Source organism: Orbicella faveolata, unplaced genomic scaffold (genome assembly GCF_042242905.1).
Source record: "Orbicella faveolata isolate gen_17 unplaced genomic scaffold, um_ofav_v1 contig_47, whole genome shotgun sequence".
Taxonomy (NCBI): domain Eukaryota; kingdom Metazoa; phylum Cnidaria; class Anthozoa; order Scleractinia; family Merulinidae; genus Orbicella; species Orbicella faveolata.
Window position 1 is genome coordinate 13245691 of NW_028301577.1, and position 141760 is coordinate 13387450.

At 38.7% G+C, this 141760-nt stretch overlaps 9 protein-coding genes and 3 long non-coding RNA genes across 18 annotated transcripts; 5 read left to right on the plus strand and 7 right to left on the minus strand.

The window, feature by feature from the left end:
• The first annotated feature begins 1121 nt into the window (after positions 1-1121).
• On the plus strand, positions 1122-9096 carry LOC149097229 (uncharacterized). The gene is made up of 2 exons (XR_016204132.1): positions 1122-2544; positions 8860-9096. It is a non-coding gene; the product is annotated as an uncharacterized LOC149097229 (long non-coding RNA).
• On the plus strand, positions 2608-6134 carry LOC149097230 (uncharacterized). Its single transcript, XM_089279432.1, has 3 exons — positions 2608-4446; positions 4783-4869; positions 5032-6134. Exons 1-3 carry the CDS (start codon positions 2818-2820, stop codon positions 5533-5535), a joined length of 2220 nt encoding a protein of 739 aa, XP_089135558.1. The 5' UTR covers positions 2608-2817; the 3' UTR covers positions 5536-6134.
• Positions 9097-9366: 270 nt separating the features above from the next.
• Positions 9367-13577, minus strand: LOC110046233 (lipopolysaccharide-induced tumor necrosis factor-alpha factor homolog). Its single transcript, XM_020751919.2, has 3 exons — positions 13324-13577; positions 11033-11217; positions 9367-10298 (listed from the first exon to the last, which is right to left on the minus strand). Exons 1-3 carry the CDS (start codon positions 13492-13494, stop codon positions 10091-10093), a joined length of 564 nt encoding a protein of 187 aa, XP_020607578.2. The 5' UTR covers positions 13495-13577; the 3' UTR covers positions 9367-10090.
• A 3743-nt stretch (positions 13578-17320) lies between these two features.
• LOC110046235 (uncharacterized) lies at positions 17321-26949 on the minus strand. The gene is made up of 10 exons (XM_020751921.2): positions 26880-26949; positions 26737-26800; positions 25412-25464; positions 23211-23728; positions 21997-22157; positions 21462-21660; positions 20951-21055; positions 20270-20491; positions 18859-19082; positions 17321-18444 (listed from the first exon to the last, which is right to left on the minus strand). The coding sequence occupies exons 1-10, from the start codon at positions 26900-26902 to the stop codon at positions 17683-17685; spliced, it is 2331 nt and encodes a 776-aa protein (XP_020607580.2). The 5' UTR covers positions 26903-26949; the 3' UTR covers positions 17321-17682.
• A 14-nt stretch (positions 26950-26963) lies between these two features.
• Positions 26964-67181, plus strand: LOC110046227 (mediator of RNA polymerase II transcription subunit 23-like). 2 transcript variants are annotated; one of them, XM_020751912.2, is made up of 40 exons: positions 26964-27076; positions 31115-31146; positions 31327-31408; positions 31831-31955; positions 32716-32827; positions 33261-33359; positions 33887-33949; positions 34357-34398; positions 35709-35778; positions 37810-37922; positions 44153-44248; positions 45621-45821; positions 46883-46969; positions 47135-47191; positions 47641-47724; positions 47911-47972; positions 48106-48188; positions 48944-49118; positions 50497-50639; positions 51786-51960; positions 52969-53059; positions 53719-53791; positions 54351-54417; positions 55368-55495; positions 56217-56283; positions 56637-56690; positions 56923-57031; positions 57393-57464; positions 58116-58226; positions 58869-58928; positions 59839-59958; positions 60447-60546; positions 61281-61379; positions 62466-62496; positions 62973-63076; positions 63689-63939; positions 64329-64576; positions 65465-65585; positions 65673-65758; positions 66394-67181. In XM_020751912.2, the coding sequence occupies exons 1-40, from the start codon at positions 27005-27007 to the stop codon at positions 66527-66529; spliced, it is 4101 nt and encodes a 1366-aa protein (XP_020607571.2). In that variant the 5' UTR covers positions 26964-27004; the 3' UTR covers positions 66530-67181. The 2 variants fall into 2 exon arrangements, with proteins under 2 accessions (XP_020607571.2, XP_089136263.1); XM_089280137.1 differs by lacking the exon at positions 26964-27076 and having other exon boundaries at positions 31302-31408.
• A 409-nt stretch (positions 67182-67590) lies between these two features.
• On the minus strand, positions 67591-72165 carry LOC110046238 (3 beta-hydroxysteroid dehydrogenase/Delta 5-->4-isomerase type 3-like). Its single transcript, XM_020751925.2, has 2 exons — positions 71879-72165; positions 67591-70402 (listed from the first exon to the last, which is right to left on the minus strand). The coding sequence occupies exons 1-2, from the start codon at positions 72098-72100 to the stop codon at positions 69509-69511; spliced, it is 1116 nt and encodes a 371-aa protein (XP_020607584.2). The 5' UTR covers positions 72101-72165; the 3' UTR covers positions 67591-69508.
• Positions 72166-72176: 11 nt separating this feature from the next.
• LOC149097231 (LYR motif-containing protein 9-like) lies at positions 72177-75696 on the plus strand. Of its 2 annotated transcripts, XM_089280141.1 has the most exons (3): positions 72178-72378; positions 73475-73567; positions 75176-75696. In XM_089280141.1, the coding sequence occupies exons 1-3, from the start codon at positions 72268-72270 to the stop codon at positions 75185-75187; spliced, it is 216 nt and encodes a 71-aa protein (XP_089136267.1). In that variant the 5' UTR covers positions 72178-72267; the 3' UTR covers positions 75188-75696. The 2 variants fall into 2 exon arrangements, with proteins under 2 accessions (XP_089136266.1, XP_089136267.1); XM_089280140.1 differs by lacking the exon at positions 75176-75696 and having other exon boundaries at positions 72177-72378; positions 73475-73698.
• Positions 75697-78850: 3154 nt separating this feature from the next.
• Positions 78851-93893, minus strand: LOC110046229 (uncharacterized). Of its 2 annotated transcripts, XM_089280139.1 has the most exons (14): positions 93789-93893; positions 93565-93658; positions 92157-92208; positions 89828-90259; positions 88492-88700; positions 84800-84955; positions 84376-84451; positions 83963-84029; positions 83153-83216; positions 81950-82224; positions 81294-81466; positions 80227-80319; positions 79972-80069; positions 78851-79357 (listed from the first exon to the last, which is right to left on the minus strand). In XM_089280139.1, the coding sequence occupies exons 1-14, from the start codon at positions 93869-93871 to the stop codon at positions 79310-79312; spliced, it is 1920 nt and encodes a 639-aa protein (XP_089136265.1). In that variant the 5' UTR covers positions 93872-93893; the 3' UTR covers positions 78851-79309. The 2 variants fall into 2 exon arrangements, with proteins under 2 accessions (XP_089136265.1, XP_089136264.1); XM_089280138.1 differs by lacking the exon at positions 78851-79357 and having other exon boundaries at positions 79787-80069.
• A 4099-nt stretch (positions 93894-97992) lies between these two features.
• On the plus strand, positions 97993-99571 carry LOC149097232 (uncharacterized). The gene is made up of 2 exons (XR_016204377.1): positions 97993-98180; positions 99237-99571. It is a non-coding gene; the product is annotated as an uncharacterized LOC149097232 (long non-coding RNA).
• LOC149097233 (uncharacterized) lies at positions 98355-99278 on the minus strand. The gene is made up of 2 exons (XM_089280494.1): positions 99209-99278; positions 98355-98875 (listed from the first exon to the last, which is right to left on the minus strand). Exon 2 carries the CDS (start codon positions 98857-98859, stop codon positions 98455-98457), a length of 405 nt encoding a protein of 134 aa, XP_089136620.1. The 5' UTR covers positions 98860-98875; positions 99209-99278; the 3' UTR covers positions 98355-98454.
• Positions 99572-101624: 2053 nt separating the features above from the next.
• Positions 101625-133914, minus strand: LOC110046231 (RNA-binding protein Musashi homolog Rbp6-like). 4 transcript variants are annotated; one of them, XM_020751916.2, is made up of 16 exons: positions 133739-133914; positions 133566-133606; positions 133295-133376; positions 133055-133139; positions 132641-132682; positions 128050-128142; positions 126438-126486; positions 121357-121439; positions 111796-111889; positions 111133-111216; positions 110563-110667; positions 109900-110079; positions 108844-109040; positions 108334-108356; positions 106662-106689; positions 106299-106410 (listed from the first exon to the last, which is right to left on the minus strand). In XM_020751916.2, exons 1-14 carry the CDS (start codon positions 133897-133899, stop codon positions 108351-108353), a joined length of 1302 nt encoding a protein of 433 aa, XP_020607575.2. In that variant the 5' UTR covers positions 133900-133914; the 3' UTR covers positions 106299-106410; positions 106662-106689; positions 108334-108350. The 4 variants fall into 4 exon arrangements, with proteins under 4 accessions (XP_020607574.2, XP_020607573.2, XP_020607575.2 ...); XM_089280493.1 differs by lacking the exon at positions 106299-106410 and adding an exon at positions 106427-106443; XM_020751915.2 differs by lacking the exon at positions 108334-108356 and having other exon boundaries at positions 101625-106410; positions 109900-110070.
• Positions 133915-136095: 2181 nt separating this feature from the next.
• Positions 136096-137438, minus strand: LOC149097234 (uncharacterized). Its single transcript, XR_016204378.1, has 2 exons — positions 137110-137438; positions 136096-137009 (listed from the first exon to the last, which is right to left on the minus strand). It is a non-coding gene; the product is annotated as an uncharacterized LOC149097234 (long non-coding RNA).
• Between the last annotated feature and the right edge of the window lie 4322 nt (positions 137439-141760).

Below are 141760 nucleotides of genomic sequence, written 5' to 3' on the forward strand. Positions count from 1 at the left end.
GATCGTGTTTACTTTGGAAGTTTATTTCGCCAGAAGCGACGGTCATTAATTTATTTGCAATTTTGCGAGTATTTCTTGTGGTTTTAGGCAAATGAAGTAAATTCTTTGGCTGTTTCATCGCAGCCAGTTCATAGATCGGAAGGAAAATGAAATATTTGCAAGCCAAGCAAAGAACATGTCAGGACATGCAATGATTACGTCATTGGTAGGGAAATAACCACCGTACTAAAGATAGCCGTCGATAGCGCAATTCTTGAATTATGTGACTCGCGTGACTACTTTGCTAGCCCTTTACTCAAGGAAAAATTAAATTTAAACTTGACTTTTAAGAAAGAAAGCTGTTGTTAATAGTGTTCGTATCTTCATGCCCATACATATCCCAAAGAAAGTTCCAGATTAACACTATTACGTCATCGGAGATTTCGCAACGGCTACGACTGATGGTGCAATAGTACAGTCTGTGTTGATCAAGTGATGTGATGTGTACAGTAATCAATGAATCATCAAGGATTACTTTCGAATGTGCACTGCGTTGCGACTGTAGTGCTAAAAAAACAGTTAAATTTTAAAAGCGCGGTTTTAAGATCTAACAGATCTTCTTGTTTTTTTTTGTCGGTGACCAGACGCAGACCTCCGCTCGGCCAAACTTTGAGTCACGCAACGTGTGATGTTTTTCCGCCAGAAGCTGTTAAAACATAAATACACGGACAATTTTACGGATGTTGTTTTCTTTTTTGTGGGTAAAATATATTTTCTTTTCGTTTTATCAAAGCGTTGGATTTAAAGGGAATAATAAATACGCTAAAAAAAGGTATTACGTCAGCCTGACGTTGCAGCTTTCACTTTCGCTATGTGACAAATACGATCGTGTTTACTTTGCAAGTTTATTTCGGCAGAAGCGACGGTCATTAATTTATTTGTAATTTTGCGAGTATTTCTTGTGGTTTTACGCAAATGAAGTAAATCCTTTGACGGTTTCATCGCAGCCAGTTCATAGATCAGAAGGAAAATTAAATATTTGCAAGCCAAGCAACGAACTTGTCAGAACGTGCAAGGATTACGTCATTGGTAGGGAAATAACCACCGCACTAAAGAAAGCCGTGGATAACGCAATCCTTGAATTATGTGACTTGTGTGACTTCTTTGCTAGCCCTTTACTCAAGGGAAAAAACAATTTAATTTAATCGTGATTTTTAAGAAAGAAAGCTGTTGTTAATAGTGTTCATATCTTCATGCCCATACGTATCCCGAAGAAAGTTCCAGATTAAGACTATTACGTCATCGGAGATTTCACACCGGTTACGACTGATGGTGCAATAATACAGTTTGTGTTGATCAAGTAATGTGGTGTCTACAGTAATCAATGAATCATCAAGGATTGCTTTTGGAATGTACACTGCGTTGCGACTGTAGTGCTAAGAAAACAGTTAAATTTTAAAAGCGCGGTTATAAGATCTAACAGATCTTCTTGTTATTTTTTTTTTTTTGTCGGTGACCAGACGCAGACCTCCGCTCGGCCAAATTTTGAGTCACGCAACGTGTGATGTTTTTGCGGCAGAAGCTGTTTAAACATAAATACACGGACAATTTTACGGATATTGTTTTCTTTCTTGTGGAAAAAATATTTTTTCTTTTCGTTTTATCAAAGCGTTGGATTTAAAGGGAATAATAAACACGCTAAAAAAAGGTATTACGTCAGCCATGGAATGCGTTGACGTTGCAGCTTTCACTTTCGCTACGTGACAAATAAGATTGTGTTTACTTTGCAAGTTTATTTCGCCAGAAGCGACGTTATTTCTTGTGGTTTTAGGCAAATGAAGTAAATTCTTTGGCTGTTTCATCGCAGCCAGATCATAGATCGGAAGGAAAATTAAATATTTGCAAGCCAAGCAACGAACTTGTCAGAACATGCAAGGATTACGTCATTGGTAGGGAAATAACCACCGTACTAAAGATAGCCGTGGATAACGCAATTCTTGAATTATGTGACTTGTGTGACTTCTTTGCTAGCCCTTTACTCAAGGGAAAAAATAATTTAATTTAATCGTGATTTTTAAGAAAGAAAGCTGTTGTTAATAGTGTTCGTATCTTCATGCCCATACGTATCCCGAAGAAAGTTCCAGATTAAGACTATTACGTCATCGGAGATTTCACACCGGTTACGACTGATGGTGCAATAATAGAGTTTGTGTTGATCAAGTGATGTGATGTCTACAGTAACAAACGAATCATCAAGGACTGCTTTGGAATGTGCACTGCGTTGCGACTGTAGTGGTAAGCAAACAGTTAAGTTTCCAAAGCGCGGTTATAAGATCTAACAGATCTTCTTGTTTGTATTTTTTTTGTCGGTGACCAGACGCAGACCTCCGCTCGGCCAAACTTTGAGTCACGCAACGTGTGATGTTTTTCCGCCAGAAGCTGTTAAAACATAAACACACGAACAATTTTACGGATATTGTTTTCTTTTTTGTGGGTAAAATATATTTTCTTTTCGCTTTATCAAAGCGTTGGATTTAAAGGGAATAATAAATACGCTGGAAAAAGGTATGGGGCGCCGTACTGGACAATATTACGAACATTTCTTAAACATGCTCAACGCCTATTTAGCGTGACATACTCTATATTCTGTATGGTCATTGTCATATAACCATGCCAAAATCTAAATAAAGATGCTCAACTTACTTTATATTCTGTATGGTCATTGTCATATAACCATGCCAAATTCTAAATAAATATGCTTAACTTACTTTACATTCTTTCTGGTCTTTGTCATATAACCATGCCCAAATACACTTATATTGAGCATTCTAAACTTCCATGCGTATGCAGTATGGTATGATGCACCGCGCGCTTGTTATGACAAATACGTCACCAGATCTCCCTCGGCCCCTACAAGACTGCCATGTTGGATGCTTTTATCACGTGCTTTCAGTAATGGAGGAAAGAAGCGAAGATTTCCGAGAAGCGTTATCAAATATCGCTCGTCAGGCAAGATCATTACTGCAAAATTTCAATGATAGTAATGTGCAACCTATTGAACAACGAATGTTGGATCAAAGGCCTCGTGAATCGGGAATACTGTCGACGAGAACGCCATCATCAAGTCAGACTGTGAATGTAAACAACACAAGCATCAGAAATGTGGAAAGCACAGCGGTGGCCGCACAGTTAAGGAACTTATTTCCGACTGTTGGAAAAAGATCATTTGGTGGCAAGTCGTCCAATAGCAAATGTGTTAAAGGTAAGAAGCCTCCAGCCAAAAAAGCAAAGAAAGATGTAGTACATAAAGATGTTGTTCTTCTTCCTTCTCCTGACACGAAGTCAGTGCCTACCCACCAGACGCGATGTCGGTTAGAAAACAATGGATTTGTTGTTCATGCATTTCCAGTGGACAAGTCTCTGCAGGAAGAAGACCTTCGAGCTCAAATTAGAGAGTTGTTCCCACCTCTTGCAGAAACAGACTTTGAATTTGTAAAGTCCTGTTACGGTCAAATAATTACACCAAAGTTAGCCACTGGTGTACATTTTTCAGCTTCACCTGTTCTTGGCCTTGCTGGACAAGGGAGCATATACATTCGACCAGAATGTGATATCTCTGCTAGTCTCAATAGTGACACTGATAGCCCTCCCCAGAGTCCTGATCATGATCCACGAGGTGGAAATCCAAGCCCAAGTTCACCCCTTCCTGAACAAGTGGAAATTGCTGATGATGGTGAATGTAGTGGTTTGTCAAATGTTTCATACCTATCAACTACTGCCTTATCCAGCAGTGCAATAAATCGAGGGGGGCTAGATCAGTTAAAAGATATGTTCCCTGGAAAAAGCACCAGCATACTGCAGAATGCCCTGACCTGCCATGGGAGTGTCAGCCGGGCTGCTCTTTTCCTCTCCTCCCAAAATCTCCCTTTTGAGAGTGACATTGGTGAGGATGATGATGATAGCCTTTTGGAGCCTGTTTTCTCCCCAGCAAATGAAAAAGCAGATTCCCTGGATACAGTGTTAAAGGAACTTCAGAAAGGTTTGAGTACCCAGAAAGAAAAGCTCAAAGTTGACGAAGAAGATTTATTCAATGATGCTATGGCATACTATAAAGATCCCAGCTTTGATCCTACAAAGCATCTAAGAGTCCTTTACACAGGACAGCCAGCTGTGGACACGGGTGGAGTAACCAGACACTTCTTTAGCCAGCTTCTTCAAGTTATATCTCAGATGTTCTTTCAGGGCACCAATTACAAAAGTCCCATTTATAATGCTGACATTGTAGCTTCTGGTATGATGAAGTACATTGGAACAATCATTGTGCACAGCATTTTGCAAGGAGGTCCTGATTTCCCTGTGTTTAGTCCTTCAGTTTATCGCTACCTAGCAACGGGGGATGTTGATACAGCAATGGATTCACTGAACTATGGAGACTGCTCGGAGCCTGTGAAAAATTTTATTGACAAGGTATTGTACATGTATTTGTGCTTGCATACCAATAGTAATGTTTTGTCCCTTCCCTTTTTAAGTAGTTTGCTCTTTAAGTAAGTGCTAATATCTTTCAACAAGTGCTGATGACTAACAAAAGGGAAGTCAGCCTCCTTGTTTTATTCAGAGTTAGGGTGGACAGAGGGTGGAAAACATTTACAATATAATTTCTGGCCCAACTAGGTATGAGGAAACTGTAGACACACAAAGAAAGATACTGGCATCACTGTGCACTGTGTATTGAATGAATGTAAACTTGAACAGATTTATATCCTTAACAAAGGGAGGATTGACCAGGAGTTTTCTTGTTAACAGATTGCTCAGGCTGAAGATGTCGCCACACTGGACCAAGAAGAAGTGGCTAGTTTTTTGTCAGAGTGTGGCATGTCGGTAGTTTTATCTGTAAGTCTTCAAAGGATAATAATATTAGAAACTGATTTCTTTCAAATTTTTGATTGAAGGCAAGTTCCTTTTTCCATTTTACAATAATAGTTTATTGAGTGTCCCCAGCTACCACAGCAGGTCTTTATACCCAACACTACAACAGATGATTTTTTTTTTCAGAATGACAACAAAATGAGGGTCATCCAAGGGATAATAATTCATGATGTCATAAGCCGACCCAAGATTGTTCTAGATCAGCTTGGAGAAGGACTGGCTGTACTTGGCTTTCGTGCTAAAATGGCAGAGTACCCTGACATGTTTGAGAAGCTGTTTGTGCCCAGCAGTGATAGTAGGTTGAGTGCAGCACAATTGGTTGATGTACTACAGTTTCCATCTGAGATGAGTGAAGATGACAGAACTGTTGCAAATTACCTTAAACAGTACTTACGTAAGGCTGATATTCAAATGTTGGAAAATTTTGTCTTTTTTGTCACTGGTTCCTCTGGTTTGCCCAACTTTGGACTAAGTAGAATCAATGTAAAATTTGACAATGTTCCTTCTATTTTTGCATCAACATGTTTGCTTTCATTAACTCTTCCAAATCACTTTGAAAGTGAAGAAAGTTTCAGTTTATTGCTGAATGCTCTCATTAGTTCTGCAAAGAAATCCTTTAACTGTGTGTAATTCATATCCACCGGTTTATTCAGTCGTGACATTGTAGTTAGCATGTAAATGTTAGAGTTCAGTTCCTCACTTTTTAGAGGAATATTTTCCCACTTAAAAATTCAATGGCATTTGTTGTTGTCACATTGATTTTTTAAGAAGTATTTCAGCCACATGTTAATGTTGACATTTATTGTTGTGCCCATTGAAATTTCTACATGTAGAACCCTAGTCCTTCAAGGTTTAATTAATAATTAAGATTTAACGTGATGTGTGAATTGCAGAAGTTCATGTACATGTATGACCATTTTTTAACTTTCATACTGTACTTTCACTGGCATTGACTATTAAAAGAGAATATTCAGGGAACATGCACTCATGAAACCACAGTGTTAAGTCATTTTCACCAGTAGTTTTGAGTTGTTTTGAAGCTAGCTATCCTTAAATTTGGATTGATCAGGAAATGATGCTGTAGCTGTTCACAATGTTTGTTCATGAGCAGGGAGCACCTGCATCCCCATGTAATTTACTTACTTGTAGTGTTGCATGACAAACAACTTTTTTGTGTAACAGTGGAAAAAAATGACAAAGTGACAATAAATGTTGTGTTTTATTTGCCATTTTATGCTTCCTCAATTTGTAACAAGACTCACTTAAGTCTCCACATAACCAAGGTACCCTTAGTTTTTTGCCAAGGGTAATAATATAATTTGTAAAAGATGCTATTGAGTGAATTTAAACATGAATAACTCAGTTGGAGTCCCTCAATACAGCAACACATGGACCTGACTGTCCTGCTTGTTTGTCTTTATAGGATCTTAGCTGTCTAATGATTACCTAGTGACCTGTTTTGGTGCTGCTGATGCCAAAAACAACAACATTAACTAACTGTGATGTTAAAAGACAAATTTAAGCGGTAACCTCAAACACAATGGAAATACCAGTAAATTAAAAAAAAACAATTTGAAAGAAAACCTTAGTTGTCAATACTGTGTGGCATTTGCAAATTGTTTCTTTACTGAACTCACATGCTACATCTGCTGCTGTGAGAGAAAAGAGAAAAGAATTCCTGGGTCTTGTGAAATGAGTGGAAGACACTGATCCAGTTATTCCCAGTTATGGCAAGATTGTATACAAATAAATTTCTAAACTTGAAATTAACTTAGCAAACCCAGACTGAACCTCCATATGTCGTTTTTTTCCACTACTGAGCAAGCATTTTTTGGTACTGACATTACTTTTCCCAGTCCTCTAAAAGGACCTGTTACTTTTCCTCAAGTTACTCCCCATACAATAGTTATGTTCTAATTATTCCTGATGCATAGCATGAACAACCCCAACAAGCTCAACATATTTGAGGATTCTTTCGTCCTTTCTCAGGTTTGTGGGTATTAGGGAATGAAGGTGGTCTAGTTGACTTCCACTCAGAGGTATGTTACTACTTGGAACAACTACCTCTTGGTCCTCTTCTGTAACAGAACTGTCATCTTCATCTACTCCGTACCAAACTAATTCTTCCTCTGTTAAAATAACATCTAAAGGCGAGTTCCTGTCTGTTGCAGTTCTCAGAATGCCCTCAGTCCAAAGCTGGAGAGGAGATGAACCACCTTCTGTGCTAAGACCATGGTAATTCCATTGTCTGGTAAATTCTTCCAGAGATTTGTTAATTTCCTGCAAATACACAAGATGAAGTGATATCAAATGAACTTCATTAACAGGGTCTAATAGGCCAGAAGTTTCCATCATGTTAACTCGTCGATATAACTTTTGAGGACACCACTGGTTACATCCCTATGAAGCCGTTCAACTCTTTGATTGTGCACAGAACTTCCGGTTATCATGCTTCCTCTGTTGACTCCCCGGCACTCCAACATCATTCGGGCCACGCCCATGTTTTCAAGACCATGGTCACTTCTAACTCTTGAAGGTATGCCATAAGATTGGCAGGCATTCTGAAACAGTTCAAGTACGGTATCTGATTTGTTATTGTCTGCACAGTACACATATGGTATCAACCTGGAATATCCATCAATAGCCGTGTGTACCACAAATCGCCAGCGTATCATCTTGTGATTTCCGTCGATGTGCCAGAGCGCATTTGGACATTGTACATTGTACTTTCGTCTACATATGGTTCCTCTCCACCGAAGTGCTGTTCCAACTGGATCCAGCTCGCGCATCATTTCTCTGACTTTCCATCGTTGCACTCGTATTCCCCTGCTATGTAATGCACCTAACATTCGGGTTTGACCAATTCCAGGAGTGACCGTCATTATTTCTTGCATGATTTCCCTTAGTGCGCCATTTCCAGCAGACGACCAGTTCATCTCTTCCTCGCCATCGATTTGAAACTCTTGCCGCCTTCTTGTTAGGGTTTTTGTGGAGATTCCGAGAAGTTCCGCTATTCTGACCCAAGGAAAGTGCAACTCGCGGAGAAACTGTATTTGCCTTTTGGAAACCTCCAGTTTCGGTTGACCTCTCATACCTGTGTACTCCCTCTTGCATTGGTGGGCTGGCACATTTACTGTGTCTTCACTTAAATAATCTGCCATATTCTCAAAATAGACTCGCAGTCTTGTCAAGTGTGTGGACAGCTCATCCATGTTGCTATGAAAATTTGCCATTTTTAAATCACGATCCGAACTGATGAGTTCGGAAGCGCTCTCTTTCAAAATAAAAACAGTTTCCCCAGCCTCTGAAAGCCTCTCGTGTAACATTTCTATTCTGTCTATGTCCCCAGCAGATGAAAATATATAAATGCATTGTTCTGCCTCGGCAAGTAGTGCTTTTGTCCGTTCAAAAAATGATATGAGTCGATTCTCTGACCCAGCAATGCCACCTAGAGCCGCCATTTTGGTTCCGTCACTGGCCGCGAGAGACCTGGTTACAAAATCAGCATATAAAGCGCGTGGTGCATCATACCATACTGCATACGCATGGAAGTTTAGAATGCTCAATATAAGTGTATATGGGCATGATTATATGACAAAGACCTGAAAGAATGTAAAGTAAGTTAAGCATATTTATTTAGAATTTCGCATGGTTATATGACAATGACCATACAGAATATGAAGTAATTTAAGCATATTTATTTAGAATTTGGCATGGTTATATGACAATGACCATACAGAATATAAAGTAAGTTAAGCATATTTATTTAGAATTTGGCATGGTTATATGACAATGACCATACAGAATATGAAGTAAGTTGAGCTTCTTTATTTAGATTTTGGCATGGTTATATGATAATGACCATACAGAATATAAAGTATGTCACGCTAAGTAGGAGTTAAGCATGTTTAAGAAATGTTCGTAATATTGTCCAGTACGGCGCCCCATAAAAAGGTATTACGTCAGCCATGGAATGCGCTGACGTTGCAGCTTTCACTTTCGCTACGTGACAAATAAGATCGTGTTTACTTTGCAAGTTTATTTCGGCAGAAGCGACGGTCATTAATTTATTTGTAATTTTGCGAGTATTTCTTGCGGTTTTAGGCAAATGAAGTAAATCCTTTGACTGTTTCATCGCAGCGAGTTCATAGATCGGAAAGAAAATTAAATGTTTGGAAGCCAAGCAAAGAACGTGTCAGAACGTGCAAAGACTACGTCATTGATAGGGAAATAACCACCGTACTAAAGATAGCCGTAGATAACGCAATTCTTGAATTATGTGACTCGTGTGACTTCTTTGCTAACCCTTAACTCAAGGGAAAAAAACAATTAAATTTAATCGTGACTTTAAAGAAAGAAAGCGGTTTGTAATAGTGTTCGTATCTTCATGCCCATACATATCCCGAAGAAACTTCCAGATTAAGACTATTACGTCATCGGAGATGTCACAACGGCTACGACTGATGGTGCGATAATAGAGTTTATGTTAATCAAGTACTGTGATGTCTACAGTAATCAATGAATCATCAAAGATTGCTTTGGAATATGCACTGCATTGCGACTGTAGTACTAAGAAAACAGTTAAATTTTAAAAGCGCGGTTATAAGATCTAACAGATCTTCTTGTTATAAATGCTATCCAATCACAGCCTGTGTTATATTTATTTTTCATTTTACAAAGTAGTTAATTCATCTCTTCAGTCTTCGGAAGCAGCAATTACTATTTTCAATGTCTACAGGTACAGATTTCACACCTTTTGTTTTTACAAACGAGTTCGTTTTCCTCAGAATGAGAAGCACATTGACAGTTACCAATCATATTAGGAACTTTAAAACTTTCAATAATAATCACTTATTATAAATGAATTTGGTATCATCCATATCCATTCAGCTGCCCCTGCCAAATTTCAGTGGCAAATTTTCAGCTTCTCATGCATTCAAGTACTTTTTATTCCTGCAGCTTGTGAGAAGTTCTATTTTTCTTTTTCTTTTCATTTTCAACGACTTTGTATGGGTTTGGTAAATTTCAAAGACTATTATTTCAAGGCCTATGGGAACTATGTAAGCTTAACTATCTAACTAACATGTATTTCTGTTTGCATAATGGATGATGACGATCATGTTTGAGCATTTCCGCACAGTCCTGGCAAATGAGTCCTCGTCAATGTTTATTTCCTAATTTTGCTTTAGTCAGCTGACAGCGTCTCTGTTGGGGGCACATAACTATCTGCTGGGCCATGTGCATTGCTTCTGTCGTACCCAGTCCCTGACGGACCACCACCTCCACCAGACTCAATGATCGGACGCTTATAGACACCAAGATCTTTACGACAATTCGGACATTGGTGCCCAACATCTTTTGCACAGTCTGTACAAAATGGAATACAACAACATCTGCAAAAAACAAAATGTTATAATGTAAACTTAAAAAGCCTTCAGGAACAGATGATGTTTTCTGAGAGAAACCTTAGAGAACTTGACACCTGCATGTTGTTTTTATAAATATGTTTGTTTCATCCCACTTCTGGTAAAAATCTATTTTATTTTGTAACGATAAATTGAAGTCAATTCCAGAAATTGACTGCAAACAATGCTCGATAGGTTCGAGAACAAGTCTGCAACAAGTCAAAAGAAAAGAAAACCAGTAGGCATCTTAGAAAGTAAAACATTTATTAGAAGTTGTCCCTTTATCATTTTCCTAATTCTCCTTGTCCTTGCCTCTTATGAAACTTTTTGGACCTTGAACTTCGGACCTTGGTTTTAAAATAATAAATAAAAATAAATTGACCACTCCCCCAATGGTTTTTTTTTTAGGGCCAATGGAATTACAAATGATGAAACAAATACAATGTAAATTGACATAATGTAGTTAAGATCCCAACTGGCAGGAGGTGGACCAGTTGGCTATTTACAAGTGTAACTGAGGAGTTGAACTCATGACTACCAAGAACAACACCAGCTTGTGGTCAGAATGGGACTTAAACCCATGACCTCTGGATTTCAAGTCCAGTGCCCTAACCACTCGACTGTGCTGCCTCCTTAAATAATTTCACAAAATTAACAGAAACAAAAACAATACAGGATAAATATCTGGACTGATAGTGACCTTAAATATCAGACATGCTTACCCAAACAAACTAAGCATAAGACAGTACATAAAGGTAGTGTTGCCAACTCGATGGTCTATCTTGGTGACAATAGTTGCTCCACAATGGGGGCAGCGCATTGATACCGGCAGCTGTTTGAGAATTATTGGTTGCGGAAGAGAGATAACAGGCTGTTGAATCACTGTTCCTGGTGCACCATATCCAGCCTAAAAGAACATTCAACAAAAAGACATCAGTCAGACCAATGGTTGAACGTTATTTACATGTATTGCATATACAGGGAACTAGCTGACATAAGGCAAGGCAAGTACCCGCACTAGCTGCAGTCCTAACATTTAATTGCTACTAATATTAAAATTAATCTACCGATAATACTACCGCTACTAATTGCTGCTAAAATCTCCCACCTTGTGTTTGACCTAATTTGCTGTACACAACATTACTCTTAATAATCTGTTGATTGCAGCAGAAACTTTCAACTTTCAACTTTAGTTTGACTATCATACACAAGCTTCAGATTCATTATTTGCGACAGTCAGACAATATTTCACTTATTTACTAAAATTCTAAATGCTTGACTGAAAAATAAAATAAAATTTGAGCACTAGGTAGTGGAGTACATGTTACCCATGTTTGACCAGTCATTCTCATATTTTGCCTGAAATATGTGCATCCAGGGCTCTTACGGCCGCAATAGGTAGACTTTAAATTCCTGAGTCAAAACAACAGTAGCTACCTGTTCCGTCTTGAAAATACAAGGTTTATGTACCAATACAAGGCTCATATACACTCATGCATCCTCCCACATCATCTCTTTGACCAATAAAAAAAACAGACAGTCAACTCATACCCTGTGGACACCTCGCTATTATGGACACCTGTTATTATGAACCGAAGCTAAATTTCCAGCGGAAACTAGAAAAAAATGTATGGAAACAACTCCTGCTAATACAGACACCTACAAGGATCAATCATGTCTTCATATCTTTCTCTGCATTTCAAATATATGATCTTTCACTTGCATCTTCACCATCTATGGTATATTACAAACTCACATGACCAGCTCCCAGTTGGCTTGATAGCTCAGTTGGCAGAACACTGCACCGGTATCACAGAGGTCATGGGTTTGAATCCCATTCAAGCCTGAATTTCTTGTTCAGCCTTTAATTTCACAACTGCTTAAGTTGTGTGTATAGATCTGATGATCAATAATGTCTTCAATCAACAAGCTCTGTTGTACAAAATTATTCTGGTATAGAAGCATACTTCAAACACTAGCTTCTCCCAAATCAATCAAAATTCACAAATAATTTTAATGTATTTTGGCAGGACTGCATTCCCACAGGGAGTTTTGAGGAGAATGTTGTTATATGGCTTCAATAAATCCTAATTTTGTACAACTCTGGCATGACGTCTGAATGAGATCGTGTCTCTGATGGGCTACAGTCTAACCTAAATTGCAATAGCATGGCAGAAGCATGACGTTAGAACTGGACCTAAATCATCCCATGTCAGCGTTAATACGTGAAAATCCGGTCTGTAACATGCCCAAATCTTGGGTAAGAAAAACATCCCATGCCATCCTTTTTCTAGCAGTTCATGGCACTTTAGTGACTTTAGTTTTTCGCCAAAGTAAAATAAAAGCACTAAATATCGCATAACTATCAATTAACATTTGAGAAAGTCTTATTGGCAGGGTTTTGATAACCTTTTTATAGTTAATGGTTCTGCCTACTGCTTCAATGAATGTTATGTTTTGCAGTATGATCAAAAGTTTGCAGAGAAATAATAGAAGGCAGATCCAACTTTACACTACTTAGAGGTATTCAGAACATGCTACACTTAAGTGGAATTCAGAGTTTTTAATGAATTAGAGGAAAAAGAAACAAAGGAACTCTTTGTTTCACTAGCCAATAGGTGACGTCATTTACATTTATACCTTTTTAAATAAATATATTTCTTGGCCAATTCATGTTTTAGTGAAATCGTGTTCTTTTACTACAATGAAAGGCTTAAATAAATTCACATCATTTCACGAATTTATGTCCTTCTGAATTTCAAGATTTTAATGAATTTTGACATTAATCACGCGCCAACTTACTTGTGATGTCATTAGCTGCATGATCAACTGAACGATACTTGGCCGAAAATACAGAGTTCTTAATTGCTCTTTGTTTTGAAAGATATCACGAGGATTTGCTTGCGAGGGTACAGTGTTGAAGTTGGAAAGCTATTTGAAAGTTGCTACATAAGTTATAAGCTTATTATCAAAACAGCGACATAAAATTCCGTAAAATTAGAAATCGTAATACCTGATAGTAGGGCTGGGACGGTGGATATTGCCCTGGTGGCGGTGGTTGTTGGTAATAGCCGGGCTGTTGAGGTGGATAATTCGGCGGATAATTCGGCGGATAATTCGGTGGATAGTTTGGTGGATACTGGCCTTGACTCATAGCATAGTTCTGCCCTGTGGGAGCTGCCATCACGACCAGAAAACACAAGTCGTGTCCGTTTTCTTCAAGTGCACAAATTCCGTGATCGACAGCTGCAGGGTAAACACGCTTTGCGTAATGGGATAGCCTTGGGAAACAGCTGAGTCCACAAAAGATGTTGCGTGACTTATTTCGAACCTTGAGTTGAAGTTCAGGCCTCTTCGACAAAAGATTTAAATTTCAGGTGATGGTAGCCCTTCAAGGCCCTCAACATCGTACCAAACTACTCCAAGATGACGGTACAAGTGGTCGTAAGACACTCTGTGGTATCTAATTTGATTGCGTGTCAGTGTCACCTTGCCATTCCCAGTGTCACGCAGGAATGTAACACTAACTGGAGCCTGACTGGACGTGTGACCTCTGCAAAACTAAACCTGTCGCTCTGAACGATCGATGCTCTGAGGATGATGGCCAAAATAGTTGGCTGGCCTTTTCCCTACATGCAGATAATATGGGGTAGAGGATTAAAGGAAAAAATCTAGAAAGTATTCACTACCGTTTTAGAATAGGTTCTCAATAGATGAATTGCCAGAAAATCCCACGAATTTTAGGAGAAGCTACTTTTTCAGGTCATAAATAGGGTAGGGAAAATCGCAGATTTTGGTCATAAATAGGGTAGGGGTTTTGGGAAGCGAGCCACACACCCCAACCCGGGGGGTACCTCTTAGGGGTTATTTTCAAAGTTTCCAACGAGCACCCCCGTCCTTTTTATATGGAAGTCCCCCCCCCACCCTCCTGCGTATAGCCGAAACCGGTTAATTAGGACACCAAATGGGAGAACACCATAGTTGCTGATGCCTTTATCCGCTGCTCTTATACATGATTAAGAATTCACGAAGTTCTCCGTTGAAGTTTTCTAAGAATTCCAGTAGTGGTGATTAAACAAAAGAGCCGATGTATATTTTTGGAACAGATGACACAGTGACCACAGTCTCCAAAGAGATAAGAGATGGGATTTAAGTGGAGAGGAAAAGGAGAAAATCTAGAAACTAAGGGTTTTACTAATTTTTGTGTACTGTTCGTTAACTAGTTGTAGTAACAACCTCGCTCTATGGACACCCACTTAATATGGACACCCACCTATCACGGATTACGGACAGCCTTGTGTTTTGCACTTCGTTGAGAGTTTTGTTTATTTTTAGACATTATGTTTGTTTTCTTGGTGATAAAACCGAACACGCGAGATTCCCGCCACTTTTGCTTTAGTAGCCAATCGGATTATGGCTCTCGTTCGTGGATTGGTGCGAGTAGGATATCAAGAGATCAGTAGAAAGTAATCCTTTTATCGAAAACAGTGTGTTTGTGCTCTTCGTACAAAAGTAGGAAAATAGCGCGTCTTAAACGGGATTACGCCTTGCAGAATTGTGAGTATATCGACAATGTTGGAGAATGTTTTTTGCTGTTTCGTTTTTTAGGTTAGATCCGATTTTTTAGAATTGCTATTGTCAACCCACATGTATGCCTTTGCTTTCAGTTGACTAGCTAGCTTGTGCTGATTAAACTAGTTGAAAACAACTGGTAGATCCCGTGCACTTTATTTTCCAGGTGTGTCTTCAATTCGAGTAGTACCCTGATCCGTGTTGCGAAACACCTTGTTTGCCCTTGAACAAAACCTCATGTTTTCTCTCATATCAGTTTCATTAGCCTGCTTACACACTGGTTAATACGTACAACGGAGACTTTTTTTTGTGATCCGACTGGCGCATTCTCGTACGAAGTTAATCTAGCTTTAGGCACTCTGGCTCCTCCGTGTACTGTGCAATTTACTTTGTCTTGATTATATGCTGATTAGTATAGGTAATCATACGGTTTCAAGTTCAATTTGGAATTAATTTGCACGAGTGAGTTTTTCAAAAAGCTGAAATTGCATGAGCCGCTTTGGCGAGTGCAATTTCGGCTTTTTTAAAAACTCACAAGTGCTAATTAATTCCAAATTGAACGAGAAAAACTGTATGATTACTTATTAATAATATAAACATGAAAAAAATTTGCCTGGAGGAAATGCCTTAAGACCTTTCTTGAAGCCATTTTTTCTCATTCGAGAAAACTTTTTTCAAAATTTCTGCACTAAATTTTCGTCATCATTTTATTTGATATCATTGCCTTAGAAAATTTCCTATTTTTTTCAGTCAATCATAATCTAGAATTACGATGTGTAATTTGCACTGGTGTTACACTTTTTGCACTGATGTTACACTTTTTGCACTGGTGTTACACTTCAACTGCATTCTCCTCATGTATATTATTATATCCTGTAATAAAATAAAAGCTCTCTCTGGGAGCTTAATGAAATGGCACGTGAGCATTCACTGAACATTTCGCATGCCAGTGGCATTGTAGTTTGGGCCCCGTCCACACTACGCTGGCGAAATTTGAAAACGCAACAATCACCGGTCATTTTGGATTTGTGTTTGAGGAAAACTCAAGAAGGGAAATCACATGATCATCGCGACTTCATCGTTTTCGAAAAGCTCCGTTTTCATAATGTTTTCCGTCCACATGCACGAAAACGCAAAGCCGGCGTTTTCAAATTCCTCCGGTTTAAAGAGTGCTTTCGAAAAGCTCCATTTTCGTGACGGATTAGTGTGGACAAGAGACGATGATCTGAGAGAACACATCCCCGTGCCCCATCTTTAAAAATCTACTTTAGGTGATTACGTACTATTGCACTGCGCATCCCTTCTGCGCTCGATTTTCGCGTCATTAGCGCGCGCACATGAGCGCCTGCGCGTACCAAACGTAAGAGATTTCCCTCAAACTTAGCTTGATAGCGAAATAAATGCTCCTTTTCTCTTAACCGAGCACGGTGACCCTTACTTTTTAGTTCCTAATTTCAATGAGAACAATATCCTCAATAACTGAGAAAAAAATTAGCAGAAATCTATGGCTACTTTTTTGGCAAATGAAATAAATACCACAGAGGGAGACAACGGGCCAAACAACGCATGTCCAAATGATGTTTCCTTTAAAGGATAAAAAAATGCAGGGTATTTGAAGACATTTTTTCTGGGACGTAGATGAATAAACAATCAAAGAAAGTCAAACTTTGTGCGATATAACAAGCTGCATTGAAAAATAATCGAGCTTATTTCTTGCGCACGGAGATTACCAAAAGTCACCTAAATAACCGTATTTGTCAGCATTGTGGCGTGAAAACAAGCACGGTGACCCCCTCCTTTTACTACGTTTTTAATATCTCCTTCTCCTGTAACAACAGCATACCAAGTTTCATCGGAAATCTATGGCGGGTTCTTTTACTAGGGAATCACCTTAAGCTTCAAGTCACGCTATAAAAGTTATTTTTACCCTCGGTCCCATGATCGCGTAGCCAATGCGTCCATCTAAATCGGAAATTGTGTACTTTGGTCGCTACCTAGCGGGACAACTATGGCTGTGACTACTGGCGAATGTAAATGGGGCCATTTTTAGCATATCCTAATTAAAAAAATGTAAGAACCTTACTTTGTTTTTCGCCTTCCCTTTGCGGAGCCTAAAAGCTTGCGATGAACGATGGAATTCGTGCCAATGTGTTTCTCTTAGGAGCCTCAAGTGGGGAAGAAAAGGGTTTATTCAAAAGTCAAGATATGAAGATATGAAAAATATTTTTACCTGAAACCATGGAGATGAAAAACATAAATCAATAACTTCCATTCATGCGTGTTAGCTCGTCCTTCTGTTAGCAACACCACCTTTGCAATTCCAAAGCAAGTGCACAGATTAAAAATAGCGATGATAAGCATTGTATGCTAACGCATTTTGCTTAACTTCTAGTTTCGTATGCTAGGCAACATTCATTTTCCAAAACTGACCGTTACAATTTTTGAACAACTATTAATCACTGCTGTTTATTATATTTTTAATAAATCTGGTCTAAGAACCATGATATTAGGCCTCGTGATGGAGATTATTTTTTGATTTATTTTAACAAAGTATTAGGAGCTTAACAGTAACGACTGAAATGTTATAAATGTTAAATACGATTTTTGATTTATTAAAAAAGTCTGAGGAGCACAACAGTAACGACCGGAATTTTACAAATGTTAAATACGATCACCTCCCACTTTTAAATAAATAAATAAATAAGTAAATACATCAAGTGCCATGGGGTAACCATGCATTTAAATCATTTAAATTAAATAAGTTTTCAAAGCGAAATAATTAAAGTGAAAATGAATGAGTTCAGTCATGACCAAAAAATGAGTTTGTCTCTTCGACGATGGAACTTAGGTTCTCCGAGTCTATAGGGCTGCTTAGGAAAACCGAGCCTAGATCAGTAGCATTGTCATGACTCAGCGGTCTTCCAGATAATGTATGCGTATGATGCGAAGGAAGCGGGGGAAGGGTGTCAAGTGAAAGAGGTTCCTCGACCCCGAACATGGCAGGGACGAATGATGCAGGAAGCAAGCTTGTTTCTGTTCGGTCCGTCAAGTGCTGCGATGAGAAATCTCTGTCGTGCTCATGATAATCCTGTTGGGTATCTTCGTGTTCAGAGTAATACTCATTGTCGTCTAACTTTGATATGGGCCGCACAAATGAAGGAGGGGAATAACAGCCCGCTAATAAGGAGTTTTCGCTTGTATCAACAGGTGAAGGTAAGCTAAAATCGTTTGAAACTTCGCAGCAATCTGTGGCGGTATCATCCACTGCTGGACTGGCACAGTCGGCTTGTGAAATATCTTCGGACTTCTCTGATTTTCGCGGAGCATCTGTAGAAGACTTTTTTGATCGCTTGGGTTTGTTTTGAGTTCGATTCTGTTTGGCAAGAGAATTCTGCAGTTTTTTCTCTTGCTTTTCGTGCTCTTTGCAAGGAAGGTGTTTCCTGAGGCACACTCTTTGGTTGAATGTCCTATGGCACGTGTCACATTTAAAAGGTTTGTCATCAGAATGAATGATTTTGTGCTGTTTAAAGTGATCTGGCCGCTTAAAACCTTTACCACAGACCTACAACAAAAGAAAACAGAGGAAAGATTGAAAAAGATCAGAGAAAAGGTTCCCATTTCATCCAATGATCACGGCATTACGTCCATTGAGTCAAGTCAATTAACTTATTTACTGACTAAGTTTGTTACTATATTTTCTTACTTCTTTAATTATAGCCAGTGTCACAGCCGCTCTCTTTTGTTTTCTTATCGATACTACTGTAGGTCGTGGTGAAACGATAGGTGAACGAGAAAATATGTAACAACACAGGTGTACGCTTCTGTCTTCTTTTCGTTCAAAAATTTACATTACACTGACAATCCAATATCCAAGGGAAACAACTTGACGTCTTCGGGACAACATACGCGACGGTAAGAATCTAAAAAAAAAAATAAATAAATAAATAAAGGAAAGCGACACACAAAAAATGATTACCTCACAGACAAAAGGTTTTTCGTTGGAGTGAGAAAGTGAATGCATCTTCAGGCCGTAGGACTTGGCAAACAATTTGCCACAAGCTTGACACTTGTAAGGTAGGATTCCCGTGTGTTTAGCGGTGTGAGTCTTCAGACTGCTGTTGTTAATAAAGGTTGCTTCACAGTATTTACACTTGTATGGTCTCTCGCCGGTGTGCCGTCTTCTGTGTTCCCTCAGGGTGCCTACCATGACAGTTGGAAACAATTGATTAAACACTGCGCATGCACCCCAACCTCGTTCCCAGGTTTCTATCTCTTCCTCCCTTGAAAAATTACATTCTCAAGGAAGGAAGAGAGATGACCCTGAGAACGAGGTTGCATGCACCCTACGCTACGCTACGAGGTTGCACGCTACCCTACGAGGTTGCATGCATTTACGCTCGACAACGAACCTTCAATTGAAGATTATACGACGAGCCCCCAAAAAATATTACACGTACTCAGGCCCCGGGGTTTCAAAGCAGAATTATGCTAGTTTAGGAATAGTATCAGCTGAGTAATCGACTCAGCTTTTATTAGTTATAATATCAGTTTCTTTCGTTTTCCTTTGTTCTTCATTTTTAAACCACACTGAAACTTCAAATTCTGTGGAGCTGTAAATGTTAACTTAGTTTAGCTTTTGGCTTCAGATAAGAACTAATCAGCTTGGTACTTTGTGCGTTTCTAATCTAATTTTCTAATCTTTAACATACTTGTTTCGTATTGGTTGTCTTTTTTCCTTAGTAAACGATCTATTTAGAGGTTTTTGTCGATTTGACTATAACTTTGTGCACTGACAACGTGCCACAGCGGCCTAAGTAAATGAGCTTGCAAAATGAAAATGAATACATCTTTTAAGTAGATTCTTACAGAGAATAATTTTCGTGACCACCAAATTGTCTGAAAAATCAACAGCTGGGCAAGAAGCAGACCGCTGTGCTCTACGACATGCCTAATCACTTAACCCCCAATCTTAAGGTTAGGTTTGCGCAAAGGAACGTCGTGTAAAAACGTAAATAGGGAGCTTAAGTAACGACGACGGCGACGCCGAGGACGACGCCAAGTCAAAAATGGATTGATATTTTACCAGCGAAGTTCGTAATTGTCTAGATGTGTTCAGTACGCCAATGGCTCGAAAAACGTGCTCAGGCTTAAGATGCAGTCAGCGTTCAATTCCAAATGAAATACGAAAAATTAGCCGTCGTCGTTCACGCAGAACTTGGTCATTTCATGTTCTTGTTTTGCAGAGGACGGAGAAATGTACAATGATCTATAACGCACGTGCACAGCCATTGTTCTACTCAGTAGACGTTTTGTTTGGTTGCGTTCTCGTTGCCGTCGTCGTCGTGGTTTGCTTAATCTCCCTAATATTTCTTCTTTGTTAAACTCACGTTGATGGGAAAATAGTTTGTCACAGAGATCACATTTGAACTCCTTGACCCCGGTGTGTTTAACACCATGCCTCTTGAGATAGGCCTTGTCTTTAAATGCAGCATCACATACAGAACATTTGTGTGGTCTTTCATCTGAATGAAGTCTCTTGTGTTTCCTTAGGAAACTTGTTGTCAGACAAATCTGGTCACACTGATCACACTGATACATCTTGCGACAGTCTGTGAACATTGTAAGACATTCATAACACTCACTCAGCTTTCTTGATGAGATAAAACTAATGGGCATAAATCTGGTCGTTAAAATAGCTAGAAATTCTTTTAGATTCTTGTCCAGGTTGAACTTGGCCATCGTTTGGAATTTTAGATCACAACACATGTAATGGCAGTTGAGAAAACTTGTTTTCAAAACCCAGAGCGGAAATATTTCGACCTAGCCTGTTCCTTGCGTTGAGCTAATTTCAAAGTGTTAGGAGGTTGGGTAAGCTCCACAAAACAGAAGCGGTTATCCCATTAATTTCGTTGTCTACACATATGTATACCTACCTTGGTGTTACTATTTACAATCTTATAAGGAATATCCTTGAAATTGTGCTTTATATTCATGGTGTAAATTGAATCATTTAGGTTTAGAATCATAGAATTTGTTGTTAAAATTTTCTCGCACAATATTGCGTGTACCTGGTTTCTCGTCAAAGTGTTTCCGAAGCTCAGTCCACTGGTAAAATCTCATCCCACAAGCCTGACAAACACATCTGAAGTTACTGCATGACTCTTTACTGCTGTCTGAAAACATATTGTGCAATCACAGCACTGACCATTACCACAACAAAAAAATACTTGAAAGAAAAGATTGGGCCTGGTGGTGATCAGTGTGCAAAAATCAAGTGAAAATTGTCATTGTGCCAAAAGCTAAGTGAAAATAGATAAATAAATAACTGCATCAATAAATAAATGGCATGACAATTTCTAAATTACAACACATGGGAATGCAAAACCAAAGCAAACACGAAAATTGCTTTCGACACTCAATTCAAAATCGCTGTAATATTGAAAACCAATTTCTGACCAACCAATAGCTTAGTTCCTTGCCCCCGAGTGGAGTACGGTAACCATAATTGGATTACTTGAAACCTAGTCCATGCGTGAAAAACAACACTTTAACTATATAACACTTGTGAAGTTCACACACCATGTTTGTTACACTCAGCAATGTGAGTTATAAGGTCGTTCTTTGTCTTGAAATCGACATTGCAAGTTACACATGAGAATGATGACACCAGGGATGTAGACTGTGCAGATGGTTTATCAATGTCATTCACACCAGACTCTATGCCCATTACATTTTCCACATCTATGCAAAGTTCACCCTCAGATACTTCTGCAGCTGTCTAAAAAACAAACAAAATCGGTAAATCAAAGTTTCTGTTCTCCTTGAAATAAGTGAGGTATGGTAGGGACCAACAACGACTGAGAGTGTCTGATCACAAACAGAAGTGTCCACCACAATGGTGCCGTCAGTTCAAGTACATCTAATCGTAAGCAGTTATTGCAGGGAATCTTGGCTAAAAACCAGTTTTTTCCCAATCAAAAGTTGGCACTCAGGTTAAACTGTTTCAGAGGTTTGAGGTCTGAACAGCATTTTTCATCAAAGATTCCTTGTGATAATGGACTCCTTATGTCAGACAAATTACCATCACGATTCTTTACAATTTATTTATACTTACATTTTCACTTTGAGAGGTTTGTGATTTTGTAGCACGTCTGACCTTCTGTTTAGGTGTTGTTGTCTTGTTAGGTGTAAAGTCTTCATCACTGTCAGTAGCATCTGTGGGTGAATCTGAGGACATCTCTTCATCTTGTTCACTGTGATCCACAACAGCACATTCTGACAGTAAACAAATAAAATAAACCTTGGCTTTTCCCACAGCACCAATAGTTACCAATCTTCTCTCTTCTCTGTATTACACATGCAAGTTAGCAGATACATAATGTTCCACATTTTTCAAGTTACAGTAAATGTAAATTGTAAGCCATGAAATCCTGATTATACGCTTAAGACTACACCCGGAGCAACAGGGGGATCTCAATATCTTGAACCCCAAATTCTTAAATGTTCCAAAAACTGATTAAAACATTGTTTCCCATGGATTTCCTTCAAATGAACCTTACAACTTTACAACTACATGTGTTTCGTCAACCCCTTGCTGATAACTCAAAACTCTCACAAAGTCAAACCAGTTCTTGACTCTGGGAAAATTGGACAATCCTCCATGTAGTATGTAACTTAAACCTCTAAAAATTCAAAAGCCACCAATGGAAGCACTTTCCAGTTACACTTCAGGACAAGTGTAATGATAGAGTAATCAGCAAATCCTGACATCTGTGACTACTCCACAATGCTGCTACTGCACAATCAAGAGCCTTTTTGTAGCATAACCCAGTCTGGGGCCGAGTATCGGCAAATTGATTGGCTGCATGTAAGCAAGGGCCTTCTGCTGATTGAAAGAAAGCCAAATGCAGGCATGCCAATTTCATGCAACACTTCCAAAGATTATTTTAAAGTACAGTACATGTATAATCAATAAAATTTCATGTTTAATAGATCAGCCACTATATCACCACTCATCCTTAGTTTCTGTTGAATTTGACAGACTGAGTTGTTCCTTACTAAATATCAGCTCACAGAAACTGGTAACTTCAGAAGGTTCATTAAGAGCTGAACACCAGGTAAATTGACCAGCTGTGAGGACAATTTTGCTTGCCTGGTTTGACCACCTGGAGGAAAGTTTTTTTTTTTTATGACAAAGTTCAGTTCAAAATGTTTTGCCTGCCTGTGAAAACCAGTTGCCTTCTTTCTGAAAAACTTGATGAAATCCTTGAAGCTTGCAGTCAAACTCTTAAATAAATGGGAAACATTACCGGTAATTTTTTATCTCACCTGAGTCATGGCAGTCTTTAATGTGCTGTATGACATCTTGGTTATTTTTACATAATGCAGAGCAGAATGGACATGAAAATGAAGCAGCAGCTTGATCTATATCCTCCATAACAGGTCCATGGTGCACAAATGCCTCAACATCAATGGCCAAGTCTTCATCAGCCTCTTTACCACTGCTTTCTTCAATTACTTTTGATGTATTTACTCTTGATTTCCCTTTTCTTCCCTTACTCTTTTTCTTATTTTTGTTATCTAAAGTTCTAGTCTCACACTTTTGCTGTTGTTTTACAGTTTGTTTCCTCCACGCATTTGTCTTTGCTGCTCTGGGGTAAAGCATTGCTCTTCTTATGGTGTTGCATGCATTAGCTTTCTCATCTGACTCTTTACTGAGGTCTTCATCATTTTGGATGTCATTGCCAATGACAGCGATCTCTTCATCTGATGACCCTTCTTCGGAATCTGATCTTGACGACGTTTCTTTGCAAACTCTCTTAACTCCATTTCCCTTCCTCTGTTTTCTATTCAAGTAAAGAAAAAATGACCTTGAGACATGTTAACTAGACTGTAGAAAATTCGTTCTACATAGACTAGTGCAACTGAATTTGTATTTCAGGCTACTCGGTTTCAGCTACTGTAAGAACAATATGTCTCATAAAAAAGAAAAAATAAATACTGTGGGATCATTACAAACCTACTGAAAGCTAAATTTAATTGCATCCCATGCAGGGAAAATAGCAAGAACCTCTCAGCAGCTTTGTGTTACTGAAACAGAGTTAGGCACCACTGCTTATAAATAACTAGACTTAATTTAAAGGCTTGACATTACTCTAGACCAACTTATAGCATGCAGTGGTCCATGGCACCACAAGCCCAATAAATTATTCTTCAAACAGTTAAACATATCAGGCTTCTTCATAGCTTCTTGTCAGGTTGTTCTAACTTTTTGCCAGTACTCAAATAGACCTCTGAGTGGATAAAGGTACTCTAACAGTAAACACACAACATAGTAACTCTGGCAGGGCTCAAGTTGTTAATCCAGTACCACACGAGCCATCACTTACAACAACACCTGCAGAGCTCCTGTGGGTATTCTGTTGTCAATCTCCTGCTGTAATGTCAGTGGTTTGGCCCTTGATAGAGGAAGTTCATATGGGCCTCTAGCATTGCTCTCCCATTAAGGGAATCTACTTCAATCATATCTTATTGAAAGCATTGACTAACAATGTAACAGGCCAATAATAACGTATTTGTACATCTTACAATTTGACCTAGAGAATCAGCAAGTATCTCTACCTCCCTTACTTAGTTCATAAACTCAGTCTGACTACTTTTCAGAGGAGAAGTGGGTTTAGCCTTATATATTTAAAGTGCCTATGAAGTAAAAAAATAATTGCTGCTCATTTGAAAGGCTTTTCAAAGTAAAGAAGAATGGCGTTTTCCTTTTTGGAATATCTTTTTCATTTTAGAGATATTTACGTTTTTGTATTATGCAAATAAGGAAAGTGATGACGTCACAGGTGGGTTCCAGTACAACAGTACAGTACAACACTCAATCAAGAATATCTCTAGAAATATTAAAGCAGTGTTCTATAAACTTGGCACCAGAAATGACACCCGTCCTGCAATAGTTATGCTGCTGGTCCTGTTTTAATTAAGACTAAAATTCCCAGATTTTATCTTAAACAAGGTTCATCCACTCCCAACAATCTAATGGGGAGAGTTACGACAGTATGGGAACCATGTGTGTTCTGAGCAAGACCCTCTGTCCTACTGTAAAAGGTTGCAAATGGTGATATTATTTTATTTTTTCTCAGAAAGAGACTAGAGCCAAGAGTGTTGCCATGACAACAACATAGTATGTGTCATTCTCTTTCTTTTGTGATGTACATTTCTGGTGCCAAGTTTAAAGAACACTATTCCAGTATTTCTGGAGATATTCTTGATTCTGTATCAAACTGTTTAGGTGGAACTGTTTATGGCGTCGTCACTTTCCTCATTTGCATAATACAAAAATGTGAATATCTCTAAAATGAAAAAAGATATTCCAAAAAGGAAAACGCCATTCTTCTTTACTTTGAAAAGTCTTTCAAATAAGCAGCAATTATTTTTTACTTCATAAGCACTTTAAGTAAAGCTGAGCACTTGATTAAGGAAATTTGGTTCAGTGCACTGGGAAAATAATGACATTTAAAATACTGCACCTTTTTACATTACAAAGTTCTGAACTCAGATGAATATCTTCACCTTCGTCATCCTGTAATTCAATACAATGTAGCAATATGTTAACTAAGATGTTATTTTAAGTAAATTTTACGTGGTTTTTTAACAGTACTAAACGTACCAGCACATGTTGACTACAAGTATTCTCACATGTTGACTACAAGTATTCTTTCTGCCAGCAGCAGAAAAAATATATTCATATTTCCCAAGATCAGACTTGATTCTAGCCTTCTACATCCCCAGGGGTAGGGGTATTATTCAACATTTGAGGAAAACTTTTTCCAAATCCCCACCTTATCCCAGGGTGGGTCAGGGGTCAGGGTTTTCCTTGACTCAGTTTGAGCCTTGGCCAGGGTAATTGTGCTGTGTTCTTGGGCAACACACTAACACTTACACTGCTGCTCTCTATAAATGGGTACTGGCATATTTAATGCTGGGGGTAACCCTGCCATGGACTAGCATCCCATCCAGGGGTGGGGAGTAAAATTGCACCTAGATTTTCCATTCTGGCTACTAACATTTGAATTTCAGTCACCAAATTGGTATCCAGGGACCTGTTTCTCAAAGGTCCCAAAAGTTTTTGTACCCAGAAAGCCGTAGCAAAAATTCAAACCGTATGATTACAGTGCTGTTTTATTCACAAATTCTAAATATGAACAGAGGTTCCCTTCAAACAAGAGGTTTCAGGAGTATACAGCTCTCTGTTGTTAGGTACAGATATTTAACTTCAAATGTCTTTGTGGGCCTAAAACGTTTTCAAGGCTTTCAAGAAACAGGCTCAAGAACCCTATATTTTATCTTACTTTAGTGCAGTATCATTCATTATTTTTTTGTTACAGCCATATTACTTGCCATTACGACTTCAGGAAGGTTACTTAACCTCAAATAAATACTTAAGATATTAATTCACTGCTCTCCCGCACGTGGAGACCAACTGAGACCCAGGGATCAAACGAGAAAATACAGTACCACGAAAATCTTAGCCGATCACATACTAAGAAGCAGACAACAAATTTAGATTTGTGTCTAAAAATCCCAATATTTCCTAAATTATTATTTGTAAGTGGCCCTTCGCTAACTGTGAAAAAATTTTAGGGGCGTTCATTATTTCACACGTGCTTAACTCACCAGACAATCGAAACATTTAGAAAAAACTACGTTACTCTTTTAGGAAAGCAACCTAAATAAACAGAAGATTTCCTTTAATTATAAACAACGCACTGGTACTGTATTGCCCCTGAGCAAGTTGCATGCCTCTAAAACTTACATAAAATTTTTGATTTCAACTTTTTACTTGTCTACTTACGCGTAAAGGACTCTTTCTTTCACACTGTTCAGAAAGTTTCTCGATTATTGAGTGAAGTTTCAACCTTAAATAAAAAAAGGCTCATTACGTTACAGTAAAACAAATAGTTGCGTCATTTATGCAAGGAAAAACAGTCCACTTACCCACGTTTCCTTCCAGACGCCATTTTGAGCCCGGCCTGGTTTGTACGTCAAATACGCTCACTTGAAGTGCAACCAACCGTGCACACCTGGGTACGATAGTTTTCCAACATGGCGGAGTGTTTGGCATGGTGAAAGGAATACACATGATCATGGAAAATCACAAGGCTAAACTGTTGCACATACTGGAAGATGCATTGGTATGAGAATTCTTAGTGATTTGAAGATTGTTGCGTCAGCTGAAGCTACTGTAGACCTGTAGAACTGTGTAACTAGTTGAACTTCCGCTTTGTCTCTTTCTGCAAAAGTAGAATCTGCGCGCGGGAATTAGACGCGTAGTGGGAATCGGGAAATTAAAGAAAACGCTATACCAGTTTGCTGTGTGTAGTGAACACTCCCAATTTAAATATCCAATTGATCGGTTGTTATTTAGAATACACTACACTTGTGTAGGTCTCGCATTTATTTGTGAAAAAGAAAATATTAGTATTATTAGATTAAGCGTAATTAAAAAATGGTACTGTTCTTATTTTCACATTTAATTTTAAAATTCCCAACGCACTTATAATAATGAACAGTAAAAAACTTAAGAATAATGAAACAACTTGGTTGTAAAAATGTAAGGTTTAGAGTGTTTTTGTTTTGTATGTGATAATTGAGTGTTTATACAGATGTACGGGTAACCCGAAAACACTGACCCCGGTCGGCGGACCCTCACTACGGACCAGGTCCGTGGACTACCTATGGACCGCTCCAAGGACTACCCCTACGGACGCCCTCTACGGACTACCCCCTCAAAAATAGAATAAATAAGAAATAAATACTTCACTTATGGGTCGTCTGATAGACTTGGCTCATGTCGGCGAATTTTCGAGTATTAGCAGAACTCTGGTGGCCCGAAGGGCCGCCAAGCAGAGCCCCATACCCATATAAGAAAGAAAAGGAAACCCGTGAATGGATTGTCTCATGGTTATCATGGCTAGTGGTATTGCTCATGGGCGCGATGGCGACAACGATGACGACGACGGAGTCGCTCAACATGGTGGCCATACTTCAAATAATAGGTTGACAGGGACATGCAGACTTGGTTTACCGTGTCCTTCTTTGATATTAGACATACATGTTAAGACCAATTGACATCTGTCAAAACAAGGTATCTGCTGACCAGCATCACGTGACCATATCATGGGCTCAAGTTTAGAGCTCATCGAGGTCACATGTTTATTGGAAGTTTACCACTGACCAAGTGCTGTTTTTTTTTTTTTTTTTTTTGATTGGATCGCGGGCTCATGTCAGGCTAACTTGTTGAAAACAGGGCCAGGTTGTTTGGAAACCGGTTAACGCTAACCCAGGACTAGAGGTTAACCGTTTTCACTGCTTTTGTTTTGTGTTAAAACTCGAAACAGAATGCCAATATACAGAAAACCTCACCACAAAGTTACAAAACTCAAATCAAGATTCTACTTTATCCTGGGTTAGCTTAATCAAGCTCTGAAGAACCCAGCCCAGGAGCTACACTTTTAGGCTGGCCTAAATCTATATATTACACTGTGCAAATGCAATTAACACCCCCTCTCCCCCCCCCCCCCCCCTGCAAAAAAAAATGTGCCTAAAAGCTGTTTTGCTGTTTTCAGCGTAAGGAGATGCCAATGGCAAAAAGAAGGAAAGTTCTTACCTTCCATTCATGGCTCAATCTGGCTATGGAAGATGTGTTCTTAGGTCATTTTAGTTTGTTTGTTTGTATCTGTAATTCCGCTGAGCAAATTATGAAGCCTGCAACAAGTCCATGAAGCCACAGGAGAATGGGCTGAACAAAATGGTGGAGGGGAAAAAGCACAAATTTCAAGGCTTCTCAGAGGCTTCCCAGAGGCTTCCTGGAGGCTTCCAGGCTTCCCAGTCTTTCACACAAAGTATGGCCACAGCAAAGGAAATGGCAATATGTAATGATATAATTTGCACCCAAGCCTGAAGCCAAGAATGTTACATTTGCAAAATGTAACCTTCGAAATTTCGCCGACACTATATGTTAGACAACCCGTAACAGAAATGTTAATTTCTTATTTTTTATTCTATTTTGGGGGTAGTCCTTAGAGGGGTCCATAGGGGTAGTCTGTAGACCAGTCCATAGGTAGTCTGTGGACCCGGTCCATAGTGGGAACTCAGATGCTTTTTTCCAGCATTAATCATGTTGTCAATTAAATGAGATTTGTTCTTTGTTTATTTTGTTTGATACTCATACAAAATTATTCCCCATTTCGGACTTGCTGTCACTAGCTTATCGCATATTTTCATCGTTATCCATGTAGTTAACATATAGTTTGCTTAAGTGAACAAAGTCGATTCAAAGCCATTCCTCTTGAACTATATGTAACCATGGATAGCGAGGAGCGTTGTAGCGGTAGTCGAGATTTCATTCGGTCATTTATAGAACAACTGAACAATGCGTGTTTCACGTATGAAATGTATGGCAAATTAAAAAAAAAATAAGGCATAAAATGAATTTACTATTATTTACAAACTACAGAGACAAAGCGCATGACTTAATTGATGTATTCCTTTAATGAAAGAAAAAATAAAGCAACATTTGGGAAACAGCTGTTCTGAAAAAAGTGTTGCATGACAACTTTATGTCGATTTGTTGTTTTGACCATGCATAAATTAAAACTTGGACTGGGTTATTTGAAAGAGCTTTATGTACAAGGTGAATTAATCAACATGACACGAGCGTGGGACAAAGAAAAATTCTGAGTCCCCGACAGGAATCGAACCCATGACCTCCCGAACACCGGGCAGGCGCTCTATCCACTGAGCTACGAGAACTCATGGAGAGCAAGGTCATTTAACTGAGTTCATATATGATAGGTGTCCTGCATACTGCTAGGATCAACGCTATCGAATTCATCGTGAGTAGTGATAAGTTAATAAAGATGGTGAATTTTAAGCTCGGTAAAGAAATGTGAAGGTGAATTAATCAACATGACACGAGCGTGGGACAAAGAAAAATTCTGAGTCCCTGACAGGAATTGAACCCATGACCTCCCGAACACCGGGCGGGCACTCTATCCACTGAGCTACGAGAACTCATGGAGAGCAAGGTCATTTAACTGAGTTCATATTCACATTCACATTTCTTTACCAAGCTTAAAATTCACCATCTTTATTAACTTATCACTACTCACGATGAATTCGATAGTGTTGATCCTAGCAGTATGCAGGACACCTATCATATATGAACTCAGTTAAATGACCTTGCTCTCCATGAGTTCTCGTAGCTCAGTGGATAGAGCGCCCGCCCGGTGTTCGGGAGGTCATGGGTTCGATTCCTGTCGGGGACTCAGAATTTTTCTTTGTCCCACGCTCGTGTCATGTTGATTAATTCGCCTTCACATTTCTTTACCGAGCTTAAAATTCACCATCTTTATTAACTTATCAGCTTTATGTACGTTTCGAGATTCTTGTATGTTCTTTTAATGAAGAAAAAGTCAGCTGCTATGCCATTTGGGAGTGAAGCGCTTCTAAGTCAGTTACAAGTTTATTAGTTCAAACACCGGCTCAAACATTTTAACATGACATGAAGGAACGCACTGCGTCTGCAGTCTACCATGAAAAAGTAGGTCGCCGTCTACAATGTAACTATAAACAGCTGGGGCTGAATTTTATTACAATTGATGAGTTAAGTCTTGTTGTTTATGGATACGGAATTTCCTAGAGGTAGTGGGGGCCTAAGCAGAAAAATCATGGAAATTCCAGGGGCTGGGGGGAGTACTGTGAAGCCCCCTGGAATGGAAAATCCTTAGGGGTGGGGAGTCATACTGGAAAAACCCTCCGTGGGGGAGTATGAATATTTTCTGGATCCACACATTGTTGATGTGTGACAGGGTCAGATGGCTTTCTTCATATCACTCATTTCATATTAGTCCATGCGCTTGGTACAGGTGATCTGACTCCAAACTTCAGCTCACATTAAGTTTTTCTTTAGGACTGCAATGTGCAGTTCTGGAAAATATCCATGCTCCCCCACAGAAGGGATTGGAATTTCCTGGGGAGGTGGGGGGCTCTATGAGACCCAAAAAATTAAGAAATGTATGAAGCTTAACTCGAATTTCCAGAGGGGTGGGGAGGTGTCAGAAAAAATCCCTTCCATGGGGGAGTTATGGATATTTTCTGGAACTACACAATGAGTCTGGCTACATGGTGATAAGATAAATACTGTTCATTATTATTTTCTATTCTCTTAGGGCATTGAGGCAATTGAAACTGCATTCTGTGGGTAGGATATTAATTGTATTTATTTGTGATTTTTTTGTAAGAGCTTAAATATATATTGTGCAGAAAAAACATTAGATTTATCCATTTTGAACATTTTGTGTACTTATTTGGCCAAATAGAGGTACCGGTAAATAAGAAATAAATCTAAACTTACAGGTGTCTAATATATTTACTTCACAAGGATGATTGTGCACAATGAAGATCAAGATATTAAGGATCTTTTCCAAAAGGTTTTTAAGCCTTTCTGGGTTGCTGTCCCTGTGGTAAGTTACTAAGGACACAGAACTTACGATATCAAGTTAGTAAGTTTACATAGTTTGTACATATTTTTCATAAATTTTAGTTTTCTTTGTCAGCATTGTTAACTCAGGTTTAGAGAAAAAATGTCCTGCAATGTTGAGCAATGTTAAAGCAATGAGGAAAACTATAGTTAGTGAGCCTGTGTAACACATGAACCTTGAGGAAAGGCAAAAATTCAATATTACTTAGCAGGGTGCACAGGGAGGAGGGAGGAGAAAGTTTTAGTAGTATCAGGGTATATGTCCCAACGCTTGTGAACTGCATTGTAGGTAAAAAAGTGTCTATTATTAATAACAATTATGCAAAAATCTTCTTATTGGTTGGAAGCACCAAATGAATACAGCTACCACAAAAATGTTGTATATATTGCTCTCTCTTATTGTAGGAAGCAAGAGAACAACTTCTTCTTGATTTTGTTGCATTCATATACAATGAAAACAATCCCAGAAGAATAGACATTGCCTTTGGTTTGCTTGGAAGTTTAGTTGAAAGTTCATTGGTCCCTTCCAGGTACTGAAACAAAATCATTTTGCTTTTTAGAACTATTTTGTATTAACTGCTGCCTATATGAGTAAAGCTTTTCATGAATAGTGCATAAATGTATAAACAAATAAACCTTGCCGTGTACATTTAGAACTACATGTACATGTAACTAATGTGATAAATTTGAACTTTTTCCTCTTCTGTGGTGCAGAGGTAATGAGTGATTTTTTTTATAATTGTGAAATAGTTCGTATAGTGTGATCATCCAGGTTAGGGTAGTTCTGAAAAGAACTGTTGTTGGTGACTGATGTTTCGACAACCTGAGTGGAAGTCATCTTCAGAGTCAAGTGAATAGTTTTTGTCAGTCGATGATGTTACAAGTCTGGTCTGTTGAACATGATTGGTCAGTTTAGCCATGAACTACCCTCACCGGGACAATCACACTATACAAACTACTGATACTCCTGGGTTCAAACCATTTACTATAATTGTAAAATGTTAAGGATTTGCATACACTATTGGTCAGATCTAGTCTTGTTTTTGTACAAAATGAAGGTCGTTATATTATAGCTGATGTCACACCCAGTGTTGTGAAGCTGTAGTGCTCACTGTCTGTGTCACACAATAGATATAGCTACAAATAAGATCTCCCTTGTGCTTCTTTAAACACTTCATGTTCTTAAAAATCCCTGCATGCGTAACTAATGTACAACTCAATAATACACTAGCCAAGGTTGCATTTCTTCTCCCTTTTACTAACCTTAAATTGATACATGGGTTTACCTAGGTTGGTTTGTGATGCTATTCTTAAGACACCCCATCTCAGTTTCCAGAGGGAACTCATGTGGTGTAAAACATTCCAGCTTCTTTTGAAGATCATTGGTGGTGTCGATTACAAGGTGGTCAGATATTATTACTAGTGACTAAATGCAAACTGATTTGTTTGTTTTTAGTTGCTCTTTATTAAAATCTGTGAATAAAAGTTGTCCTCCCTTCACATACATGTACGGGTGTTAATATTGCTACCTAGATTCACTTTATAGTAGCCAACATATGCCTAAGTTGAACTACTGTTTTGTAATCCACATTAAATAAAAGCAAATATGTAACATATTTCAAGGGTGTTATTCATTTACATGTGGTCCCACACAATTGTGAGAAGAACACTAGATATTTAAAGTGTGTGAATCACTTGCCTTTGGCTTGCAAGTGACAGTCTCTTCTTGGTTTCTTCAAAGTGGATTTATTTCTTATTAACACATTAAACCTGTTTTGTAGCAGTGTGCTCTGAATATGTCCTGTGAATGTCATAGATTATATTTCATATTGCAGAGTTGTCGTGACATTTTAAGTTTGGTGTTTCAAATATTCCATACTATACCAACTGTTCCCGATGCTGCACTCACTGATCGTATACAAGCCTGTGTTAAGGTACTCTATTTACTGGGTAGTATTTCTTATAGAACAACCAGTTTCACCACAAATCAATAGAAATAGTAAAATTATCTTGGGCAGATTTGTACAAATTTTCTTTAATGTTATTAATATTTTCACACTACTTTTGCTAATGACTTGGTTTGTAATAGCAAATGATTGTAGCTCTTGTAATTACCCTGCAACTTACATACATGTGTACAGTTTTCACTTCATAATATAACAAATTATTGGCCAGTTTTTTTTTTTATATTTAAATGCTAACAAATTGCTGAGGGTTAGGGAACTTAAACAAAGGAAATTGTTTCATCATGCTGCAATCTCAGTTTAACTCCTTTTGTTGTTTCTCTAAAGCCTTAGAGCATGATGTTGGTGGAATTTAAATATATCACAATTGGCCTGAACAGTGCTCAGCAAAACTGATAGCCTATAAGGATTAAATAGTAAATGAAACTTGTCACTTTACATTGTTCTTCTAATTCATACAGTCATGCACTAAGTTTCTTTCTGGTTCCTGTTTTTAGGTTGTGCGTTATATTCTGGACAGGAATGCTTGTCTATTGCCTGCCTACTTTGTTATAAATGAGGTACACCATTATTTTAAATTGGTTACCGAAGAGTGTAATTATTATACTTGTTATGTGTACCTAGAAACAGTTTTTAAAGAAAAGTGTTTTTAACCATTAGTTTTGTTTTAATTAAGAATAAATTATGGTTCTTGTGTAAGTGGCCATGGGAGGACTCGATGGGAAAAATAATAATTATTTGGCTGTAGGTCATGGCTTACAGACAGCTTGACCCAACTCAGTAAGTAAGCATGGACGTACTACAAACTTGCTGTTTGATGATGCTTAGCACTCAATGTGGAAGCTGCGGTATTCAGAATAATATTGTAACCATACAATGTGCATTGTCCTTTGGATATGCTACATATGGTTGAGGTGAAGTGTACATAGTACTGACTTTATAGTAAACATTCCGTTTGAATTTGCAGATTTACAAAAATTATCCTGAGGGAAAAGTCAAGCCTCACTGGGTAATTATGTACTCAGGGATGGTACAAAAGCTGGACATTAAATGATGTGGACCTCAAGTCTAGGTCCACTATCTGTATTTCCTTCTGGGGATAGAATGAGGTCCAGAAAGGGTGTCCACCTGGGGGTTGGGACTCCAATATAAAAAGGATGGCAGTGCTAGTCAGAAATTTTGAAAAGAACCTTGAGAGGTACCAAAATCCTGTTTTGTGGGCATGGCTTGAATTTTTTTATCCCCTTAGGGGTACCAATTCTAAAACAACACATTATCTCCTGACGTATTTTTTCAGGTCAATACCCTAAATCAAAAGGTACTGCAAAAGCTCCTGCTGTGGGCCTTTTGAGGCTGAACACTCTCAGAGGTACTAAAAAGGTACCAAAGCCACGTTTTTAACCCCAAAAAAGTATGACAAGCACCCCCATCATTTTTATATGAGAGTTACCCTCTAGTGTCCATGCCTTGTGCCATGCCTTTTATCAAGGGAGGATGAAGGGTAAGAGCATTAATTGCCCATATATATGGAGGTGTCAACCCTGTGGTGCAGATTTTGTTCATGTGGGCATCCACTCGATGCACGTGGTAACATTATCCATAGAAAAGCTGAAACCTAACCCCATCCATCACTCTATGCCTGCCACTTCTATATGGGTAGTACTGCAATGATGTGTTTTAGCACCTGGGGCACTTATTTTTTTTGGAACCTCAAGGGAGGGTGCTTATTTGAGACTGAGTGCTTATTCGGGACAGGGCGCTTATTTCTTTTTTGAGAAACAACCGAATGTTCAAAACAGAAACTGTAACAGTAACAAATTTATGGTGAATGTTCAGTTAACGTGAGAGAATTTTAATCTTTTTCAACTCCCATAGCTTTGACAGTGTCACTTACAACTTACATTGATACGTAAAAAAATTAATATAGCTTTCTGGGGAGGCGTCTTTGACGTCCAATTCTGTGATGTTGCTGTAATATTATATAATATTAGAATAGGGGCGCTTATTGGAATAGGAACGCCTATTGGAATAGGGCGCTTATTATTAAAACACATTCAAAGGGGGGTGCTAAATCAAGTCATTACAGTGCCTTCCCCAGGTGATGGCCTTTCAATGGAATAAGGCCAGTGATAAAGCTACTGGGCAGCACTACATACATAGCTAGTGACCTTTCTTGTAGTTAAACCATCCTATATGTAGATATCAGCAGTAGATGCTATTAACCTAGAGATTAGTAACTGTTGTTATCATGTAAAGAAATTAATTTTATGAAACATGTTTTCACATTACTAATTTTATGGCTGGTGGTTCCTTTGTTAGGCTATTGCAAAGTTACTTTCAGATTTCGTGGAAACATTCAGGCCTCTTGCCCGCATGGTGTCTGTGATAGGTAAGTATACCTACATGTGTACTTAATGATCTACATACATCTAGGCAAGTGTGTTCCAATCCTAGAGATAAGTCATGCCATATGGCTCATCTGAGCCAGTGCTTAATTCCAGTTTCCATATTTAATATTTAAGCAATAGAACACTTTTTGAATGTTTACATAGCCTCATCTAAACACGAAGAGGGTTGGGAGAATTCGAGACAGTTATGCAAACCCAAGACGTAGTCGAGGGTTTGCTTAACTTTTGAGAACTCTCCCAGCCCCCGAGTGTTTAGATGAGGCTATGTAAACATGGAAAAAGTGCTCTATTGCTTTTATAAAATAATTCTCGAAAATACGCGCGAATCTGAAACACAACCGTGTTTACATACTCTCATCTAAACACACCTATCAACCAATGAGAGCGCGCGTAGTAGCTCAGTTATTTTATAATTATTTATGGAGTGTCTAACTGTTGTTACTCCCCTCTGAATGGCATGCTAATCAGTCACAGATTTCTGGACAGCATTGTTGTCTGGTTACCCTAGCAAGTAGTCTAATATACAGCTATTGGTACCTGTTTGACCTCCTGGGTGGAGAGAGGTACTGTGAAGCAATCCAATCCTGGTAAATGCAGATGCCATAGTTGAGCAATTTGCTGAAATTTATTATTGAGTGGTCCATATTAACAGTCTCTAGCAAAATTTGGAGGGCTTTAGGAATCCTTTAGAATTCTTATCTTCACCATGGACTTATTTGGCATTATAAAACACTGGGAATTACTCAGGAGAACCAGCAGTGTAATATGTTGGAAATATGAACGTTATCATGATTCTGAAAAAGACTGTTGTTGCTAATTTCAGAGACTGATTATGACTCACTCAGAGTCACCTTGTTTTGTCACAGCCTTTCCATGGCCATTCACACTTTGATGGTTATACTGTGACACTAAAACAAACTTCAAAACAGTACAGCCTACAGCAATGGCATGGCCTTTGTTAATAAGCTTATGTAAGGCTGGCATTTAAGGCTATTAGTTCCAGTCTGTCATGTATCCATGGTTTTCGTACCATGAAGCAATTGGGAGTGTTAATTTTCTACTCTGCTTCTGGATGGGATGATAATCCATGGCAGGGTTACTATGACTATCAGTTGAGTAAGGCACAAGGGAGCTTTGGTGGCGAAGTTTTTGACTTAAAATTATGGTGTTGTTGTGCACTTTGCTGCCAATGATGTCAAAGGCCGACAAGCTAGTTGCCCCTGGAAATGGAGCCAGTTACTTGTGACAACAATGCAAGTTGAACATTAAAACCTGGTCATCAATTTTTTTTGCACCTTTCTCAACTGACAATCGCAGTATGCCTAATCTGTACCCATTTAAACAACTAGGTGGTGAGAGGAACATGTGAGAGCTATAAAAGTGTCTTATGCACTGACGCCAGTCAGGGGTCAATCCTGGATTGCTTTGATCTAGAGTCCAGCACACTGAATCATTTGGCCACTGGTGCTCAGGCTGACAATTACATGTATAATTGTATCTATAACAAAATTCTCGATTGTGATTGGTTCTCTGTGTGCTTATTTGCCTACATAATCGGCATATGATTGCATGGGTGTCCAATTACAGGTATCCAATTTAAACTTTTATAATTGGATACCTGTAATTGGATACCCACGTGATTCCTATGTCAATTGGGTGCACTTTAATGGCTTTCTTTGCAATGTTTCCTACAGTTTTCAAAACTTATGAAATGCGCTACCTACGTTTTTGCTCAAAAGAAGTTCTCAAAAGACATTTTTAATTCCAAAAGTTGTTATAGATAAGCTTAATTAGTAATTGGACTTCTTGTTGTACAATTCAGGGAGTAATCGTGCTTGTAATTTCAAATCGACCTTGCGCTTCATGCTTGTCTGATTTTGACATTACTTGCACGATTACTCCCTGGATTGTACTCTACTTGGTTCAATTACTATTACAAATTTTATATGTACTTTGCTAATAATCAAAGAACTATAATTACATTGCTCTTTTGTGTGCTCTTTTCACCATAGGTCGCCCATCCCTTCTTCCCGTAATTGGTCATCCTGGCTCATCCATTGGTGTCTGGAAACTAGATCCTAACACACTTAGTTTCCCTCTCAAAGGACTTTTGCCATATGACAAGGTAGCGTAAAATAACATGCAACTGTTAATTTCTTTTTTACAGTGCCTTTAACCCTTTCAGTATAAAGTTCAAACTTAAAATTCTCCCTACTTATTACCACAATTTTTTTCTATGATAGTTCTAAGAATCTGGTGATATATAATAATAATAATAATTGAAGAAGCTAGTCATAAAAGGGGATAAGTGACGATTTTGGTTGCTTTTCTTTTCTTTTGCTCCAAATTAGCTGAATTTTTGCATGTGGTCTTCAATGTAATAGAAAAACGTGTCCCTGTATTTTTGCCGCTGGTTTTTGTTTCGTTTTATAAAGACGCTGCTAGGAAAACCGAGTGGTTTTTTGCATACGCAACATCCCGAAAACGAAGCAAAGTTTAGCGGCAAAACTACGGGACATTGCTAAACATACCTAAACAAAACTGCATGCGAAATTTGGAGCGTTTTCGACAAAGTTCACTTTTGATTAAAATACCTAACGCCCTTTTCCTGCTGAGGCTGCAAGTAAACGAAGCCGGGCCTTTGTTATGATAAACAGAGCTGATCCTTTATTATAATAGCCAAGCCAAGCCTTTGTTATAAGTCAAAGTCTCGCCTCGGTTTATCATAACAAAGGCTCGGCCTGCCGCGACCGCAAGGACTTTGATTTCACTTAGAAAGCAGCAAAATGTCAATTTCACGCAACGTATAAGCTCAAAAATGTTAATTTTAGGTCAAAAAAGGTTTAAATGTTGATTTCACGTTAACGCGTGACGGCAAGGAGGTTGATTTCACTTAGAAAGCAGCAAAATGTCAATTTCATGCAACGCATAAGCTCAATAATGTTGATTCCAGGTCTAAATAGGTTAAAATGTTGATTTCACGTTAACACGTGACGGCAAGGATGTTGGTTTCACTTAGAAACCAGCAAAATGTCAATTTCACGCAGCGCATAAGCTCAATGATGTTGATTCCAGGTCTAAATAGGTTAAAATGTTGATTTCACGTTAACGCGTGACGGCAAGGATGTTGGTTTCACTTAGAAACCAGCAAAATGGTAATTTCACGCAGCGCATAAGCTCAGTGATGTTGATTCCAGGTCTAAATAGGTTAAAATGTTGATTTCACATTAACGCGTGATGGCAAGGATGTTGGTTTCACTTAGAAACCAGCAAAATGTCAATTTCACGCAGCGCATAAGCTCAATGATGTTGATTCCAGGTCTAAATAGGTTAAAATGTTGATTTCACTCGGCGTCGACAAAACCTGGATCGGATCACGGATCGGATCACGGACCGGATCACGGACCGGATCACGGACCGGATCACGGATCGGATCACGGATCGGATCACGGATCGGATCACGGATCGGATCACGGATCGGATCACAGAAAAAAAAACAAAGTTTTAAAGAAAAAAAAATCAAAAACTAAAATCAAACCGTTTATAAGATAATAATAAATAAAAAATAAAAGTGAAAAACTAAAATATGTTAAATGAAAATAAGAATCCCGAATTTGACGCAGTGACATGTTAATTACAGAGAATGACAAGAGGTCATTTAAAAAGCCACATAAGCGCCTAATTTACGACGAATTTAAATTGTAATGAACAGGCAGATGTAGTTATATTTGAACGTTAGTTGGCTCGAAGCTTGCGTGAACCTCCCATTCTCGTTTTTGAAATTGTTATCAGTGGCTAATTCTCAGCTACATTTTTGTGTCAGATGTGAGCGTTACAGTTGGCGTTATACACAATACAGTTAATGAGAAAACTTACGTACGAAAGCTTAAGGACATGACTTGTTTTGAAGGAGCTACGTCACGATTTGCGCATCTTGAAAAAACTAGCCTTGTTTTTCAAGTTCGTCATTTGCAATCCCCGTTAATCTTTGCCATCCTTGACGATCCTCATTCCGTTTTGATTTGTTCTTGCCTCTTAAGTGTTTTCTATCATAGAACACGATCATTTTAAGGTTTTATTCTATTTAAAGGCAACTCTTTACAACCCTAAAAATGACTCTAAAACTCGTGACGTAACTCCTAAAATGTTGTTTATTCTCGGGTTGCGTTATTGTTCACACTATCGATGTCATTCCTAGAATTTTCTGTAAAACAGCTATATTTCCTTGAAATACAAATGGTTTGTTTCGTTTTATTCCAGTGCGAAATATCGTATTCCAAACTCACATCTTGTAAAAGTATAGACTTGTTTCAAAAACGAAAATTGTTTGAAATCATCAGGTGTTTAATTTTTTAGTGTTTTTAGTTTTTGTGTTTCTATTCATACGTTCGTCCTATTATTACCATACTGACTCGTTTTATGACAGTTTACCTTTGATGCAAGTGAATACACGAAATATCATTTATCTGAACTGCGGAGAAAGATATGAAGACATGATTGATCATCGCAATCAAAACCCAACAGCCTGAAAAAAATTGATCTGTGACCAGCTCCCAGTTGGCTTGATATTATAAAAGAATAAAGGAATATCACATCTGAATTAAATAAAACTTTCTGCTCACAGTAATCACTCTAGTGCAATTTGCTCAACAAAATTTTGAATTTTTTTCCTTGATCCGATCCGTGATCCGATCCGTGATCCGATCCATGATCCGATCCGTGATCCGATCCATGATCCAATCCGTGATCCGATCCGTGATCCGATCTGTGATCCGATCCATGATCCGATCCATGATCCGATCCGTGATCCGATCCGTGATCCGGTCCGTGATCCGATCCGTGATCCGGTCCGGTCCGGTCCGATCCAGGTTTTGTCGACGCCGGATTTCACGTTAACGGGTGACAGCAAGGATGTTGGTTTCACTTAGAAACCAGCAAAATGTCAATTTCACGCAGCGCATAAGCTCAATGATGTTGATACCAGGTCTAAATAGGTTAAAATGTTGATTTCACGTTAACACGTGACGGCAAGGATGTTGGTTTCACTTAGAAACCAGCAAAATGGTAATTTCACGCAGCGCATAAGCTCAGTGATGTTGATTCCAGGTCTAAATAGGTTAAAATGTTGATTTCACGTTAACACGTGACGGCAAGGATGTTGGTTTCACTTAGAAACCAGCAAAATGTCAATTTCATGCAGCGCATAAGCTCAATGATGTTGATTCCAGGTCTAAATAGGTTAAAATGTTGATTTCACGTTAACGCGTGACGGCGAGGATGTTAATTTCACTTAGAAACCAGCAAAATGGTAATTTCACGTAGCGCATAAGCTCAATGATGTTGATTTCAAGTCTAAATAGGTTAAAATGTTGATTTGACGCTAACGCGTAACAGCAAGGATGTTGGTTTCACTTAGAAAACAGCAAAATGGTAGGAGCCCATGATGGGCTCCTGAAAATGGTAATTTCACGCAACGTGTAAGCTCAAAAATGTTGATTTCAGGTCAAAAAAGGTGTAAATAAAAATAAAATAAAACAAATAAACATTTCAATAAGCACTTTTCCAAATACGGCAACGTCTTAAATGGCTAAAAAATCACGAGATAAAACATAGTTTTCGACAAACGCGATCGTAGCTTTATGTCACGCACCACCATAACTTCCAAGTTCAAAATGCGCTGGTACCTCTTATGCCTGATGAGGATAACAACTTTGGTGGCTGTTTAGTTTTGGATTTAAGAATTTGATGACTCCATGTGAAAACGCTCTATAAATAGGGCTGACAGATTAACAGATTAACCCTTCTGCGCAATGTACGGGTCTCCATACATCTGCATGTCCCCTGATCCCAGAAGCTCAAAACACTACAAATCATGGCGATTTGAAATAAAATCAGCGCAAACTGGATCACAGATCTGTTACAATCGATCGCCACTTGCTGGCCATTATGTTTAAATCTAGTTACCAGTTCGAGAAACGTCCGCAGAACGTAATCGCAATGCATGCCGGGAAGGGTCTTTACACCTCGTGCGCGGGAAAACGTGGCAGTCGATACAAGACAAATTTTATAAGTCTAAAACCAGTTCTCGCTTTCCAAACTTTGACGCTAGCAACGCTTGGCAAATGGGCCACAACTCACCAGAGGGTATTTTTCTTGGGCAAGAACTGCTCTTGGACTTTGCTACCTGGCTCGACCTGACTTCGAACGCCGATAACACGATTACGGTATATCAGCTGCCTTCGAAGTTTCAGAACACGTTTTGATTCTTTAAAACGTGCTGATTACTTACAGGTTTATCGAGGCTTTATGATGCCTCTCAACCACCAGGCAGGCATACAAGGTACTTTAAAACAATGCTTAAGATATTAGTTGACAGAGCTCTAATGCAGCACATCTCTTTTTTGTTTGATGGCATTTCGTTTGACGCTCGATCAATTCACGTGTTGTGTGCACGTCACAATAACCGATGTAAACAATCTGTTCCCAGATTTCCACTCTATATGCTGTGGGATTTGGTTTTGATTTCATACACTATAAACAGTCTGCCTGTTTGCTGTTCAACAAATAAACTCCTAAAGACATGGCTATGAAAAGCCAAGTTTTTTGCCTACGTTTTAACTCGAAAACAAAGCAAAAACCAGCGACAAAAATACAGAACCACATTTTTCTATTACATTGAAGACCACATGCAAAAATTCAGCTAATTTGGAGCAAAAAAAAAGAAAAGCAACCAAAATCGTCACTTATCCCCTTTTATGATTAGCTTCTTCAATTATGAATTTGTTGTGCGCAAATTCCATATGTATATGTTCAAATGCACATTACAATTAAAATACATAAAAAATGAATGCTACATGCTAAAAGTGAAATTTACAGTTTAAAAACTAAAATTCTAAAAAACTAAGTTATAGGTGAAAAATTACAAGCCTTAAAGTACAATTTATACCTAACTAAAATCTACAGTGGCCCACAACTGTCACGACAAAACAAAAAGTCACGGCACTACAAACTTAACTCACGGCAAGATAATGTTGTCTGACGGCAAAACAACGGATAAGAGGATTTAGATGACGTTTTGCACGACTAATAGAGTTATACTAAAACAATGAAATTATTCACTCTCGATTTCTATGCGTGATAGTTGACTTGGGCTGCGCCCTAGTCAGCTATCACGCAATAGAAATCTCGAGCTCATAATCTAATTGTTTATTAGTATAAATTTACAGTCAAACCTGCATATAACGGCCCTGTATATAGCGGTCACCCTGTGTATAACTAAAAGAGATGCAAATACGAATACTTTAGATTAAGAAATGTACCTTTACCACAGTCTTTGCAAAAGTTGGCATTTTGATAGACTAACAAACCACAAGAGCTGCAAAACATCATGAGCACGAGATAAGGAACACTGCACTAAAAATGGCGGTCTCCGAGCGAGCAGTGTGTTACTGTTACACGACATACCATTTGAAAAGCAAACAACAACCACTGACCAACTGCTGACCAACTTGATTTCTTTGTTTTGTCGTGAGTTAACTTTGTTTTGCTGTAAATTAGGGGTGTTCTGCCGTGAGTTAATTTCTTTTTGTCATGAATTAATGGTGCACTGCCGTGAGTTAATTTTGTTTTGTTGTCAGATAACATTATCTTGCCGTGAGTTAAGTTTGTACTGCTGTGACTTTTTGTTTTGCCGTGACAGTTGTGGGCCACCGTAAAAATCTAAAATTCTAAGAAATTACAATTCTATTCGGATTTTAATAAAAACGCTTTAGAAAACAAATATGTTTTAAGTTTGCCTTTAAAATCAGTAACAGTGTTCACAGATCTGATGGCCACAAGAAGAGCGTTCCAAAGTTTTGGGCCAGCATATGTAAAAGAGCGATCACCCAGTGTTGCCTTGGATAACGGCTTTGGATAACTAAGGAGGAGGCTGTCATTAGAGCTTCTTAGGTCACACCGTGAAGTTGATTTGATACTAATTAATGAATCTATATAGGTAGGCGCCAAACCCTTAAGAGCCTTAAATGTAATTAAAAGAATTTTGAACTCAATACGAAACTTCACTGGGAGCCAATGTAAATCAAAAAGGAGCAGTGTAATATGGCAAAATCTGCTTTGCTGGCAGATCAGTCTAGTGGCAGCATTCTGTATTCTTTGTAGCTTGTTTATACGGTATTCGGGAAGTCCATACAAAAGGCTGTTGCAATAATCAATCCTAGCAGTAATAAATGCATGTACAAGAGTCTTGGTACACCGTATATCATTATACATGACGGAATTTTTGATCTGTTTGGACCACAAATTTGTTTAATGATATTAATTCTTTGTTTAACTTGCTTTATGTCACTTTTGCAGGATTTGTTGGATCCTCAAACTAAACTGTTACAGTATGTCATTGCTCAGCCATATTCCCGTGATGTTATCTGTACCATGTTGGGTCTCAATAAACAGGTACTGTTGTTATATTTCTAACTTGGTGATGAAACACTGTTTTTTAGGCAAAATTAGGGTTAATATGCATTGTGAAATTCTCACTCTTTGTTAGTTATTATTATTAACTACTTATTAACCGAGAGTGAGGTCTTTACTGGAAAATCTCAGGGCAAGACCTTGCCATATTGACCGAGCATTAGCGAGGGCAATACGGCAAGGTCGAGGTTTGAGATTTTCCCGTAAAGACTGAACGTTTGAGGTTAATAAGTTGTTTATTATATGGCTTTTTGCTGTGTTTTTGCCTGTAATTGGCCCGTGGGCATTACAGGAGAATAATGCCCTACAATTAGCCAATCGGAGTGCGCATTATATCGGCTACAAGAACAAGCCATATGATAATATTTCTTAATGGTCTTGTCTTAGTGGTTACACAGTGTAATGAATATATTATCATGTAAAAACAAAGGACTAGAAAACTATTTCTTTTTGTCATTGTTCTCTTGCCCACTACATACTGTGGATATCATGACCATTTTAGTGCTTTGTTTTTCACGTTGCACGGGAGGAGGGTACTCTCCAAAACATCGGGTAGGGGTTGGTTGCTGGACCACAAAAACCCTTGCCTTGAACAAGACCAAGGACCCTGTTCCAGACTAAATGCCGAAGAAAGATACCCTGTTCCAGCTGAAATAGAGTAAATAATCCTATTCCAGACCATTTCCATAAGAAATATAGTTGTTATTGAACATAGATGACAGGCAAAATCTACATCAAATACCACATGTCAGATTCATCTGTTTGAATGAAGATCTGTCATGCATGTAACTACCACCATACAAAAGACTGTAGGTTTCAGAGGTCTGAGAGAGAAGCTTGTTGATTTTCAGGAAAACAATACCCTGTTCTAGATCAGTGAAATTTTTTTTATACTCTGTTCCGGACTGAAATGTTTGAAAAACATACCCTTTCTAGCGGCACATCTCTTGTGTAGCCCATAATTATAAGGGAATACCCCCTTCCCCACCCTGTTTCCAGTAAAATATGTTGGTAAGAGCTAACTAGTGCAAATCTCCAAATATGTTTAGGAAATCAAACACAGTTCAATAGTTTAAATCCTTAATCAAAACGTACATTTTTAAACTAGCTTTTGAAATTTGATATAATTTTTGGAATTTAGGATGTGATGTTCCTTTGATCATTGCATGTTAAAAGGCGCAATATAAGACAGTTGTTAATTATTATATGAAATTGCACTTTTTACTTGGCTGCATTTCTAAGGAAAGCCTGCTAATAATTATTCAATGTAATAGCATGGAGTCACATCATAGATACTTATTATCAGGGACTTACTTCTTATTCTATTATTTAATACTGGATATTCCTTTTTCAGCAAAAGCAAAGATGTCCAGCTTTAGAAGAGCTGTTAGTTGACCTGATAGTTGTTGCCATGGAAAGATCAGAGGAGAATGAAGCCAGCATGAGTGAAACAGGATGTCAGTTGCTATGGCATCATTTGTCTAGCCACCTTATTTTCTTTGTGCTTTTCCAGTTTGCCAGCTTTCCACACATGGTCTTGTCTCTCTACACTAAGGTACACAGCTCACCCATGCCATATCAGTTTCCAAGACAGAAACCACACTTACTGCACCTTTCAATAAGTTGTGAATTCTGAAGTTCAGAACCTAAGGATTGCAACCCTCAAACATGACTTTTGAACAGGGGTTTCATTGAGGGCCGGGCACTGGGCAAATTGACTGGCCGTGAGGACGATTTTGCTTGGCAGGTTTGACCATCTAGTGGAAAGTTTTTCCTACAAAGAAGTTCAGGTCTAAAAGTTTTGCCCACCTGTGAAAACCAGTTGCCCTCTTGCTGAAAACGTTAATGAAACCCCTGCCTTTTGAATCTCTTAAAAGTGAACTTCTGTTTCCTGCAAGGTCCTCTAAGATTGTTGATGACAGTAAAAAACACAATTTTACCCTTGTTTGAGTGTGTTTCATGTTATTGAAAGGTGCAGTTAGCTGTAATACTTATCAGCTATGCTCAGCAAAAGTTGAAGAAACGTAAACTTTTTTAGCCAATACTTCATGTCCATCAGCGGGCTGACGTGATGTAGTCGATAAGTGCTAATGGGTGAAAAACTTTGCATTGAGCATTAACTCCAGAAATGATGTACACATATATGCACCAGACAGGTCAAACAGAAAATCTAAGCCTCAGTGTTATTTGAAACTGTGATCTCTGGAACCAAAGACAGTACTTCAATCCTTGCCCAATTCTTGGCTCAATAAATTGAGTGATGAGATCAGACAATAGAGCAAAATGACACCATTTGGAATACCCAGACGTGGAAAGCAATTTTGTTACTTTTCTGAAATATTTAAACCTCATCAGACTCTTCTCTACCATTAGAATAACTATTTGCAAAAGAAATAAGTCTAATACTTTTTTCAACTTCTGCTGCGAACTAAAGATTTTGTTCAATCTTAAGTATTGCTTTAAATTGACCAAACTGTCACCCCCCCCCCCCCCCCCCGCCCCCAATCCCCAAGTCTAATTCTTTCAAGTCTAATTCTTTTTGAGTCATACATGTAAGTTTCATTTTGCATACATTTCTTCTTAAATGAGTAGTTTCCTTTTCTCTTTGATTTGCAGCTAAGTGGAAGAAACCTTAAAAAGGGGAGGGATCATCTCATGTGGGTTCTACTGCAGTTTATTTCTGGAAGTGTCCAGAAAAATCCTGTAAGTAGACAATAGTAATCAATTGACAATGCTCTTGTCATTTTAAACTTTGTTACAGAGTAGTTTGCTACAAAAATTAGTTCTTTATTTATTTTTGCTAATCAAATTTGTAGCAAGGAGGTATTGATAAGTGTTAATCTTTTATATCACATTTTTATTTTGTAGTTGAGTGATTTCCGACCTGTAATGAAGTTGTTTGATTTACTTTACCCTGAGAAACAGGTTTGTGTAGATTTGACACAAGTCTCAGTTGCTTACTTATAGCAGCTGTATTATTTATAACTAATTCAAGATGAAAATGAGAGATGATTGTGGGAACTAATTCTGTTCGTCTTAGGAGAGGTGAATTATTTTAGTCTTGACTGCTGTTATCACAACTTTACTTAGCACAATCAACATGAAGCAATTCAAAATATTTAACAGTATTCTTGAATAGTGGTGACCCTGTTTCAGTTTTGGTATGTACACTGTACAGGCAAGGATTCATCAGTTGGGTGGCAAATTAATACCTAGACCACACTTGATTAGCTACAGTATTGGAGATGTATTTGATAAAAATAAGGTCTGCTTGCACCTTACTCTGTGTACACTGTTTTGCACCTGTTTATTTAACATATTTTGCTATGTCACAGTCTGAGACTTATTAACCTTTTTCTTTTGTTCTGTTCCAGCCATTGCCACTCCCAGACATAACTGTGGCTGATTCAGTTCACTCATTAGCTATGGCCTGCATTTGGGTTCATTTAGCAAAGAAGGTAAAACTCCACTTTCAGATTTAAATCTTTGACTATATTCTTAAAATTCCTCTCGTTATTCTTTATACTGACTTTCCCAAATTAACTAAATGACTGTAGCAAGCTATTCATTTATGAAATCTGCAATAATTTTGATCTTATTAGAATGAAAAGCCAATCAATCAATCTTTTATTCATATTTCTAAGGCCCAGTCTGAGGATGTGACTTGGAGACCTGCTGTTCCTCACACACTTAAGGATCAAATTGAGTAAGTTCATATTTTTTAAACGCTTTTAATGAGATATCTATTACTGAGAGCAGAATCAATGAAATACAATCCTGATGGTATTGGTATTCTATGGCTCCTTTTAGGTGTTACACTATTCTATTTTTCTTTTCAGGTTTATACAAATGTCTTCTAGAACAGCTGCAGCTAACTCATTCTCCTTGACAAATTACAAGATTCCTCTTCTCTGTAATGCCTGTAAGTATATCAAACCTAATGTTATCAAATAGCATACATTTCATGACAGTCCCTTTCATGCTCACTGAATAAGAGATGGAGAAATGCGACTGTGCTCGAGTGAGTTGAAAGTGTAAAAGGATAGGGAAGGGAGGGATGGGAAACAAGAAGCGTGATAGCGAGGAGAAGCAAGCGAGAGGGGAGACAACATGTTGCGGATGCTAACAGTCATAGGATTCTTACGTGAATTGGGCTGAAATGGGATGTAGAGCTCTTATGTATGCTCACTAAGTAAGGAAATGGAGCAAATGGTCAATCAAATGTTCACCCAACCAATCATCAAAAGCTTCATTTTGCATTTTTCTTAATGGAGAGTGGATAACTAGTTTGAACTCAGTTGGAGTACTAGTGTTGTTCAAAGTAAATACTGACATAAGAACAGCCACCCACTTTACTAAGATTTGTTTTAGACTACACATGTGTTGGCCCACTATCTACACAATCCTCTGTAGGAAAAAAGGGGGCAATTGGTACATTTACCTATAATTCTTTAACAATGCTCACAAAAGTGTACAAAAGAATTCTAAAATCTTCAAACCTAGCCTACACAATGTCGTTAGCACAGGGACAATTATTTTAAAAATTTATATGGCTTTCCTTGTACTTTATGGGCTTTGCAAAGCTCGCATGGTATTGTGGTAAAATATACAGCTACCATCTTTTCATTCCTGTGGACACTAGAACAAGCTCTCAAGGTACAACTATTCTTTCAACAGACAGCACCAACCCAGATTGTTTCACTGTACCAATGGCTGTGCTGGTTGAAATGTGTTATGGAAACAACAAAGCAACAACACAGTTACCTGGCCCATCAAATACACTTGCTGCAGGGCCTACAGTTCCATGTCCAATGAGCCTGTTAGATTCACTCACTGTGCATGCAAAAATGAGGTATAGCTCTTCAAGTATTACATGGATGATTAAAGGTCTTGTTAAAGATTTTAGCCCTATAAATTTGATGGTGTCTTTGGGTGGCATGTTGGTCTAATGTTAATCAAATCAGACTCTGCATCTCAGAGCCTGGGTTAGATCTATTGCTTGCCAGCCAATTGCAGGGATCTAGTTACAAAAGTTGTAATTGGATAGCTGTTATTGGACACCCATGTGATTGCACGCCAAAGGGACAAATAAGTGCCCCTGGAAAACCAATCACCAATTTTGTTATAGATACGATGAAGGTGATTCCTTAGTATTGCATTGCGCATCCCTACTGCCCACGATTTTCGGGTCATTAGAGCACGCACATGAGCATGTGTGCGTACAAAAGAGATTTCCCTCAAACTAAGCTCGAAAGCAAAATAAATGCTCCTTTTCTCTTTTTGAACGAGCACGGTGACCCCCACTTTTTATTTCATAATTTCAATGAGAACAATATCCTCAATAATTGAGAAAAAAAATTAGCAGAAATCTATGGCTACTTTTTTGGCAAATGAAATAAATACTACAGAGGGAGACATAACGGGCCCAACAACGCATGTCCAAATTATGTTTCCTTTAAAGGATAAAAAAAATGAAGGGTATTTGAAGACATTTTTTGTGGAACGTAGATGAATAAACAATCAAAGAAATTCAAACTCTTTGTGATATAACACGCTGCATTGAAATATAATCGAGCTTATTTGTTGCTCATGGATATTACCAAAAGTCACCTTAATAACCATATTTGGCAGCATTGTGGCGTGAAAACAAGCATGGTGACCCCCTCTTTTTACTACGTTTTTAATATCTCCTTGTCCTGTAACAACAGCATAACAATTTGCATCAGAAATCTATGGCGGGTTCTTTTACTAGGGAATCACCTTAAATAGCCAATGTATCATTGCCAAATCTAGAATCTACAATTTACTGAATTATTTTTGTCCCTGTAGATGGTTATTTGTCTAGCGCTATTCAACTTGTGCGATTTCTACGTGTTTTCATCGGACAGAATAATCTAAGAGAATGTAGATAGCAGGCATGCACCTTGCTATTTTGAGAAAGATACCTGATTTTTGAATGTTGTTGCGCAGCACTTTATTCCCAGGCATCCATTTATTTTATTGTGAGGTCACTGAACAACAATGCACCAAAAATTCACGAAGACGTGATAATTGTAACAAACACCACTTGTTACAAAGCTAATGATAGATTTATCATGGGGCACTGGGAATAGTCCACTCCAGGCCACCCTCTCTTGGTTATGGTGCATCCTCAATTCTTATATCTGAAACTTGTCCGTTCTGTAAATGATTTGGTACGCCACTGTCTTAAATCAGTGTTTTCTGTTCAGTTTCATTCACAGCATTGTTAATCGTATCATCAAGTTAGGCAACACACCATCATCTTTTGCTCTGGCCCCAGCATTGGTGGAAACTTACAGTCGCCTGCTTGTCTATATGGAAATTGAGTCACTGGGAATCAAAGGATTCATTAGTAAGACTGATCATAAACATCGTTACTTTCCAATTGATTTAGAAATTCTCCCTTTTGGTGACAATAATGATAATGATAGTGATAGTGATAGTGATAGTGATAGTGATTCCATGTGGACATGTTCAAATGCGCATTTAAACTCAAATTATATAAAACTAAAGACACAGCGGTGTATGAGCTCTGGATTAAGAAGTCCAATGTTTGGGATTTGTCAGGTCCTGGTCATAGTTTCAGTGTTGGAACAGGTGTAAAATTACTCGAGCGCAATTTGTTGGAACAATGCTAAGAGGTTGCTAGTGATAGACAACTAGCAATCAATGTAAGGGAAATAACAATAGTCCTGGTGACTTCATGCTGCAGAAATTGTACTTAGGGATAATGGTGACGTGGAGGTTTGAAACCCTTTTAATAGGACTTGAAATTTGCGATCTGAGAACTTTGCGATGCAAAGATCTCATTTATTTTTTATGTCAAGCAATAGCTCTTTTCACGGTTAGGTTTTCTCATTTGCATTACAATGTAATCCAACATGGATGCGAGGCAACTTCAGGCTGAAACTACAACATGTCCCAGAATTGGCTTTCATACATGTTAGATTACATTTGTGATCTGAGGACTTTTATAGGAATAGAAACTTTGCGGTGACTTTTTGGAGGTGCACTGAGAAGTCAGAGAGACTTGGAGAGGGGGATAACTAATTTTGCAACCCAAAGTTCTCATTATGTATGTCAAGTTAATGGGACACTTTCATTCGCAAATGTGATTTAAATGCAAATAACATGGAGGCTTCCTTTGTTACAGTACTGAGGAAAAAAGGAGTTTTGCATGTGGGGTTCTGTTCTGAGTCATTGTCTTTCTTGGGTCTGGTTTTAACCTAATAGGACAGTTTTGGTATTCTAACTTAGTGGCTTGATGCGCACCTTCCCGTCACTTATCTACATAAGTACACCTCCCCTCCACTGCTGCAGAAAACAGAGTTAAAACTTACTGATAACTTACTCTGCAACGCATTATGACCCACTTAGCCGTGTGCAAGCGACACGGTGTAGTCTTTTATTCTTTCATTGTGGTCAAAATTCCTTTAAACTGAGATCATGTAAAAGAATGAGATGAAGTGATCAGATTGTTTGTTTGTACTATCTGCAGGTTCCTTGCTTCCCAATGTGTTCAAGAGTCATGCTTGGGGAATTCTCCACACATTGCTCGAGATGTTCAGTTACCGTCTGCATCACATTCAACCTCACTACAGAGTGACCCTGCTCTCTCATTTACACTCGCTTGCTGCCGTGCCACATACAAACCAGAATCAGCTTCATTTGTGGTAATTTACTCTTGATTTTTGACTAATTCTCAGGGAGCAGTTAAGGCGGGGGTGGGGGGTATAGTTAAATGTTACATTGTTGATATGATTTGGCGTTATTCTCTTGTTAGCTCGTGAAGGTTTCAGGCAGTCTTAAAATGCCGTCATAATTTAACAGCTGAAGGACCTGTGGACTTTTATACATTTTTCGGAAGATTTGTCAGAATTATATGTATGAAAAAGAAGAAAAGAACGGGGAATTAGAGGTAACTGAAGTAAATGAGGAAAACTGAGGATGCAATGAAGATTGGGTCCTGGTGGTTACCAATTCAGAAAACACAGGAGACATTTACTTCCGGCTGAGGAACTAACCAATAGAAACGTTTCGGTAACCTAATTCATGCACACTGTATGAGCGTTCAAAAAAAGATTGTGCACGGTCGTGGACATTCCAACGTAAATCTTGTCATCTTTGTTTGCTCCTGTGAAGTTTGCCAGGCTTCATAACTATTCCCCTCTATTAACTATTGGCAAGACGCATGAAACAGTAACAACCCGTGTTTAAGAACCTGCACTTTTTGAAGTCTGGCAAAATAGTTTCTTGTATTTTGGGGTACTTATTGACAATTTAGGCTAAATAGGATGTTATTAGGTTCTTAATTTCTATGAAGGAGCTCGAGATATAGTTGTCGATTACCAGAAAAATAAACTTTGGTCCTTAAATATATAGTTTTATTCACAACTGTATTATGAGAAGACTAACACAACTGATTACACAATGTATAGGAAGTGTTACCTCTAAAACAAGAGTTGGTAATTTAATTGTTTAATTAATTAAACAATTTAATTAATTTAATTTAATTGTAACCCACATACAAGAAACTTCTTGATCTTGCTTGGCTAAACAGGTTCTTACATCTTTGGGTTTTAGAATGGCAAATTTCTGCCAGCAGGTTCTTAAACCACTAGGTTCTTACACAGGGGTTTTTTTACTGTTTCTGATGATGGTGATTCTTGTACATCCAACAGTGTTGAGAGCACAGCCCTCAGGCTTATCACAGGATTAGGAAGCTCTGAAGTACAGCCACAACTGTCTCGCTTTAATGCTGAACCAAAACAGGTGAATAACAATAACCAAACTCTAAGAGGATCCTTGAATTGGGATCACATTGAAGTATTTTCTTTCATGAAGTGACAGTCTTCTTGTGGGGGTTACATATTTGTCTCTCAGTTAATCAACTCAAGACGCAGACGGGAAAGAAGATTCTATATATGATATATTTACTCTAATGTGAATCTTCCAAAGTTGACGTCAAGGTAGGTCTGTTCATCCTTCCATGAGAGACATCTACGAAAACTACACTGTATATCTTAGCTGTGTTTTACCGTGTTTGTAGTCAAAGTTGCACAAACCTTGAATTAGTAAAGAAAATAACTTCTATTTCAGATTTCTTTAGATGTTTTTAATATATCAAAAGAAAACCTAAACATAAATGACGGAATTAAAAACCTAAATGAAAATCACCAAATTGCCATTGAAATTGAGTCTTTACAAGAAGTAAGTCTATTTACAAATGAGTATTAGCAACGTTTTGTGTGAAGGTTTAGCACTTTCTGTTAAAGGGAGTGGTAAAGTTTCAGGCACATACTTGCAAGAGAAAAAATGCACCAAGAACCTCATTTTGTGGTCGTATTGTTAGGATAAGATATTATGTCTTTGGCAGTGCAATGATATGCTAATAACTATTAACATTGTTGTGAATTAATTTCCTTTCCCAGCTTTTGTCTGCTGAATCTGAGGAACTCAATCGAGCCCTTGTATTGACCATAGCACGGGCTATGCATATAACTTGTAAGTAAGCTCATCGATTAACATTCTATTCATGCTTTAGCATGCATCATTGAGCTATGACGCACGCCGGCGAGAAGTTTGGAGAGCAAGGAAGAAGCGTAAGAGTTGCTCGAAGCGCAGCCGCAACCATAGCTTCTTGAGTGCTCTCCAACCTACACAAGTGCACTATAACCTGATGATGCACAGTTAAATTATGACTCACTTATTTTATAGCATTGCCAATGGAAATAAATTTCTCTAGCTAACCAAAGTTAACTTTCTCAGGCCATAAGCGTGCATAATTGGATTATGAAGCATGCTTGCATATACTGAGTTTTGCTAGCTATGCTATAAAGACAGTTAATGTTTTCCAGTAAAGGTGCAGGCAGACCTGTCACACCACTTTGGAAGAGACTATATCAGCAATTTTAACTGCGTGCTGGATTGTAACAGTTTCAAACAAGATTGTGTTGTTGACGTGTTTGTTACGGAATACGACAATATCTTTGTACCATCTTAATCTAGATTCTGGGCTGCTTTTTTTTTTGGTAATATCACAAAATTGTTTATTTGTTCATAGCTGCAGAATCGAGTGTAAACTGGTATGAAGGAATTCTGAGAACTCTGATCACCAATACTCCACACAGGTATGTAAATAGTGACCATCCTACCAGGCTAAGTTTTATTGATCAAAATACATTTGAAAACATACACGCAAGTGAGAACTACGTATCTGCTTTTTGAAAAGTGGGAATCATTTCAGAGCGATTATTTCTTTTCGCAAAGCAAATTGTAACTATAGTAAGCCAGATTTCAGAGTGGTAATCTAATTAGTTCAGAGTCAGTTGTCTACTCTCCAGACTCTATTACCAGATTCTAATATCGGTGCCATGATCTTTTCCCGTCTGGTCTTGCTGCCCAGCTGCCAGAGAAACGGTCATCTAACCCTGAGGTCGTGCCTTCCAATTCTACCGGAAGGAAATACTTGGGTTGATTTCCAGCACTCCAAATTAATTCATGTAAATCTCTTCTTTCCAGCTTCTATGAATTCCCTGATCTGCTTTCGTGTTAATCTATTTAGCCAGTTGGTCAGTCTACCAACTAATACCAGAAGCATATGTGATATGCTTCTGCTAATACATAATTAATTGGCTACACGACCCCTCAAGCATGTAGTGCTTAAACGATAATCGTGTTTTAAATAAAGGATTTTACTTTACTTTACTTTACTTTACTTTACTTTACTTTACTTTACTTTACTTTACTTTACTTTACTTTACTTTACTTTACTTTACTTTACTTTACTTTACTTTACTTTACTTTACTTTACTTTACTTTACTTTACTTTACTTTACTTTACTTTACTTTACTTTACTTTACTTTACTTTACTTTACTTTACTTTACTTTACTTTACTTTACTTTACTTTACTTTACTTTACTTTACTTTACTTTACTTTACTTTACTTACCAACAAGGGCTTTTTGTTCTTTTTGTGTTCTTAACAGCATCTCCATTTAGAAAAGCATTGTTCAGTCGGAAATTGTTTTTGACGATGCTGCTCATCACATGACGTTCGTTTCTTTGTTTTCTTATTAGCTGGGCAAGCCACACTCTGGCGTGTTTTCCTCTACCCCTTCGGCAATTTTACACGCAAAATCCTTGCCCTCACGAAACTAAGCAGGCACTGAGACAAAGAGTGGAAGACGAGTACAGAAGATGGAAATGTAAGTGTATTTTGTATATTTGTCCTCTCTATGAGGTGCAGCACTTGAATCTCAATACTTTAAACGTTATAACCGTGAGAATGACTCCTTTGTCGTTGAAAAGCAAACCATGCGAGTGATTAGTAAGAGATTGTGGACCGAAAGGGAACGAAACACACAAACATTGCTGGCAAGTCCCCGTTCAAAGTGGCACCTGTATTCAACAGTGGCAAGAGAGCATGAAGATAAACGAGTTAATCCTTCATATAGACCTTGTGCTCAAGGTAATCCCTCTAAAATTATATTTAACTTTAGTATCTGGTCCTCCTGCGGTTTGTGTTACCATGCGTGTTGCGTAGATGTTTTCGTGGAGGATAAAGGAGCTCAGTCACAGCATTTTGGGTTACTTTGGCTGCGTACAAAATTCCCTTTAAATTGAAGGAAACCTGTTAAATAGTAGGTTCCTAAGATAGAAAAACACTAAAGAGATAATAATAAAGTGTAAAGGAACAAGAATTGTAAAGGATGGAGAAGACTGGCATGGATTACAAGCGACGAACTTGCTCCATCTGAGTAAAACTCGCGTCACATGATTGGCTTTAAGAGAGATCATTGTAGAATAAACCCTTTATGGTTAACTCTCTTGACAGTAGCCACATAGAGAAATCCAGATTTTTCACCAGGAAACTGGTAGTGAAAATACACAAGTACTGACTGAAGAAATATATCTTTATACTTTCAGCAATGACATCAGAAACTGAAATATTCAATCATTTTGCGGATCCCTCCTCGACAAATGTTTTCATTTGGTAAGCAATGCCATTTTTATTTGGAGATTGATACTGTATGATTAGATTGACCTGACAGGGACTGCAGGAACATGTAAGATATCAAAGACCTTATCAAACATGAAGGACTGAAGGAGAGTCTTCGAGAATTGAGGGACGAGAAGTTTAGTGAGAAGAAAAACATGTTGATCTGGAAGGACACACACTGTAGGTTGTGCATGGTTCAATCAACAGCGTAACAGGAGCTAGGAATAGATTGTGAGTGCATAAACGTTAGCTTTAGCCCATTGTCACCTGAGAGATACAGATGACATTGCTGTTAAATAACTGCACATTGAAAACGCTGATCGGTGAAAAGCATTTCTTTCTTGCAGCATTTTGTGGAAGATGTTACTGGAATCAAGCCGTCTTAACCCAGTGTGTCACAAGTAAGTCTGCACGCTTTGCGCGCCTTTGATAATCATTTCCACTTACCCAAACTGGTTAGTAGGGCCTTTGATGTTATATAAATGTTGTTTTCAACTGTCCTGATTAAAATGGTCATATCTCCTTTCTGCGTTTTGAATGTTTTAGCTAAGGTCTTCACAGTTAAGATATAAATATTTTTAGGCACTGTATATTTATTCCTAACAAACATTTTTATGAACTTTTTGTACTCAGAGTTCTGGAACGGCTAGGTGCTCGTGCACTTTCTGCTCATGTGCGAGTGTTTGCTGATTACTTGGTATATGAGTTTTCTACATCTGTAGGAGGAAAACACGTTAGCAAGGTGTGAAGGAGAAAATAAAAGTAAAATGATAATATATAAAAGTAAAATGATAATATATATTTGCTACATTATTACTTCAGCGACAAGTGAGACGTGCCTGCAGGGAATCATGGTAGTTGTATTCGTCAAAACAAAATATTCAGTCCAAGATAATGAATACAACTACCATGATTCCCTGCAGCGTCTCATAGAGGGAACTGGGCATCACTTTGTTGTCAACTAATGCTCCATCTGCTATCAACTGAAGTTTCAATCATGGCTGGCTGATGAAATTTACAGTTATGGTGGTCGACCTTGTTAAATTAGTTATCACATGTAATTGTATTATTGTCTAAAATGCTGCTCTGTTTCTCGTACACAGTGCATTACACACCTTAATGACTTGATATGGAAGTACAATGTGGTTACTTTGGACAGACTGGTTCTCTGTCTGGTGAGTGCAGCTGCCGTCTTCTTTTAAATGAGGTTCTCTCATATTCTTAATAAGTGTATATGTCTCTTAATAAGTGTATATTTCTTGGCAACATTTAGATTCTCACGTTCGTTTCTCGTTCGTTTCTGTTTTTGTTAAGTTTCCTCATAAACGAAACGGTTTAGTTTTGGCTTCAGGGCTGAATTATTTACATAGAGGCGATTGCATCCAAGCAGAGTAAAGTCCGTAATTGGCAACGTAAACATGGGACGCTTTTAATTAAACCAAAAGTTTCGGAACTTTCGAAATGGGAGTAAATGGTAAAGAAACTTCCTTGGGGAGTTTCCGGAAAATCCGAAATTGTTCAATTTTCGAGATGCGAACCATTAAACCAAAAATTTCGAAAATTGCTAGAGGAAAATTAAATGGAACGGAAATTCCTCGTAAGAAATTTTCGAAAGTTTGGTTAAACCTTGCGATGCCGTCCGCTTGTCCGGAAATTCTGGAAGATACTGAAATTTCTGAAAGTTTCAAACCGGAAATTTTGGTGGAATGGAAAGCGCCCTTGTTCTAGCCAGACAAACAAATTGGTGAACATATGTTGTTCACATGTCGCTAAAATGATTCGTCAACATTATTTAACTTGATAGTAATGACATTGTGTTTTCTTAGGCTTTGCGCAGCCATGAGGGAAATGAAGCGCAGGTTTGCTTCTTTATCATTCAACTGTTGCTGTTGAAGCCGCACGAGTTCAGGACTCGAGTGAACGCTTTCATACGCGAGGTAGGTTTATGCATGTACGTGGTTTCAGTTGTACTGGAAACTTCAAACAGGTAAAATAATTAGTACCTGGCCTGTGAATACAGTCTCATCCCTCGCTCTCGGGCACTTTGGAGGTTTGCTTTAGGCGTTCACGAGAGTTCTCTCTTGCAAAGTCCTTAAAGGAGCTCAGTCACGGAATTTTGAGTTATTTTGGCCACGTACAAAGTTGCCTTTAAGTTGAAAAAAGCTTGAAAATTGTGGTTAACTAATTAAGATAGAAAAACACCAAAGAGATAATAACAAACCATAAAGAAACAAGGTTAGTTAAGGATGGAGAAGATTAACACGGATTGCAAACGATGAACTTGAAAAATTTAGACTAAACTTTTCAAGATGCACAAACCGTGACGTAGTTCCTTTAAACGGCCGGAGGCAGTACGAGGCGAGAGGAACATGAATTCGCAAGGTAGGCATTGTCCAAAGTTATAAATATTGGACATAGAAATCACAGAAGCGACTACTGATAACTTATAACCTAATTTGAAGTTGATTCTAATCTTGGGCGAGGTTAACCTTGCATTAAACAACCAGGCTCTGGTTAGTCATTTTGACTTTCATCTTGTCTAGAGGTCGGTTTGAATGTTGTTATCCCTTTCTTTGTAGAACTCTCCTCAACACTGGCTACAGAATGAATGGCATCAGAAACACATGGCATACCACACGGTAAGCGTTTGAACCGTTTGTTAATCAGTCTCTGTGGCTCACCCCCTGGGCATAATGACTCAGCCAGCAGTCATCAGCCAATTGAAGAAACACTATAGGATTACTTTTACTTCAAATTGTACCGGCAAACAGATACACGTGAACAGATCGAACAGTTTTGTGACTACCATGAGTGACAGTCATTTAAGTCTGATCTGTTTACAAGATTAGAGGGAATTTTGGTTGAAAAGCAGTTTAAGTTCCGAGGGATACCTAATGGAATTTAAGTTGATATCTCTGTCTTTAGAAGACGATTTCTTGTTGGAATTGTAGATATTCGTTCGGAATATGAATTACAAACGATTAGAAGCGCTTTTATAGCTCACGCAATACTGTAATTTAAAAACGTCCAACCGCGCACTGACGTCATAATTTCCCATCAAGCTTTGCAAAAATAAACATGGCGGCGCGTGGAAAATTTGAAATCCAAGTATGGCGTAAGCGAAACGCTGAGTATTCAAAACAGACAAATAATTATCGACCCAAGATTCCCTTTAATTTATCCCCAAATGTTTCGAGAACAAAGATAAATTTTCTTTCAAATATTCCACTATGGTAAATGCGACAAAGGAAAGTTGGAGACCTTGGAACCTTCCCTAATGCTGTCTCGCGCACTTAGGTTTTAGTCTCCATTTGAAGTTCAGAAAGCTAATTGCCGGGTATTTCCAATTTCTTGCTATTGTAGTCACAAATGATGCTGGCAAATAAACAGAAAATTAAGTATCGTAGGCACGCAATCCACGCAAAGGGCTATTTTGCTCACAAATTGTGGACCTTTGATGCTGGCAAATATAAATTGTCAGTCAGTGGTAACACGCCATGTAAATTGATTCAACTCTGAACTACGTCTCGTTAAATGGTTTTCTTCCAGAGCTACCCTGAGAGATTTTATTTTGAAGGACTGTTGGAATCTGCTGGAGCGTTAGCCTCTGCACCAACAGTGCAATACCTGCCCATCTACTTTGGTAATGTGTGTCTAAGGTTTTTACCGGTAAGTGCATTTCATTCACTGCCGCTTTCAACAACTTTTCCTTGCCAAGCATGGGTTGATCACTTCAAAGATGAGTTTCTTGTATTTGAGCGTCACTTCAAAGTGTAATTCTAAATGTGACGGGTATTTATTTTCTCATCTATTCATTCGTTAACCAGAGTAATTCTAACACGTTAGATGATGCAAAATGAGAGTATATTTGATGCAATCTGACATATGCAGTCGAACTTCTATCAAGCGGTCACCCCCTATAAAGCGGCCAGTTATCAAAGTCCCCCAATTATTGTCAGTAAAATACTGTAAATAAACCCTTCTTGATCGGCCACCTCTCTCAAGTGGTCGCGACCACCCGTTGTGGTCGTCTCGATGAGGGTTTTGACAACTTTATTTAAAGAAATTGAGAATCTCAGAATCCAAGACCAGTTTCAGTGGCTTGTTTGTTTTTGTTTTCGAAGGTATTCCTTGACTTGCTGTTCATGTGTGTTTAGGTTTTTGACATTGTCATTCAACGTTTCTTGGAGCTCGCACCAGTGCACAAGTCATTGGAAAGTCTTCTTGATCATCTTGGCTGCTTGTACAAGTTCCATGGTTTGTTTAAATAACCTTTTTTATAACAAATTAATGTTCACTCATTTTATCCTGGGCCGGGTTGCTCGAAAGCCGGTTAACGCTAAGCCAGGATTAAAAGTTAACCGAAGAAGTAATTTTTCGGGTATAAAAATGTTTTTCACTTCTTTTATCTTGTGTAGGTTGAGATTACTCACGCTCGAAAGTGAAAGACAAACAATTTAAACAGGAAACCTCACCGAAAACGGAAAAGTTACAAACCTGAAATTAAAATTCTCGCTAATCCTGGGTTAGCTTAACCGGCTTTGAACAACACGACCCTGGTGATTAATCTGTCAAACACGACGGGATGTCAGGCGGAATTGAAACGTATTCTCTGTACCACGGCAGATGTTTTTCTAGTCTCTGGCATTATGTTTTTTGTTATTTAATATCAGAAATGAATGTTACTGGCTCTCCTTGAACATTTTATCATTTTTTACTATCTCACATGCCTGTTTGTCGATGTTTTGTTCGTAAGATCGCCTTATAACATACCTGCACATCACACTACATTACTACGAGCACTGCCTGAGGGACAAACCGTGTCAGGCGAAATTGAAACGTATTCTATGTACCACGGCAGATGTTTTTCTAGTCTCTGGCATCATGTTTTTTGTTATTTAACATCAGAAATGAATGTTACTGGCTCCCCTTGAACATTTTAACATTTCTTACTATCTCACATGCCTGTTTGTCGATGTTTTGTTCGTAAGATCGTCCTATAACATACCTGTACAACACGCTACATTACTACGAGCAATGCCTGAGGGACAAACCCGCTCTCAAGAAGAAGCTTGTTGGAGCAATTATTGGTAAGTTTTGATCGCTCATACACTCAACTCTCGTTATAGCAGACACCCTCGAGACCGTCATTTAGTGTCCGTAATAGCTAGAGTTCGAAATAGCGAGATGTGATGAAAATATCACATACAACGCACACTGCTATACTCTGGTAAGATTTTCCAGTTTTATTTAATTTGTAGTGCACATTTACTTCGACACGTAATCATAAAATATTGGTCAAAATAGTGTGCGAAATAGTAAACATTCCAAGACTGCAGAGTAATTATGTCATTCAGTACGTCAGTCCAAATTGTCCGTTTGAACGAGAGAAGAAATATAAAAATTTTAGCTTGGGATTGCATGAAGTGCTCTGTAATGGCGGAAGTTGCTTCCGTGCATTTCTTTGTAGTTTCGGTCGGGGGTGTAGCTTCTGTCCGTAATACCGGGGTGTCTGCAACGCGAAAGTTCACTGTATTAACCATTACGGTCGAATCTCCCCTGACAGTCCGCTCCCTGCATCTGCCATCTCTGCTCAATGGCCAACTTATTCTTTCCCTCGGTAGGCCGAGATGAAGAGGATAACTCAGCTGTAAACGAGATGCTTTATGATTTCATAACGTTACGTCTATTTTTTTACTTTGTCTTGATTCCTTGTTAAGAAGTGAACGTGTCATATATTTTCGCTAGCTTTCAAATGTATGAGTAATTATAGACTTTGAATGGATATTTGGGAGCACCATCAAAGGACCAGGAATTATTGGCTGGATTTAGCGCGATCTTTAAAGGCTCATTCAGTGTTACTTTGGTACTCAACTAAGTTTAATTGCTTACCTTTCTTATAAAGGCAAACTAGTTTATATATGTAATAGGACTACATACAGCCCAATTTGAAAATAATTGCTAGTCAGAGGGATTTTTTGAATTCAATTATTTCAAAATTAGACTAGGATCAGTAGGATGTTAAATATATTTCGTAGGAACTGTCCAGACTACTTGTTAATTTAGACACTCTCCAATTAAAAAATGTGCGCGCTTCTAATCTTTAGGATTTTGGGCAACAATATAATAGCTTTAGTGACAGCCACGGACATCAGTCTCATATTTGCTTTCAACAGGTGCACAAAAGGATGTCCACCCAGCCGGCTGGTGAGTGTTTGTGCGTGAGCTATAACGGTACTGTAGGTTTGCTGCAATCTTTTTCACCTCCTCATACGCTAGCTACTGCGAGCCTTGTTAAGGTAAACATAGATTTAGTGGAAATTCGACAAATAATAGTACACTTACCTTTTCCAAACATCAGATATGTTCATTGAATTACTGTTCTCAACGTTTAATACAGTCAAGTTAAAGCCAGTTAAAAGTAAGCATAACAATTCCAAGAATCTAAGTTCTCTAGAGACAGTCTGACATGCGAAGTGTTCAACGAACTATTTACCTTTCCAAATATCAGATTTGTACATTGAACTAATGTTATATGCGTTTAATACAGTCAAATTAAAGCCAGTTAAAAGTAAGCGTAACAATATTCCGTGAATTCAATTCTCTGCGGACAGTCTGCCGGCGAAGTTTTCAACTAATTTAACTTAATTATGGTGCGGAAAGGTTGTTTTGTCTTTGTTCAGGTGTTTGTCCAAGGGGTACATGGAGTACCTGTCCAACTCTGATGACACGCCCTGGACTCCAGATCTTGCTTATTACTGTTCTGTGATTGGTCGACTCGTGGACAGTATCCTTTTGCTTGGAATTTAGAACTGTGGACTTAAGTGTGTCCACTCTCTCTATGTAACTGTATCAGTAGTCAAAGCTAAAAAAAACTGCCAGACAGTTTGCATGATAAGCGGTGTATTGTTCCATAGCTTCCTTTAAAATAGTCGCGCACACGGGTTTCGCATGACTTACCAAACGAGTTCAAAGGTCACTTCTCAAACTCATTATAATTCATCAAGTTTGAACAAAGGAAATCATGACCTTGAGAGCGTTTGGATATCTGATCTTAATTAGCATAGATTTTTACGATTATATTTCTCCATTTTCTTCATAGTTTTCTTGTCGATTGAGAAGATATATCAAACACTCAAGACAGTGTTTGACCACATTTCCAAACACCTCGAAGTTCGTCAAAAATACTCCGCTGCGCGTCGTATTTTCAACTCTCTTCTCGGTGTTTGGAGACGTGTTCAAACGCGGTCTTTCGTGTTTGATATATTGCATCCATGGATTGTGATTGGTGGATTACGATCGATTTTGTTTTCTATTTTCGTCAGGGTTTTCAGCTTCGGAGTTCGCGTATGTACTTTATTTGTAAGGGACAAATGTTATTTATCTTGACTTTTGTTAGCTGTTTCTGGTAAAACTCCACCCCCATTTCCAGCTTGTGATTGGCGATTCAACGAGTTTCCAAACCCCGTTGCGCACGCGCTTCACGTGACTTGGGTTGAACTGATGGCGTTACCTGTCACAGGACAGGAAGTTGGAGATGCCTTGTTCGACGTCATCTTCAAAGGAAGCTACGTCACTCACAATACTAACATCCGAGCAAATATTGTGGAATGGATCAATGCTGTAGGATTAGTGTTGTCGTCACTTCCGGTAAACACTGACTTCCCTAACACAGCGGCCAAACCCAAACCTTGAACGTCACTTCCGGTTTTCATTGCTAAGAACTGTTGTATAAGTCTGAAGCATATTGTGCATGACATAAAGTCTTTTGCAAGACGATAAAACGGAATTCGAAAACGGCTACCAGACTTTTGGAATTTGACATTACGACGTTGTACATTCCTAACCCATTAGAACTCGGCTGTTAGAAATTCAGTGTACTGATATAGTAATTTTTAACCAAAGTAATCCACTAAATTGACGCTTCCGGGAGTGAAAATATGTTTTGTAGGTTTTGACTTTTTGCAGTCGTACTCTTGATAAGTCCTCTTTAATTTGCTTTATCATTAATATGATAATTTTTAATGTTTATTTATTAGGAGCCATATTGGAGCATCGTGTATGATAAAATCTGTATGGCCCTCTTTAAAGAGCTCTCCGCAAGAGACATATCAACAACTCCCATGGCTCTCGAGGACTTGGGTAAAGCCGCTCCATTCCCCTACTCGTTTCTCGATTTTTCTACCAACGTAGCCATGCATTCAGAGACCAATGTGGATTATGTCTTAGCAGTCACGCATGCGCTCTGGCACCATGCAAGTATCGGTCAACTAAGCCAGGTTCCACAGTAAGTATTGTGTGTCTTAAGGGATATTTATTCATGGTAGGACACGTAGTTTGCTTTTATTTACTGTCGTTTGCTTGCGGTTAGCATTTATTTACTGCTGTTTGCTTGCGGTTAGCATTTATTTACTGCTGTTTGCTTGCGGCTAGCATTTATTTACTGCTGTTTGCTTGCGGTTACCATTTTAGGGGTGACCAACTGTGTCTAAGGCGACTAACTAACTAACTAAGGCGACTAACTGTGTCCCAACATGAATTATATTCCCATAATAAAGTAGATTTGTGTTATAGCGATCAGTGTTAATGATTATCTAGGATGAAAAACAGTTTATTGTCCAAAACAAGCTTAATGGTTCTCATTAAGTGGTCGTGGAGGTTTATGTCGATATTTCTGTTACTGGTTTGAATGCCAAGTATTAAGTTTTCAGTTTTAATTCCCCGGTCGCCGCCGTGTTCACTTTATGGTACTTTGTGGTGGGAGATTTATATATGAAGTCTGTGGAAGACGATTTTGTGTTAGAACCGTACATCAGTATTAAGCTAGAAATCGAATTCTCATTAGAAGCGATATCATAAGAAGTACTTGGGTATCTCTTAAGTTATGTAATGACTGCACAGGGACGTCACAGCTCTCCATCAAGTTTACAAAAACTCACATGGTGGTGAGTGGAAAATTTGAACGCCAAGAATAAAAAATGCCTTTCTCAGACAGTTAGGCAAACCTCTGACACGCTTTGTTCAATGTTCAACTTGTTCCCATCATAACTTGCTATGATGACTCGCTTTGATATTTTCTATCTTGTGGAATGGGAACACCAAATTAGTAAATGCTGTCCTGGTAATCCAAAGTAAATTGAACCCATTTCTGAATTTTGCTGCTGTCTCTTTTAAGGTTTATTCGTGACCGCGTGTCACAGCTGGTTACAAATGAAGCTCAGTTTCTTTACATATGCCATTTGGTTGGACCATTCCTTCAACGGTTTTTCCAAGAAAGGCCAAGATGTCTTCAAGAGGTATTGCAAACGTTGTTCGTGTGAGCATGACCTTTTCTCTATTTCAGGCTTCACAGAAGTAATTTCTGTTTTCTTTCCTTTTTGTAGATCGTCGTGGCGTTGTACCGTCTACTGGAGAAGATCAACCGAGAAGTTCAACACATTCACCACATTGATACAATCTGTGACTTCTTGTATCCTTTCCTTCGATTTGGGGAATTGATTTCTTTCATACAGTGTTGATCCCCAATCTAGACGCCGATATTTGTAGCCAGAATAGCAGTGAACGTCTGCGATTTTATTCTTGAACCATATAGTATGATCTTTACTACCGTGTTGTCATTTGATTTAGTATAAACAGGGTTTCTTGTATAAACAGTTTCGGCTGTGTAAACTACCGGTCGGACTTTTGGATTCCATGTCTCTGTAGGCGCCTACTTTTAGTGTCGTAAAATGAAGACGGTTGCCCGTTTTTCTCTTCAACAATGACGGTGATTCACGCGTGCACCGTCTTTTTCGTACTAGTAGCGCCGGTGGCAGGGCTGAAAGAGAAGGGTTCCCATATGTGGAGGGGCGGGGATGCTGTTGGTCTCTATCAAGAGTGTAATTCTCACTTAGCGTGTTAAGGACTGTTTTAGAATTGTGTCATTTAGGGGTCAAATATAGTCTAAGCTACATCCAAATTGGTCTTCTTGAGGGATTTGGTTCATTTTTTTTGCGACCGCTGCTTCCGCGCTTCCGCCCCCTTTTACCTTGTGGTAAAATATACACGTCGATTTACCCCGGGATTTACACCATTTGTACTTAAAGTTCTTTAATGTTCCCTCAGATACCATATCAAGTACATGTTTATAGGAGATGTCATTAAAGATGAAGTCCTGAAGATCATTCCTCAGTTACGCCAGTCGCTTCAGGTCCGGCTGAGATTTATGACACAGAATGTGAAGAGAGATGACAATGCATAGTCTGCTATCACTTACCAATACCACACTAAAATGCTAAAAGTACTGAAACCTCTTCTCCTTCTCCTTCTCCTCCACTCCTCCAAAAAAACTTGCCCTTCAGATCTTAAACGCAATTCTCATTCCGGACGCAAGCCATGGGAATATATTTAGTTTTAGTTCTTAAGGAAGATGTACTGTCTTAAGTTTTGTAGCCTACCTCTTTTTGTATTTTATGTTGTTTGTTTTGGACGCAAATGTGATATTTATAGAGTTTGTTTTGTATTTCATATCAAATTTAGACCGTTGTGGCGAGTTTTATCCCCCTTGAAAGAATAAAACCAACCATTGTTAAACTGCAAAATTCTTTCCGAAAATAAGCCAATTGAACAAAAATATTACTTCACAGGATTAAGCGAAGTGCCTTCTAATTGAGAGACGAACGAAAGGAAGAAGGAGAGAGAGGAGAGAAACGAGATTGCCTCAGAACAGTGCACCTTGGACTGAGATGAACCGTTGTAAATAGATAGTAAATTTAATTTATTTGTTATAAGGATTTGAGGTATCCACGTCTCTAAGGCCGTGACTTCCAATCGAAAGTAAAATTATCAGAGCCAGTCACACTGGCCGTAAAAACCGAGCAGACGAAAGCATATAAATAGGTCCTTAATCCGTATATGTGCCTGGTGTTCTTTGTTTTTTTTAAGGAGTCGGTAGCTCCGGCGACCCGAAGGGCCGCCAAGCGGAGCCCCATACTCATATAAGAAAGAAAAGGAAACCCCTGAGTTGATTTTCTCGTGGCTATCATGGCTAGCGGTATTGCTTGTGGACGCGTACGCACGACGGCGACGGAGTCGCGCAACATGGCGGCCATACTCCAAATAATAGGTTGACAGACATTTAGCCTTGGTTTACCGTGTACTTCTTTGATATTGGACATTCATGTTATGATCAATTGACACCTGTCAAAAGGTCTGAGCGCGAAAAGGCCTAGGTACGAGTTTAACGCTACAGTGTTACGCAGGACTTGTAAGTAGCGGTTTTCCTTGTAAGGTCGCGTAAGAGATGACAACAGGAGACAAAGGTAAACTATTCAGTCTTTTAGTTCCTTTATTCACTCTTTCCCTACTCAGCAAGATTGTGTGCTCCCTGTGGTTTGTTAAAAACTTCCAGGACACAGGGTCGGATAGCAGCTCACGAATGGCTTGATGCTCTTTGAAAAAACAATAGAACAAACAACAGAAACAACACCCTTGACCCCAAAACAATAACAGCTGCTAACAAGCAAAAGAATTACAAGCTTGCGAGAGCTGCTACACTTCTGATGCTTGCACTGAATGCCACTGGCTTGCGATATGCGCAGTGAATGCTCACTTGCATTTTATGCTATTATTTGGCCGGCTCCGTGAGCGGGCAAGATGAATCAAATCCTGCACTGTGATTAGCTACCCCAGCGGGCAAGATGGAGCTATCTTGCCCGCTCGGGACTACCCGCCGTGTCCCGCAAGAAAAATTTCCCCGAAAGCCATATAATAAATCCTTTATTGACCAAGCTCGTTCGGTCAAGATGGCTTGATATTGGCCTCGTTCTTTTTTTGCGAGTTTATGGACCTCGACTCCGTCTCGGTCCATAAACTCACAAAAATAGAACTTGACCAATATCCAGCCATCTTGACCTCACACTTGGTCAATAACCCGTATATACTGCATGTTCCAATGCAAATTTTCCTGCCAAATGTTTTCGCATTTCTTTTCAAACGAACTGGCTTCATCTTTTGTCCGAGCTTTGCTTTTTGCCGTGATCAAGAACACGGTAAACAGGGATTCAAGAAAATATAAAAAACATACCAGTCGGCAAACCTGTGGAAAGCATAACACCTACTTTAGAAAGCAAACGGGTTGTGCCATTTAATAAATCTTTCGGCCCTTGCCGACTGCGCTTAAATGAAGTCCTCGTCAAAGGCCGATATTCGTCTACATGCACATCTTCAATGTAAAGCTCCTAGACAGTGAAGTGATTGCTCCCGTTAATTAGAGCTCTTGTTATCCTCGAAAGGTTTATTTCACACAAACGAGCAACAGACATGACAATTTATAAAGTGGCGTGTATTGGTTTTGAACCTGTCTTGAACAGTGTGATAGCTCTGGTCAAGAGATCGTTTATGGAGAAAAGAAGCTTTTAAGGAAGCTCTAAAAGACGCGGTAAAATTTTGAGTTTATCGCCTCGAATCGATAGAGAACAGTTCTATAAAGTAGCCAAAGAGTGAGATTTTCGACGGCATAGCCGTCGTTCGTGACGGGGGGTCTGGGGGCAGAGAGCATAGGATTGAATCCGTTTGCGTGAGTCTCACGCTCAATGCGTGAGACTTGAGAGCTCGGCGATAACTCTATTTACTGGCAAAACTAGAAGAATGCCGTTTGTATCAGAAATACTTCTTGCCATTTATAACACTTATCAAAACATTTTAGTTTCTGTATAAAACTTGCTCCGAAATATAAAACTTATGACGCAGTTTTAATACATGTGTAAAAAAATATAAAACTTGTCAGAAAATATATTAAACTCGTTGCACATATAAAACTTGTCATGCAATATATAAAATTTGTTGCAAATATAAAAATTGTGGAAAAGACGTGTTGACAAGATATAAAACTTGTTGCAAATATAAAACTTGTCGCGCAATACGCATATGTGCATATCGTAACCCAGATCACCGTGCCAAAGGGCCAGAACGAGGCGAAGAATTTTGGCGGGAAATTCTCCCAGCATTTGCAAGATGGCCTCTAACATGAACCAATGTTTATTACTATTATTATTATTCTGGTATGCCTGCCACCTCAATGATGTTATAACACAAAGTAATTCTAATTAGCTGTGCTGACACTGGTTCAATTTGACTTGTGTTACTTTTCAATTTAACCCAGGCTGTTAATGCCTCAGGGCTGGCACTAACTACCCATTGTATGAATAAAAAACCCCTAAATATTGTATGACATCCAAAGTCAATTCTTCAAATTGAATTTTTCTACCAGAAACCTAATGGTGTTCCTCTTAGATTCTTCATATGAAAACATTGGTTGATAGCCAAGCTCTTTCCGAGCCTGCTTCCAACTAACTGTGTAACCCTTACACACACTAAACACAGAACACCTGTTTAATGCTACAGAAAGCTTGCAAACTGGAAGTAATATCCATGTTATGAATTCCAAAATAACAGCAATGAAGAAAATAATTACATAAGGAATAGATATGTTAAGTAGTTTACACCCAGTAGCTGACAAATAAGGCTCTACTAAGTCAAAAAAGTTACATTCAGGGGTGTTGTCTCCAATAAAGAATGCCTTCCCAGCAATCAATTTTGGGTTTTTCTGCAATACATCAACTGCAAGCACATGGGCCCATGCAGTGTTACCCACATAACAAGTGTGAAACTTGGCCCTTGCATTTCCCATTCTTGGTAAATAACCAAACTGATTTTTTGCCGAATTGATCACACTAGGAATAAAGGCTTGATCTCCTTCCCCGTACATAACCAGTGATCTTAATGAACAAGTCGCAAGAACTGCATCATTTGCCAAAGGACTTCCATTAGCTTCCAGGACTTTCTTCTCAGCTTGCATTTTAGTAAATGCATACAGGCCAAAAAGATAATCAGACACTTTATCGCCTGGAGGAGGTGTTGCCTCATACAAATTGTAATTATCTGACCAACCCAGTGCAACATCTGCAGTACTTGTGTATACAAGTCTAGCGACATTGCACTCTAAACAAGCCTTGATGACATGTTCTGTCCCTTTCACATTAACAGCATTCATTGCTGTCCCTGATGGAAGATTTACATCTACTATTGCTGCTGTATGGATGACAACACTTGCATTCCTCAGAACTGCCCTGACCTTTATGAAAAGAAGAAAAGCACTGAATACTTATTGCAAATTGCTTAATAACTTTAAAATTTAATAGCAAAGGAGTGTGAACAAAAACCCCTCAAGATACAGTAAACATCCACATTAACACTTTTCTTAATCATGATGAGTCATTCTTTTCAAGGTATAGGATCAACTTTTTGCTACCATTTTGATGTCATGTCATGTGAAAACTTAAACTTTAAGAAACTCCATCTATCTTTCTATCACTCCGGAAACTTGTAAGAAAATATATATTTTGGAGGTCTTATAGCCATTAAATATAAATTTCAGGTGGCCTTAAGGTTGTAGATTTTAGAATTTTATAATGTGACATGAAAACAAAGAATATCAATTAGGAGGTACATTTTCCAGCACGGGCACTGATTTTGTGGAACAAACGAATGCAAAATTGCAATAGAGCCTACACAGAACAAAAAATTCAATTGCAAGGAGATTCTGCTTTGTGTGTTAGCCAACTCCAGCAAATACAGACTTTATTTAGGCGGCAGTCATTTCAAAGCCTTCTCTATCATGTGCCTCAACATTTACACCTATGTGATAATTTTTAACCCAGTAGTTAGTAGCAGCTCCAGAGGTCCCCTAAAAGGAGGGTACGGATCATACACGAACTAGCATATTTGCCCTGGAAGCTTTGCTTCTTGGGCAAATATTTGTTTAAAGAGCATCAAATTTCCGCGGGGCAACTATCAGCCAATAGTTACTTGATAGAAGCACTCTATTGTTTAAATAGAAACCGCGAGCTCATAATCTTATTGTTTATTAGATTACTTTTCCCTTGACCGCCGAAAATTTTATTTTACAAATTCAGCGCAAAAATCAGGTGTTGTTTGTTTACACATCCTCAAGTCCCTACATCCCACATCCTGGAGTCCCTGCACATCCCCGAGTCCTGACATCCTCGCATCCCATGTTCCCGAATCCCCACGTCCCCATGTCCCCGAGTGACCAAGTCTCCATGTCCCTGTGTCCCCACGTCCCCAAGTCCCACGTCCCTGAGTCCTCGCGTCCCAAATCCCGAGTCCCACGTCACAGTCCCCAAGTCCCCGTCCCACTTTTAGTCACAGCCCCAGATGTGCACCTCGTGATGGGGCCTTCCTTGCTAAAAAGGGAAGGGGTGACGTGAAAGGGGGTGCAAACATTTTGGCCAAAAACAGGGCTTACATTTTTCAGCCATAAGGAGAGGTGTGCCCTCTCTTAGAGTCACCTTTGACACTATGACATTAAGAAGGCTGCATCTGCCTCTGTATGAGTTTCTTAATGAATATTCAGACTTCAACACAACGATGCACTGGTTTAATTTGAAAATCTCCAGTTTTCCACTGCATTTTCCTACAGGTTGGCAAGTCTACCAAGTCCTACGAAGGTTTTATTTGTGGTGTATATTAATGTTTTGCACAAAACTGCCATTGATTCTTGCGGTTCTATTTTGTCACACAAGCTTACCTCTTCGTAATTGCAAATGTCCGCTCGCATGTAGCTCAGTTTTCCTCCCTGAGCATTCTGAAGGAAGAAAGATGGCTCGCTATGGCAAATATCAAGTCCCCGAATTTCCTGAATATTTACACCGCGCGTATTCAACAGCTCCACTATTTTAAGGCCTAAAAATCCTGCTGCACCCGTAACCACCACTATTTCTCCATCTGTAGAACTTGGATGAAATGACATAATGCGAGAGCTTTAAGAGGGAGCGAAGAGGAAACTCAATTTGAAGGAGGAGCTCAGAAAGTATGGGAGGTTACACAGCAGAAAGGCCAGGCTACTAATTGCACCAGTTAGTCCTGATGTAAGCCGTCGATGTAAATCAACGGTAGTATCACAGCTAACCGGATATAATGATGCAGCAAGGTATTAGGACACCGCTTGTACTTTACAGACATCTGCTAAGGTGCATAAGAAAATTACCTGAAGAGATGCAAAATCACTACAAGCATCATGTGAGGCAGGTAATTATATGGCTAAGGGGAGATACTTCTATCTGCTCGAGTTCCGGGTATTTGCCTATTTACAAACCCGCAACCCTGAGGGCATAGGACACTCTTGAGATTTTGGTCTCATATATATGCACCAAAACAAAATATCTCACCTTTTAGTGCAAGCTTTTAGGGGTCAAATAAACCTAAGTTGAGCTACCACAAAATTAGTCTTCTTTGGGGGTTTATTCAAATTCACCCCCCTTATCGCTTATCCCCTTCATGGCGCACAAGATTCTGGTCAATTCCAGAGCAAATCCTCTACCTCTGTGTTGTGAAGCCACTGTCAACATTCAGGACAGTATAAATTGATTTGAATTCATGTTCATCAGTCTATTTTTTCACCTGACACATTATTCTCACAGTGCCTCTCTCTACCCAGGTAAGCTTATATAAAAGGGTATTGGTGAAGTTAATGCTAGGGTGTCTAATGGACTAGCTTCCCAATCAAGGGGAAGTAGAAGTGCTCCTGGTCACTTCATGCCACAGAAACCAGGATAAGCTCCGGCCTGATGGGCCACTTGGCCCAGTACAGACTATACTTCGTTCAAACTTGGATGCTAACATTTTTGTACTCGTAGAACAAGTTGCTTTTGACGCGCAAAATAAAAGTCGAGAAATAAAAGTCATAAAATTTTCACAATACAGGCTATCTTCACCACAAAATTACTTTTGCAATCTATTATATTTTATTTTTCTTACCTTGGTTTTATTCGTGGGGATTATCTGGTATGTGTAACTCACATTCACAATGGGTGAATACCTCATTTTTTCACACTTGTATTCTATCACTAATGCGATTCTTGTTGATCGAATTTTTTTCGTTACGTTCACTATCACCTGAGTGGCCTTAACTCTTTGCTCTGTTTCCGTGTTAACTGTATTGCTTGTCCTTGTCATGTACACTTCCTCTGACATTATGGCGCTTTTGTCATACCTTGAAATAAGAAAACCCTAGCTTGTTCAAGTTCGCTAGCTGTTTCAACCTCGCAACTGGTCAAATGACACAATAGATGCCATGGACCACTTGGCCCAATGCAGACTTAACTTCTTTTGTTATGATCTTTAGAGCTACGCAAGTCATTGTGATGAAACTGACCCTAAAAGAGTACAACAGATCATTGACAGAGCTATTCAGGATGCAGACTGGCTTATGAAAAAGGTCAGTGCATTGACTCGTAAGAAATACTGAGACAACAACAACAACAACAACCTTTATTCGCTCTTGTACTTAACAACAATTATATATATAACTATCACAAACACACACACTCTTAAAATAAAACATACAAATATTGAGCCTGGAGGCTAAATAACTGGGAAGTTTTTGAGTTAGCCTATAGTTACATTAAGTTACTTCTGAATGAATCAAGGGGAGCAGAGCTAAAAAAATAAATAAATGAATAAATAAATTAATTAAAAAACATTTCAGAATAAAAACTAGCGCCGGTAAAAAACGACGTTTCGATCTCTCTGAGATCATTTTCAAGCTGAAGAAAAAACAAATGAAATATACATATATAAGTACAAATTAGGAGGTGAGAATGTCAAACGATAAAATATGTAAATACAAGCGCTAAAATGTAAGTGTTAAAATAATAAAATACTATAAAAAAAAACCTATACAAATAACTTTGCACAGATTGAATCTGACTGTTTGTTCAAGGTTGGCTTAAGCTCCTTTATAAAGAGCATTTCTTAGATCAGGCAGTCGAATTTACTTTGGCACTTTCTCAAGATCTTAAAATCATGATATATGTCACTTGGGACTGTTCCATGCTGCTCTTTGATGTGATTCCCGATTGACAAAGGATCGTCTTCAACACTTACATTTTAGCGCTTGTATTTACATATTTTATTGTTTGACATTCTCACGCCCTAATTTGTACTTATATATGTATGTTTCATTCGTTTTTTCTTCAACTTGAAAATGATCTCAGAGAGATAAAAACGTCGTTTTTTACCGCTAGTTTTTATTCTGAAATAAATAAATAAATAAATATTAAATAAATAAATGAATTTGGAAAGTAGATCTTAGGACAAGGTTTCAAAGTGTTGTTCTGAGACGGGGCTGTCATTAAGTTTTGAGTCACCTATAGCCTTTTTCTCCACATCTGTAGCAAACTTGTTACTTTGTGGGTGAATTCTTTCAACAACAGGCACTTTTACCTGCAGCATCAAGGGAAAATCAAGCATACTCAGCCGTAGCAGTTGTTGCGGGTTACGGCCCTTTGAATGACAGCTCTGTGAGAGATAGTATTGATCCGGAATTAAACATTTTTTTATTTATAATGATAACAAGAAATGGTTATCATTACTATAATCTTGAAACACTGTTCTCAATGACCTTAGGATGATTTACTGTCAAGTTGTAAATTATTTAAGGTTTTCGCCTTGGGGGGAGGTGGGGGGAACTCCCATGTGAACAGGTCAGGAATACTTGTTGCTTCACTTAGGAGTATAAAATCAAGGATTCTGGTCTCACTTAGGCTTTTCAGGACAAAATACCACTACTTTTAGCTTTTTAGGGTTGCGCTCGAAGAAATAATAAAAAACACTGAAAGAAGGTCATGTCCTGGAAACTTTTAATCTGAACTTGAAATCTCAGATAAGTCACAAGGTCTCATTATTTTTTTGTGGGTTTTTTTTTTCTGCCTCTGGGTCTAAAATCTTTCAAGTCTCAGTGGTATTTGGTGAGCAAATATGTTACATTTACTTTTATTACAAAAGGCCATTCGATAGTAATTTGCTACTAAATGTTCCTTCACAGTACCAGCGGTGATGTCCAAAGTGCATTGCATCATTTGGTGAATATAAAGAAGACCCTTGTTTCAGAGAAGAATATATTGCAGCCTCTTTATTACATTTAATTGGAGACCAAATGAAAACAAAAGAAAAGGATTGAGTTAAACAGAACAATTCCAGGATGATATGCTGCTATCTAAAAGACTTGAATATATCATCAAATAACTGATTTGCAGTTAGAAAACAAAACAATTGTACAAAGTTTAAGTACTTCGCCCTTCTGGCAACATTTAAATAGGTATCGATTCATGCTCCAGTGCGCATCATCGCGTTATGACGCATGCAGTAAGTCTGGAGAGCATGAATGAAAGAGAAGAGTCACTCAAGGTATAGTCAAGACCAACTCTATTTCAATTTTCTGAAAATTTGGTGAAACTGGGACAGGGAATTTATTTTGTTATCCCCGAAAAAGGTTCTCAGATCAAGAGCTTATAGAAAGAGAGGCTACTAGAAGAAATACAGTTACCACACTTGTTTCATTTAAAACTTGATTTGTTTATGGAGATACACTGAGAGTGTATCTCAAACGGTGTACTGGGTTGGATTTAAAAGTCGAATTCTAACGCGTTACAAAATAACTTTCTTTTTAACAAAAGCTTTAACAATTTTGCTGCACAACCAGCCAACTATAATATTACGTCCTCTACATGTTTTATTAATCTTTGGTAGCACTTTTTTCACTTTCTCCTCTTCCTATTCCTCTTCGTGTTCCCGTGTAACATTCACTTCGTCCTCTTACTTGTCCGCTTCTTGTTCTCCTTCCTTGACGTTCGCAGTCACTCGCCCTTCTTTAACTTCCCCATCGTCTTTCTCTTCCTCTTCTTTAACCTTCACCTGTTTTTCGTCGTCATCGTCATCTTCATTATCGTCGTCGTTGTCTTCTTTATCTTCATCGTCATCTGTCGCTTTCTCGTACCCTTCTATTTTCCCCTCTTGATTTGCAGGAACCCTCGTAATGACAGCTAAACTGCCCTCTTTCTGTCTCTCTTCATTTTCATCATCGTTACCAACATCATCAACTTCAACATCAACATCACCACCGTCACCGTCATAGGTATCGTCCTCGCCATCACCACTGCCGTCACTACCATCACCACCATCACCAATACCGTCGTCATCATAATCACCATTACCACTGCCACCTTTTTATCATCACCATCACCACTACAGAGGAAGCCACTGCCACAGTTATCATGATCACCGTCACCATCACCTCTGTTATCGTCATCATCATCATCTTCCTCTTCCTTCTCTTTCTTTTTGTACTCTTTCATTTTCTCTTCTTGATTTTCAAGAACCCTTCTGTTGACAGTTAAAATGTCCTCTTTATATTCCACTTCACTCTCATCACCTACATCTTCCCCACTGTCATGACCTCCACTGTCACCATCACCACTGCCGTCATCATCATCATCATTATCATCACCATCTCCACTGTCATTGTCACCATCATTATCGTCGTTTTTCTTCTCTTCCTTACGGTACTCTCCCCTCTTCTCTTCTTGATTTGTGAGAACCTTTCTAATCACAGTTAAAATGTCCTTTTCATGCTCCACTACTTGGGTGTCATTTTGTTTCTTGTGATGTTTCTTGATGTTTCTTGTTATGTGTCTTGTGATTTCTTGTGATTTTTGGTGCCAAGTTTCAAGAACACTGCTTCAATATTTTCTAGAGATATCGCTTATTCAGTATTTTACCATTTTTAGTTGCAAACAATATGACGTCCTCATTGCTCTAATTTGCATAATAGAAAACGTCAATATCTCTAAAACGAAAAAAGATATTTCAAAAAGAAAAATGCCATTCTTCTGTATTTTGAAAGGCCTTTCAAATGAGCAGAAATTATTTTTCATGTCATATGCACTTTGAAAAGTTTTATGTTTTGTATTAATTCTTTTGTCCTCGTTCAGACCTTTGGATTTTCTTGAAAGATATTCTATCTTCTTAACCTATTCGGTGGATATATTTGTATTTTCCTCATCCCCATATAAATACTGTCAAACGCGTTGCTCCACACTCCATGCTAACCGAAGAAGCTAAGCGTCCGCGCTCTGCACAACCCAGTTGCTATGCGACGGCGTTGTACACAAGCAAGTATCTGTGGGTTTTCATTGCGAGAGACAGATAGCTTGCAATGTTTATAAGATAAGGGTAATAATGACTGCTTGGGAGTAATCGTCTAGTTTATATCTCTGGCCAGTTCAAAGTATTAGTTCGTTCTCTACCTTTCCCCTGTTAAGTGGCTAATCCGAATTTAGGTTTTTTGTATTTTTTCAATAATTTAACTTGCCATAGTTTTTTTAATTGGAAACACTTACGGCCCCTAGAGGAGTGTTAAATGGCACTTTGCAATGGACTAGCATCCCAATCAAGGGGGAGTAGAAATGCCTCTAGTCACTTCGTGCCACAGACCAGGATAAGCTCCGGCCTGATGGACCACCTGGCCCAATGCAGACTTCTTTTAAAAAACGTAACATTTTTGTACTCGTAAAACGGACGCGCAAAATAAAAGTCGAGAAAAGTTCAACATTTCGAAAAAATTTTCACAAGACGGGTTATCTTCGCCACAAAGTCACTTTTGCAATCTATTTTTCTCTAATTTTTCTTACCTTGGTTTTATTCGTGGGGATTATTTGGTACGCGTAGGTCACGTTCAATATGGGTGGTCCATTCGTCGTTTCAACAATGTGTGTAAATTTGAAATACCTAACTTTTTCGCACTTGTATCCTATCGATAATGCGATTCTTGTTGATCAATTTTTTTTCCTTACGTTCACTATCACCTGAGTGACCTTATTTCCGTTTTAATTGAATTGTTTGTCCTTGTCATGTACACTTCGTCTGACATTATGGCACCTTTGTCGTCCTTTGAAATAACAAAACTCTAGCTTGTTCAAGCTCGCTAGCTGCTTCAACCTCACAAACGGTCAAACGACACAACAGATGCCATTGTTTCATCATATCTTCGAAACACTTTTCTCCTCGCGCTTGTAGCTGAATTTGCGCGCGCCGAAAGTTTTGCTTTCAAGTCGACAAAATCTGCTCATTTCCAATAAGTAATGCAAGACCGACACTTTGATCAACCTAGTTTTACAAACGTTACTGCACTCATTATGGTTTGTTTTGAAGCCATTCAAGGCAACTTAATCCAATATTAAGGTACAAGTTCAGTCACACGCCAGTTACTAACGTTCATCACAGTACATGCGTATTGCTCATTAGTAGATTAATTCAACTTGCACACCAATGTTGCAATCTAAGCTATCGTTAATCTGCATAAAAAAAAAACCATCCCCCGAAAGTGACATTGTAAAATTGTGGCAGCTAATGAATCCGGAATGCAGAAATCCCCCAAAAGAAACGAGCCCACCCCACTCCCCTCCCGAAATTAGCGAGACCAGGGTTCAGTAATATATTTATTTTTCAAATCAATAGTCAAGGAAAAGTTGCGTATTGCAAATTGATAAATACCCGAGAAATACCAGAGGACAAACGTGGGAGCAAGTTCCAAGTAAAGGTTTGGATGATAACTCTTTCCTCGTTATTAAGCGTGAATTTGCAGGGCTCGATGCATTACCCAAAGCCGCACCTTAGCTTGCTATTATATGACAGAAGCGCTAAAATAGCCCAATGACATAAGTACGAGGCTGGTATATTCATCTTTATTCAAGCCACTTAACAACAATAGCCAAAATTGAATATGCTTTTTTTTTTCTAGTGTAAGATAAGTTATTTACTAAGAATACAAAAACCTAGTTAGTACTCAGAACTCTGCAAAGGATGATAAAATCCGAAATTTCGTATTTGAGTTTTTGACCACTCAATCGATCTGAATCGTTCATTTACTAGTAGTATATCTTTACTTTGTACTTTCTAGAAATCTGTTATTTATTCTTAAAAACGTGTGTAGATCAAACTCCCATGGAGAAGTAAGTGTCGTAAAAGACCAAATCATATAATTGCTCTTTGCCGTTTTCCTCGATTTGACTTTGTAGTATGCCTACTGTTCTCAGAATACCGCTTTTACACGAAATAAATATCTCACTTTTCTGATAAAATAAATGTTTTAAGCTATAGCGATTATAGGCGTTATTTCTTTTCAGTTGACTGCAACCTCTGCATTACATGCCTGCCGTATGCTTAATTCCTGTAGAAACAATAAAACATTTCAAAAGAGTCAGTGCAACCAAAGACTTATTGAGTCTTCACTCAGTAAACTTGAGCTCACACTCTTGAAACTAGCGGCAGTTTACTGCAAGAGCGTAAACTCAAGTTGCCCGCTTTGGGATCACGTACACTAGCCTTAGAACAAATCATATTCAAGTACCAAGTTATTGAAGCCAAATAATGTAATAAAGCTAGCCACATTAATTCAATGCTGGACTTCAAACAAGGAGCAAAGACACTTAAACCATCACTAAGTTAAATCGGTTTTAGTTCTCAGGATCAGGAGTGACGTTGCTAATATCTGAAGCAAATAGAAATATCGCTTCTACCCCTGATGGGATGCTACTGTAGTCCATTACCCCCTCCCTCCCTCCCTCCCTCCCTCCACCCCCCCCCCCCCTCGCCACCACCACTACCCGTCCCCCAAGCAGAGAGAGGCATTGTGAGAGTTAAGTTTTTAGCCAAGAACATGACACAGAGAGCCGGCCAGTGCTCGAGCGCGGAGCTTTTACTCCAGAGTCCAACGGGCTAATCTCCAGGCAGCCATATGTTCCGCAGACCATCACTACTAGTGGTTTTGTAACCATAACTTACCCATGCATTCAGCACTGAAGTGACAGAGTACATTTCAGGCATTCGCTGAAGTCTGGAAGAGAGCTGCTTCTGAACTTTTTGAAGGAAAGGGTTGGCATCTATGACAGCAAGAGTATGAAGTTGAAAATAATTACTTTAATTCACTAGATAACTTTATTATTAAAAAGTTAGGTAATGAAATATTTTTGTGTATCACTTTTGATCGGCTGCAAACACCCAGTACGGTATATTATGATTGTAAAACGCAACACTCACCGTAATTTGCAGTTTTACACTCTGGACTAGAGTATGGGTAGTTCTGAGGAACACTGATTTCTATTGGTGGAACGGCTGGCAGATTCAGGTCATCTAAAACACAAAGGAAAATGGACTCAAAATGGACTCTCGAGAGTTTGTTTGCATTTTTTGTTTTGTTTCATGTAAAACGTCACAAAATGTAAACATTTCGCAACTAATTACATGAAATAAATTCAAAGTTTCAAAACAACCGCCATTATAGATGCGAAGCAGTCGAAGCTTTATGCTTCGTTCTTCTCATGTCACTTGATGAAACAACTTCGCAGCTGTAAAATCAATGAAGCTGTTGGGAAAAGAATTTGAAAGGCCTCAAAGATACAGGTATGTGGTTCGTAATGCATAACATCGATTCGCATTCCACCGAGTGTGCCTTACAATGTTTATAAACATTTAGGGTGCCGAGACTGCGCAGTACGGACTGGAAATCATCTTTAATATTAAAAATAGCTTAGTATCCAACGTCCAAGTGAAACTTTCAGTCCTTGAAGCTTTCTAGCATATGCTAACTTTCTATTAAGCCATCAATTAGGGCTCAATACTGTAGTTCATTGGTTAGGAGCAACACTTTGTGAGAATGTAGAAAATGGGAAAACGTCATCAACTTGTTATATTAATAATCACATTAATTTATTTACTAGAGGGCACGGTAACGAAACCTGCGATCTGATTGGTTCTTAGCGTGGTCCGGATTTTCCTACCTCTGACGACGATCACGGTAACGGGCGCGCAATGTGTGTGTGGGTAAGGTCAACAATGATAAAAGTGACTTGCGAGAAAAAGGAAAAAATAAAGGTGTTTACCGGTTTAGGGCCACTCTGTACAGTGAAAAACTGTAACCTAGGACTTGAAAATGCTGGCCTGTTCCGGCACCATTTTCAAGACCTCGGACACAGAATTTAGCTATGTGGACATCCAGGCCGGCAAATAACATAAATGTACCATTCCCAACAAGTCAAGTATCTACAGTTAACAAAACAACTTTGATCAAGTGAACAGAACGAATGTACTTGATCACTATTCCTTACTTATTGAGCACTGAAGAAGTGTGTTACTCTGTATCACTCCTGCACTGGCTCCTGACTTCACTTGAAATCGACTGCATAATCTTGCCAGCTCGCCTTGCAATACATGTGGCACAGTGCACTTCCTTTGACTGCTATCATCCAGTTTGACCCTCTTAGCTGGAGGGGGTAGAGGACTGCAGAATATAATATACATAAGAAATAATACTTCTTACTGTGTAAAGAAAAAGTGACAATATTAATGAAACTATAAACTTTAAGGAAAGGCTGAGTGTTTATATTGTGTACGTATCCTATATGAAAGAGGTAGAAAATCGAACTTAGAGTTTGATCTTCCCGACATATTTGGCAAATGAAATTCCCATTTTCAGGTTGACTTTACCAGACTTGACAGTGTTTCTACGAATGCCCAAATGTTTGAAAATTGCTTCGTGAAAATTTCAGTTCCACTGACTTGATCCTGGAATTTAGTTTTATGGTTTGCACTTAAGAAACTTTGGAAAACCATTTGCTTCGCTTCCAAAATTTCCAGAAAGTCTGGGCTAATGGAAGTTATGGAAAGTGCTGCTAAGATGACTGTTTCCATGTTATGAATGTACCTGTAGGTCCGGAGAGGTTCGACTGTACTCACTTTATGAACAGCGACCTCTTAAACTTACAGTATAGGTGGTCCTTCCATGGCTTGTAGTAATGGTGAAAATGTCCTCTGTAAAGTGTGACTCAACATAGGAGACTTGGCATATTTTGTGACAGCATCATACAAAGGTTTATAAATAACATGGGGAAGGGTGGAGCCCACAGAGGGAGCTAGTTGTACTGCTGGACCAGACGCACATGCAGATGCAGATGATGTTGTTATGCTGGATGTGGCGGCAATACTGGATGAGGTGTTACCTGATGGTGTTGATGACGCTGGTGGGGTGGGTACAGATGACTGAAAGAATAAAAGTAGACTGCATTACAAAAAACATAATACTTGGGTAAGGGCTGATTTATCCTCTGAGACCCAGGGGCAGCTAGTCGACACGACACGACAATTTTGGGCAACACGATATTTTGGGGGGAAATTAACTTGAAGAGTGAGAAAGCCCCTGGGCTGGGAAAGATATTTTTCTGGCCAATCAGAGGGTAGGAATTGAAACGCTTCTGGAACTAGTCCGGTAAGAGTAAGTGCCCAGGGGCTCTCCTGCTCAAGATTCAAATGAACTTTCGCCCAAAAATATCGTGTTGCCCGAAAATATCGTGTCGTGCCGACTAGCTGCCACCGATCCGTATGATTTGTAATTTTTAACACCTTTCAAAGTAAACATGTTATACAAACAAGATCTCCATGACTAAAAGCTAAGTCATTTTGGTGCTTGGTCACAATGTCATGAATAAATGATGTCTAATTAAAATGTAAAATTAGTCAGACAATTTCACAAATTTGGCCCGACAATGTCCGATGACAGACTACTTAATTTTTTTTTCTTCATCTTCAGATGACCAACTGTTATTTCCAGCACTGGGTCCCCAATTTTCATCCTTGCAATTAAATCAAAGCAAAGCAATAGAGCCAAAAAATTGAAGTGTGTAAACTGTCTTGTGGAAATTAGCCAGCTATTCAGGCAACAAATAATAATTATCACTGTCATACGGGCGCTAGTTCGAGGATTTAAGGTATATGTAAATCTACTCTTAGTTCTCATGAAAACTATAGCATAGGGACATTGGCTAAGCTTACTCATTCTATTCAGTTGATGCAAGTTAATTTTAAATTCAACAGGTAACACTAAAATTTGAACATCTATGATTACATACAGATAAAAATACTACAAAAATACTACTACACCAGTACTCTTTTACTCTTCATTTACACTCACAGGTTTTATATTGATGAGTTTTTTCAGCACATTTCCACTGTTTTCCAAAGCTTGCAAAGGAAGCCTGTAAAAAATACAAGGAAGAATTAAGCTGATGAAAAGCACACATCTTTACAAATTGGTGCAAGTTTTTAAACTGTGAAAGGGACGTCTGGAACAGAACAAGAACATCATACCAAGATCTATACAAGTAAACTACTGCATGTCTAATGTCTCTGGTTATTATCACTCTGGTTATTACACATATAAATGATTGTACATGCAATAATCATGCACCCACTATACAGCCCTCTTGTGCCCATTCGTGAGGGTTCTCCCATGAGGGTAAAATTTTTCTTCCTCTAAACATACGTAGCAGGGTTTGCAATACATCGTTTTAGCAGGCGGGCATCAGGGTATGGCAACTGGGCAAAAAAAATGCAAGGCCTTGCCAAGCTAAGGGATCCGAGTAAAATTTTCAAGTGCTAGAGTGGAAGAGGAAGCATCTTTCTTCAATTTGGAGCACAAAATCTGTAAATTTGGGTGAACTTGCTTCACTATTTGAAGATACAAGGGAGATAACGTGTACTATAACCAGCAAAATCACATTTTCTATGACTTGAAATAAGCTTATTTTTCAGACGACTGTTAGCTACAGAGATATAGCATGGGACAACAACAATACTATATAATTATTAAATTAATGACGAAGCAGCTGGGCCGAGTTCTGTTCACAGGCAGTCATTTGTCCCAGTATCCAACCCTTAATAAAACCTCTGATGGCAGAAATAGAGCCAGTTGTCATGTGCAGTATCTTTGTAAGACACATACCTTTTCGCTGGGTTTGTCAGGATATCATACAGATGCTTTAGTTTGTACAGATCCCTGCTGCTATGTTCTGCAACAAATGACAAGCACCTCACTCATTCAATAATTAACATCATTTTACAAAATTTTCCACTTCTGTTCTGTTTCTTTTCACAGACAAAGAAAACATAGCACCGCAGCACCACTGTTTTCTAAATGATTTTAACATATTGAACTGTGAATTCTATACATTGCTATGTCCAGTTCCATACCGGACACTCTCACTGTGTACCCTGACTAATCAGTGTAAACACAAAATACATGTGCATAAAATAAAAAATACATATATAAGTTTAGCTCTTTAAAATGAAGCTATGATAGAAATGGGTCTCTAACAAGCAGAATAAGCTGATAGTCAGGATTTATGAACCACAAACCTTTGTCTCTCATATCTCTATTCATCTTGTTTATCATCCTTCTAAGTGGTTCAACATAGGGTTTCAGTTCATTTAACTGTATCAAAGATCAGAGAATTTCATATTAGACTTCACACTGTCCTGTTATAAAGATGTAAGTTGTACTGCCCAGGAGATCCAATTAAATCAAGATAATGATGAAATCATAATGTACTGCCACACAGTATTTATCTGGGCCTCTATAGGAACACAGCAAAATGAGAATCACCAATCAATTGGCAATTCTCGTTTTTCAAGTCCTTTTTTTTTGAGGGGGGGGGGGGGGGGGGCACAAAACTTTTACTAAGTCATGTTCTTAAAATCACATGAAATTTTCATTAACTTGACTTTCTCCCAAGAATTTTACAAAAACAAATGTTTGGGTAAATCAAGTTCATGCACACACCTTGTCCAAATATGCTTGTTCCTCAGCTGGGTTCAGAGGGGCAGGGCTGGGGGCCCCTACAGAAGATGGGTTTGGTACAGAAGCTGGTGACTGAACACTCATGGTGCTCGGGGTAGGGACTGATGTAGAGGGAGCTGGTGATGCTGCTATGCAGTGCTAAACAGAAAACCAATCATATATATCAGTATGCTATAACCAAACAGTATACATTACAATGACAGTTAGTGACACTTTTAAGACTAAAGTTTGCCGAAAAGTATGATATACAAACTAAAAACAACGTGGGCCAAAGACTGATTGAAATGATTTCCAGTGCTTCCAAAGACAAATAAGGCCCATTAATTACATACTGGACTTTTATGTCATTTCCTAATACATACTCATCTTCAAGAGATCATCAAATGAAAGTAATACCCACCCAGGTACATGTTATACCAGACATTTGACGCTATTTACCTCTTAAGCCCATTGGCACAAACCTACATTTTACAATAACTGTTTAATTTTTAGTGCAGAGTGCACTATTGGGATGGTTATGGGGGTTGCCTGCCGCTAAGGAACTAAGGCACTATGGCGCTATGGCGCTATGGCACTATGGCCCTATGGCGCTAAGGTGTAAACTTTAATGTTTGTTTAATTAATTAATTTCAATTAATTAATTAGTCTAGAGGCAAGGAAGTAATGGGAGTAGGGTGGGAAAGGTACATGTGTACTCTACGTAAAACACATTCCATCGCCGTCGCTTAACTTTGAACATCGCAAAGCTATATATTTGTTTCAGGTAACCCCTTGCTCTCCTTGTGGTACCATTCTCCTTAGAACAAAACTAATTTGCCCTAAACGCATGCGTAGATTAGTTAGGGTTCGTGGCTTCTATATTAGGTGAAGGATACATTGCATACGGAATCACGCACAAATGTTGAGTGGTTTTCCTTATGGTAGAGCTCAACATGTAAGACGCATGCGTTCTAGCATTGTTAGTGTTATACACTATCTTTACACGCAGTATTTTATATATCGTGTCATGTGACCAAGGACGGCAGTTATTTTTCAGGTAGCGCCAATTGTCCCTTTTTATTGCAAAAGTGAAACGTTACTGTGGCTGCGTAGCTTTTAGAATTACAAACAGGTCGGTTCAACAAATATCATCTGCTGTTTTCAATCTACAATAGTGTGCTTGTCAGGGTTCAAATATATTGCTTCTCCTTAGCGACTTGTTTATTTCTTGCCTTAATTGTGTCTGTAAGAGAGACCAAAAAGTTCTCAAGTTAGTGCCTTTAATACTCCGCAAATTGTAAATTTGTAACAAAAGAAACCAGGAAAATGCTCAAATATTGCTGCAGACACCGTGGCACCTAATGAAAGTTCAAATTAATTTAATCAGTCTTTGAGGAGACTCATTCATATCGGCCAAGTAGCGCTGTTTATCTTCAATACTTTTCGTTGAAAAGCTTCTCAGCCATCAATATCGTTGTGTGTTAATTTTGACTTGTTTTATTGTTAACAACAAAGGTGGCAACAGAAAAAGAAAGTGGTATTTCGTGACTATCTGATAATTAAATTAGTTCTTGTTCATCGGTAAAAATTTGCATTTTTAGTAAAACATCGTCTCTGTTCCGTTTCTTCATCACTACATCAGATATTTAACTTTCTTTCATTTATCTCCAAAAAACAAGGACATCTTCCGTATGTTTTGGAGAAAACAGGGGTTTCATATTACATGGCTTTGCGAGGAAAACAAAAGTATCAAGTTACAAAGTTGGCGTGAAGAGCTAAATTGTCACGTTTGCTGCTTCAGCGTATTGTTGAATTTAAAATGAACGAAAATCAACTTAAAGCACCAGTAGTAATTAATTTGTGCGTAATGTTTGGACCTTGAATGAAAATACAACCTTGAAACATACACACTGCAAAGGGGAAAAGCTGTAGCAGACTACCAAGGTAGACACAAACCGGAAGTGAACCGAGTAGGGGTGAGTACTTATGGGACTACTGTACCAGAGCTATCAATTGCGCTCTGCACTATCTGAGATTGTCTCACTAGTTATCATCAATAAGAGTAAAAAAGGATACAATTTTAATTTATGCAAGTTTCCAAGTTCAACTTTCAGCTGTCAAACTGTCAACTTTTGAACCAATGAGAATTTATGGACTTTTTCAAGTGGCCAATCAAAAAGCGAGAAAAGCTGTTGAAAATATTTACGTCATTTTGAATAAAATTGACTTATCTTTGTTTATGGCAAGTTTACGGCATCTTTTCCCCTCATTTATTCCAGGCATTTGACCATTTTGGGGTCTTGTTATTGTAAAAGACAAATTGACGTCCACTCAGTTTTTTATGTGTCTGTCCTCTTATTGATGATAAATTTTGTCATAACACTGTCAAAGTTTACTGTGGAACCACTTGCCTGCGGTTCGTGGTTCTACAGCCACTTTGACAATGTTATGACACAATTTATCATCAATAAGAGGACGGACGCATAAAAAACTAACTTCAATTTGATAATTTGAATCTTACATGAGTGGACAGCCTGGCTTAAGACCAGGAACTTTGAGTATCTACTTCTTTGAGTATCTACTTAGGAGCTCTAGGTGCCTGCCAATGGAAGCTTAATAAATAATGTTGTGTTTCTATGTGGCTGGGATCATGACCAAGTGTTTACTTACAATAGCTGTCTACATACAGGTGTCGGTTAGTGCGATTCAGCTGTACTTTTTGTTTAACTCCCATATGAAAACAACTTTTCAACATCACTCCTGGTCTGTCCTGTACCATCCTACCCAGCTACAGTACCACTTTCAAGTAAGTTACAGTATTACGTCTTGCTTGTCTCCGAGAAATGAGATGCATTTTGTAAGTAATGAGACGTTCTTGTAAGAACAAGATGCATCTCATTTTTCTCAAGAACCACTGAACTGTGTATTTATAATGGAATACTGGTAAATAATTTGTGAAATACTGGCATACACAAGTAAGTATGTTTCGAAGATTTCTCCCTCAACAAAAAAGTCAACTGAGTCAAAGCAGTGCTCGCAAAAAGTGCCATCCGGGTCATCTGGGACACATAGATTTTCCTTCTGGGCAAGTAACATTTCATTCTCACTTGCCCGATGGGCAAGGGATCAGGCAAGTCATCTACCAACTAAATCATTAGAAGTACAAACTAAAATTTGCCCAGAGCAAGCATTATTTGAGAGATAATGTCCTAAGGGCAAGCTGGAATTCATGAAAAGTTCTTTTTAGCCCCTGCTAAGGTACATGTACATGTATGTATGATCAACAAAATGTGTCATGAACTTTGGTTATAGAAAGAAAAGTTTGTTTCCATGCTCAGTAGGGTACATGTAGTTGTTACTTAAAACTCCTGTCTAGTTCTGGAAGCAAAAAGTAACAAGGAGTACTTCTACTTTGTCTAGATGCATGGAATAAAAGTCCACTACAAGTTACCTCACAGTACAGTATTTTGTTCATCTTCCTTAAGTCAATAATGAAAGCTAGAATTCAAGTTAACTGAAGGTCCATCAGTCAAAGTAAAGTGCACACCCAAATTATTGCAACACTGATTTATTATAAACAAATTTATACAGTCAAATTACAGCTTACAATTGTGTGACCAGATGTCACATAACTGTAATGCAATAACTATTCCACACCCTGGGTATAGACAGATCAGACAGATGCTAAGTCTCACCTGAGGGGAGGGTGAAGGATGCATGGCTGGTGAAGGTACAAATGGTGCCGGTGATGGAGCCACTGTGGCCTGGTTTGTAAGAGATGAAAGCTGGCCGGATGATGGAGTAGGTGCTCGCATTGAACTAGATGCCATGCTAGTTGGTCCAGGGGCTGGAGAGGGGACATGTGGCATTCTCACTGGACCAGCAAGCTTCACTTGTTGTGGTACTGCAGATTATTAAAGCAGACATGAATTAATGAGCACACTCAGGACAAAGATGACTGTTAGGAATTTGAGTCCAGTTTAGATCAGGGGTTTCATTATGGGCCGGTCACCAGTCTGGTCATGAGGACGATTTTGCCTGATCTAGCAGAAAGTTTTTCAAGAAGTTCAGTTCAAATAGCTTTGCCTGCCTATGAAAACCAGTTTCCCTCCTGCAGAACACATTTAATGAAACCCCTGGTTGGGATGAAAATGCCTTTGTTGTCCATATCAACAGGTGTCTGCATTAAGCACTTTAATTGACAGCGACCAAAAGCACTCTGACTAATTATGGCATGTCTGTATTTATTAGGCTGTAGGTGCCCATAGAACAGCTTGTTACATGTAGGTATTTAACACTCCATTCCAAGCTCACTAGTACCAGCAGATTACTCCATTTCTATAATATGAAAAAACCTACAAGTATTACTTAATATTTTGTATGATCCAGCATTTTGTCAGGTTTAGAACTCTGAAAATAAATAACTATTCAATCCCATTCACAGTATGTTGTATACTTGTGACTGGAGAGATTCAAATGAATGTGATGGTCAAAGTGTTTTTTCCAAGATGATGTGAGACTCCAACCAGGGCTGGGATGTAGATCCTGAGGTCTGGAATTCACTCGCCTGCAAATGCAGACGTATTTCCGGCTGTCGCTCGTCTCCGCCGAAAAATAACGTCTGCGAACCCAAGCCAGGAAACGATTTCTCTGACAGAGGAATTTTAAGCCAATCACAGTTTAGCTCAAGTAGCCCCAGAACTACTGCACGAGGTATTCGCTGCGAGGAGCACTCAAGTTTCATTTTATCATGGAATCTGATTGGCCAAAGAGAAACAAAAGTGATTACATCACAAATCGTTTCCTGGCTCAGGTTCGCAGACATTATTTTTGGCGGCGACAAGCAACAGCCCAAATACGTCTGCGTTCGCAGGCTAGGAATTCACTGCCTTTCCCAAAATGACGCAAGACTCCTGCCAGGGCTTCATGTACTATTCAGAACATCTCTCAACCTGGAATTCGCTGGTCATCTACTACCTTGTTTGGAGTTCAACTGTAGAGCATTATCAAGTTAATAATAATTGAACAAACCTGGATGTCCACCTTGCTGTTGTGCCATGGGAGATGCTACCTGGTTGGGGGGTATATGGGCCTGTGATTGTGTCATCTGGTGATGTGCCCCTTGATTCTGTGATGCAACACTGAGACCTTGCTGTGGCATAAGAGATTGAGTTGGCAGTTGATGTTGTTGTTGTTGTTGTTGTTGTTGTTGTTGAGCACGCAGATGTTGGGCAAGAAGCTCTTGTTGTGTAAGCCCTGATCTGTTGTAGAAGACAGGCGGCTGTGGTGTCATTGGTGTCTGTGACACCTGTGTCAGAGGCACCTGTTGCATATTGCCTTGTGCTCCCATAGTACTGACTGTTTGTGGTTTGTTGAGCTGAGGAGAGGAGAATTGTGGCCTCATACCAGGCTGTGGATTCATGTTTGCTGCTGGTGCTTGTTGCTGTCCTGGTGCAGTAGGCCCTAAAAATTGTCAACACAGGTTAGCAGGCTAAAGCCAATAGAAAAGGAATATTAAGTTTTAATTAGAAAATACCCTTTTAGAAGCTACAAACATAAAGTTGTGTGCAATTGAATATGTGGTCAATTTGTCCTCTAGGAAAGAATGATTTCAAACTGTAAGTTTATTTGTGTCACAGGGGAAGGGGAGTAAATTAGCTAACATATATGTGACAAATGGTCTCGTAAACTGACAAACTTCTTGGATGTTGAGTTAGTGTTGCTAGTAAGCCACACAAACAATTCAGCTAGAGGTAGGCTATGCTTGGGCCTGCCATATCCCATACACATGATAGTACAGTCTGACAGAAGTACCTTGACAGCAAGACACTGAACATAACACAGCGTTTTTCAGTAGAAAGTAAATCAAAGATAAGTTAACATAACGGCAATGCTTTTCAGTCCAGTTTGTTCCAGGATGAATATTTTGTTTGTTTGTTTGTTTGTTTGTTTGTTTGTTTTTTTAGGATGAATCATGCCCAACTTTCATTTAGTTTTGACAGTTTAATGAGGGGCCTGGAAACATCAAATAGAAACTCTGGCATTGCCTTACTTTTTCTCTGGGAAAACGAGATTTGGGTCACTAGGATTCGGGTCACTGGAAATGGCACAGGACTGGGATTTGGGCAAACATAGGCTGGGAAATAGGATTTGGGCAAAATCTGGGCTAGGAAATGGGATTTATACCTCCATCATCTTCAGGACCCCCCTTTAACCATGAATACGCTATGAGATGTACAGTGGTCTGCAAACAGGCTCCCGGCAAGGACTGAAAAGTACAGCACCATTCAGAACTAAGCAAACGTCGCACGCGCATTCTTAACGCACCCTTTAAAACGTGTTAAAAAGTGGTGAACAAAGCAGGACTCCAGCTCAAACAATTGCGTAATTTAAATTATGTAAATTCAAATCAAAACACAGTGAATTAACAAGCGCAGTTGGAAAATACAGCTTTGTACCTCTTCCACTAAAATAAGGTGCCCCGATGTTGACAAGAAGACAACAAAATTCGAACCCTTTTGCATCAAACCACTGATCACTAGTTGGCCTGAAAATTTGAACTCGTTCACCCATATAAGCCCTGTTCTCAAACCAAGTGTGGCATTCATAGTCAATAAAAATTTCTTCGTATTGGATGAAAATAATGACATACACAGGAATGAAATAAACAACAGATTGAAAGCAAGACAGATAAGAAAAACAAGACATTTAACCGGGCACTCAAAAACTGGAGAAAGTTGTAAATTATGTGAGGAGGAAAAGACAGGGCTCAAAAAGAAAACCCATCCTTTCATCCAGGACAAGTAGATTTTCCTCTCGGGCAAGTATAAACTTTCTTTTCTCACTTGCCCCACAGGCAAGAGCCCAGGTAAGCCATCCTCCAACTAAATTTTTGATAACGATTGAAACGAGTAAATTTTAGGCACATGGGTAATCAAGTGTTTAGCTAAAGTTTGATGAAAATTACAATTTTAAAGCGTTGTTTTGTTGATTGCGTGACGTGTGGCTCTCAGTTCAGAAGTGGTTTTATACCTAGCATGTGATCAAAATCTGCCCCGATCAAATTTTTTCCAGGATTAAATTAAAATAGCCATGAATGAAAATTATGACATCAATTGCAGTGTTTATACACAGTGTCTCTCGCAGATGTGAAGGCTGTTTTTAACGCGTTATTAAGTTAAATGAGAAGTATGGTTTGCTTAGTTTTGAGTGGTACTGTACCTGCAGGGAATCATAGTAGTTGTATTCATTATCTTGGACTGGACATTTGTTTTGATGAATACAACCACCATGATTCCCTGCAGGCATATCTCAGAGGGAATTGGCCATGTTCTGCTATATACAAAATTTTATTACTTACTTATGTCACGAATGTAGACCAACAAGCGAGCAACATATGCCAGATAATCAACCTAAAAGAAAAATGTAAACATAGAGTCAAATGACTAAGAATATTTCTTCCTTCTTACTGGCTCCAAACAGTATTATAACCCTTAGCAATAAAATTCCCAAGGACACAGAACAGTGCAACAGTTCTGATAAAACATGGATCATTTTTTTGCAAAAGTTTTATTCATGTCATGATGCAACAGCAAAATGATTAAACTAGTATTCTGCTTTCAGACTGTTAAAAGACAACTATCTATGGAAGAAACTTAAAAAACAGCACATGCTACTCTGTAAATAAATTATTGGGAAAGTCAATACATACTAAGTTGATTCATTTCTCCCTCCCTAAGGGAACTTGTTTTATTTGCATAGACTGACAAGAATTTGAGTTTTCACTACTGTTTTGGTTTGGTTTGTACATGCATACGTTTATAACATACATCTAGAAATTAGCCTGAAACAAAACAAAAACTGTCAGCCGACTGTTGTTCAACAAACGGCCAACAGCCGACAGTTGGTCAACAGATGACTGACCAGTGGCAGTTCTAGGGGAGGGACCCGGGTGGTCTGCTCCCCCTCCCCCCCTCCCCCCCTCCCCCCATTTTGGGTTAAAAAAAAAAGAAAAATATAACAGAAGGAAGAAAACCTGGCAGGGCAAGCCAAACCCCCCCCCCCCCCCCCCACCCCACCTCCACATTAGCTCAAGGTCTGGATCTGCCTCTGCTGACAATATCTTTTGGGAACTGTTCTTTGCTTTTACATGTACTTGCTGTTATCATTGCTAATATGTCACTACGTCAGCACGTTCACACTACAAAGAAAACGGCATAACGTCCTTCTCGTGTCATTATGCTTATGTCCTTGTGTCGTATGTGTGAACCAGACTTAACTGGAATCTTCTTGAATGACAGTTTGTGCCTTTTGTAACAAATTGCTTCATTCTTAAAAATTGCACTACTAGTAGTTGCTTTGGTAGTTGTTGGGTATTCTTTAATTTCTCCTTACAAACTTTTCTCGTATTCTTCCAACATCCTGTATGGTTCAACCTCAGAAATACGTGGTCTGCAGATTCAGCGTGCATTCTGTCACGACACAGTCCGTTGTTCTAACGTTCGATCATTTCTGCCTATTCTATTGCCCCATTGAAAAATATTTCAAGTTTACGCGCAAAAATGACTGTTCTATCTGAGGAAATTTTCTGTAGATGAAGCTTACTACTTGTTGATACGAAACTGAAAGCATTTTCGTAGCGTGTGTATAGAAATGTCCGTGAGCGATGTAACTTGCCTATGTTAGTTTAGCGTGCCAGTATCACACAACTGAAAGATATTAAGTTGGCAGGTTCTTAAAAAACCAATAAGCAAGAAAAGTACACTTACCCTGGTTTTGGCTTTGGAGAAAACTTGGCTTTCCATTTCACCAGGGTTTTTCATCATAACGTTTGGGTTGCCCGATCTTTTTACTGCCTCCTCGCTACAAAACGGAAGTACGTAAGTTAAAGAATGTAAAACCTTATAAATTTAACAAAGTTCAGGCAGCTATGAATGAGCGAAAAAGTTCTTAAACAGCAGACATTGTTCACTCGATTAAGTTTAGTACTTACATTTGAGAAATAACTTTCTGGCGAAAAGCTGGAGTACGCCAGTCTTCGTTCGCCGCCATATTGATGTTGTTCGGTAAAGTCATGCCGAGACTTCCTCGGTTATGTGTCACTTCCTCTCCCTCGTTTTACGTAAGAGGTGAGACAAATGACGTAGAACGTATGCGGCTGACGCGAAAATTATTGATCAACCTGGAAACCAAACTAACTTTTGAAAAACTCATAGGTGCACAACTGAAGAGACAACAGACTCGTCATATAGAGGCAAAGGTTTGGACCCTGGGCAATGTACTGGCAAGGCTCGGATAAAACACACGAGGCTATGGAGTCACCAGATAAGGGCTTCATTCCTGTATCGGCAAGACGGACATAGTCGCTTGCATAATATCCTGGAGGACTGTCGATAAAATAACATCAAGTGACAACAGATCATGATCTCTTGATAGCGTGGAACATTTTGAATCATCAAAAAAATTAAATGATTAACATAAAATTAAAGAAATAATAATGGAAAAAAAAAAGAAATACGTAAAACAAATATAAAATAACTAAATGAAAATAAAATTATGTAAACACAAGAGAAAATTTTCTCTTGGTAAACACTATCCTCATTGCTTTCCTTATTTCGCTGTTTTGGTTATTTCGTCGTTCAATTTTATAGATTTTCTCCTAATTATTAAAGTTTTTTGATGTTCCGGAATGTTCCATGTTCCTGATTATATCAACGGGCGTTCTTGGATGCATTGACAGCGATTCCCCGCCCAAAACACAGCCTTTTGGAGCGTGATCAAAACTACAAGTTGTCACTGCAGGTGAATTCCATGCTTCTGAAGAAACCGAAAAATACGAGGGTGATCGAACGCAGCCTATAACGAAGAGGAGTCAATGTCAGAAGAAAAAAAGGTTGCAATTTGGTATAGATTTCGTTGAGAACAGAAATTGTAACGGGGTAGTGATGAAATCTCTTTGAGGCGCCAAGGGAAGTTTGATCCTCTCAAGGTTTTGTAGAGAACGGGCATTGAGGCTAGGTCAAGGGACAGCTACTACCGCCAGATAAATTTTGATTGAGCCATAAGACACGGTGTTGGATAGCCGATTAAGGTTGAGTTACGAGATGACTATGGGTGGACTCATGAGTAACAAGTAAAAAAGGGGTTCTGAGGGGAAATACGTTTTTTTACGATAACTACAGAAATTCTCGCGCGCTCATTGGTTAAATTTCATTGTCAATATACTGACCGACACATGAATTTATAATTTATGCAATGTGTCAACAAGCGAGAGCGGACGATTTGACAATTTGTTATAGTGAAAAACAAATCGACGTTAGTTTTTCATTCGTCTGTCCTGCTATTGACAATGAATTTCGTCATAACATTGTCAAAGTAGTCTGCGGATTCACTCGGCTATCGCCTTGTGGATCCATAACTACTTTGATAATGCTATGACGAAATTCATGATCAGTAACAGTACAGACGCATGAAAAACGGACGTCAATTTGTTGAGTGGAAAAATGCAAAAAAGAATAAAATGGCGCTGTGCAGGGGAGTATGTTCGACGAGTTGAGGTGGCGATGGACTTGAAAATGTACAGAACAGCCTGCACTGCAAGACTTTGGTGAGGAAACTGAGGGTTCGGGCAGGGAACAGGCCAGAAGTAGGCCATGCATCTGGTCGAGAAGATGAAAGCGGGACATGTGGCGGTGTTGAAGACCGCTCAATATCTGACAGATTTTTAATTTTGGGCAGATCGCATTTCGTCATGCGAAACGACGCCAAAATCTAAACTGCTCCCCAGTCCGTTTTATACTGAAACACAGTCAAATTTCGATAATAGTCCCGACTAAACTTTTTTCAAAAAACGAATTTTTAAGAAATTTTGCTGTTAAAAAATGGGTAGGGAGATATATCATAACTGAAAAGAAATGGGTATTTATCTTATACTCTAGGGTAAAACTAGGGGAAAAAACAAACTTTACGTTATCAAATCTCTACGAAATCTCTTGATTTCCTATTAACCATTTTAGAGTTACTTGCAAACCACTTGTAAGCTTTACTAAAATTGGTTTCATCACATTAAGGCGGGGGTGAAAGGAGCTCAGTCACGGTTTACACATTTTGAAAAGTTTAGCCTAAATTTTTCAAATTCGTCGTTTGTAATCCGTGTCAATCTTCGTCATCCTTGACCATCCTTGTTCCTTTATGGTTTATTATTATCTCTTTGATGTTTTTCTATCTTAGTAAACTATTATTTTCAGGTTTCCTTCCATTTAAAGGAGATTTTGTACGTGGCCAAAAAAAGGCAAAACACCGTGACTGAGCTCCTTTAACATGAAGGCTGTATTTTGGCTGGGTATTATAGTTTAAACGCAAATATCTCGTTCACGTTTCAAGCGGTCAAAAATCTCTCTGCTCATCCCACGTACCTCTGTTTGGGCTGTTTTGTAAATTCTTTGGTGATTTTTGGGTATATTTGGTTATAAATAGTTTTTCTCGAAGGATTAGTAAAATTTATGGAAATATGAAAGTTTGAAGATTCGTTGTGTTAGAATTAGAAATTGAAGTTAGAAATTGGTAGACGTACACCGTCTGAAAATGTCTGCCCTCTTGGAATTGAACTAACTTTTGTCACGAAATATAAAGATAAATCGTTATAAAATCCAAATCTAAAGTGAAAATATATTTAAACTTCAAAGCCGATTTTAAACTTGGATATTACCCCCTTTGTAAACACGGAGATGTCAAGTCCGATGACCAAGCAATTAACACACCAAGGTGTTCGCTGATAGATTTTAGGGAAAATCGCAGACTGTGTGCAACCTCGTCTCCAGGGTCTTCTCCTCGACGATTTTCAAACTCTCCCGCCCGCCATTTTGAAAAGAGGAGAAGGCCCTGGGGACGAGGATTAGAGTGTGAATCAGTTTAACAGGGCTGAATAACGTCTGCGCATGTGCGAGAGGTCAGCACAACAAAATCAAATTTCGGCGCGAACGTGATGTGTGGTTCTTTCGTGTTCAGTTGAATGACGACAAGAAAGGAGCAGAAATTTTACCATTATTTTGGCACCTAAACGCAAATATCTCCTTTTTATGCTTTGGAAAATGACAATTTGAACAATTCGAAGTTTTTGTTCCCAAAGAAATGCCGAGAAATACAAGAAAACTTGTAGTTAACGCGGTAAATATTTAGAGCTTTGGATTCAACCGCCACGATTCCGGCAGGTTTCTTTCACAGGTCACAGGTCACAGGTCACAGGTTAAAGGTTATAGGTCACAGGTCACAGGTCACAGGTCACAGGTCACCAAAAAATATGCCAAAACGTCATAAAACAGATGCATACAAGTGCGTCCAAAGTGCAACTATAAGAGCTCTTGTTTAAAAAAAAAAAAACGCGTAGGGGAAATCAGTTGTAGCACTGAAATAAAAAAAAAAATTGATCCAAAGAAAGCCAAGACATATTCTGTTGAAAATATAAATTGTTTGTAGCCTTTCAATATAATATGAAAACGAAAGAGGCTTACACTGATCCGTGAATTATGCATTTACTTACGCGTGATTTGTGAACCAACGACTTTTGCGGGAATAAATCACTTTTTTTGGAGATTTTATCGTCATTAAAGCTCGTAAACTACACCAAACTAAATGTAAAACCTGCCCATTCCACGCGACTGAGAACTAACCACAGTGACAGTGAACCAGGAGGACCTAGAATCTAGTCTGTCACGATGTGTAACCCATGCACACGGCATTTCGATGCATCAAAATGGAGGGTTCTGTATGTTTTGCGAAACGTGGATAGAATTTGTATTTTTATGTAACACATGATTTAGCCTTTGCATTTTTACGTGAAAAGTGATTTTTTTCTGTTAACGTGAAGCTGTTTTCGAATTTTTTGTGATGCGTGAAAAGGCCGATTACAATGCGTGAAATTGTTTTCAGAGTAGGTATAGGGGACCCTCTTGTTTCTGTTTAGTACATACTCGTTGTAAAGATTTCAAAAAAAATGTAGAAATAAAACAGTTCAATTTGCTATCACAATGAATTATCTTATTACGGTAAAATATATTAACACTACATGTCTGAAAGCTACATTTCAACCCATTTCGTACATATACCACCCCTAGAAATTTTTTCATGAAAATTATAGAATAAAACATTTTTAGGTAGGGTTTGTTGCATGGAAACATCGATAAACCTCTCGTGAATCTCAGTAATTGTTACATCGCGAAATTTACTGAGTGTTTTGATTGTGACCTGTGACCTGTGACCTGTGAAAGAAACCTGCCGCCACGATTCAGCGTCGTTTCGATTGACAGTCGTTTGCTTCGTTTGAGAGAAAAATGATGTTTGGGGGACATTGACGGCAACACGAGAGTTTGGAAAAGTGTCGCCAGACGTGAGTATTACGATCTTAGTTTGTTTTGTAATCAAAATGGCACCTTTCTTTAGCGAGTCGTAAAATTTATTTTAACACAAACGCTGTGGTATGGAATTGCTGTCGTAAAACTTATATGGTCAGCACCTGCATGCACTCGTAAGCTTACTCGCAAGACTTAAAGCTCAAAAAGTGCTTTCTCCAGGAACGTATATTGTTGGCTACATGTACCTATACAACTGTAGAGTACTTTTATGTACAGAGTTTGCTTATCTTAATCGATCGATATATTTCATTATCTAAATGAAGCACATGTTACTGTTCCTAAATTATGTGGGATGCTGTTAATCGTTTTAAACCATGAAAGCAGTTCAAACGCTGCATCGTTTGAGGCCATTGCCAAAAATGCTCCACTTGTCCCATGGTAATGACTGTCAAACACAGTTATTCCATTCTGTGTAGGGATGAATGCCACCGTTTTGTCATTTATAATGAAGATACATGCTGTCTTGGTATTGTTCAGCTGGGCTTGGTTTAAGTGGTACGGCAGGCTTGCTGCTGGAGTCTGCTCTCCGATGATACTGACTGGCAACTCTGCAGAGACATCAAGGCTATCAAGGGCTTTTGTCTGCTCCATTTTAGTTGCTGCTTCCTGCACACCATACAGCTGCCCACCACTGTTTTCATAGTATTTAAACATAGCGGTCTGGCACTGGCTACAAAATATAATGTATAATGTATAATGTATATTAAAAGCTTCTCTACTGCATCTGCATGTGCGTAAACACTCATTCGAATGGAAGAACCATTTCTAATTATTTATAACTATTTTTTAAACATTAATTAATGTAGTGGGGGATGATGTGGAGGGAATGTTTAATCAGAAAAATCATTTCATTTTAGAATATACAAATTTACTCATCTGTCGTACCTGCATGTTTCCTCTTGTTGCAGTGCCTCCTCAGAGTTATTTAGTTTTAATTAGGAAATACAATTATATACTTTATCCTACAGGAATAGTAAATTTGTTGAAACTTCTACATGTATACCTGAAGATGTTATTTCCTTATTTTCCAGTGTTTTCCCAAGTTGACTGACCATGCTTTGTGAAGCATTCTCCTGAGGAGATTCATACCGTAACATTGTCTCCATGTTGTTATTACTGACAATTTTTATAATTAGAAATTGATTATTATCACATTTAATTATTATATGTGCATGTACCTGTCTGCCATCAGGCGACTGAACACTGGTTGGAGAGGAGGTTGACAGTTTACTGTTTCTCTGTAAGGAGCAGATACATGATAAAATATTTTGGTATAGTTCTGGAACGACTTTTTGTGATAAGAAAGTAGAAATATGCAGTATTGTTTTGGTGGGCAGAATTGGCAAATAAACAAATGAACAAAATATGGCTCCAGCCTATTTTGTGTGTGTGTGTGTGTGTTTGTGGACTTTGTGGGACTGGTATTTCAGTTTCAGGGGCATCAAATATTAGTTATATGTTGTATAATTATCTCAGTGTTGCATTAGACGAAAACACGCACTTCACTTACTTGTACTGGTGGGACATAGTCTGGATCACTGGAGAAAACACTATCAGCAATCGTGAACACTTATTACACCATCGGGTGGGTAACCCGAAAACACTGACCCCCAGTCCGCGGATCCCCACTACGGACCGGGTCTGCGGACTACCTATGGACCGGTCCACAGACTCCCTCAACGGACCCCCTCTACAGACCACCCCCCAAAATATAATAAAATTAATAAATAAAATATTTCATTTACGGGTTGTCTAATAGATTACTCGTGACAGCGAAATTCCGAATGTTACATTGAACAAATGTAACAGACCTGGATTCAGGCTCTGGTGCAATTCAAATCATTACACATTGCTATTTCCTTTGCTGTGGCCATAAAATATACGAAAGACACGTACGGGGAAGCCTCCGGGAAGCCTCGAAATTTGTGCTCTTTTCCCTCTGCCATTTTGTTCAGCCCATTTTCCCGTGGGTTCGTGAACTCATTCCAGGCTTCACAATTTGCTCAGCGGAATAACAGATACAAACAACAATTAACGGCCTAAAAATATATCTTCCATAGCCTGATTGAGCCACGAATGGAAGGTAAGAACTTTCCTTCTTACCATCGGCATTTCCTTACGCTGAAAAAAGCTTTTAGGCATTTTTTTGGGGGAGGGGTTGGGGGGGGGGGGGTTGGGGTGTTAAAACCCGAGTCTGTTACATTTGCACAGTGTAACACTCGAAAAATCACCGACACAAGTCTGAATCTATTTGGCAACCCATAAGTGAAATCTTTATTTATTATTTTTACACTATTTTAGGGTGGTCCGTAGGGGTAGTCCATGGACCGGTCCGTTGTGGGGGTCCGCGGACCGGGGGTCAGTGTTTTCGGGTTACACCCATCGGGTTCCGGGCCGGTAAGTAGGGACATTAGCTCCTACCCGATCAAAGAGACGGTAAAACCGCCTGGGGACTTTTCTTTTCGACAGCTCAGTGGAGTGCTCCAAGAGTGGAGACGAGCAATATTCATTCGCTTCCCGAGTGGCTCTCATCCAATGCCGAGTACAGGCCCAGCAATTTAAATTCCCGTCCACGAACCGAGCAATGGCCTCGTCAAACCACCTCAGTCGACCTTGGCATGTTTCTCTAGCTCGTGTTAGCTTAACAAACCAGAAAGTCCGCTCATTTGGTTTTGCATTTGCCCCAAAGAACAATAGAATGGACGTAAATAAAGTCCAAAACACGGCGAAAGATGTCATCTCCGAAGTCCTCGATAAATCTATCGTGTTCACGCGCTGTTTTCACCAATTGTACAAACTTTAAACCCCTGTGTACAAAAAGGTATGTGCCGGCCAATGGTCGAGGGAACTAGTGTAAAGATTTCTCTCTACCGTTTTTAGTTTGGCTCTACTTTTTCCCCATAAACCGGGCGCTATACGAAACTTTTTGAAAACGCCGCCATTTTTTCGAGGTTTGTTATGGTGCCCAGGCCGTTCGCTGCAGCACGAGCCATGAGATCTCGAACATGCGCAGACGTTATTCAGCCCTGTTAATCAGTTTAGGATAATTTGAAGTCAGCGCGGTAACTTTAAGCTATGAGCCCTTTACTTCAAAATTATAAGATCCAGAGCCAGTGTGGTCTCCAAGCTGGGGAGTGAGGGGGTTTGCTTTGCAGTTTTTAAGAGAAACGAAGTCTGTGTAGCAAACATCTCTTTCCGTTTTTCGGGCGCGGAGATCGAGCTAGCGAGCGAGCAAACAAGCGCGCCTGGGGTGAGCAAAAAATGGGGAGAAGTAGGGAGGGGGCGAGCGAGAAGAGGGAGAATGTGTGTGGAAAGGAATGCTCCTTATTTTTTCGCACTCGCTCGCAGTTTTGTTCCCTTTACGAGCTAATGGACGCCTGCTATGCAGGCTAGGAGAAACGATGGAACAAAACAAAAAATTCTCTGTACAAATTTTATCCATTGAAATACAGCCATATACATCATGTTTCAAGGACTAGATTTTCCGAGTGTTTAACACAGCATGACTAGGTAGATTAAAACTAGTAGCAAACGTGGATTCATTTGATGAAATCCATGCAACAAATGAACTATATACCCAATTCCTAAAGGGTGTCGACACGCCTTACAGCACTGCTTCAATTCTTGACCTAACTTGGTTCATCAACAGCATTTGCAAAGTGTTTGGAACACTGCACTGTTGCCATGAATGTCAAAGCTGTTCTCCTGCCAGTTACCGCCCTGGGCGTGATTAACATTAACAATATTCTGTCTGTTCTGTAGGCGTGCGGCACCCCTGAGGACCTAAACAACTATCCTGTTCTATGATAATTCGCTCTTAGAGTGGTTTTTGGCGAGAGCTGCAGCGGACTAATTCAGTAGCACTTTATTAGGTAACACCACCACAAGTATATGACGCTTACAGGCTGATTTGCTTCAGTGGCAGGCAAGAGAGAGAGAGAGAGAGAGAGGAGGGGGGGGATTTTTGAGGCCTTCATCTTGTAACTTTAAGACCATTATAGCTATGAAAATGAAAAAAAAAAGGAAAAAAAGGTCCAATAATGTTTTCTTTGAGGTCCTTAACATGGAACGATTATGTCACGCGACTTAGAAATAACGCCACCATTTCTGAAGGGCCACCATCTTGAATTTTATGATTCTTAGTAAAACGCTAGAAAATCGCAAAAATGATTCGAAAAAGTCAAAACCGATACAGAAAGTTAAAATTACCAAAGAGGGCTGCTGCAATAAAGCTCAATTATATTTCGTAAAAACAACAAAATTCAAAATTTGAAAAACATGCCAATCAAAATATGGTTGCATGGAAAAAATCAAGAACATTGATTTTGATAATATATGCCAAGTTGTTCAGAGGACCGTTTTATCGAAAGTCGCCACATTTGGAGTCCATTGCTTTGATGCTTTTAAAGTTACAAGCCTTCAATGTCGGTGAAGGTCTCAAAATTCTCCCTCCCCCCAAACCCCCACTAGTATGAATAGGGTTATAACAGGCAGATGAAATATTCAGCTAACAAAAGAGTACATTACGATAAATATTTACCGCCTCGCAGGACAGAAATGAGAGAATGATTGCATCTAAAGCACTGGGCACACGGTGCACCTTTGCACAGCGTTTGTCCCTCACATCACTCTACGTCTTAAATATTGTTATCTGCGTGAAACAACTGTGTGGACACGAGCTGCTATTCTCTCGTGAGAAATATCGCACGGTGTTTCCGAGGCCTTAGTAGATGTTCAACATATGCACGGTTTGGCCCTTAGCGTCATCAATCTTGCCTGGTGTACCTTATAACATTGCCTATACAATAATAGTGGCTGTTGAAGCTAACTCTTCTATGGTGAAGCTTATTAACAAGTTAACGCTTTTTGCCCTACGCGCGGCACCAACCACTACAAATAAAGATCGCGACTGATACAAATCATCACGCTCTGTATTAAGATTTCTTTCAAAGTTTTGAACGATTTTAAGAAACCTTTGAAAATATATACTTACTCTCCTTTTTCGAATAAAATACGTTCAATAATCTCTTATCACAAACTTGTTGTCCCGTGTAAGACAGCCAACAGGTAAAAATCACGCATCGTAAAACACTCACTGCTTAGGTTTAGTTTTCCACATTAAATTTAGTTTAAAAACTTTGTATTTTTGATATTTTTAACTTGTTTTGCTGACTATTTTAGACGGGAAAACGATCAGTACAAACATGTGGTAGAAGATAAATTTGTTACAAAATTACGCATACGAATGGTCTTACGTTTTAAAAATCTACTACCTACTATCGGTACTCTTTACAAGCAATACTGGTTGTAATCTAACTAGTCAAATAAAATTCAGCGGGGTTACTACGAACCTCCTTTGCAGGCGTTATTCGGGTCGTCACACAACACTCCGTTACAGGTAGTAGCGTTGCGTGACATCCCCAAGGAGGCTAAAGCTGTCGCTTGAGCACAGTTCACAACAATATCATCATTGTATCTATGATTATGCTACTTCGTTTTAAAAAAGGATTAAATGATAATCAAGATCAGGTAAGCCAGGTTTTCAAATTAAAAACAAAGGAACGCCTTCTACACGTTCTGCAGTCTTATTAAATGCAAAAGAAAAACCTTTCAGTCTAAAAATCGTATAAACGACATTGGGTTTTAGCTTCATGATTCTTGCAGCAAGGACTTTTTTTATAGCAAAGACAAAAAGTTTAGGTAGCCACAGCGCATTCCCCACAAAGGAAAACAAGACACCCCCTAAAAAGTTGAAATTGAAGAATTGACTACTACGTCTCTGTTCACTAAACGAAAAAAAATGATTTGGCGAAAAGTTGGTATCTTAACTTATTCCTGGCCTTTCCCTCTATTTTTTTTCCTGTTAATCGACATCATACATTGATGTAGCGATAACTACAGGATACTTCTTTCTTTCCAGAACCATTTGAGTTACACATTGAAAGAAAAATAAAAAAACTTAAACAAATTGAAATTGGCTTTTTTTTTTCACAAAGCTGCTGATTTGAATGCAAAAAAAAAAACAAGGTGTAGTTTCATAATTCGTTTTTCCTCATTACATAGAACAAAGATTAACGCGGCTCAACCCTCTCGGATAAATATCTTAGGAATTTAGCTCAAAATTGACTGATAAGGCGAAACTGTGTAACACAATTTAGTGCTGGCGTGATACGAACTAGGGATCGCCAAATATCACTAAAAATGTGAATATACTTTAAGAAATAATAGATTATCAAGAAACATAACAGATAAGAATAAATATAGGGTACTCGATTTCTTTGTGAGTACGCATTCAAATTTCACTTTAGATTGGCGAATCAATTTCTCTTTTTTTCAGCCAGGCCTCTAATGTTTGGCCCTCTCTACTTCGTCAAGTCCTGATCATTTTGATTTTCTAAATGACCATAAGATATAAACGTTGAGATCGCAAACGGGAACGTTGTGAATTTATTATTTTGTGAAATATAACAACATACATAATAATTTAAATGATCAGGACCTAACTTGAACATCATCTAACTTGGCAGTTTAGTTTCACCACTTTAAATATCTACAACAGTTGATAAGTTATTAGAGTGGCAAAACTACTGGTTTCTCTCTCCACATTCTTGGCTGTGCGTGGCGCATGCTCACGAATAAAATCTCTTGGATTTATTATTAATTTTTCTTTTGAGAAAACTTAAATAACTTCACACGTTCGTTGTCTTAAACTAAAACACTACCAGTGCACTATTTTTTGCTTGTTTCTTCTTGCTTGCATCCGTCACTTATAAAGTGGCGTAACAAGTGATACTAAATTCCCTCACAAAACCAGCGATGAAATGCTGATGTCTAAGTTTTCTCAAAGTAACGAGGAGCAGATGAAAGCAACGATAGCTCGTCTTGAAGAATAGACCGAGTACGCGGTGTCCGTCAGCGACGTTGCTTGGCAACCTGACGCATCCTCAATGCACATGACTGAAATGAATCATATATCGTACTTCTAAGCGCGCCACGCAATTTAATAAAACACTCAATCAAAATGTCTCATGCGCCTTCATCTGCTCGTCGTAAAAGGCCAGTTTTTGAAACTGACAAACAAAAAGACACATTTTTCATACAACAAATCAGATCAGTCGAAAAACCAGAAAAAGAAACGTATTAAAGAGTGACATTTGATGTCATTTACATACACAGAATAACGAATACTCCGGGGGGCATGAGAGAACTGCTAACCATGTTTTTCTAGTCCTATGACGCTACACTGTAGTTTAACTTGATACCCAAATATACCTTAACTATTCCATACCTTACTTTGTGCAGAACCGTGCATTTTATCTATTTCAGTAACGTTAACTTGTCCAAGATAACGCCAACATGACCGTTCCTTTTTGATCTACAAATCTCACTAATCAGCAAACATTATAACTACGTCCTCTGGGACAAACATTGAAGGAATTTTCAAGTTGAAGACCTTTGGAGCACATAGAGAAAAACCCTTGTTTGTGCCACTATGATGTTACAAATTGAGAAGGGAGATTTTCGCCGTGATTCTGGAAATGCTTCTTGACTTTCGTCATCAAATTTTAAGACAAAGTTCTCGTTTATTCCATGTTGCTTTCTTGTTTTTACTGTTTTTGTTTTTAATAATGTTAGTTGATTATTGTTTTTAACTGAAATCACAATGTTCCAATGTGGCAATACTCTTGAAAATTCCTTTAATTTTGATTGAAACTATAAACAAGCACGTGCCTAATCTCGTGCTAATCATGTGCTTGTTTTTCAGGAATCAAACAATGACCCTGAGTTGCGGTGTATCTGGACTCTGGAATGGGAGTCGGGTTGATTTTTTCACATACATTCTGTAGCAATAAAACTGGCCTTGATAACCGCCAAACACTTGTCCCACCCTTCCGTTTAAACCCTACTACACCTGAATTACAGAAAATTGTGTGCGTTGTATATCTAAGAAAAAACCTTACACCCTTATAGGAACCAAAATTTATATCTCTACAACTACGTTAAAATTAAGACGAGTTCATTAAAACTGTTTCCCTTACTTCTTTCAGACACTAAGCAGGGATAATTTTTTGATATAAGACGCCTCAGAATCAATGTGGTTTTGTACCTTCATTATGAAACCTTATGGCGGCAACATCAAAAGCAGAATTCTGACTTGAAACAAGTTTGTAACATTGACACTTGAGCAGAGTCCCAGGAAGAAGTCTGAAAAGAACCCAGTAAAATACCACATCAGAGCTGTGAAAATAAATATCAGTATTAAGAAATAAGTAACCAAGATTTCTTTTGAAGTTAGCTCAGCGGAGAGTTGCGCGCGAATTAGAAAGACTTGGGACTGGGCCAGGAAAAAGTCGTAACTCGCTCCAGACTCCTTGCAATCAGCGATTTTCCGAAGTTTGCAAGCTGAGCGCATGTATTTTGTAGGCCTGGACAAAATTTTCAAATTCGTTACGTACCACTGCTTCTTCAGTGCCCTACTGCAATCTGAAACAAAGAGGGAAAACAAAGATAAGTAAAGTTGCCATGAACGTTGGAATTTATGCGGTGTAGAGCGCTCGGAAAGTTGCGTGTAAAAGAGTCCTTAACGGGTAAGTGTGGGATGAACTAGAAAGCTAACCTTAATGATGCAGAAATGATACTGGAAGGAACAGCTTCCTTTTCCGCTGTTCCTTCCAGTAGTCAGAATTTTGCTTTTTCACAAAGTTTATCCGTAAATAAGGGAGATACGTGTTTACAAAAACTGTTTTTGTCATTCAAATTTCGAGGCCTTGAAGCAAAAGAACAGCCAATAGTTGTCTGTGACCTTTGCAGTTGTCACCTCAGTTTCAGGTGGTTAGACGTGTCAAGTTGAGGTTATTTATTTCAATCAACTGCAAAGTTTTGTGGTGAACTTCAGAAGCAGTATATTTAACAACTTGACGTCAGTTTTTCGTGCATCTGTCCTGTTAGTGATCATGAATTTCGTCATAACATTGTCAAAGTAGCTGTGGGTCCACAAGGCGATAGCCAAGTGGATCTGCAGACTACTTTGACAAATAGTTATGACGACATTCATTGTCAATTATGGGACAGACGCATGAAAAACTGATGTCAATTTGTTTTTTACAATAACAAATTGTCAAATTGTCTGCTCTCACTTGTTGCCTCCACATCACATACATTATAAATTCATGTGTCTGTCTGCTTATGACAATGAAATTTAGCTAATGAGCATGCAAGAATTCCTGGTTATTTTGAAAATCTGTCTGGATTTGTGAAAAGCTGTCAAGAATGGTGTAAAACTTTTTCATCTGACCACTGGCAATAGCTGGTAGTCATGCCTGTGCAGCATTTGAAAACCCAGGGGGGCTTCTGCAAAGAAGGGTTGTAGCAGAGAGCCCAGGGTTGCCCAGGGTCCTGGCTACCAGCTAGCACCAAGCCACCCCCAAGGGTCTTAACCCAGGAGAATGGGTTGGTCACAGAGAGAGGCATTTTTGGCTAAAACTTTAGCTGATCATTTTCTTTGCAGGACAGCCTTGGCCAACCATGCTGTGCAGGCTTAGGTACCTGCAGCCAGACAGCCACACACAGGCAAGGTGGGTGAGTAGGTTGTGTAGTGACGGACTGCCTGTGATTAATTGATTGAAAACAAAGCCTGTCCATTTTCGTGAAAAAGTGGCAGGCTCATTAATGTGTTGAAATTAATGCAGTTTTCATAAATCCAGACATAAATATACACAAAACAATCAACTTACAGTACTGTGTAAACAAATTTCACTGAAATTCAGCTATTGTTCACAGACATGTATACCAAAACTTTGCTTCATTTTAAAAAAAAAAATATATATATATATATATATATATATATAGATATGTTTAGAACTTTCCAGTTCCACAGAACTACACCTTCGGAAACCAATAGCAGATAAGCTAAAGATGCCCACAAGTAGTGAAGGGTGCACTCATTTTTGCTTCTGGGTTTCAGAGGGTGCCTGGATTCACTTCTGTTTACATCAGTATGTATTGTACAAACTCAATTTGGAAAGTTCTACACTGCAGTTATAAATGATGTAGCTTCAATCAAGAAGACCATCTGTGGTACAAGGTAACAGAAAGTGAATTTTTATTCTTAACTATTAGAATACTTACAGTGATGCACTCCTCCGTCAGAACTGTCAAAATAAATTGGATATTGATAATTAATCACTTGGATTGCACCACGTATCCAGAATACTGCTACCCACGTTGTTTTGGTGCTATGTATCAAAACAAGTCAATTTTGGTTTTTTTCTTTGACTTTAGCCTTTACACAGTTATGTACAAGACAAATAAGCTGTTCTTAAGGACGAGAGGAGGCATCTACCATTCTAAGGTAATTTACATGTACACATGTTAATTTATGCAAATAGATAATTATGCTATTTTTTAATAAATGTTAATTTTATGCTGAATTTTTAGTATTGATTTATAATGAATATGCAATGAAATGGATACTGACTAAGAAAAGTTTCAGATTTTCATTTTGTTTATATTTAAAGTAAGATTTATTAATGGCTCCTTGTTTATAAATTAAGTACTTTGTGTACTGTTGTAGGATTAATTTTGAAGGAGATCTTAACTGTATTGTTCGTCGTAAAAAGAAAAGTTTCAATCACTTACTGCCATGGCATGGCCAAAGCCTGTAGGCTGAGGACTGGTGGCTGTATATCCCAAACCATCTGCTGTAGTATTTGTGGCAGAGTTGATATAACTGCTAAGGTCTTGAACAGGTCCTGGGCTTGTCGCAGCTGTTGCAAATGCTCTCGACACAGGAGAGGGTGGGGGTGGACCAAATGCCTGGGTTGGGTAGTTCATGCCTGTTTATAAATTGGTAGATTAACGAGTTTAGAACTGAATATTAATGATTTTCTTTTTTTTTCATTGTAATGTAGCTGTCAGGTTTAATAAAATTTGGAGCTGACTTATTGTGTGTATCTCAGGCTGAATTCAGCCCTTTGTGCTCTTGTTTAGAGTGCTTTGTAATATGTTTCCTTATGATTTGTTTATAATGAAAATTACCATCTACTATGGAAAGGATGATGCCATAAATGACACAAGAACCATAGTCTCTCAAGGCTGTTTTGTTTTCTTGTGAGTAGCATGGTGGCCTAATGGTAAGTGCACTATATTCTGGATCAAGTGAAACAGGTTTAAATCCTGGCTAGGGTCATTACGTTTTGTTCTACAGCAAGACTCTTCCCTCTCACAAAGCTCTCCACCCCGGTATATGACTGGAAACAAGTGAAATTAATAATGGCGGTCTTCCTGTGATGAATACAACTCATCCAGGGGGGAGCAGAAATACTGCTAGTTGCTTCATACTACAGAAACCAAGATACACTGCAGCAAGATGGGACACTTAAGCCTGACAAAGACTTCACCTTTGTTTGGTTTAGGAGTCAATGGCTTAGTGTCAAGCCAGCTCTGAGATAAACAGATAAAGTTTTTGCTTTACCTCAGCACTTCTGCAATCAATGTTTGGACCTCAAATGTTTTGCGGTTAACATTGAGATTTGCCCAATACCAAGTATAACACACTAGTTATATAACCAAGAAAATCACTTGCACTTCCCCAACTGTGCATTTAATTTTTTATGTTTCTTTATGTGTCCTCCCCATCCTCTCCACAAGAGTCCTGTGTTCTGGTTCTAATCACAGACTTGCTATTAAATGTACCTGGGTAGTCAGTGTAATCCTGCATGGCTGGATTAACTTGAGGGATGTCTGGTGGTCTGTTAGGTCCTGAACGTCCTCCCTGGTTATTTATGGTGGCATATTCTGCATAGTATTGACCACCTGGTGTCCGTCCTCTCTGGTCCGCAGGGTTCATATATCCAGCAGGGTAACCTGTGAAACCTTGAAAGGATGTTAACTTTTCAGTGTCTAGGACTAAAAGACAAATGCTCTATACTGCACTGAAAAAGGAAGTTACAATAAGCACTCAATAAACGCTGTTCACAAGTCAAAACTAATGAGAATTAAGTTTATCTAATATCAACACTTGAATCAATCTCAAGAGTTCATTACTCACATTTGATTTTGGTGGTTCCTAAATATCATTTGGCATGTTGGTCAGATCATTTTATTACGCAGTGACAATGATTCTGATCTATACATTTGAGCATTTCATGAGCGTAAAAACCTAATGCATGAATTACAGGTAGTAATGATGCACAACCTAGTCTGTCAGCATATTCCAGTCTAGTAGACTGACATTACACAAAGAGAACCTTCGATGGTGCAAATATTATACCAATAGCATTTTGATGTCAAAATTAAGAGGTAAGGTTCTGCTTGCAAAATATTTCGGGCATGAGAGAGGATGCTGTACATACTCACCAAGCATTCCTGGATAGTTTCCCAGATATCCTCGCCCTTTGCCTCTCACTTGCCTGTTTTGTGCTGCAAATGCTGCAGCAGCCGCAGCTGCAGCTGGATAGGAACCTGAAGATGTCAGATCAAAGAAAAATATTTATTTAGCATCAAAAATATACCAGTTATGTCATATGTATGAGCAGTTTTACCATAAACCCATAAGACTCTGAAGCAAGCTTTGGCCTGCTCTTTCGTACATAGTTTGAGCAGTTTTCCCCTTTTGTCTGTTTAAACATTCATGGCGTAGTCTCCATTCAAGCCTAGTGGCCCATCAGGCCAGTGTTTATCTCTGGTGACTACAGCATGAAGCAACTAGTCTGAGTATTTCCACTTCCCAGTGGATGAGAAACTAGTCCATCACAGGAAGTCTAACATGAGACAGTGCCACATCTGATAATAACTGATCCGTCCAGATTAGCTGAATGCTACCAGTGGATCAGTTACATTTTCTTAACATCAAGTGAAGTAAAGTGCGTAAAAGTGTATATGCAATCCACTGCCATTGATCACCAGCAATATCTTTACAGTAGATACCTGGAAATGGGTAGCTTCCAAATCCTGGACCAAAACCAGATGGAGCAAAACCACGAGGAAATCCAGGAGCAAAGGGATTGTACACTGTGAAAAGAAATATGTAAGTTCATTATTAACTTCAAATGACATTTTGCAACATATTTGTCATGCTACAGGTCAATCTTTAGTGGAACTCTGTTTCTCTGAATTGTTCACAGCTAAAATGGCTAAAGAATTTAATTTAACAGGAGATTATTTTGAAATTCACAATTATTATTATTAATCGTGGAACACCTGGAAACTAGCGAACAGCTAAGTGTGTACTTGTCCATGTTAAATACAGTATGTCTATGTCTATTACCAATAGAACTGCAACATTCTTTATTTTAAGGCCAATTTATCATTCCTTTTATTGGCTTTATCTTCAAAGAAGATGGTTAACTCTGAAACCACAGTATGTGGCTATTGTTAATTTCTAAACTGGAACAGGGTAAGTAGATTTTGGGAGTTCTGAGAATAAAAAAATTTCTTCAGGACAAGAAATATATGTGGCTGTATTCCAAGTATTCTCAATTAAACACAGAGAGCATTTAAATTTGACACTAGCAGCATTTGTAGCATTTAATCCAGAGCCTGTGGTATTAAAAATAAATTGATCATAACACTAGGTCTCACTGCACTTACAGAATCCTCGCCCAGCTAAGGTTCTACCAGCACGACCACGCCCACCTTGCAAACTTTGCATCACTTCTCTAGGTTGAGCTTTCTTTACCTCAGTCTGCAAAAGAAGTTGTAAATTACCAAATAATGTTATTGTTCAGGGAAGAAAATTTGAATTTTAAATTTAAAAAAATCAACACACTTCAACAGTAAAATTCACCTCTGAGTAATCGCCACTTCAACATGCTTGATCAGTAATTGAGTCTTGATCAAAGATTTCCATACAACAAAGTTTTTAATATTAATTGCTCCTGCAGTGTTTTGGCTCAGAGACCAAAAACTAGCCTGTGTAGCAGCCGTTTCTGTTCCTTTTCCGGGCGGAGAGATCGAACAAGCGAGCGAACGAAGGAGCGTGCCTGGGGTGAGCAAAAAATTGGGGAGAAGTGGGGAGGGGGTGGGGAGAAAAGGAATCACCTGCAGTCAATCCCAAACATTTTACCAAACTCCGTTTACCCACCAACGGGGAGAAATAGTGTAATTTGATTGGTTAATAGCCTGTCAGTCAAAAAGTAACATCAGAAATTTGACATTCATGCATAATCTGTCATCTGGAACATAACAAGATCAATACAAATAGCGGAGTCCAAGGAAGCATTCAAGTTTTCTGTTCAGGAAACGAAGATCTTTTGCAAAATGGCAAACACATCGATCTCTCAACCTTACTTTGCTTCACATGTGTTTATGAGGGGCACTTTATGTTGTCTTATAAGTGGGAATTTTAAGTAGAGTGAAGCCGTTAGACAGTGCTTTGCAAATTTTAGAGGTCATTGGTCTACATGGTTACCACTGTTATCTACATGTTGCTTCGCAGAGTTTGACACCTTTTCAAAATTTGTCATGTGCTTACATTTGTATCAGCTCATTTCTATTGCAAGATATGTTTTAAAGTCTCTAAGTATTGGCTTTCGAGGGAAAAAGTTTGACATAATTTGTGAGCATGTATTGTGCACATCTATTGTGCTGCCCGGCTGGTTGATTCAGCAGAACTGTCAAGTACAGTATTATGGTGCTATGGTCATATCTTTGTCCAGTTTTTCTTCGGAGTCTGCCATAGCTTTACTTCAAGAAAGCTATACATTTGTACAGAGACATCCATTTCTTGCATCAATTTGATCAAGCTTATGTACCTCCATTTTCCAAACTTTGTTTTCTTTAAATGAACAATGACAGACATGGCAATTGTCCGAAGCCATATCATTATAAAAAGGAAGCGTATTTGTGCGTACTATTTGTTTTTAGTGGACTCTATCAAGCTCATGCTGGGTGCTTGTCAAAAATGATTTACCAGAAGTTAATAATCATTGGTTCTCATGTGACTGTTGGCACCCCAAGGGAGCGTGGCTATTTGGGGGCATTCAGTAAAATGTCTGGGATTGAATGCAGGCGTTTCCTTCGCTTGCCTCACCCCCTCCCACTGCTCCTTATTTTTTGCACTTGTTCGCATTCCCTTCGTGTGCTTTTTTGGAAACACCTGTTATGCAGGCTAACCAAAAACCCAAGAAGGCATCATCAAAGTCTTTGTGTGAAATTTATAAGAAGTTAAATGATGATTTACAAGACATAATTAGACTTAAAACTGGAATAAATCTCAGTTGACAACTAAGGCATGGAAGGAAGGTGGTCTCTGGTAAGACTTCCTGCAGGCCATGATACATTGGATGTGTAGTTTCAGAAAATACTCATATACCCCTCCTCAGAGGGTATTTCACATAAGAACCCCATCTTCCAGAAATTTCCATTATTTGTAATGCAATTATAATGAATTTCCCAAAGTATTATGTACGGCCCTCAACCCCTCCGGAAAAATTCACTTTGGCACGAAAGTGTGTTAAAGTTGAAGGGAACACTCACACATACAATAACAATACATACAGCAATTTCTTTTAACACACTTTAAAAGCAACCAGATTAATGGCAACTTGTCAAATTATCTTTCTGTATAATCATGTCCCTTGGAAAATGTTGTACAATTTCCCGTTAAGGACTGTTTGAATTACTGTGGATGAAATTGTGGATGAAAAACTTTTCATCCAAAGATATTGACTGCTGCTGGATAGATTCAGAGAATGATGTGAAAAACATCAGTGCAGTTTTGGCCCATTTAGCGACTTCATGTAGACTGGTAACAAGTTAAAATGGCTGCCATGTCCACATAGCAGTGAGTTCTTGGCACTTGTTAGCGTCCAATTATGAGCTTTTTAAAGAAAGAAAATTCCCTCAACTATAATACCATTGAAATACAAGTATTCCAGAAAGATCTACTAAGTATGTAAGGAAGGAGTTTTGAACAGCTTGATGAGTACTTGAATCTGTATTGAATTGAAGGACATCTGGAAACTGACACAGCTGTCCAACCTCCCTACCCCCTGTGATTTCCTGTGTCTTTGACCTCCTTATCCCTTTCGGAATTTCCAATTCCCTATGGATACTTTCTGGCACCATACATTGCTGTTGTTTCATTCAGTGTGTGAAGTTTATGAAGTGAACTGTTCTGGTTTTACAGTTAGTTCCACTGCTTATTCATCATGTTAAGAAAAGAAAGAATTTGAGTGTGTTTTGTCATGTACCCCTATTACCATATGAGGAAGTAGCAGATCCCATTAAAATAGTGCTCAATACACATATAGTGTAGAGCTGAGTATATGAGTAATAACGAAGAGGCAAGATTTGCTGTTACTCCGAGTTTCGTGCTTACGCACTCATCAGACAGTATTTAATGATAAGCATTCCTATCAACTAGATATATATACACGGTATTAAACAATAGGCTAATTGTTGGACTAGTTGCATTACAATAAGTGATAGTTATACTGGAAAACAATAGGTGTGAAGACAGAAATTACGGGGACGAGTATAAACTGCGTGGGTGCAGTACAATATAAAGAAAGTGTCAAGCGTTCTTCAAGTAGAATTTGTTCTCGTGCCGGCATTTAGAAATAAGTTCTGATCTTTTGTTTAGTAGATTGTCGTTGCTATGTTTGATAATCATTAGTTTTTCTGTGAGGCAGAGGTCGCATCGTTTGGAAATGTTGTTGTAGGGTCTTGCACGGCTAATAATTGACCATTTGATGTTGAAGTCTTGTTTTTTGTCGTGTAGTTGCCAGATGTATTTAGAAAGCTCGGTGCTGTTGATGTGTTTTCTGTGCTTAAATGTGGATTTGTGCTGCGAGAATCTCTGTTTGAATGTTCCTTCTGTCAGTCCAATGTAGTTCTTGGTTGTGTTGTTAGTTGTAACTTGTGCGTTGTAGATTACACTGGAAGTCAGGCATTTGTTGTCTAGCGGGCATTGGTCTTTTTTGCGGCAGTTGCATTGCTCTCCGGTGGTTGCGTTGGCGTTGTTGTCGGCGTTTGTTATTTTCATGTTGTGTTTGTTGATTACTGTTTTCATGTTGTCCATGCAACTGTAGCTGACTTTGACGTTGTTTTTGTTGAAGAGGCTGTGGTATTTATGTTGGTTCGGAAAGTGCTTAGATATGAGCTTCAGGAATGTTCTACCGATGTTTGTCTTTACGTTTTTACTAAATGGAGGGTTGTACCATATAATGTTTCTTTGTCTGTTGCGTCGGGGGCGTGTTGGTTGATTGTCTTCGTTGTAAATTAGTGTTTCAGAGTATCCGCTGGCTTTCAAAGCAGTTTCGTAGATTGGTTTGGCCTTGTTGAATTCGTGTTCGTTGCATGAGTTGGCGGAAATACGGCGATTGATGGATGCTGGAAGTTGCTTTATTATGTTAGGTGGGTGGTTAGACTTTGTGTTGATGTACTGCGGTTCGTCGTTAGGCTTTCTGTAGGGGCAGTAGGTCCCTTTTGTAAGATCGAAGGTGACGTCCAGGTAGTTAACAATTTTCATGTTAATCTGTATGGTAATGTCGAGTCCATATGTCTTGAAGCGTCTTGTTATGTCCTTCCTTGTACGGTCTGCTTGAGGTCCAGAGATGTTTTTGAAGATGGCAAGTCCGTCGTCTCTGTAAAGCCCGATGTTGTCTATCCCGTATGTGTTACACAGGTCGTCGAGAATGAATAAGCCTACGAGCTCGCATACTTCGGCTCCGTCGAAGCTGCCCATAGTAACGTCAAAAGAACTGTTGTTTTTCTTGATCCAGGCGGTGTTACTGTCAAAGAGAAGGGATTTTCTTGAATGCATAATAATATCGATGTCGCGGTCCGTAATGGAAGTGAATTGTTTGGCGAAGTTGATTGCGTCTGTAAGAAGTTTCTCAGTAATGGAAGGGTAGAAGTTCTCAATGTCAAATACGGCGAAGGTATGTTGATCTTTGTGTTGTATAGAGGAGAACCAGTTGATGACGGATGATGAGTTTTTCCATTGGTTAAGGCCAGTCTTCTGTCTCACAGTCGTGTTAATGTTCGCGAGGATTTCTTTACTGATACGTCCAATCTCACTTTTTGCAGGGTTAATGAGTCTACATGTAGGTTTGTTCTGGAAGTTGTCTTTGTGGTCTTTGAGTGTTATAAAAGCCTGTCGCTCAGCCATGCGTTCCGCGCGGTCGTCAATGTTCAGATTAGTAGCAATGACTTGAGCTTCTTTGTTAATAGCAGTAATCGTATTAGAATTTGCTTTCTTGTACGTCGATGTGATATTGTCCTTGAGAAGCTTGTCGTGCGAAGCTTTGTCTACTTCGTAGTAGTTGGTTGTTTTGTCAGCAGGTATGAATGTTTTTGTGGAGTTGTTTATTTTCCTAATGTCTTGTTGTAGATGGTCTTGGAAGTCATCTCGTATTTGCCTGAATTCAATGTTCTTGATCATTTCGTGCACGTCAGTTTCAAAGTTGTTTAGGTCTTCGTTCTGAGGAGGGCATTTTCTTGATTTAAAACCAAAGTTGTTGTTGTCAATGCGTGCGTAAGCACGAAACTCGGAGTAACAGCAAATCTTGCCTCTTCGTTATTACTCATATACTCAGCTCTACACTATATGTGTATTGAGCACTATTTTAATGGGATCTGCTACTTCCTCATATGGTTATATTCGCTCCTGCTTAACAACAGTAGAGCACTTTTCGCCGATCGCCGTTATCCACAATGGAGAAAACAAGATTCAACTATTCAATGAAGAACATTCCTATCCCACCAAGAAACTCCTACCTCAAGAAACTCATCGAAAAGACCGAAAGTGTAATCAAGCGTATGCGTTGGAAAGCCTTCTTCTTCGAACAGAATAAAGATAAGAATAACACAGACCACAACAACGACGACGACAACATTGACAACAACAACTTTGGTTTTAAATCAAGAAAATGCCCTCCTCAGAACGAAGACCTAAACAACTTTGAAACTGACGTGCACGAAATGATCAAGAACATTGAATTCAGGCAAATACGAGATGACTTCCAAGACCATCTACAACAAGACATTAGGAAAATAAACAACTCCACAAAAACATTCATACCTGCTGACAAAACAACCAACTACTACGAAGTAGACAAAGCTTCGCACGACAAGCTTCTCAAGGACAATATCACATCGACGTACAAGAAAGCAAATTCTAATACGATTACTGCTATTAACAAAGAAGCTCAAGTCATTGCTACTAATCTGAACATTGACGACCGCGCGGAACGCATGGCTGAGCGACAGGCTTTTATAACACTCAAAGACCACAAAGACAACTTCCAGAACAAACCTACATGTAGACTCATTAACCCTGCAAAAAGTGAGATTGGACGTATCAGTAAAGAAATCCTCGCGAACATTAACACGACTGTGAGACAGAAGACTGGCCTTAACCAATGGAAAAACTCATCATCCGTCATCAACTGGTTCTCCTCTATACAACACAAAGATCAACATACCTTCGCCGTATTTGACATTGAGAACTTCTACCCTTCCATTACTGAGAAACTTCTTACAGACGCAATCAACTTCGCCAAACAATTCACTTCCATTACGGACCGCGACATCGATATTATTATGCATTCAAGAAAATCCCTTCTCTTTGACAGTAACACCGCCTGGATCAAGAAAAACAACAGTTCTTTTGACGTTACTATGGGCAGCTTCGACGGAGCCGAAGTATGCGAGCTCGTAGGCTTATTCATTCTCGACGACCTGTGTAACACATACGGGATAGACAACATCGGGCTTTACAGAGACGACGGACTTGCCATCTTCAAAAACATCTCTGGACCTCAAGCAGACCGTACAAGGAAGGACATAACAAGACGCTTCAAGACATATGGACTCGACATTACCATACAGATTAACATGAAAATTGTTAACTACCTGGACGTCACCTTCGATCTTACAAAAGGGACCTACTGCCCCTACAGAAAGCCTAACGACGAACCGCAGTACATCAACACAAAGTCTAACCACCCACCTAACATAATAAAGCAACTTCCAGCATCCATCAATCGCCGTATTTCCGCCAACTCATGCAACGAACACGAATTCAACAAGGCCAAACCAATCTACGAAACTGCTTTGAAAGCCAGCGGATACTCTGAAACACTAATTTACAACGAAGACAATCAACCAACACGCCCCCGACGCAACAGACAAAGAAACATTATATGGTACAACCCTCCATTTAGTAAAAACGTAAAGACAAACATCGGTAGAACATTCCTGAAGCTCATATCTAAGCACTTTCCGAACCAACATAAATACCACAGCCTCTTCAACAAAAACAACGTCAAAGTCAGCTACAGTTGCATGGACAACATGAAAACAGTAATCAACAAACACAACATGAAAATAACAAACGCCGACAACAACGCCAACGCAACCACCGGAGAGCAATGCAACTGCCGCAAAAAAGACCAATGCCCGCTAGACAACAAATGCCTGACTTCCAGTGTAATCTACAACGCACAAGTTACAACTAACAACACAACCAAGAACTACATTGGACTGACAGAAGGAACATTCAAACAGAGATTCTCGCAGCACAAATCCACATTTAAGCACAGAAAACACATCAACAGCACCGAGCTTTCTAAATACATCTGGCAACTACACGACAAAAAACAAGACTTCAACATCAAATGGTCAATTATTAGCCGTGCAAGACCCTACAACAACATTTCCAAACGATGCGACCTCTGCCTCACAGAAAAACTAATGATTATCAAACATAGCAACGACAATCTACTAAACAAAAGATCAGAACTTATTTCTAAATGCCGGCACGAGAACAAATTCTACTTGAAGAACGCTTGACACTTTCTTTATATTGTACTGCACCCACGCAGTTTATACTCGTCCCCGTAATTTCTGTCTTCACACCTATTGTTTTCCAGTATAACTATCACTTATTGTAATGCAACTAGTCCAACAATTAGCCTATTGTTTAATACCGTGTATATATATCTAGTTGATAGGAATGCTTATCATTAAATACTGTCTGATGAGTGCGTAAGCACGAAACTCGGAGTAACAGCAAATCTTGCCTCTTCGTTATTACTCATATACTCATGTACCCCTATTATATAATTCTGAGAGGCACATTCTGAGTGCCCATGAAGTAAAAAAAAATTACTGCTTATTTGAAAGGCTTTTCAAAGTAAAGAACAATCCTTATGGTGTTTTCCTTTTTGGAATATCTTTTTTCATTTTAGAGATATTTACATCTTTGTATTATGCAAATGAGGAAAGTGATGACATCATAAACAGTTCCACTTAAACAGTAAAACACTGAATCGAGAATATCTTTAGAAATATTGGAGCAGAGTTCTTCAAACCTGGCACCAGAAATGTACATCACAAAAGAAATAGAATGACACCTCCATGGCAACACTCTTGGCTCCAGTCTCTTTCTGTGAAAAACCAAATATGCCAATTTGCAACCCTTTAAATAAGGACAGAGGGTCTTGCTCAGAACACACATGGCTCCCATATTGTCTTACCTCTTCCCATTAGATTGTTGAGATAAAATCTGGGAATTTTAGTCTTAATTAAAACAGGATCAGCAGCGACGGCACGGCAGGTGTCATTTTGTTTCTTTTGTGATGTACATTTCTGGTGCCAAGTTTAAAGAACATTGCTCTAATATTTCTAGAGATATTTTTGCTTGAGTGTTGAACTGTTTTAGTGGAACCACCTATGACGTCATCACTTTCCTCATTTGCATAATACAAAAACAAGCCTTCAAATAATATTATTTTTGTCTATAGGCAGGTCATTTGTCAGGACAAGGACCAGTTTTGACCTGACAAAAAGCCAGTCTGGTCGGACAAAAAAAATTGTTTGTCGTTAGAAATTAAAAAGAGACATTTGAGACATTTTGGTATTTTAGTGTAGACTCTTCGCCAAAATATTGGTTGTAAATTTGAAAAGCTTATAAGTCAACTGAGTGTAAAATCGCTACTAACACCAGCAAGAGGACCTTTACATTACTTCTGGTATTATTTTACCTGTTGAAAATTGACAAATTTACAAACGTTTATACCCCTAGTCACACAAGCGTTTCCAATGTAACAAGTTTCCCAAAACATCTAGGGAAAACGGGAAAAGCGATAAAACAATCTCCTGCATGGACATTCAGAGACTTGAAAATTGGCTGAAATGAATTCTTCGACTTTTTCTGAAAGCAAGTTTCCTCTGGATGTTTTTGGGGTCAATCGAATAAAAAATTTGCGTAATTATTTAAAATGTGGAATTGGAGGTGGTCGTGACTATAAAGCATGACTAATCTGTACATTCACGCTTTTCACGAAAACATTTCTGTGGTACGGAAACTACATGTATATTTCAACCACACTGACAGACGTAAAAAAAACTATAAGAGTTAAAAATTAAACTGATTTTTGATCATACGGACTAGAAAAACATTTGGTTACGTTTTAGAGGTTTTAAAGTTTTTGGAAGCGATTGCATTCAGATAAACGAAACGTGAGTATTTGGGTCGTGTATTCAATTTCCATACTATTATAATCAGATCAATGTATTATGACTGAAAATTAATTCCACAACACTTGGTAGCAACAAACAACGAGTAATTACATAAGACCTCAGTTTTTAGTAGTTTTTCAGATGAACGTAATTCAGACTAAATGGGGCTTCACGATCTTTCACAACGCCACTGCAAAATGCGTAAATTAACATGTAGGGATAGTGGTGCTGATGTGATGTGTTTACAATTCGACATAATTATAACATTTGAGACGACACACTGCGCGAGATAAAATTCTTAGAATTGGAATAAAAACAAAACCGATAACAAAGCTTTTTTGCATGGTATTGTGTGGCAGTATAACAAAATAACTTGTCCCATATTCAGCCACAAATTTCCAGTTAAAATATTTTTCATTTTAGCAGAAATGCCCGGTCAGAGTGTCCGACCAGGCTAAGCTTTTACCTGTTAAAACCTCAAATTTACCGGACAATTGTCCGATGACCAACTGTTATTTGCAGGCTTGCAAAAATGTAAATATCTCTAAAACAAAAAAAGATACTCCAAAAAGAAAAACGCCATTCTTCTTTACTTTGAAAAGCCTTTCAAATGCACAGCAATTATTTTTTACTTCATAGGCACTTTAAATAGTCTTATAAATGTAAAACCGTCTCAGTTACCTTTTTATCGTTGATCAGATGGAACTGTTCCTCACAGGCACTTTCCGCAGCATCTTCACTTTCAAAAGTTACAAAACCAAAACCTTCAAATTAAAAAAAAAATTCTGTTATTAGTATTTTTATTTCAAGAGTGGAATACCAACATGGGCTTTATAGTCAGAGATCTTTGAAGCAAAAGCATTAAGTAGAAGGAAGATATTTTGTTTTCTGACATAAAGAATGTTGAGTAAGTTAAAGGGATTCCATTGTAAATAAAACAATTAAAAGCGTGCAGATGACTCTTGCATGGAATATGCCTTTAAAAATTATATACTAGTCAGTTGCGAAAACATGACAATTGAGATGAGATTTCTCATTACAGTTCCATTTTCAAGTACATTCTGACTGAACTGTGCATGAAGTATAAAGTACATTTTCATTAACCGCGCGGCCATGGGCCAAGCGCGGTTCATGTTCTACCCTTGGTTTATTTTTTTTTATTTCTTTTTTGTCGGAGACCAGACGCAGATCTCCACTCGGCCAACTTTGAATTACGCAATCTGTAATGTTTACTCGCCAAACCTTGTTTCTTCAGGGTCAACGGAAATCTCAGATTACAAAATCACGCTGAACCTACACATTGCAAAAAAATCTCTTCAAAACCCTGACATCGAAGCGATATATCACTTTAGCGTTAATAGCCTCCACACATCGGCAGAAGGTAAATCTATTCCTTAACAATCCAGCTTTATCGTGCTAAAATTTCAGCGAAATCGAACAAAACCAGAATTAATTAGAATTTTTTGTGACCTCACTCCCCAGACTTGACCTAACAAAGGGAGCAACGGTCGCCCATAGCAACCGAAAAACACAAGCATAACAAAGCCGACGTTTCAGCCAAAAAACTCCAGAATTATCGCCTGAGAGCTTAAACTTGAATGGGAACATCTTTTTCGAACTTTTTTCAACTCATTTAGACAAAAGAATGGCCTCAGCAGGCTACAAAAATGACCAAGAGAAAAAACAGAACAAGACAGCAGAACAAACCGATAATATTTCACCGCGTGGCTTTCAGCACGAAAACGAAAATACAGCTTACTTCTGGATAAATTCAGCCTTAGAAGCCACCAACTGGTCCCATATTACTTTCTGTATCCTTACAAGTGTCCTGACTTCCATCTCCAAAAGATTTTGCCCCAATTTTGAGTAAATAAACATTTCGCCGACAGCGATCACCATTACGGTGGCTTGCATACTAAATTAGCTAACTTGACAAAATTCTCCCGAGGGGGGAGGATGTGACGAAAAGAGCTGAAAAATGGCCTGTAATTGGCTAATGATGAGATCTCCCCACTGTCCAAATTTGGTGAGAATCGAAAGTAACGCCAATTTTCTGTTACGTTTTCAATCTGTAGCCACTGGACTGACCAAAATTGATACATCAGTCGGGATAGAGTTTCATTATTAAATTACATGACTTGTGTGACTACTTTGCTAGCCCTTTACTCATGGAAAACACCAATCAAATTTAATCATGTCTTTAAAGAAAGAAAGGTGTTGTTAATAGTGTTATTATCGTGTGGTTCATATCGTTCATGACCATACATATCCCGAAGAAAGTTCTAGATTAGGACCATTACGTCATCGGAGATTTGTCAACGGCTACCACTGATGGTGCAATAATACAGTTTGTGTTGATCAAGTGATGTGATGTCTACAGTAAGAAAAGAATCAATGACTGCTTTGAAATGTGCACTACATTCCGACGGTAGTGCTAAGCAAACAGTTAAATTTTAAAAGTGCGGTTATAAGATCTAAAAGATCTTCTTGTTTTTATATCATCTCAATGCATTTGAGAAATCACAGACTAGAATTCTGTGCTGGCAGAATGCCTTTTTTTGCAACACAACAATAGAAAGGCTAGCAGGATGACTGGTGCCCAAATTTCAGGCAAGATGTCCATGGATTTACACAGAATAATTATTTGGCCTGACAGTTTTATTCTGTTCCTTATGAACGATTTATCTTCTCACATCTGATTTGTTGATAGGGAATGGAATTGAGTGGCCTATGCAGTGTTTCAGCCAGAAAATTTTACTTGAGGGCCAAAGTGGCCCCTGAAGACCTTTTTCAGGGGCCAATTTTTTAGGAAAGGGGCCAATAAATTGAAAGCTACAGAAGGAAAAAATGCATCAGGGTACCAGGGAAAATAAAGCAGTTTATGAGGGTCTATGATAAAATTGAATTAGTGCTTTTTGAAGTGTTTCAACTCAATAAAGTTTCTTTTGAATCAGATACTAGTATGAAGGATCTGTGCATTACAAGAGAACAATCCTTAGGCATACACGAAGTAGTCAATGATCAAGGGTTTGCAATGCATTGTAGGGCAATTTCATACACGAATCAATATTGCAGCAAAGCAAAAGGACAGATTGACTTCTTTTCTTATGTTGATTGTTTTAGAAGCAACAATCTTTCAATATGATTTTCTAGAAGGACATAATGTGTGACAAAATAGCAGTTATTGATTGTCAACACAAAGAAATGTAGTCAGCATTATGGCGACTAAACCAGAATTTTTGGTTGCCAAGGATGAAATATTAGTTGCATTGGCGACCATATCGTCACAATTTTGAGCCCTGGGATGGCTTTTAAAATACTATGCGTGTGTTAAGCACGGAGTCTTGTAAAAGGAAAGGGCGAAATTGGCCCCTTTCTCGTTTTTCTGGGGGCCATCTCTGATTGCAGCGCAGGATTCCCACAATGGTGTGCTCTGGCAAAAACACTGCCTATGTCACAGCTTGCACATTCACTGACATGTGACCTACTCAATGAGTCTCAAGGGGTCTTTTTGCCCACCACAGAGGGAATTTAAAGTAAGCGCTCCCTCCTCCCCAGAATTTCCATTCTTTGAACACAAAAATAACCCCTCACCCCTCTGGAATTTCCACGAGTATTATGCATGCCCCCCATACCCTCTGGAAAAAACTGTTTTGGCTAGAAAGTGTGTTAAAGTTAAAAGTAAACACTCCAAACACTTAACCATCTGCATTGCACATTATCAATCAATCGTAACATCTGAAGATACACACAATGAAAAAGCAGCAATTTATTTAAACATGTTTTAAAAGGAAATAGATGAAATGGTAACTTGTCAAATTACCTTCCTATACAACTAAGTCCCTTAGTAAATGTGGTACAATTTCTGTCGAAGGACTGATGAGATGAGTGTGGAAGAAATTGACAACATACTTTTATTGTGAACCCAAATGCTAACACACTCGCAACGAAAACCAATTTACAACAAAATTATACAAATGGACAAAGATAAACAAGAACAAGAAATTCTCAAGTTTGTGAAATCGTAACATTTCTACCTTTAAATAAAACTGTTGGAGCGATCTGTGCTCGTAGTTCTTTAAAAAACGTTTAAAACAGATCTAAAAAAGTAAAATTGTCTCTCAATTTTAGACCGCCTTCTACAGTCTTCTTCAGAGAATGATGATTTCGCGCAATTCACAGAATTTTAATAAGCTGGGATGTTATTGTTCATTGCCCCCTAGGGAGGCAACCGGTGACATGTAAACCCTTGGGAAGGGTGCTCTTTCATTTACGGAGTTTTTGCTTAAGAAAGAGTGCAAGGATTCCAGAAACAGTCTTTTGTTCTTGCCGCTCACACCTGTTTCAAGAATGTTGAAACAGAATCTTTATAACGAAACTAATTTTCACCAAAGAAATTGACTGCCACTCAACAGCTTCGAAGACTGCTGTGAAAAGAAACTAGGCTATAGTAGTCAACAGTGCTTCTTGGTCCACAAAGTGACTTCATGTAGACTGGTAATAATAATAATAATAATAATAATAATAATAATAATAATAATAATAATAATAATATTTATATAGCGTCAATCCACTATTTGTCCATGGCACTTTACATTAACTAAAAAAATATTTAAAAAGCTAAAAAAGGAAAGGGGAAAAAAAAATTAAAAAATCATCTAAAAATTAAAAGAGTTAAAAAGCTTGTTTAAAAAGATATGTTTTTAAATGCCGTTTAAAAATGTCAATCGAACTACTGGATCTTAGTTCAAGTGGGATCGAGTTCCATAGTCTCGGTGCCGCCACAGCAAATGCTCTCTCTCCATATGTTTTCAGTCTAGCTTTCGGGGTCACCAGAAGGTGTTGAGAGGACGATCTTAATTTCCATTGAGAGGTGTTGTACTTAAGTAATTCACTGATGTAGTAAGGCGCTATTCCATTGAGAGCTTTGTAGACCAGTAGGAGAATTTTAAAAATTATACGGTAGCAAACTGGTAACCAGTGGAGCTGTTTTAGGACAGGGGTGATATGATCAAATTTCCTAGTACGTGTGACAACTCGAGCTGCTGTATTTTGAATAGATTGTAATCTTGAAAGTAGACGTTTTGGAAGACCATATAGCAGTGAATTGCAGCTACCTAATTTCGCAGTAACAAAGGCATGAACAACAATTTTAGCACTCTCCTCGTCAATGTACTTTCTGATTTTGGCGATATTTCTTATGTGATAATGAGAAGACTTGCAAATTGATTTTATGTGTTCCTCAAAGTTAAAACACTTATCAAAAATAACGCCAAGATTACAAGCTGAGGATGATGTTACAACTGTCATGTTGCCAATTTGAAGAGACTCTAAAGAAGGACTGGGACGATTTTGTGGGTCTTTGACCCCTCCACCCCTCCGAAATGTCCATTTCTACACATTTCTTCGCACTTGTTAGCTTCCAAAGTGCTTTTTGAAGAGAGAAAATTTATTTCCAATATAATGCGATTCAAATACAATTATTCAGGCTACAATTTTTTCATGTGAATGATCTACTTACAACGTAAGAAAGGATTTTGAACAGCTAGATCGATACTTAAATCCGTACTGAATCGAAGGACATCTGGAAACTAAATTGAACTTCCAAGCCCCCTCTCCCCAGGATTTTGTGGGTCTTTGACCCCTCCACCCCTCTGAAATGTCCAATTCCCTCCGTGGTGGGGGTATGGATGTTTTCTGGAACCACACAATCAAAAGTACATAACATTTTGATTCATTGGATTGTTGAACTAACAGTTTACCTCTGTGTCGATGCGTAACTTTGTCATACATAAGCTTGGCTTCTGAGACCTAGGTTGGAAAAATAAATAATAAAAGTGAATAATGATAGGAATATGAAAACTTTGGGGAAAAATAAGTATTTTATTGCCTTTTCCTTAAAAATAGGCATTTGAGAAGTATAAAATCTCAGTTCGTGTCCACTAGGTGTTGTAACATTGTTCCCAGTTACTAAGGCCTGAAGGTACAATGTAAGTAGAAAACATCTCTGCATAATTTTGTTTATCAAACATTAAATAAAATCCTGATTGTATGTATTTCAAATGCCAGGCAACCAGGCCCGTGAATTGGGTTGCCTGAGGAATCCTAGGTTATGCATTTGAAATAATGTTTATCCATTAACTCCTTTGCAGATAAATTTTTTTTTGAATTAACTCCTTTGCAGATGCCAGTATTTTTTTCAAGAATGAGATAAACTGATCCAATTCTATCTGACCCTACTCTATCATTAAGTAACCTGAGTGTCTGTATCTGCTCTTCTCACAAATCCTTTTATTACCATTAATGATCACATTTCTTGCATAAATTTTCAGTGTATTGAAACCACGTCAGTGTCACAGCATGTGATGTGACACAGAGACAACAAAGGAAGTTGCCTTTTGCACGTGATCTGTGCCTGAGACCATTAATGGTCTTTGCTTTGTTCACTGATAAAAACATATCTCTCGCAGAATAATAAGGACTTATTTGCTAACCTGTCTTTTAAACTTCAACATTTTAATTGTAAATCTTGCTCCCAGAATAGGACAGTTTGTATGGTGAATTCTACTGCCAGCTTTTCAGATATGTATCAGCACGACCAGTAAAACATAGGGTAGTTACCATATTTCCTAGAATAATAGCTGTGAGCGATTCTTCTCTCTTTTTTTGCACAACAAGGGGATTATGCGAGCGGGGGGGGGGGGGGGGGGGGCTCGGGGATTATTTCAATATTGCCCAAAGGATATAATTGTGCCCTAAACAGTTTATTTTATTTCCTCATTTAGAATAATTAAATCATGTAAGCTGATAAGGGCATTCTATAGTAAGTGTTCTCAACTTAACTGGTTTTCAATGTCGATATCTCTGGCATCAGAGCTTGAGTCCTCAATCAGTCTCTTGGCAGGGGAGGGAGGGGGTGAAGCAAAGGGGAAATATAGGGAGATAAAGGGAGAGGACAATGGTGAGAGCTAGGAGAGTGAGTTTGATTGTTCAAGGGGAGTGATTGGGTGGGGGACAAATATTCAATAGAGGTGATTATTTCAAAATACATGTAATATTTGAACCACAGTGGGGTGATTACATTTGAAGGAGGCGATTAATTGAGTGATGGCTATTATTCAAGGAATACAGGAGTTCAGCAAAAGTCAAAAACTGCTTCAAGCAGAGACTTTCCAGGCATCAATTTAGGAAGACAGCAAATTCCAAGCATTAGTTTACCTGATCAAAACTTCCCCTTCAGTTTCCCAAGATTGACTATTATTTGACTGGTAAGGGGAGACTTTTTCTTGATTTACAACAGGGACATTATTGGTTTACTTACAGGTATGCTTTGGCATGTAACTTTACTGTGACGAATGTGACAGGTCCACATACCTCTCCATGTTGCTTAAAATAATTAGTCAAGTCCTCCTCAGTAGTGGAAGCAGACACACCGCCAACAAAAATCTTTTTTGTTCTTGTAACCATCTGAAAGAACACATTTGATATCAATAATTACTTATGGCGTACACTTTATACTTGAATACAGATTCATGTGCCAGAGCTGGTGTTACACAACCAAGGACAATTGACTGTATAAGTGCTGTATACAGAATATGAATGAGGTCATGAACATTGCATGAAGTGGAGGAATGATCACTGCAGTTAAGTACAACATTGTTTTACATAATTATATAGTGGCTAATGTGTTTCACTCTAAAGTGAACAGTATTTGCAGATAACTGTCTATAGGAATTCAGTTTAACTGTATTGGATTTCATATGCTTTTTGAAGCCAAACAATACAAATTGCAAAACCAAATGATAAATTCCCTTGGACAAAGTGTCGTGTTGCAGAAAGAACTGATCATAGGTTAAGTTTGGCAGAGATGTATCTTATGATGTCGTTTGTGTCAGATTGCCAATAACTTGAACTTTGATGGTTTTTGATCATTTACTTTAGACATGAAATTTCACACCCAGTCAGACTACAGGTTGTGGACCTTTTTCAGCACATTTCGGACATGATCATCCTTTTGTTATGTAAAGGGAGGTTACTCAGTCATTTTAACAAAAGTAAATGAGCGATTTATTGGTAACTTTTTCCAACAATTTTACATACCATACAGTCAAACTAAAGACGGGATACAAATATTTTATAAAGGTAACCCATCCAAGACATTCTTGTCAGCCATTCAAGCAAAAAGAAGTCATAAATTGTTGCTTCAGATGACTAACAGATTTGATAGCATGTAATTATATGGAACATTCCACACTTTCAGTTGCTTCACTAATATGTTTGATCTTTAGAAAATCTCAAGGCAAACATTATTTTAGCCATTTTACTGTGCCTTTCAATGACATATGAACTCTGAAGTTGAAAACGTAACTAATGATTGCATTTTTGGCTGGCGACAATCATTATTATAAAGACAACAAAAGAACCTTTAAAAAAATGGATCAAAATCTACCAATCCCAATCCACATGCATGCCCTGTTAAACCCATTAAAGTAAACATCTGAGTCCTGCGAGGTTTACTGAGGTGATGGACAGCAGCAAAACAGGAAACCATTGACTGAGTAGAATTCACCTGTTTTTGAAAGGCAGTTATTTTTGGATGCTTCAGTTTTCGTTCATTGTTTTAAATTTTTGGCTATTATTATTTTAGTCTTGTCTGAAAAATGAATGTTATAATGTGGTTATAAATGTGGCATTAACAAACACTAAGTGCCTGGATTGGTGGATCAGTGGACTGCTGGATTGGTGGGGGGTGTAGATTGCTAGGGGGTTTGGATTGGTGGGGGGTTTGCAGGGTGCAAAAACAACTTGAATTCCGACTTGCCCTTGGGAAAAGTAGCTCCCAAATATTGACTGTCCCAGGCAAGTCTTAGTTGGTTCTTTTTTAATGATTTAGTTGGCAGATGACTTGCCTGATGATCCCTCGCCCATTGGGCAAGTAAGAATGAAAAGGTGCTCGCCCAGAAGGAGAATCTACTTGTCCCAGACCACCAGATGGCACTTTTTTCTAGCCCTGGGTTTAGGCGTTGCACATACTGAGCTGTGCCCTGGCTACGCCCTAGCATTGTCTAAAAGCAAGTGCCTTATCGGAATGGCAGGTCAGAATCGGGTCAAGTCTTATCTATTGTTTGTAGCAGAAATTTGGTCACCACTGATGGGTATATAATCTCTTAAATAGTAAAATACCAAGATGAGAAAATAACTCCACTTGACTGATATGACACAAGTGTAGAAATGAATTTTGGAAAAAACTGTATAATAAGTGTTCTGGACATCTTAGCAGTCATGCAGCTGTTAGTCTTTTTCACAGGCATGTATAATTCAGAACATAATTTTGACATATACATGTAAATGCTCAGCTAATGTTGCCATGTAATAATACCCACTTCTTCTTTTTGTTGAGGTTAAAGGTTACATAGACACTGCCTGCTTTCCTCATAAAATTACTACAGCTAAGCAGGTTACAAGCATGTCGACAAAGGTAGCAAGAAAAAAAGATATTATGCAGTGTTACTGAAATAGCATATGACTAAGGCAAAATGAATTTGTAATTGAAAATGAGATTAGGTTGAATTGCAAAGACAATGCGACACCATAATGTCGCAGAAATGTTTGGTCTCAAATGCACACTATTGTCAATCACACAATAATGAGTAATGTAACATGAGTTATTGAAATGCAAGATGGCAAAGGTTTATGAATAATTGTGCCACAAAATGTCATGCAGCTATTGATAAAGGTGACCTATTCAATGTCTGCATAGAAATGATCTAGGGCAAACATGCAAGAAAAGCAAAATATATCCTGCAAAGTTATACCGAATACATAAAATGGTGTCATGTTATACAAAGTGTATTCTTTGAATAGATTGCAAGGAAGTCTTTCGTTTTAGCAAACCTATGGGAACAAGCTCTTTAGGCAGGAAGTACCTATCTCTTGTTCAACATTTTCATGAGCTGTGTTTCTCTACAGAGCATATTTACAGGCCCTGTAAACTACTAAGTACTAATACTAACAACTAAGTACTACTACTTGGGAAGTTTCTCAACCACTGAACTATTGTGGATGTCTTAAACAGAACAGCTCAATATTGCATCATTTGTTTATTTAAAATCCTCATTACAATACAAAACGAAACTCTAAACCCTTCATGAGGAAACAGCCCAGTTGCTCAAAATTGGGCGTAAAGCATACTTCAAAATAGAAGTTATACTGGCAAGATTTTATGAGCGATTGTGGAAAAAACATTGCGACACCTTCGTAGTTCTTAATGAATATTCATCATACGATTCTCTTTTTCAAAAACACGGGAAGCCTTCCCTTGTTTGCGCTGTCACACAACAAACCCCAGTTTCTACCCCGAGCTAAATCGAAAATTCGTCTTTGCGTACGATGTATCTTTCATAATCAGCGAGCAGCTTTAAATAGCTTTTACAGGAAACAGCAATTTGAATCTATTTACTTTCGCATCAAATAGGTGTGAAGAAGGACTTTGAAACGACCTGATAAAAACAACCTGTGGTCTGATTTGTGTAATAAGTAGTTTATTTTATCGTTTTCTGGGGTAGGGAGATAGAGAATGCTTGATATGCGGTATTGCAAAGGATGTTTGTCGAATTGACGGACTCGCTGTGCTTGTGTGACATCCCCGCCGCTAGCCGTCCGTCACAAAATATGACTAATGAACAGACGCGAGGGCAATATTATTTCAACTCGTAAGATTAAAATGAAACCTGGTTTGTAGTGTGTCCGTAGATAAAAATAACCACATTTCAAAGATAATGTTCCCGCTTTTGTAAATAGAATAAAAAAAGTCAACGATTTCGATTCATGGACGTTCGGGTGGCAATGTTAGTTTGAGAAATATTTTCTTTTGAATTACCATGTCCAACCTGCGTTTTAGGCGCTCAAGACATGGCAGCTCGAGCGTTCACCCAGGAAAGCAATTATTCATAAGATCCTTTGAAACAATACAAAGATCTACAGTTTAGCCGGACTTGTTTTGACCCGAAACAAACATACCAGCCAAATAACAATCTTCCAAAGCGGCTTCAGACTCACGAAACGCTGTTTATTTAACAGAAAATAAATTGTGAAACCGGTCTACTCAGAGGTTGACATGCTAAAATACTATGTTCAAGCCACTGAGCGTGTGCGGTCGAACCAGCGGGACTCGGTTGAGGTGTCGTCAACGATTCTACAGAGAAAGGGTGGTAAAACACAGCGCGTGAACCGATTCACAGCTCAACTAGTAGCTTCCTTTGTTGTCTTTATGAGAATGGGCTTTGAGAACCAGTAATTATTCAATTTTTGCCGAAAACAACCAAGAAAAGAAACATTCTGCAATACACAACGAAGCGCTGCGGCGAAGCGGTGGTTCGGGAAAACCCCTAAAATATCGCGTGTTTGTGAGAATATAAACTGCGCTCTCGAGCGGGCGCTCCACTGTAGGAGGTAAGCGTGTTCTTCCAGTTCTTACACTCACTCGCTCAATTTATTTTGGAGTGGGCGTTGTGACGAAGCAAACAAGTTGGAGCAGCAATTACGCATACAATGTTGTTTTGAGCCGTTCTACTAAATCGACAGAATAAATTCGCTTCCCAAATCACGAGAACCCTATGACTCGCCGCGTCATGCGAGAAATAAAACTGCCCTTCCCGTTGACCGGAGTTGGTTTGCGAACGTTGAATTTCCGTTTGGGGCGGCCTTGAAAAGGCTAACGCTTTGCAAATTACGCTCAAAATGCTGACTTAACAGCGTGAAACCTTACGACATTACTTAGCAATGGAGTTCTTAAAGGCTCTTTACATCAAAAAAAGTGTCCGCTCACTGAAATCGAAAGTCGCTGCAACTCTGTTGTCAAGCAAACAATTCGAAATCCTGATCTTTTGATCGAGCTAGACATCACACGATATTTAAACACCCTTCCACGCTAAATTTAACGCACTTAATAGTAACAAGTTCTTACCTTTGGCTGAGGTCTCTTGGGCACGGCGACTTTGGGATCGATCTGCATGGATGTTAAAGATGTACAAGGTGTCAGCCTGCAGTTGGTTAAGTTCGCTACATTGAAGCTCGGAAAACATCTTTACATTACAATGGCTTAGTCGTGTGAATTAAATTTTCCCCAGACACGAACATCGCTTTAAGCGAAAATACGCCACATCTTCAGCTAAAAGACCATAAATTGAAAACTAAAATATGATAGCTAAGATATGGTAGTATAATCGGTTGTAGGAGTTTATTCGAAGCGTTAGATGCCCAGAGCACATCAGGATACGTACACGCCAGACGTTTGCAGATGGAGCGTGAAAATTGGTCTTGAGCGAATCCATCTCTATGGCGCGCGCAAAAAAATAATTACCAAATTTGCCGTACAAACCTTTTTGTGGTCGAGTTCATGTGGGCCTGCTTTCAGCACGGCATCGACAGCGGCTGGATCTTCAAAAGTTACAAACCCAAACCCCCTGCAATATGGATACAAAAACAGAGAAGCCACCATCATTATGTTGCATATTGCATATTCTTCAGACATGCCATTTACAATACAAAGCTGATCGCGCTTGCTGTCTGAGCTGGAAGGAAGGAAAGGTGTTTCATCAGCAGCCTTATCATCATTTACCTTGATTGTTTAGTGTTCGGATCCCTCATGACTAAGCACTCCTTCAAGTCACCATACTTGCTGAAGTACGTCTGCAGTCCCTCTAAAACAGACAAGAAATGGACCGTTACGGAACCGTGAACTTAACCACAACCGATTGTTTGAAACGTGACTCATCTCAGCTCATTTTGTCGCCGCAAAAACCAAACTCAATCGCCGAGTTTGGAGAAATATAATGTCCAGCGAATGCACTGGAACACACCGTTTTTACTGGGCTAAACAAATGCCTAACCTGCGGTAGTTTCCCAACTCAAGCCTCCGACGAACATCTTCCTGTTGGAGAAGAACAGACGGCAGATGAAATTTATGCTCACAAAAAATTTGCCCAAGTCACACCATCATTTCGATCGAAAGAAACACGAAGCCGGCTGGCTGAAATTCAGCTAACGGAAGCCAGCAACTTACCCTGGATCGTTCGGGAGGTCGACTTTGGAGGCTCCTGAGGGCTGTGGGCTATCCGCCTCCATTTTCCTACAACTACAACTAAACAAGAGATAGGCCAACGAATACCGACACGTGGATATTATATTCGGATTGGTTCGTGATGGGTGGTAATTTGGCGCCATTTGGATCTGGCACCTATGCTCGTGATTGATTTGAGCTGTGGTCTCTTGTGATTGGTCCACGAAAGTTTCCCTCACGACGCCGTTAGAAGCCATCATTGAAGTGACACATGTTAGAATGAGTCCCGCCTTTCTCTTTGTCCTGTACCAAGCCTGCCGAGTCTTCCATCCTTTCATTGGATTATAGTAATGAGACCCTTGAGAAACTGCCAATCAATTTGACAGCTGATTCGCAACGAAAGACGAATAAATTACCTCTGCAGACTAAGGACTTGGTTCTTTATCTTGCAAATTTTCAGTTCGAGGGGTCGCTCTAAGGACAATGAAGTCTGCATTAATTCGAGCTGCCGAATTTCGTCTCCATTTGACAGCACATAACGCGATCGCAACCAAGAACCGATTGCCAAAATTTGACGTCTGAACGACGTTAAATTAAAATAGTGTTTTGCAGATCTCCTGATTAAAACTTTCATGAGAAGGGCAAAATAAGCAATTTTGTTTACATTCTATATGTAAACACAGTGACACAAAGAAAACCCCAGGTGAAAAGGCATAAGATTTTGTTCTATTTTAGTGAAACTGGACATGAAGCAGTCTCTTACAGGTACCACGGGGTCACCTTATAAATGACTACTGCCAGAAGTGTCTGGGACTTAATTTATTCGCTATTCAAGGGAACTTAGTTTACAAGAAAAAAGTGAGAAAATACATTGTCAGTAACTTTGCGGGACAAAACATACAACGTCAACATAAAAACACTCTAGACTAGAGCGCGTAATTATTCTCTTGTGACAAGGGCCTTATTGTCACACAACCCAATAACAACATTATCTATTCACATAACGTGGTTTACTGGGAAAAATGAAGCCACCATAAATGAAAAAAGAGCATTCCAGGAGACTGTTGTCGGTTTGTAGACTTTGAGTGAAATCTCAATCGCTGCTGCTTGGTGCACCCGACATCTCCATGATCCAAACCTGCTGTCTCATTCACGCCCGCTTCCTATGTGTAATATCTCTCAGGCGTCCCCGAATGATTAGCTCTTCAACGGGGTTTCATCATAAACTTTGTGCTGAGTATATTTCCTCGACCGTCGTAAAGGACTAGATAAGAATAGGGTTTTTTTTTTTGAACCAGTAAAAAGCGTCTAAACACGCTGACTTATGCAGTTTCACGCCTCGACAGAGCATAAGTTGTTGTTCAACTACAATAGTAGACATCCCTTTCTGGGAGCTCACAAATGAATATGAAAGGATCTTAATTGGGCCTCTGAACTGGGGTTTTTTTCACTCGACAGTTGCTCTTCAAAACCGACGGGGCGGGAAAGATTTAATTGAGCATATAAATGACAATGCAAACTCGCAACTGGTGGAAAGGTTGAATTTCCGAACCCTCAAGGACAGATGTTATTTATCCAGCTTGTGGTGTGTAGCGTTTACACTCTCCAAGGTAAAGCTGTTGATGGCGGTAACTTATGTGCAGAAAAATTCTTCTTTGTTTTATATTGTCGTCACACTGGTTTTCACAGTTGGTGATACAAACCAAGATATCACCACTGAACAAGAAACTGCTGAGGAACTGATCGAGGAATGCTAATGATCAGCTGGAACTGTGGCGGACCAAAGGATTGGTTATGCTCTGTACAAATTTTATATACTTTTAGTTGTGGGTTTAAGTGGAAAGTGCAAAATAAAGTTTTGAAGGTTTGGTTTTCCTCAGTGGTCTTTCACAACAGATGACGCACACCGAATTTAGCTGGAACAGCCACTGCGATGCTCCGGCAGTGGCGTGGCTTTTTGACAGTGGCTTGCCCTTAGTTTTTTTTACTTTAAAGTTCCTTATTTTTTTCTTTATCAAAATATCAATGAAGACTGCCCTGACACTTCTGATTTCAAAATAGAATTCAGGAAATCTTATGTAAACAAATATGGTTCATATCTCACGCAAAGATGGCTGCTATTTTAGTGACTGTTGTATTCTTGTTCGAGATGTTTTAGTTCCATTAAAAACCCACAGTCCCGGCTTTCACGATCGTTCGTCTACCCTTGCTCTCTCATGCTCCAAACATGCGAGATAGCTGTTGCGTATGCTTTGAAGTCGTGTACTAGTTTTTCCACCATGATCGTGATTATTGCAAACTTACAATATCAACTATGAAGGAGAAAAGAAAGAAGTGACATGGAGCCACACCCCTTGAGGTTTGAGTATAAAAGAACCTTGTTTTAAATACATACAGAAAATCGCTCGGAGACTGGGTAAGGCGTTGTATTGCCAACAGGACCGACTGAGCTATACATAAGGTTTCTTATTCTGTTTATTTTACAATGACAATTCAATCTTCAGTGCAAAGAACCCATGTTCGTTCTATGTATATCCTTACAAACATTGATCCCAAGTTTAGATACCTAACCTCTCACCCAGCAAATCAAACAGTAGCGCTTGTGGTCTGCGACTAGAGCTAAACTCCTTCACCTGATTTGTGAGATACCGACAGATACCTAGCTACACCGGGTCGAAGGCACAATAACTGGCCCGCCGAAAGGTAGCGGATCCTTCAACTCCATTTCGTAACAAGGCCTAGAATGAGGCCCAGTTGTAAAAGAAAGTTCAACGGCGTCTACGGTTACCTCTTTTGATGCAGTGCATTTGTTTACCAAAATCTTAGACAATCGTCTCGGTGAAACAAAGCGGTGCAGTGCTTTTTATGCGCTTACAAGGCACCTTTGTTTATCATGAGGCACACAGCCGTCATGTGATTGACTTGATTGAGGACATGGCGGAGTTGGTTTGTGATCATCATGCCAGGTGATCATAGTGAAGCTTCTTGTCTTCCAGCTCAGTTCTGCTTGGATGCCGTGGTGTGTTTACAGTTACCCTTGTTTGGTGAATGGAGAATGACTAAGTGGAATGAGTGAGTTAGATGAACAATGGATTCATAATTTGACTTTGTTACCGTTGACTGAACTAAAATCTCTCGTTGGTCTGTTGGATACGATTTGAGGCCGAACTAGCCCAAGGGTCCATAGTGCATAGCTTATATGTGTACTTGTGATTCGTTCACTGCCACAGCCTGCCGTCAGGTGCTACGAGGAAAGATGGCGAACTACTTCGGCCTGGATTGGAGAAAAAAAAATAGCAAGTGTACTTGCTGGTTTCGGTATATAACAGAATCCCGCGTACCCAAGAAACAATAGTAGTGTATAGCAGTGTTACCATTTACTGAATTTCAACGTGTAAAGGCGATTTTGCGTCACAATGTCATGGGACGATATTCTTGCTGCCTCTGTCTGTTACAAAACCTCGTCTTTATCAATGAGATTGAGACAATCGAGGTCACGGTTTGTTATTCTAGATCAGTGCAGATACTAGTCTGGGTTCAGTGTGACGATAAAAAATGCTTTATGTCGGCTATCGACGGCTTTCTCTCGACTTCATGGAATGGAATTAACCAAAGACAAGTATGTCTTCCATGAGAAAACACTTCACTGACATTGTCAGGACTGAATCTGAAACTTGATTGGAAGGCTTTTGGGATACGTCCAGTTGACTCCGTGCAAGACTGAGCAGGGTTGAGTAACGGTTATAACGCACTGAACTGTTGAGAGGAAGCTCTGGAGTGACTGCAGCCTGTTCAAAACTTATATTCCCTACACCAAACGCTGCCGGAGTGTAATTTTTTTGACGGACAACAACGGCCGATACTTGTAGAGCAGCATGTGTTTCTTCTCTGACTTTTAATAAAGCTCTATTTCATGTTTGGACTGTAGTTTTGAACAAACAGAAGAAGCAAGCGTTGAGAGCCATGTAGGTGACAAAAGCTATTCATAAATTTTGCGTGGAATTAAAGGGATCGGCTAAAGTAAGGTTACGAAAAGATTACAGAAAGGTTACAGAACCGCAGCAAAGGGATCTAGTGAAAATGGTGATTCGCTGGCTTTCAGCGCTTAGATAAAATATGTCTGTGAGACAATTATTTTATTCAGCCTTTTTATCGTACTTTTCAGTGATTTTCTGGCGTGTAGAGAATGTCCCGTAACCTCGCTGTAAAGTAATTTACTCGCGCCAAACACCATGATGGCCCTTCGAGGCAACAAGAATTTGTGAGTCCTGTGCCGCTGCTGAGGCAATCAAACAGTTCAGTGCGAAAAACGGCCTTTTGTAAAATATATATATATATATCAATAATTTCCAAACCACACAACCGTATAACCACACGGTTTTTATTAAAGCGTTAGAGTTTGTGCGATTCATTACAAAGAATCGGGGACAATTTCGCCATTAATATGAGCCTTATGGGTCTGAGTGTGAAGTAAAATTATAAATGTTAATAAACTGTACCTTTTATTTATTTGAGAGGTTCAGGGTTCCCCTACAATTGAACGTGCTTCTTCCGTGACTATTCTAGTAGCTTGAAAACATATTGATTGACTTTTTTTAATGTATGTTTGTGTGTTCCAAACACCTTAGCACTTACCCCTTAAGATAAAAGAATGTTTCTTAGTCGTATTAGCGTTGACAAAATAAAAGTTATTGCAACTTTTTCAGGAGATGAGTAATTACACGAAGGAATTGTAATTCGTATGAAAAGGTATCGGTAACCAGAGAAAAATAGTTTTAAAGCAATTTTAGTAAGGTCTAAATGCATTCAGTTTCTCTTCAACTAAAAAGCCTTGCCAGCAAACAATGAAAAACAATCTAATAAGAAAAAACAATGGGACACCTTTGGAAAACAAAAGTAAACCTGCCAGAAGTCTGCTTGGAAAGGATACCAAACAAGAAGCATGAAGCATTTGATAAGCAGGGAAATTATTGCCTTTCTTCAGCTAAAAATCTCCTCTTGTTACTTAACTTTCATGTGATAAATTTAGTTTTCTTGATATGAGAAATGTTAGTGGGATCTGTAAAGAACTGAATGTGAAAATTCTGGTACCAAAACAAAGTTAAAAATTGATAACAGTTCTCCGGCCCTGCTGTGAAAAGCGAACATTCCACCAGATACGAACTTTCACTGGCGACCCGCCCTTCGGTGTAAGACTAAAACACAACTGTACAGATAACACCAGTAGTTTGTGAACCTCTTAGAAGCTGATACGGAGAAGTAGTGAGTGTCGAAACATTTATAATCTTATTGAAAAAGCCTCAATCTTAGCTATAATCCACGAGTGCTGCTGGTGCTGCAAGTTTCTTTGACGCCTCCACGCCACGTGGTAATTAAGAGTTAGCACTGGTACCGTAAAACTGTAAATCTTCAAGCAATTAAAACGCCGCAAATATAAACAAAGCAAAAACGGAGGGTTTGTTTTAGCTGTCTAGTTGAATTTGTTAAGAGTCGAGTACTTGCTAATTTTGTTAATTTAATGTTCATTAAATGTACTTAGTGTTCATTAACTTCGTTCTATAGCACTGCTAACCACAATTCTTTCTCCATAATGCAACATTTATTTTAAGAATGTGTTAAAAAAAAAACAAAAAAACATTACTACAGTACAGAGCTCGTCAGAATTGCCTTATGAGACACTTCTTTATGGCGACAACCTGAAAGATTTTTTCTTTAACATGTGCGTTTGTTCTTTGATTACGAGCAGGAGAAAATACTGAGGAGAATTCATATATTCATCACCAGGCATATTGTCACTCGACAGACAAACTTGTGCTGTTGTTCTGCGAAGATAAGAAAGACTATTTAGGAGATGTTTTTGATTTCATGCGTTTGCGGCTGTTGCACAGCAGATTGTAAACCCTTTCCTTGCAGGGCCACTATGCAGTACAAATGGAATCTTAGCCTGAATGAAATGGTGAGTTAGTAATGTTCGGTAAAGGTGTAGAAAATCATCACTGACATCAGTAGATATGAGAATTGTGTAGAATGCTCTAACCAAGTAGTCGCGCCAATTTTGGTTCAAAATCAGTGGAAAGAACAAAATCGAGATTAGAAGCCGCTACAATGATACGCCCAGGCACATGGTAGTTCTGACTGATTGTGTTCATTGGCGTTTGTAGTGCTGAAACAAAGTTTAGGTGTTGGCCTTAATTTGTTCTAGATTTCGCACCGTTCAGGTCGATAAAGTTAGTCTTTTTTGTATGCTAGCGACTTTGACACGTTAATAAAGTTCTTATCTTATTTATTGAACCGTTATAACCGTTTTTAGAAATTTCAATTACTATTAATGAAATCTTGAGTAAATCAGTTTTGAAAGGAGGGAGCAATTTCCCTACAGCAATTTTTCGTCTTCCCAGTTGGTTTATCACCTTCAAGAATTTCTGATACCTTTTCTACTGTAATGTTTTGTTTGTTACGAAACAAGAGGGCTGATGTTGCGTGATGTTAGTCAGCGAGGACACCCGCCTGCTATTAATCCGACTGTATTGTTAGCGGAAGAAATTGCAATTCAGCTGATAGAGTCCTACTGTTAACACAAACAGAAAGATAGAAAATATGGCGGTTATCAAAAAGATGTTTTATTTACAGCTGGCATTTGAAAACCTGTCGTCTTGTGAAATGTGGAAAGGCGCTCGCCCACATAGGTAGCCTGACAGATAGTACTTGTGGTATCAAAATGCCTGTTATTGTGTTCCGGTCCAAATGTCTTCCACGAGGCCATGTACGTGCTTGAATAAAAGAGTATTTCATTGGGTCACTCAAACCGGCCATCATCTACTTAAAATTATCAGTCGAAAAGAGACCCAAGGGTATGACCAAGGACACTTGTTAGGTGGGTAAAGATTTCGTTCTTTTGGGCAACCTTTAGAGTTTTTGGACTATTTGGGATGTGACAGTGAGACTTTCGTTCAATGACAACTTTCCAAACTGTCTGCATAACTAATTAAGGCTTATTTTTGGTATTAAGAGAAGCTGTTGATTGGATATGAAGCGTACATAATACAGGGTAATCGTGAAGACTGTTTCTTGAGGTGGTCTTCACAATTCTTTGAACCATCTTCATCGCAATGAAATAATCGTGCGACCTAAGAACTTCTGTCGGTTGTCTTGGATAATGAGTGTACTCGGGCACAGACACTTGACTAGACAATAAGCCAATGTTTCCCTCGTGGTTTACCTAAGTTAAAGGAAGGCTTTTCTGATATCCATTGTTTCTTGCTCTGTTCAAAAATAATATGGGAGGAGTTTTTAATGTGAATAACAAATGAGGATTCTCAACTCCTTCTTACAATGTCGCCGGGCTCTTCAATCATAGACAGGAGAAGCAGATCTTCCTCCGTAACTGCGTTCACGAATACTCCAGATAGCCTAACATATTGCACTGTTAGTTCTTAAATGTAGGACTGTAAAATTCTTAAAGCAATTTAAGTATGTAGTGGTTTGGGAAGATAGATAAAACAAATGATGGCATGAGGATGAGAGAAACTGAAGTCGAACCAATAACCATTTTAAGACTGGCAAGTTAACGACTGAGTTTTGTAATGATCACAGCTATTACAAAGAAGATGATGTGAAGCTGACACGACTTCAGTACTCCCTGCCAACTCTCGGTTTCTTGTTTTGCATTCATCAAACATGGCATTTCACTAAAGCAAAAATGCACGAGGTCTTTCCTTCCGTGCTCGGTAAAAAGAGAAAACCTTGGCTAACAGACGTGGAAGTTCAAAAAGGAAGTTTAGTAAGAGTCCATCACTGATCCAGTTTGCTTTGAAAAATTTAACCTCGAAGCGATGACGAAATTGAAATCAGCCGAACAGCTCCTCTCAAGTAACTAAGTAAAGTCAATTGCACTAACCGTACCAGTGAATTCTTTACGAAAAGGAGTTTGAAGTAACTGAACACACGACAAGTATTACAAACATGAACAGGTGTGGAAGAAAGCACAACACAAGCACAGCATAAGCAGATGTTCAGTAGTCACTG

What these genes read in the sequence shown, in the direction of transcription:
- LOC110046229 (XM_089280138.1), bottom strand. Translation starts at nt 93,871, where the DNA reads ATGACTTTACCGAACAACATCAATATGGCGGCGAACGAAGACTGGCGT. An exon ending in TCTCCAAAGCCAAAACCAGG is followed by an intron (nt 92,209 to 93,564) that starts GTAAGTGTACTT and finishes TTTTTCTTTTAG; the next exon opens with GTTGATTATCTGGCATATGT. An exon ending in AACTCATCAATATAAAACCT is followed by an intron (nt 82,225 to 83,152) that starts GTGAGTGTAAAT and finishes TTATTCTTTCAG; the next exon opens with TCATCTGTACCCACCCCACC.
- LOC110046233 (XM_020751919.2), bottom strand. Translation starts at nt 13,494, where the DNA reads ATGGCAGCTCCCACAGGGCAGAACTATGCTATGAGTCAAGGCCAGTAT. An exon ending in CGTCCCAGCCCTACTATCAG is followed by an intron (nt 11,218 to 13,323) that starts GTATTACGATTT and finishes ATGTTCTTTTAG; the next exon opens with GCTGGATATGGTGCACCAGG. An exon ending in CTTATGCTTAGTTTGTTTGG is followed by an intron (nt 10,299 to 11,032) that starts GTAAGCATGTCT and finishes TGTTTTTTGCAG; the next exon opens with ATGTTGTTGTATTCCATTTT.
- LOC110046227 (XM_020751912.2), top strand. Translation starts at nt 27,005, where the DNA reads ATGGTGAAAGGAATACACATGATCATGGAAAATCACAAGGCTAAACTG. An exon ending in TCTGGGTTGCTGTCCCTGTG is followed by an intron (nt 31,409 to 31,830) that starts GTAAGTTACTAA and finishes CTCTTATTGTAG; the next exon opens with GAAGCAAGAGAACAACTTCT. An exon ending in GGCCAAGATGTCTTCAAGAG is followed by an intron (nt 65,586 to 65,672) that starts GTATTGCAAACG and finishes TCCTTTTTGTAG; the next exon opens with ATCGTCGTGGCGTTGTACCG.
- LOC149097233 (XM_089280494.1), bottom strand. Translation starts at nt 98,859, where the DNA reads ATGTTTAAATACTATGAAAACAGTGGTGGGCAGCTGTATGGTGTGCAG.
- LOC149097231 (XM_089280140.1), top strand. Translation starts at nt 72,268, where the DNA reads ATGATGCAGCAAGGTATTAGGACACCGCTTGTACTTTACAGACATCTG. An exon ending in ACAAGCATCATGTGAGGCAG is followed by an intron (nt 72,379 to 73,474) that starts GTAATTATATGG and finishes TATGATCTTTAG; the next exon opens with AGCTACGCAAGTCATTGTGA.
- LOC149097230 (XM_089279432.1), top strand. Translation starts at nt 2,818, where the DNA reads ATGCGTATGCAGTATGGTATGATGCACCGCGCGCTTGTTATGACAAAT. An exon ending in TGAAAAATTTTATTGACAAG is followed by an intron (nt 4,447 to 4,782) that starts GTATTGTACATG and finishes TCTTGTTAACAG; the next exon opens with ATTGCTCAGGCTGAAGATGT. An exon ending in GCATGTCGGTAGTTTTATCT is followed by an intron (nt 4,870 to 5,031) that starts GTAAGTCTTCAA and finishes TTTTTTTTTCAG; the next exon opens with AATGACAACAAAATGAGGGT.
- LOC110046238 (XM_020751925.2), bottom strand. Translation starts at nt 72,100, where the DNA reads ATGTCATTTCATCCAAGTTCTACAGATGGAGAAATAGTGGTGGTTACG. An exon ending in ACATTTGCAATTACGAAGAG is followed by an intron (nt 70,403 to 71,878) that starts GTAAGCTTGTGT and finishes CTTTTCATAAAG; the next exon opens with GTCAGGGCAGTTCTGAGGAA.
- LOC110046235 (XM_020751921.2), bottom strand. Translation starts at nt 26,902, where the DNA reads ATGGCGTCTGGAAGGAAACGTGG. An exon ending in CAAACTATTTTCCCATCAAC is followed by an intron (nt 19,083 to 20,269) that starts GTGAGTTTAACA and finishes CTGTCATGGTAG; the next exon opens with GCACCCTGAGGGAACACAGA. An exon ending in AAAAACCTTTTGTCTGTGAG is followed by an intron (nt 18,445 to 18,858) that starts GTAATCATTTTT and finishes CTTTTGTTGTAG; the next exon opens with GTCTGTGGTAAAGGTTTTAA.
- LOC110046231 (XM_020751914.2), bottom strand. Translation starts at nt 133,899, where the DNA reads ATGGCGCCAAATTACCACCCATCACGAACCAATCCGAATATAATATCC. An exon ending in GAGTTGGGAAACTACCGCAG is followed by an intron (nt 133,377 to 133,565) that starts GTTAGGCATTTG and finishes TGTCTGTTTTAG; the next exon opens with AGGGACTGCAGACGTACTTC. An exon ending in AAACTATCCAGGAATGCTTG is followed by an intron (nt 110,080 to 110,562) that starts GTGAGTATGTAC and finishes CATCCTTTCAAG; the next exon opens with GTTTCACAGGTTACCCTGCT.